Source organism: Macaca mulatta, chromosome 15 (assembly GCF_049350105.2).
Source record: "Macaca mulatta isolate MMU2019108-1 chromosome 15, T2T-MMU8v2.0, whole genome shotgun sequence".
Taxonomy (NCBI): Eukaryota; Metazoa; Chordata; class Mammalia; order Primates; family Cercopithecidae; genus Macaca; species Macaca mulatta.
Genome location: NC_133420.1, coordinates 57,806,674 through 57,939,601, shown reverse-complemented (window position 1 = coordinate 57,939,601; position 132,928 = coordinate 57,806,674). Strand labels below are relative to the sequence as shown.

The 132,928-nt window shown below is 39.6% G+C and overlaps 2 protein-coding genes across 2 annotated transcripts; both read left to right on the top strand.

Annotated features, from left to right (window-relative positions):
* The first annotated feature begins 17,885 nt into the window (after positions 1-17,885).
* On the top strand, positions 17,886-118,037 carry TMEFF1 (transmembrane protein with EGF like and two follistatin like domains 1). Its single transcript, XM_001111631.5, has 10 exons — positions 17,886-18,503; positions 43,111-43,220; positions 53,280-53,409; positions 57,308-57,334; positions 60,576-60,672; positions 86,533-86,681; positions 88,887-88,952; positions 100,493-100,616; positions 112,864-113,022; positions 116,916-118,037. The coding sequence occupies exons 1-10, from the start codon at positions 18,311-18,313 to the stop codon at positions 116,998-117,000; spliced, it is 1,140 nt and encodes a 379-aa protein (XP_001111631.4). The 5' UTR covers positions 17,886-18,310; the 3' UTR covers positions 117,001-118,037.
* A 102-nt stretch (positions 118,038-118,139) lies between these two features.
* CAVIN4 (caveolae associated protein 4) lies at positions 118,140-128,713 on the top strand. Its single transcript, XM_001111821.5, has 2 exons — positions 118,140-118,948; positions 126,099-128,713. Exons 1-2 carry the CDS (start codon positions 118,547-118,549, stop codon positions 126,783-126,785), a joined length of 1,089 nt encoding a protein of 362 aa, XP_001111821.1. The 5' UTR covers positions 118,140-118,546; the 3' UTR covers positions 126,786-128,713.
* The last annotated feature ends 4,215 nt before the right edge of the window (positions 128,714-132,928 follow it).

Below are 132,928 nucleotides of genomic sequence, written 5' to 3'. Positions count from 1 at the left end.
GAGAGGGGCTGTTAATCCACATCATGTCCCTTTTATAAAAATTCATGCATGGAATCCTACATTGTTATGCATCAAAATCTCCCGAAATGTCTTAGGATTTTTGCAGTGAGAATATTAAATGCATTGTTTTGTTTTGAAGAGACTAGACGTGCAGAGGAAGAGAGGTGGCATGGTGGGAGGGTACATTTGAGTTGTCAACAGCCTCTGCGGTGTCAGATCAATTACATCAGCACTTGGACTGGACCACAGGAAAGGAATGATTCTGCCTCCTGGGAATGTCAGAAGGACCTGATGATTATAGTTGGCAAAGCAATGAGGAGTGGCTTTGAATGTCATTGCTAAGAATTACCCTTTGAGTAGCATTTCTGGATGTCTGAGCTTTTCAAATGACACTTCTTTTCTGCTGTGGCTTTCCTTTCTGTTGGACTGGTTCCCAGAGGGTCGTCTTGTTTGTCCTTGCCCTTGCTTTTGTATCAGTTCATGTTTTCTCTTCTGTCATCTTCCTTCCCAGCCCTGTTTCTCTGCCTCCTCCTTCTGCACTCACAACAGCCTCCCCTCTCCCCTATTTAGAGGTGGAAGCATGTAAGAATGCGTGTGAGTGGGATGCTTGCCAAAGGACAGCATATTCAACATCTGGTATCAACAAGGTAACATTTAGCCTTAGACTAGCCAAACTACTGATGACCTGCTTCAATGCTGCATCTGCTGCTTTTTGTGTTGATGGTACTCAGAAATCATGAGAAAGGTCTTCAGTGATCCATGACTGCAACAAATCATTTTCCTAATTGTGCCGTATATCATGCCCCTCAACACAACTTACTAATCTCTGCCTCAGTTCCTCCATCTGTGAAAGTGGTGTAATACTTATCTACCTCCCTTGAATGTTGTGAAGATTAGTATATGTTGGTAAAGCACTTTTAAAATAAAGAATGATATAAAGCATTTTAATATCATTGTTGTCTTTGGGATGTGGGTGCCCTCCTGTAGAGAGGCTGCCCTGTCGGGGAAGTATCCCAGGTGTACCATGGTTTAGGAACACCCAGTGTATAAAACTTCCAGTGCAACAAAAACAAGAGTGTGATTGTTTCCTTTCTTTCTTTTTTAACCTCATCTCAGGCTCTACTTTCAGATTACTTTCTTTATGAAAAATTTCAACATGGCATTTCTTTAAATAGGCTTTTGGTGCATTTAGCATGAGATTCAATTTATAGAAGTGATTTATGCAAGATTTAAAAGAACACATCTATTGAACCTCTATTACCCAATGTAACTGTTGGGTTTGCAAGCTGATCATTAATCTAACAGTGAAGTTTATCATCATTAGGTGGAAAACTTTGGTTTCTGCATTATCCAGATGTCCAGATTGTATATGAAAGTTCTCTCACTGTAGGTACTGATTGGAACGGACAGAATGGTGATCTTGTTACTTCCGAATGAGAGGATCTGCAGTTCCTCTTCTAAAATGCCCTTACAGCACAGCCAGTTTTGGGGGAAAGGACTAACCACATATGCTCACTAAAGGGCTGACAGTCAGTCCATGAGACAGGAAAATGGAATATAGGTTCTCTTTCTTGACTCCTGGTGACTGCTAAGAGATTTAAGTCAGCTCTGGTCTGTTTTCTTTTCTATGGGTTTGTTGGGAGGAAAATTCAAAATCCTGTTATTTAAGAGATTGGTTTTTTTATGGCTGGGCGTGGTGGCTCCCAGCACTTTGGGAGGCTGAGGCTGGTGGATCATGAGGTCAGGAATTCGAGACCAGCCTGGCCAACATGGTGAAACCCCCATCTCTACTAAAAACACAAACAGCACTTTGAGAGGCCGAGGCGGGTGGATCACGAGGTCAGGAGTTTGAGACCAGCCTGGCCAACATGGTGAAACTCTATCTCTACTAAAAATACAAAAACTAGCCAGGTATGATGGCGTGTGCCTGTAATCCCAGGTACTCGGGAGCCTGAGGCAGGAGAATCGCTTGAACCTGGGAGGCAGAGGTTGCAGTGAGCAGAGATTGTGCCATTGTACTCCAGCCTGGGTAACAAGAGCGAGACACTGTCTCCAAAAAAAAAAAAAAAAAAAATTGATTTTTTTAAATCAAAAGACTACCTGCTATGGGGGAAATACTCTAAGTAGCAGTGGAAGGTAAGGCTCTAGTTCTTTTCCTGTCCCATCATCTGGTTCAGCTTCCAGCATAACCAAAAAGGAAATTCAGAGGCTGGTGCTGTGCATATAGATTTAGATTCTTATCTATGAGTCTCCAAAGAGTTTCTTGAAATGGGCTGGTTGTTCTTCAACATTCTGTGGGACTGGAGGCAGTTGCTCCAGTCACTCAGGCATTGAGAAATCTGGGGTATGACTGGGGCAAATGTCTCATGTGGTCACCTTTATTTCCAGGCTGAAGGGGCAGGAGCTATCCAGGGGAAGCTCTTCTCAGGGCAGAAGTAGAAAAGGGCAAGCCCAACTGTAGAAGAACATTTTATGATTCAGTGTTATATCTGCTAACATCTCCTTGGCCAAAGCATGAAGCTCTAAGGAGGAGGGAAGTAGACTCTTCCTAAGAAGGTGAGGAGAGGAGGAACAGTAATCTAACCTACCACAGAATCACAAGTGGGAAGGGAACTAGGGGGATACCAAGGAGTTGAGATTATATTATAAATCAAGGAATGGGGAACCCAGGGAACAAATGCGTCCTCATTCCTCTGATTTTCTACTGAGACACTTCTTCATTACTTCTTTCCTTCCTCTAAATTTGATTTTCATTTAGTGGGGGAGACTTTAAAATGGTGATAATAATAGAATACCCTTCATAGGGTTGTTGGGTTAAATGAGTGACATATGTATTTAGAATACTGCCTGGTATATGATAAACATTATACGTTTTAGCCATTTTTTTTTTTAAGGTCATATGGCTTCTACATGGGGATGGAGAGATTTGAACCCAAGTGGTCTGGCTCCAGAGTTCATGCTTTTAAGAATGACAATACAGACCAGGCACGGTGGCTCACGCCTGTAATCCCAGCACTTTGGGAGGCCAAGGCAGGTTGATCACCAGAGGTCAGGAGCTTGAGACCAGCCTGGCCAACATGGCGAAAACCCATCTCTACTAAAAATACAAAAATTAGCCAGGCGTGGTGGCGCACGCCTGTAATCCCAGCTACTCAGGAGGCTGTGGTAGGAGAATGTCTTGAACCTGGGAGGCAGAGGTTTCAGTAAGCCTAGATCGTGTCACCTGACTCCAGCTTGTGTTACAGAGTGAGACTCCATCTCAAAAAAAGAAAAAAAGAAAAAGAAAAAACAAGAATAACAATACATCTGGGTGTGGTGGCTCATGCCTGTCTGGAATCCCAGCACTTTGGGAGGCGAAGGTGGGAGGATCACTTGAGCCCAGTAGTTCGAAGACAGTCTGGGTAACATAGTGAGACTCTGCTTAAAAAAAAAATTAAAAATATTAATAAAAAAGAATTATAATATACAGCCTTTGTATTCAGCATCTGACTTCAAATCTTAGCTTTGCAAAGATGTGACCTCCTGAGTATTAGACCATCATCAGCAAAATACCTACTTCTCAGGATTGCTGTGATCTCATGAGAGTACAAATATGGAAGAGCCTTGAAAATTGTAAAATCGAATCCCCCAAAGTTCCACAAAAACAACCCCCCCAAAACCTCTAACCCTCTATTCTGATCTTTTGTGTTTGCAAGAGTCTAAGACTATCTCTTCTCCCATCACAAAACCTCATCTTCAATTGCCTTCCAGCCTCCTCACTCTGATACTCCTTTAACACAATCATCAGTCTCTCAGTTTCAGAGCCAGGCTCTGTGCAATTTCTTCTGTTGATCCCTCTACCTGGAATACTCCCAGCTTCTCTGCAATCCCTTCCCATCACCTATGCTGCTGAAATGTTACCCAGTCTTCAAGGTCAAGTGAACAACAGGACACACTCCTAGAATCTGGGCTCTGGTTCTAGTTTTGTGGGCAAGTTACTAGGTCTCTCTGGATACTAATTTCTTTGTGAGAGAAGGGTGTTGGAGATGAGGATCTCTAAATTCATGTTCTAATTAGTCTAATTCTGAAATTAAACTAACTTTTTCAATTTACAGCATGTAACCCAAGTTATCAATTTTACCTTCTCCTTAAAAGATAATGTGTACATAAATGGAATTCAAATGCTACATGCAAGTGGATCAGCCCCTAAGGTTGAAAGCACCATTCATGAATGTTATTGATTATTGTATTACACTTAAACTGTTTATAAATGCAATCTAAATACAGGCAATACAAGAATTTCTATATAATGGGAACAAAAAGGTTGTTGCTGCTCCAAATGTAATTTTCCCGACAAAATGTAATTGACTGCTGTTTATTTCAAACTGCCCAATTCTACAGATTATAGGCCACTTCTATTTTATAAATTTCCCCATTCTAAGGCAATCATGTGCCCAGAATATGTAGATTTTTGTATATCCTTTAAAAATTCTAGTCAATTGATTATGGTAGATGATTTCCATTGTAAAACCAGGGCTATGTGAAAATCTACTTCAAAGGGAAGGAAGTCAGCATTTATTGAACACCTTCTGTGGGCTTTAGGCATATTTATGTATTATTTCATTTAATTCTTAAAATAGTCCGCAGATGTAAGTAATAATATTCATATTTTATAGAGGAAGTGAAGCCTGGAGAGATTAAAGTGACTTGTTCAAAATTATATACCAACAGATCTAGAGATGGATAGTGGTGATTTGTACAATAATGTGAATGTACTTAATGCCACTGAACTGACACTTAAAAGTGGTTAAAATGGTAAATTTTGTGTTATGTTTCACCACAAGAAAGAAAAGGAACTCACATAGCTAGTAAATAGCTTAACTAGATTTAGATTCCAAGTCAGTAGGCTTTGATTGGTCTGTTTATGACGTTGGAGAAATTCAGCACACTGATTGGGTGGTTATGTTCATCAAAGATCTGCCAGGAGACTGAGGAGCCTGAAGCAAAAAAAGCAGAGAGAAGTGCTAAGTGAGGTTGTAAGTGTCAGCAACAGCTAAGATGGCAACCCCAATTCTGTCTGATAGTAAGCTGAGAACCAGTGACCAAGGCAAAAAAAAAGATCATCAATCAGGTTTGCCGTTTAGATTAGCGTTTCTGCAATGTTAGTATGCATAGGAATCACCTGGCTGTCTCATTACAATGCAGATTTTGATTTAGAAAATCTGTGATGGGGTGAATTTTGCATTCCTAACAAGCTCCCAGGTGATGGTGATATTGCTTGTCCATGGACTAACTGATGTATAGCAAGGATTTAGATCACTCTAAACTCCTCCAAGGCAGTTGTCTAAGTGTGGCTTAGACACTTAGACACCAGAGAATCTGGGGTGCTTTCACAAAGCAAATTCTGGACCCCGTCCTGGACCTAATGAATCAGGATCTCTGAGGTGGGATTGGAATGTATACTTGTAACAAGCTGCCCATTTGCTTGTTATGTGTATGATGTTTGAGAACCACTGCTAATAGGACATCAACATGTCATGATAATTATAAACCCTTTCACTTGCATATCCATTTCCAGTTTATAAATCCTTCTCACATCCTGTTTTTCCTGTACCTGTACAGCAGGCTGATGAAACTTATACCATTAGCCCTGCTCTGCAAATAAGGAGAATGACATCTCTAGTCTTAAGTGCTAGACTCAAAGGGTTTCTGACTCCCAGGAAAGCATTCTTATTATTTTGTGGCTTGCTCTCCCACTTTACCATATCTTTACTTATACCCCTACACAAATTAGAAGTTCTTTTATGTCTAAAAAGCTTTGCAGAGCAATTTTCTTGCTATGATGCTTTTAAAGATTTCAATCTAATTTAGCACATTAAGCAGCACAGTTTATGCTTATAAGCATAAAGTTATCCAAGGTCATGGCAAAAAATGTTTGGTGAAGTAATTAAGAAATAGTTTGCACTGAGGGTTTTTTTTAATCTTTTTTTAATCCTTTACCTACATTTATCAATTGTTAACGGTTCATTTTCCTCTCTTTTAACCATTTGAAAGGAAGTTACAGACATCATGACACTTCACCCCTTAATACTTCAGCATGTATCTACCAAAAATAAGAAAATTCTCTTAGATTACTATAATCCCATCATCACACCTAAGAAAATTAACATTAATTCAGTATCATCTAATAGATAGTCTACACTCAAATTTCTGCAGTTATCTTAATATCTTTTATTGCTGTTTATTTTTTCAGATCCAGTTAAGGTTTATTGCATTTGGTTGTTTTGTCTCTTTAGTCTTAATAATCTAGAACGAAACTCTCTCCTTATTTATTTATTATTTTTTTTGTGACATTAAATTTATTTTCAAGTCCAGGCCTTGTAAAGTACCCTCACATTCTGAATTTATTTGGTTACTTCCTCATGATTAGATGCAGGTTCAACTTTGTCAGCAAGGGTATCATGTAGATAAATGTCACGAACCTCTCATTGCATCATTTTAGGAGGCACATAGTGGCAAACTGTCCCTAAATTTGATCACCTGGTGGAGGCGGTAGCAGTCATTATAAAGTTACTTTCACTCCATTATAAAGTTACTTTCACTCCATTATAAAGTTACTTTCACTCCATTATAAAGTTACTTTCACTCATAGCTAATAAGTTATCTGTGGGGTGATGCTTTAAGACCATGAATATTGTCTCCTTGTAACCTTTCACCCAACGGTTTTGGCATACATTGATGATCCTTATCTGATTCCATTATCTTGTTGAAGATTGCAAAACGGTGATTAAATCAGTCTTGACCATTTGTCAGCATTCATATGGAAAGAAGGCATGCTGGGTTTAAGAAAATCTGAATTTAGGTTACCTCAAGTCATGCTGGCTACTCAGAAAGCAAAGGCTCCACTTCACCACATGTTTCTTAAGAGATCATCTCCCTTAGAACTCCTTGGCTGGGGTGGGGAGGACAGGGGATAGTTTTTTCCCTGTGCCAAGGAACATCTACCTGAGAGAAAAGACTCCTAACTTCCTCCTCCTAAGCATCACGGCTTTAGGTTGCCTCTCTGGTGTCTGCCTCTGGTGCTATCCATCTCTCCTAAGCTCTGCTGGGAGAACACAGAAGCTGTGATCCAGGAATTTCCTTAATATCTCAAAATCCTAACTATAAACCACCTGCAACAGCCCCCATTCTTTCTACCTTCCTTCTTGTTACAGAGAAGAAAGTGTCTTCTTTTAATAGCCATTTCTTCTATCGGTACTCTGAATGCCACTCCTTCCTGTTTTCTCAAGAATCTCATGCAGGGCAGGCGTGGCGGCTCACGCCTGTAATCCCAGCACTTTGGGAGGCTAAGGCTGGTGGATCATGAGGTCAGGAATTCGAGACCAGCCTGGCCAACATGGTGAAACCCCATCTCTACTAAAAACACAAACATAAGCTGGGCGTGGTGGCGGGCGCCCGTAATCCCAGCTACTCTGGAGGCTGAGGCAGAAGAATCATTTGAACCTGGGAAGCAGAGGTTGCAGTGAGCCGAGATTGCGCCATTGCACTCCAGCCTGGGTGACAGGGTGAGACTCTGTCTCAAAAAAAAAAAAAAAAAAAAAACAACAACAACAAAAAAAACAACTTATGCAACTGATTATCATTTTTCCCGTGTTATTATGCTCAAGTCTCCCCTTGCCCCCTTATTGGATTTTTATCATCATCATTTAAATGTGTTATAGTCTTGTCTTAAAAAGTACTTTCTTTACCCACAGTCACCTTTAGCTTTGTTTCTCTTCTTCCCTTAACAGCTGAGCTGTCTAAACGTTCTATCTCTACTTCCCACTTCTTTCTTTCTTTTTTTTTTTTTTTTGAGATGGAGTTTCCCTCTTGTTGCCCAGCCTGGAGTGCAGTGCTGTGATGCCAGTTCACAGAAACCTCCAGCTCCTGGGTTCAAGCGATTCTCCTGCCTCAGCCTCCTGAACAGCTGGGATTACAGGTGCCCGCCACCATGCGCAGCTAATTTTTGTATTTTTAGTAGAGATGAGGTTTCACCATGTTGGCCAGGCTGGTCTCGAACTCCTGACCTCAAGTGATTCACCTGCCTTGACTTCCAAAAGTGCTGGGATTATAGGTGTGAGCCACTGTGCCCGGCCTCTATTTCCTACTTATTAGTCAGTTTCAATAAGCTCTTTTCTGGATTCTGCTCCTACCACTTTACCAAATGGCTTTACTAAGATCACTGATGACTTATAAATGACTGTATCCATTGGACTCATTTTGCTTTACCTATCAGCAGCATTCGACCAGTTGACCATGTCCTGCTTTTTGAAACATTTTGTTCCTTGGTCACTATGACACTGTTCTTTCCTAGTTTCCTTCTGAATTTTTTGAGAATTCTGTCACAGTTAGTTACCTCTTATCAGTGTTCCTCAGCTTCAGCCTAGTCCTCTTCTTTCATTTTACAAAATCTCATTAAATCATCACACTCACTTTCATGACTTCAATTAATTTACCCTCTGATGCCTTCCACCTTTATATGCCAAGTATAAATCTCTCCTCTAAGCACCAGGCTTATAAATTCAACTGCTACTGGACACCTCCATCCAGAAGCCTCACTGGCCCTTCAAATTCAGTGTGCCTAGAACTAACTAAACTCATCATTTTCTCTCCAAACCTGCTTTTTGTCCAGAGTTTCTATTTTAGTAAATGCCACTGAATCTGGAGTTAACCCTTGCTTGACATTTTTTCTTCCTCACCTCCCACATCTAGTCAGTTACCAAGTTCTGCTGATTTTACCTCCTAAATTCCATTAATTTACTTGTCCCCATCTTCCCTAGTCCGAGCCACCATCCTCACTCACCTGGACCACAGTGATAGCCCCCTCATGATTTCCCTGCATATATTTTGTCTTTCCAATCCATTCTGCACACTGCAGCCCAAATGATTTGTAACAGCTTTGATAAGATGTAATTAACGTAACTTACAGTTCACCCATTTAACCAAGTGACCTTTTAAAAACACAAATCTGAGCAGGTTATTCCCTGCTTATAATTTTGAAATCAAGTCTGAATCCTTATTCTAGCTTATTTTATTAAATTAATTAATTTATTTTTTTGAGACAGTCTTGCTCTGTTGCCCAGGCTGAAGTGCAGTGGCACAATCTTGGCTCACTGCAACCTCCACCTCCCGGGTTCAAGTGATTCTCTTGCCTCAGCCTCCCGAGTAGCTGGGATTACCGGCCCATGCCACCACGCCCGGCTAATTTTTTTGGTATTTTTAGTAGAGACGGGGTTTCACCGTGTTAGCCAGGATGGTCTCGATCTCCTGTGATCTGCCCACCTCGGCCTCCCAAAGTGCTGGGATCACAGGCATGAGCCACTGCACCTGGCCCCTTATTCTAGCTTAAAAGGTCGACATGATCTGTCCCTTGCTTTCTAAAGTTCCCCAACTTCATTCTCTGTCATTCACTCTCCAGACTTCATCCACGGTTGCGTTTTCTCTATTTCTTGAACTTGCCATATTCTTTATTCCATTTTTACATGTTGATCTTTCTTCATAGAATACTGTTCCCTCTCTACCACTTTCTAACTCATCAGTCTTCCCGCCTCAGCTTAAATATCACTTCTTCTGGGAAGCTTTCCTTGATACCCCCAGTGCCTGCTATGGTAGGAGTCTGATACATTCTGATCATCTGCTAAAGCCTTTACATTTACAATTTGACTTTTTTGTTAGACTATAGGACAGGGATGGTGTTTATCTTGTTCACCTTTGTGTCCTCACTGCCTAACATGGTTGCTTAGCAGATAATGGGCAATCTCTAAATACTGCTGGATGAATGCTGGGTGAATGGGGCTATTGTTACCAAGATCCATGCCCTGCCCTGACCCCTGCTCTCATCGTTGTTGAAGTCACCACTACCAAAGCTGCCTTATGTACTATTACTATTGTTCTATGCTGAGAGAAATAGCTTCAGAATGCAGTCTTGCTGTTTTACTTTTATATCTCCCTCAATTAGGAAACTAGACTAAGTGCTGAATCCAACAGTATTGACCCTTATGCTGAACCCCCAGGCCATTAGACTTTAGGGAATAATTTTTAACTGGGAGGAAGGGAGAATAATTAAAAGTCTGTTGATTCAAGTTCACATGTATATATACAGATGAGTTGATAAATACAGTAATGAATGTGTGGATACACACATGTAAATGTGCATGTGCAAACACAGGGTCCAGCTGTCATACTCCAATATGCATGCATATACACTCTCACAGAGGCAACCTGATATATACTCACTCCTTACATATGTACACAGAGTAAAATGACATATGCTTGGCACTTATGCATATGTACAGAGGCAAGCTGATACACTCATTACATATGTACACACAGGCAAATGGCATATGGTCAATACATATGTATACATACAGAGGCAAGCTGACATACTTAAACGCACACAGTGGTAAAATGTAATTATTTAGTTCCATTTGACTTACTGTAATTCCTCCAGGTACCTAGCTCCTTGCTTTATCTCTCTTTCATGATTCTTGGCTCAGTGGATGCCATTCTCAAGTTTCCAGGCTCTTGGCTGAAACATCTTGTCCTTCCCTTTGACCCACCTGGCTTTTTGTCAAAACTTTTCCTCCCAGCAGCTTGGCTGCCTCTGCCAGTTACCAGGCTGCGTCCTGCAGGCCTCTCTAGTACCCAGCCAGCTCAGATGAGCTCTTTTCACTGTTGACTTTAACCTTTTGGGTTTTGATTCAAAGTACAGGCTTTTGAGCTAGACAGACCTGGCCCCAGCCTTGTTGCCCATTAACTATGTACCTTGGGCAAATTACCTAACCTCTCCAAACCTCAGCTTTCTCATCTATATGATTAAGATAATACTAGTACCTTCTCAGGCCAGGCATAGTGGCTTACACCTGTAATCCTAGCACTCTGCGAGGATGAGATGGGAGGCTCACTTGAGGCCAAGCGTTCAAAACCAGCCTGGGCAACATAGTGAGACCCTCATCTCTTAAAAAAAAATTTAAAAATTATCCAGGCATGGTGGTGCACACCTATAGTCATAGCTATTCAAGAGGCTGAGGCTGGAGGATTGCTTGAGTCCAGGGTTCAAGGTTACAGTGAGCTATGATCACATCACTGCACTCCAGTCCAAGTTACAGAGTGTGACCCTCTCTCTAAAAAAAAAAAAAAAAAAAAAAAGACCAAAACCAAAACCAAAAAAAGACTAGGTTTTTGGTTGTGTTACATTAGATAATACATGTGGAGCTCTTAGTCTGGTATATAAGTACAGTTAATGACAACTGCCACTAACAATAACTAACATTTCTCATGTGGTTACTATGCGACTCCTACTTCTAGCTAATGATTTATTGAGTACTTATGATGTAATAAGCATGGTTCTAAGCACTTCACATCTATGAACCCATTTTATTCTTATAACAACCTTTATGAATCAGATAAAAATTTTATTTCCATGTTACAGATTATCAAACTGAGGCACCAAGAAGTTAAGTAATTTGACCAAGGTCATATTGCTAGCAAACAGCAGAGCTAAGATGCAAACCCAGATGGTTTGGTTCCGGAGCCTACACTCTTAATTACTATGCTATACCTCCTACTTCCATTTACATGTGATTGTCTTTCTCAGAGAAGCTATTTCATTGATACACTCCTTTATGAACTAAAACCCTTGGAGAAATTTTTGGATTGCGGCTGAAAATTTCCATTTGCTGAAAGATCAAGAAAAATCTTACTTCTGTATTCAGAGCAATGCTGAACAATTGAATGACAAGAAGACCTGCAGGAAAAACCCAGAGATGCCTCCTCAGTTTCTCTACCCACTCACAGGGACTGTTTGGGTGAGAAGTGACAATTATAGTAATGAAGCCTGTTCTCCTTCAGGCAGAGTTAGGATATCTTTCTGCATTCCCATAGCACTTTTTGTTCTGTAACCCTTGCCTTCTTGGCTTCTACCTTGTCTATGTAATTGAGGACCATTCAGGGGAAGTGGATAAGAATAACAGAAATTCCAACGGAAGTCCCCACCAATGGCATCACAAGAATCTCTGAATATAATCACAAGAAACCCAACAAAATCTCTTGACACTCTTGCAAGATGGTCAGGATGGCTTGTGAAGACTCTTAGGTGCCTGCAGTCTTGATAATGCCAATTTTTTTGCTTCATCATGTGTCAGATGATGATGCTTCTTTATCTTCTCCTGCTAGTGATGTGGTGGGGTTTTATAGTCAGAATGAACCAGGTAACTCCAACTTCTTCACCTTGTGGCCTTGGGTTCTTGACCTCATGAGCCCTTTGTTTTTTCATCTATAAAATGGAAATAATACTTACCACAAAGGTGGGTGGGAAGATTAATGACAACAAATGCGAAGTGCCTGGGACATAGGCATACCTGTGCCATAGCCGGTTCTCGGTGTATGATTATCATGGCTCAACCCAACAATTATTCTTTCCCACTGACATTATTATCAGGTCTCCCCTATTAGACCATAAGCTCTGTGAGAATCAGAGACTGTTTTGTTCACTGCTGTTTCTCTGTACCTAGGACAGTGCCTAGATCATAGTTGGTGTTCAGTAAATATTTGTTGAATCAATAAATGAAGTCCTGATAAATGAAGTCCTAAACTAGTTGACCTTGCCTTTTTTTTTTTTTTTTTTTTTTTTTTTGAGACGAAGTCTTGCTCTGTTGCCCAGACTGGAGTGCGGTGGCGCGGTCTTGGCTCACTGCAACCTTCACCTCCCGGGTTCAACTGATTCTTCTGCCTCAGCCTCCCAAGTGGCTGGGATTACAGGCGCCTGCCACCATGACCAGCTAATTTTTTGTAGTTTTAGTAGAGATGGGGTTTCACCATGTTGGCCAAGCTGGTCTTGAACTCCTGACCTCAGGTGATCTGCCCACCTCGGCCTCCCAAAGTGCTGGGATTATAGGTGTGAGCCACTGTGCCCGGCCAACCTTGCTTTTTTAGATTCTTACTAAACTGGCTGGCATTCAGATGCTCTTACTCGCAGGGAAGTGTTCCCTCTGCCTGGAGCACTCCCTCTTCACCTGGTTAACTTCTGCTCCTCCTTCTGATCTTAGCACAAGCATCACTCCTTTAGGGAAACCTCTCTAACCTCCTCTTTCATAGCATTTGTTAACAATGTGGCAATTTTACTTTTATTTGTATAACTGTTTGATTAATATTTGACTGTAAACTTCCTAAGGACAGGGACCAGGTCTGTTGTACTTACCATTGTATATTCCCAGGCACTAGGAGTAGACCTTCAGTACAAATTTGCTGAATGAATAAATAACATATCCATTTTACGAAGACCCCCCTATCTAGAAATTGGGGTCCAGTTTCACAAATTGGATCAGAAGTCAATCCCAGGCTTTGTCAGTGCTGCACCATAAATCATTGCTTTCCCCTGTTTCTATGTCAAGCACTGTGACTCTCTCCTACTGGGGCCAATTTGTCAGTCCCAAAGTGTCTCATTACTGTTTATCAGGACTTTGTTATGCAGCTGGACCCTCCAGCAGGAGGTCTAGGAAAGCCAGGATATTGGCAGGGCTGGGAGTATGGGATGGGATTTGCCATTTACATCTACCCCACCCTCACTCCATTTATATTTGGTATTTATCACAGTGAGTTGTAGTTGTTAATTTTCAAGTGTCTCCTTCTCTCCCACACAGTGAGGGCAGGATCTCTCGCCCCCAGAGGCTACTCTGGTGTGCAGCGAATGCTCATAAGGGTTTCTTGAAGGAATGCAATGTTTTCCATGAGTGAAGCTTAATTGAGAACAGAAATCAACTCATAAGAGAGGGCACTACCTCTGACAATTTTTCTTTTTAACCCTGAGCCAATAAATCCCTTTTTGTTTACCTTAACTTGGATTGGGGTTTTCTGTTACTTGGAAGTGAAAACATTCTGGTAGAGCATAACTAATTATGTTCCATATAGGATCTCTGATAGATTTTTGTTTAAAAATATTCACGTCCTATTATTCCCTCTCACTTACCTCCATAAGGAGAATAAACTTCCCTATCCTTTGTCTTTGAGCTCAGCTATGGGACTGATCTTAGCCAATGAGATTTTAGCAGACATATACAAGCAGCGTGTATATGCCCCCTTGTACCGCTGCCATCTCCGTGACAAGAGTTCCTCCTGGATCCCATCCTCAGAATGAATACTAGAATAGTGAACCAGAACTCAACCAGCACACAGGAGCCAAACCCAGCTGAATCTGTATCTTAAAGCAAAGCCATCCACCCAAGCCTAGCCTAGATCAACCAGCCAACCCCTAGCCAACCTCTAGATCTATGAGAAATGAATGCTCCTTGTGGCATGCTGCTGAGATTTTATGGAGGTTTGTTAGGGAGCAATAGCTGACTGATCAAGTTTAGTTCAGGGTTTTCCAAACTTGACAGTGCATCTGAATTACTTAGACAACTTTAAAATAAATAAGAGATACCTGGGCATCACCTAGACTGTCTGGAGTACTGTTCAGAAATCTACATTCTTTTAAAATTCACTGGGTGGTTTTTATGTAGTGAGTCCCACAGCCTTTTGCTATCTGATATTTTGGGGTCACCGGTATTAAAGCGTGTCATGGGTGTTATATTAATTCACCTCTAACAACCTCTTCCCTCTCTGAGATTATATGATCAAAGTCAGACAAATTCTGTTTCTGAAGCAGAGTTGTTTTCAAGAAATCTGTGTTGAATTTGTGTTAGCTGATTTGGGGAAAGATGCAGATGTAAATTAATTTGTGACCTATGGCCCCAGGATTTTTTTTTGCTTGCTCTGTTGCCCAGTGCCCAGGCGGAAGTACAATGGCATGATCATAGCTCACTTGTAACCTTGAACTCCTGGGCTCAAGTGATCCTCTCACCTCAGCCTCTTGAATAGCTAAGACTACAGGTACACGCCACCACGCTGGCTAATTAAATTTTTTTTTTTTTTGTAAAGACAAGGTCTCACTATGTTGTTCAGGCTGGTCTCGAACTCCTGGCTTCAAGCAATCCTCCTGCCTTAGCCTCAGGAAGTGCTGAGATTACAATTGTGAGCCACCCACCCCCACCAATTTTTTGCTTTTTATTTAATGGTTGACCTATCTTAGTATTTCTGCCTGGGCTATGGTAAGGAGTGAAATGAAAATTCAAGGCAGAATACTGGGGCTTGGAGAGCCAAGACACAGGTCAGGAAGGAAGCATGGAAGAGGTCAAGCTTAGCAGAGAAGTTGCTGAAGGTCTGAGAAGAAGACTTAGCTGTGGCTTAGCAGTTAGGAACCTGAGATCCCACAGGATTCAGGAAAGCCAGAAGTTCAATTTTAGTTGTAACATTTGGCATGCCACTAACAGTTTAGAGGTGTGAGGTTAGTCTTAATAAAATGTTAAAAAATGTGAATTTATTTGTATAAAAAGTATGATGAAAGTACAATTTAAAATAATGTAGTTTTTTTTTTTTTTTGAGACAGAGTCTTGCTCTGTTTCCCAGGATGCAGTGAAGTGGCGCAATCTCATCTCAATGCAAACTCTGCCTCCCGGTTCAAACAATTCCCATGCCTCAACCTTAGTAGCTGGGATTACAGGCATGCACCACCACGCTTGGCTCATTTTTTTTGTATTTTTTAGTAGAGACAGGGTTTCGCCATGTTGGCGAGGCTGGTCTCAAACTGCTGGCCTCAAGTGATCCATCTGCCTCAGTCTTCTAAAGTGCTGGGATTACAGGTGTGAGCCACTGCACTGGCCAAAAGGAAGCAGCTTTTTAAAATAACAAGCCTAGGCAACATACTGAGACCCTGTTTCTAAGAAAAAAAATTAGCTGCGTATGCTGGTACATACCCATAGTCCCAGCTACCCAGGAGGCTGAGGTGGGAGGATTGCTTGAGCCTGGGAGGTTGAGGCTTCAGTGAGCCGTGATCATGCCATTGCATCACAGCCTGGGTGACAAAGTGAGACCCTGTTAAAAACAAAAAACAAAAAGATACAAAATTTTCATTGAAAAAAATTCAGATCACACAGAAAAATATAAAGAACAGGTAATTATAGGTAATTATTACTCATAAGCTGGTCTTTCAGACATAACCACTGTTAATATATTGCTGTATAGTGTTCTTCACTTTTTTCTCCTATGGATGTGTACACATACATATTCTAGAAAAACAGGGTTTTCTTATTACTTATTAGTATCCTGCTTTTACCACGTCAGTAAACACTAACCTAATTATCATCATTGTTAAAGCTGCATAATACTTCATTGTACTAAGAGGTACCATACTTTAGTCCCCACTGATGGACATTTAAGTTATAAAGGCTGTGATGAACATCCTATGTCTACATTTTTGTGTGCTTGTCCAGTTATCCTTTAGATAAATTCCAATACACGGAATTGCTAGATTAAAGAGTAAACACATTTTAAAGGTTTTTTGATACATAGTCAAATTGCCCTCCTAAAATGTATAAATTAGTAGTGCTCAGTCTGCCAATTCTTTTAACTCTTGTTAATCATCCAAAGTGTGTGTGTGTGTGTGTGTGTGTTTGAGATGGAGTTTCACTCTTGTTGCCCAAGCTGGAGTGCAATAGTGCGATCTCTGCTCACTGCAACCTCCACCTCCCGGGTTCAAGTGATTCTCCTGCCTCAGCCTCCTGAGTAGCTGGGATTACAGGCATTACAGGCGCGTGCCACCATGCCCCGCTAATTTTTTCTATTTTTAGTAGAAACGGAGTTTCACCATGTTAGCCAGGCTGGTTTCGAACTCCTGACCTCAGGTGATCTGCCCACCTCAGCCTCTAAAAGTGCTGGGATTACAAGTATGAGCCACTGTGCCTGGCCAGAGTTTTGCGGTTTTAATCTTTTATTACTAGTGGGTAATAAAAATAATCTTTTATTACTAGTGTAATTTTTGTGAATGAGTCAAGCTTCCTATTTTTCTATTATGTCAACTTTTTCTTCTTGACTTATACCTTTATATTAAGTGTATGGTCTCATATTTGCACTAAAGACATTTTTCCTAATGTGGCTTTGTTTTTGGTGGCTTTTCACACATTTCTTAATTTTATAAATCAAATTGATCAGTTTCTCAATGAGACTGAAAATTCCTTCTGGGGTGGGAGGCAATATAATAGAATGAAAAAGGCAGAGGACTTTCACAGAATTCAGTCCATGATGTTAGTACCTATGTCTGGGTATCACCTAGCAGGATGTGGTAGGAAGAGCACTGGACTGGGAGTCAGATCACTACGTCTCTCTGGGTCCCTACTTCCTCATCTGTAGAATGGAGCTAAGAATGAAAACTCCCTCTGAGGCCTGTAAAAAAATAATTGAAGAGAATGCACATAAAGAGCTTTCACCAGGCCTTGTATATTAGAAAATCCTCTCTAAATCTCAGCTATTGTTAGGGGGAGAGGGCAATACAAACTTTGGAAAACTATTTTCAACTCAGTTGTATGTGAGTCTATGGGAATGAGGTGGGAATGAGGAACCTAGAAATGTAACCATTCATCCAACATCTTTTGAGAACTACATGGCTAGAGTCAAAACTTGGGTTCCCATCCTGGTCCTGCCCATTTCTTGGTATGCGACCTTGGACATGTCACCTTTACCTCTTCCGTGACTCAGTTTCTTCACCTAAAAACTATTATAGATATATGACAGACCACCTGCCCTCATTCCCAGCCTTGCTGCTGGGCGAACGAAACGCTTCAAAAACGCTCACAAAGGGCAGCAAACAAGTCTATTACGGTGCTGCCTACCGCCGAGGGGTGGCCGCAACCCCGTCCCCCGCGCCCCTGCCCTGCCGCAGGAACAATAGCTCCCCTGGAGGCGGCGCCGGCCGCGGCCGGGGGCGGAGCCCTCGGCGCGGGAGCTGGGGGTGTGCGCGGGGCGGGGTCGCAGCCACCCCTCCCGCCGGCGGCTCCGTCACGCGCCCCTCACCGGGCGGGCCGGGGTCTTTGTGACGCGGTGGCAACGGCCACGGACACAAAGGGAAGGCGAGGAGGCAAGCGAGGGGCTGGGCCTGCCTCCGGCCCGCGACCCCCGCCCGCCGCGCTAGCGCCTGCTCGCTCCCCTCGCCGCGGTCTCCCTCACGCCGGCTCGCACCCTCGCGCGCACCCTCGCGCGCCCGCGACCCTCGCACGCGCCGGGACCCACCGACTCCGTCCCGAGCGCCGCGGGCCCGGGCCTGGCGGGTGCTGCGGGTGGGGCGGGGATGCTGAGGGGCTGCTCCACGGCTCAGCGGCGCGGCTGCTAGGAGGCGCCGAGGCAGCAGCGGGGCTCTGGGCGCGCGGCTGGATGCCCCCGGCCTGCGGCTCCCTGCGCTTCCCGCCGTCCAGGGGCGCCAGCCATGGGCGCCGCGGCCGCTGAGGCGCCGCTCCGGCTGCCTGCCGCGCCTCCCCTCGCCTTCTGCTGCTACACGTCGGTGCTTCTGCTCTTCGCCTTCTCTCTGCCCGGGAGCCGCGCGTCCAACCAGCCCCCGGGTGGTGGCGGCGGCGGCGGGGACTGTCCCGGCGGCAAAGGCAAGAGCATCAACTGCTCAGGTAGGACCGGTCGGAGCCGGCCCTAGGTCTCCCCACCCCTCCGTTGCCGCCTCCCTCCTGATCCCCGCGGTCGGCCGGGCTGGGAAAGACCTCGTCGTGGGGGTCCCAGGGAGCTGGGCCCGAGGGTGAGCGAGGGCGGAGGGCAGGGCGCGAGCGTGCGGTGTGGCTTGGGGACCGGCGCTGGGGATGGGAGTGGCCGTGGGTGCGTCCGAGTGTGTCGAGTGGCTGGGCGAGGGCGGCCCGGCGTGTGAGGAGGCGGTGGGGCCCGGGCCGGCGAGGCTGAGCGGCCAGCAGGGGCTCCTGGTGTGGTCGTGGGTGTGCTCGCGGGAGCGCGTGTTTGTGTTGTGAAGGCTCAGGGGAGGGAGGGCGGCCCCAGGCAGGGATCTGTGTGTGTGCGGAGTGCGGTGGGTGGGAGACGGCGAGGGGCTGGGCGGGGTGAGGGCAGGGAAGTGACCATGTGCTGATGTGCTGGGAAGGTTCTTCCTTAAGGTACTGGGGTCTCGGGGGTGGGGGTCGTGTGGATAAAGGGAACCGGTTGCCTTGAGGACGCGGGTTGGCGATGCAGAGTGACCGTCTGTGTGTGTGTGTGTGTGTGTGTATGCGCGCGCGCGCGGGTGTGTGTTCTTTGGGTTCTGAGATGGGATCTGGGGGCTTCGAGTGACCTCGGCTCTGTGGATAAGAGCAGGGAAAGTCCCAGGGCCCGGGAAGTGACCCTGTGTTTTTGTGTGTTGTGTGTGTGTGAAACCTGGGGCTCAGTCACCCTGGGGTATGCATTGAAGAGGAGGGATGGGTGTCCTGTAGCGAACCCCATTTGTGTTTTTTCAAAGGGGAGGGGGCTTGGGAGTCATCACCCTACAAATCCTGTGTAGGGTTTGGGTGTAGAAAGAGGAAATTAGGTCTCAGGGAATGCCCTTGTGTAGCAAGGTGTAAACCTGGGTTATTAAAGTGGTGTGGAAAGAGAGAATTGGGTCCCAGGGAAGATGCCGTGCCTGTGTGTGTGTGTTTTGCGGGAGAGCCTGGATATTGGCAGCAGCGGGAGCAAGGGAGTGACCTCTCCCCTCTCTCCAAGGCCGATTGCCCCCACACAGCTGTTGGAAACAAAGAGCTTGCTGGGGCTTTAATGGATAACACTGGGGAGAGGGTCCCAGCAGTAAAGTTCCCTCTTCATTTCTAAAGGGGTCCCAGAGGCGCTCAAGGGTTATGGCCCTGGGGCAAAGACAGGCATTCAGGTCTCATTTTTTGATTGGGGGGGATCTTCTTGGAGCTGGCCTAGCTGGTGATCATAAGCCACATCCTTGCTAACTTGCCCTTTTATCAATTCTGGTGCCTTCTCTTGTCTTCTTTAAACCAAGGCGGAGTAGGGGGAGGAAGGAGGAACATAAGGCCACTGGGAATCTGCCGGGCAACCTTTGTACCTTTGGGCTCTTGAAGGGGCATTATTTCTGGAAGAGTGAGGAAGGAGCAAGAGGAGCTCAGCGCAGATGCTTATGCTACCCTAAATGAAGCGAGCCTTTGGCCTGCTGTTTAGGTTTGAAGGCCTTACATCTTTTAATAATTTTCATATGGTAATGTTTTATGAGGGGAAGGGCAGTTTTGAGCACAGTAAACAATAGCATGTCCATTAAAAACATTTCCATCCGGGAAAAAACTTTTCCTTTATTTTTCTGATGTTGAACGGGATATGGGGTAATGCTTCATTACATAATCACACTTTAAGAATAAAAACCAGTTGTATATTAGAGTGCCTTTTTATGTAACAAATATTAATTATCAATCTTGTAAGTGATCACACCATGTTAATATTTTTCCAGTAATGTGTCCCGGGTATTTGTTTTTGATAAGCTAATTTGTTCTTAGGAAAATATAATGTATGTTGATGGGATGTTTTTGTGTATGCTTTCTAACTTGCATAGTTCAAGTTTTAAGAAAGGAAATAAAAGAAATAGAGGGTTGGATACCCTTGAGGATGTGGGTTGGCGATGCAGAGCGACTCTGTGTGTGTGTGTGTGTGTGTGTGTGTGTGTTTTCTTTGGGTTCTGAGATGGAATGTAGGGGCTTGGAGTGACCTGGAGTATGGGCAGGGAAAGTCCCGGGGCCCGAGAAGTGAACCTGTGTTTTTGTGTGGTGTGTGTGAAGCCTGGGGCTCAGTCAGTCACCCTGGGGTACTCTGCATTGAAGAGGAGGGGTGGGTGCCACGTGGTGTGGGAAAAAGGGGACTGATCTAGGGGTCATGGCCCTTGTTAAGCAGCTGTGTAATTTGGGGCAAGTTACTTAATTTCTCTTAGTTTCCTTTCTTTTTAAAAAAGAGACTTGGATTTAGTAATATCTGAGTGTTCTTTTAAGCATATTTATCACTGATATAAATGTCAATAAATTAAGCTGATCAAATAAAATGTTTCCTAGCAGTAAGATTTACTTGAATAAATGGGTCTAAAGCTAGAGTTTTAACTAAATGATACTTGTAGATTCTTGTAACTTTTTAGGATGAAGATTTGGGAACAATTCATATGGAAAAAATTTTTTTTTAGTTGCTAAATTTGAGAACCATAGTAATACAGTCTGGACACACACATCCATTAATGCAGCTCGAAATTGTGCATAGTTTTTTTTAGTAGCTTTTATTATCTAGGTATCCCCACACAAACTGAAGTTTGCTTAGTCAGGTTTTTTTTTTTTTTTTGAGACAAGAGTCTCACTCTGTCACCCAGGTTAGAGTGCAGTGGCGTGATCCTGGCCGACTGCAACCTCTGGCTCCTGGGTTCAAGTGATTCTCCTGCCTCAGCCTCCTGAGTAGCTGGGACTACAGGCGCACGCTCCACCACCACGTCCGGCTAATTTTTTTTGTATTTTTGGTAGGGGTGGGGTTTCACCATGTTGACCAGGCTGATCTTGAACTCCTGACCTCGAGTGATCCACCCACCTCAGCCTCCCAAAGTGTTGGGATTACAGGTGTGAGCCAATGCGCCTGGCCTATTTCAGTTTTAAAACTAAATGCAGCCCTCGATTCCCTGTAGATATTCATTTTTGGTTTTGGACCATCATTTCAGCCTACTGTAACCTTTCTGGAGCTGATTCGGTCAAGTTGTGTGTGTTGGGTCACTGACAGGTTTTTTTCACTTGCAAACGTGAAGAGCAGTTCTATGGCTTCATTAAACTAACAGAAGTTGTCTAGATTGTGAAAAAGGGTGGAACCCTGCGACATACTACTGGAGACTTTCTACCAACTTGGTTGATGTTGTTACATTAGTCAACCACATGTTCAACTAGCTATGCATCCTGTTAGTTGAATTTAACAGATTTTCGAGCTTCTGCTGTTCAACATTTTCCCATTTTGTTCACTAGCCTATTATTTAAAAGATTCTTTCAGATTGTCTTGTTAGATTGTTATGTATATGTATCATCCTGTCATCCTCCCTTTTTCCATTTTAGTAATCCTGTTAAATAAAAAGCACATGTTGTATAGCCTGCCTTAATAAAGAGCTGATGGTGTCTTTCTTATTTTACTGTATTCGAAAACTTATTTATCCATTTTGGAATTTTTCAGCAGTTACATGGCAGGTTTACCCATAGATGTTTTTCTGGATCTGCATTCTGCCTTTTTTTTTTTTTTTTTTTTTTTTTTTTGAGACAGAGTCTTGCTCTGTTGCCCAGGCTGGAGTGCAGTGTTATGATCTTGGCTCACTGTAACCTCTGCCTCCCAGGTTCAAGCAATTCTCCTGCCTCAGCCTCCTGAGTAGCTGGGACTACAGGTGCACGCCACCACGCCCAGCTAATTGTTTGTATTTTAGTAGAGACAGGGTTTCACTATGTTGCCCATTCTGGTCTTGAACTCCTGAGCTCAGGCAATCCGCCTACCTCGGCCTTCCAAACTGCTAGGATTACATGGATGAGCCACTGCGCCCGGCCTGCATTTCCCCTTTTTTTCAAATTTGAGGATGTGTTTATTTTTATTTATTTTATTTCTGGTCTTCTGGCACCTTGTCAAGGTAGCTTAGATAATTAGTGATAGTTTTAAAGGCAGATGTAAAAGTTTTTTCAGTATCATGGAGTGTGAGTGGTTTGGATCAGAGAGCATATTCTTTTGAAGTAGCTCTGTATTCTGTTACTGTCCCCTATCCGTGCCACTTACCTTAGAAGTTGATTTCCTTTTATCAGATTTCTGACCTCCCTAGCTTGAAGATCATGTTCCTTGATGAAGATGAAGCATAGGGAATTGGCCCTGTCGTCTCTTGATATTGCATCTTCCCTAAGCAGTGGGCCTTTGGTTTATCTCTTCTTGTTCTCAAGACTTTTTTGTTTGTTTGTTTGAGACAGGGTCTTATTCCTGTTGCCCAGGCTGGCGTGTAGTGGCGCAATCTTAGCTTACTGCAGGCCGCAACTTTTTGGGCTCAGGTGATTCTCAGCCTCCTGAGTAGTTGGGACTACAGGTGCATGCCAGCACACTTGGCTAATTTTTTGTATTTTTAGTAGAGACAGGGCTTCGCCATGATGCTCAGGCTGGAACAAGAGTTTTTTTGTTGTCATCTTGCCCCAGTTCTCCACTCATTCTGGACTTTAGACTTACTGTGATTAAAAGAAAAACTTTCATATTATATCTTTTTTATTTATGCTTTTTTAAAAAGCTAACTTACCAGAAAGTTCCTAGTTATCCAAAGAGAAAAAAAGCTTGGAAATACATGATATATGTGAAGAAAGATAAACTTGAATTCAGGAGACCAGGTAACCTTAGACTGACTTTTTTGTTTTCCATTTGTAACATGAAGATGATGATAGTCCTTTTTGGCTCTAGGGTATTTGAGAAGAACAAATGAGGCTAACCATGTGGGGCATTTCTAGTTTAGGGAATATGGTTAAAGAGGTAGAAGAACATATTGAGAGATCAGTTAGTGGCATTTGGTGATAGATATAAGGTGGAGAATTTGAAATGGGTTTTAACTAGAAGTGGGTCCTCTGGATTGTTATATGGTGGTAGGAATGGTATTAATGGGTGATATAAATGGCAGATTATGAGACATGCCTTATTTATGTCAATTCAGGATTCTTGGGAATAAAAAGTGAGTTTTTCTGATTAATGGGGAATCTCAGGCAGGGCTTTTTTCTTCTAGATCCCTGGTGTGTAAAATGTGGATGGATAATAATTAATTTAGCAAACCTTGATTGAATACTGCATAGTGTAATCTAATATACTGGCTGTTAAGGGTAATATATGAGAAGGATTCCCTGCTTTCAAGGGCCTTATAATCTTACAGAGGTGGTTAGCCTTTTACAGATATATACAGCGGAAGTTTCTTTTTACCACATCTGGGCTTGCTTCCCCCCCACATTCCCCATCAATAAGCATTTATTGAGCACGAACAAGATAGGATTTTCAAAAGGTGTACAGTTAAGTGGATTTGTATGGATTCACAAAATTTTACAACTGTCACCACTCTGTAATTCCAGAAAGTTTTCGTCATCCCAAAAAGCAACCCCATACCTATTAACAGTCATTCCACATTCCTCATGTCCCCTGTCCCTGGTTACTATTAATCTACTTTCTGTCTCTATGGATTTGCCTATTCTAGATATGCATGCAAATGGAGTCATATGAGGTGTGTTCTTTTGTGTCTGGCTTCTTTCCCTTAGCATAATGTTTTCAGTGTTCATCTATGTTGTAGTGTGTATCAGAACTTCATTCCTTTTTATGGCCAAATGATAGTCATTGTATGGATAAACCACATTTTGCATATCCATTTCTCTACTGATGGGTATTTGAGTTGTTTTTACTTTTTGGTTGCTATGGATAATGCTGCTGTTGCATTCATGGATAAGTTTTTGTGTGGACACATGTTTTCAGTTCTGTTGTGTATGTATCTAGGAGTGGAATTGCTTGGTCATATGGTAACTCTGTGTTTCACGTTTTGAGGAATTAGCAAATGGTTTTCCAAAGTGGCTGCACCATTTTATATTTCTACCAGCAATGTTTGAAGATTCTAATTTCTCCAACATCTTCTCCAACACTTGCTATTGTCTGTCTGATTTTGGCTATCCTAGTGGGTGTGAAGTTCTGTATCAATGTCCTTTTTATTTATATTTTCCTAATGACTATTGATATTAAGCATATTTTAATGAATATATTGGCTATCTGTATATCTTCTTTGGAGAAATATCTATTCAGATCCTTTGCTGGGCTTGATTTTGGCATCTTGGAGTAATCATTCCCTTAGTAAATCATACTAATCAATTCCCACAGCAGGCACACAGATGCTCAAATGCTAAGTTAGCTCTCGTCGTTTGTGTATCATTTGATTTTTCTGCTTACTAAGCAAGAGTCAGTTGTATTTGTTTTCAAACTTATTGATACGAGTGGTAATTATGAGTATAATTTAATAAATATTACTCAAATCAATGAAATAAAGATTACAAAAAGCTGTTTTTACGGAATGCTTTGAAAAGACTTGATAAAGACAAGAAGCTGAAAGAATTGCCCTGAATGAATTAAATTATGGTCAAGACAACTGAAACAGAATGGAGAAACCCTGTAACTTTTGGAAGGATTTCGCAGAAAACATTGCAAGTATTTTTAAGCCCCTGTTCTACTTAAAGGAAAGGAAAACGGACATTGTAGTTCTAATGGATTATGGGTGTGATTTATCCAAGGAAGTGGGGAACTGCCATTGACAGACTTATACTCAAAAAAAAGGTCTTGGTGGTACATTGGGAAATGAATGTATAATTATGTATTTAAGACTAAAATGGCTAAAATAGGTATTATTTTAAATGGTTTCTGCCTTAACTGACTTTTTTGATTAATAGATCAATGATCACTCTTGTATATGTTTGAAAAGAGGATTTCCACTGTACAAGGTGCCCTAAGGAAGATACAGATACGGTGTCATGGGAATGAATAATTTCTGATTTGTAGTAATCAAAACTGGTTTCCTGGAGTAAGTGGCACTTGAGCTGGGCTGTATGGGGAGAGAACATCACCTGGAAACATCAGACACACTTTTGCCTGAGGCCTTTGCTGTTGATGTTCCTTTGGCTTGGAATCTTCTTGTCCCAGTTCCTACAGGTGTTTGCTCTAATGTCACCTTCAGTGGTGCCTTAAATTACAGCCTTCTCCACCCTCCATCCACAATGTCTTTCTCACACCGTAACCTTCCTTCATGCTTTTCCTTGCTCCAGAACACCTTTTCCTGTGTGACATACTGTATATTTTACTTGTTTTCTGTCTGTATGTAGCTCTGTGAAGGCAGAGATTTTTGTCTGTTTTATTTACCGCTGTAGTGACAGTGCCCAGATTGGTGTCTGGTACAAAGTTAGATGCCCATTACATATTTATTAGTGGAATAGATTAATGGCTGAATGAACATAGAAGCTGAACATAGATGAATGAACATAGAATACCTCTTAAAAAGGGTATTCTAGGCTGAAGGAATAGCTTTAGGAAAGGCACAAAGGTGGAAAAGTGAAGGGAGTCTTTTCGAAATACTAAGTTGCGGGGATTAAGGCAGGAGATTATGCCACCACATTAAGGTCTTCAAGGCCCATCTGCAGGTTTGGCATTTGGTTCAAAGACATCAAGAAGCTTTTAAAGGGTTTGAGTGACATTGTGGTTTTAGAAAGCAAAGTCTGAAATTGGTGAAGATGGAATGGAGAAGGGAGGAGACTGGGGGTACGATGAAAGATAACAGTAGAAATTGGAAGAATTGAGAGGACTTGTTTAACCTGCACAGGTTTTTTGTTTGTTTTAATTGTTGTTGTTTTTTGAGAGGGAGTCTAGCTCTGTTGCCAGGCTGGAGTGCGTTGGTGTGATCTCCACTCACTGCAACCTCCACCTCCCAGGTTCAAGCGATTCTCCTGCCTCAGCCTCCTGAGTCGTTGGGACCACAGGTGCGTGCCACCACACCCAGCTAATTTTTGTATTTTTAGTAGAGACAGGGTTTCACCATGTTGGCCAGGATGGTTTAGATTTCTTGACCTCGTGATCTGCCTGCCTCGGCCTCCCAAAGTGCTGGAATTATAGGCATGAGCCACTGCACCCAGCCTAGTCTGCACAGTTTCTTTAAAAAGTTACATTGGTTCTTAGCCATTAAAAATCTGGAGGTTTCACTTGACAGTCTATTTTTCTGCCTACTCTTCTTCTTCCTTCTTCCTTCTTCCTCTTCCTCTTCTTCTTCTTCTTCGACAGAATCTTGCTCTGTTGCCCAGGCTGGAGTGCAATGGCTCGATCTTGGCTCACTGCAACCTCCACCTCCCATGTTCAAGCGATTCTCCTGCCTCAACCTGCAGAGTAGCTGGGATTACAGGTGCACACCACCACACCTGGCTAATTTTTGAATTTTTAGTAGAGACGGGTTTTCGCCATGTTGGCCAGGCTGGTCTTGAACTCCTGACCTCAAGTGATTTGCCCGCCTTGGCCTCCCAAAGTGCTGAGATTACAGGCATGAGCCATCACTTCTGGCCTGCATTCTCTTCTAAACTTGGAGGCACTGTCAACATTGGGCTTTTATTTCCACATTGCGAAGTCAGTCAGTGCTGTCTAGTGAGGCATGAGCTCTTTACTTTGCCCAGTTCTCAACCAGCCAGCCTCTTTTATTGATCTTTTTCTGCCTAACCTTCTGGATCTCCTCCTATAGATGGTGGAGTGAATTGTGATGCTCTTTGAGATGGAGAGCCTGTCTGGAGGAGAGTCAAAATTGGTATATATTCCCTCATTCCTATTATTCATAATTACACGGTTGGATGGGAGACTGTATTTCTCCAGTGCCTAGTTCTTCTGGTCTGAACTCCTCTCCTGCCTGTACTCCTTGTAACTTCCACTGTATTGTTCTTCTTTTTAACTCTTTCCTTGAATCCATTTCCTCCTTCTTTGTATTTGAAACCTACCCTGCTATCTCTGATTATACCATTGTCCTTGAAACACTATCTGATGTTTTTATGTCTATTTTTTCTTTTATTAATTTTATCCCTTAAACTTTCCCTTTTCTCTCTTTCTAAATTCTTTAGGTGGATATAGATCATGATGTTTCTTTAACTCCATTGACATTTATGATAAAATTTCTCTCATCATTGTGAAACACATGAGTTTATATATGTTACAGATGTATTGTTTCATGATTTTGCATTATGGGCCAAGAATGTGTTATATGGAATCTCTGGGTTTTCATATTAAAACTAGGTGTGGCCAGGCGTGGCGGCTCATGCCTGTAATCCCAGCACTTTGGGAGGCCGAGGTGGGTGGATCACCTGAGGTCAGGAGTTGGAGACCGGCCTGGCCAACATGACAAAAACCAGTCTCGACTAAAAATACAAAAATTAGCCGGACATGGTGGCACATGTCTGTAATCCCAGCTACTCAGGATGCTGAGGCAGGAGAATCACAGGAACCTGGGAAGTGGAGGTTGTAGTCAGCCAAGATCACACCATTCCATTCCAGCCTGGGCAACAAGAGAGAAACAACGTCTCAGAAAACAAACAAACAAACAAGGTGTATCTTTGTATCCTAGTATGAAAACAAATTTTGTGAAAGACTCATATCCAGAAGAGTTATTTCCTTGACTTCTCAGTCTCCATGTTATATTAACTATTAGTTTTACTTAAGTTTATTTTTATATAATTTCAAACTTAGAAAAATGTAATAGTATACCCAGATTCCCCAATTCAGATTTTACCACATTTGCCTTAAATCTCTCTTTCTGTATCTATTTTTTCTCTATCATCTGTCTATCTGCCTTTTTTTTTTTTCCCCCTGAACTTGGCTCTGTCAAGTTGGCCCCTACCAAGGGGAGAGGGTTAATTTATGTTTTATATTAGTTCCATACTTTACATTTTTTGTTTTGTCATCTCCTCTTAATTAAATAGTAAAACTTCCGCTTATAATGATAGGTTTATTTTTCACAGTTTTTCAGTTTTTCTTATATTTTTGTTATTCTATGTAAGGCATATACATTGAACATTATCTTGTATCATAATTTGTTGTACTTTTTACCTTTGTATAGAGTAGATTTCAAGTATCTCCTAAAGTTATCATAGGACCCGACCTTTTCTGGATTTGTGTTTATATTTTAGTTTTTAAGTGTTGGGATTTGTCTCCCAATAGAGTTATAGATCATTCTGCTTTCAGTTTCTTTCAACTCATTTACATTAAATTAAGTAATTGATATCTGTGCCCCTCCATCATCATCTTTTTTCTAAAGTGCACAATCCAGTGTTTTTGACTATAGTCACAAGGTTGTGGAACATTTTCATCTCCCTCAAAAGGAACTTTACTTTTTTTTTTTTTTTTTGAGACGGAGTCTCTCTCTGTTGCCCAGGCTGGAATGCAATGGTGTGATCTTGGCTCACTGCAACCTCTGCCTCCCGGGTTCAAGCGATTCTCCCTGCCTCAGCCTCTCGAGTAGCTGGGATTACAAGCACCTGCCACCATGCCCAGCTAATTTTTTAATTTTTAGTAGAGACGGGGTTTTGCTATGTTGCCCAGCTGGTCTTGAACTTCTGACCTCAGGTGATCTGCCTGCTTCAGCCTCCCAAAGTGTTGGGATTACAGGCGTGAACCACCGAGCCTGGCCAAGGAACTTGACATTCTTTAGCAGTCACTCCCCAATCCCCACCTCTCCTCATCCGGCCCTAGGCAACCACTGACCTACTATGTTTTTTTTTTTTTTTTTTGAAACAGAGTCTCTATTGTCCAGGCTGGAGTACAGTGATGCAATCTTGGCTCACTGCAACCTCCGCCTCCCCAGTTCAAGAGATTCTTGTGCCTCAGCATGAGATTCAGATGCCTGTCACCGTGCCTGGCTAATTTTGTATTTTTAATAGAGACAAGATTTCACCATGTTGGCCAGGCCAAGTTCGTCTCAAACTCCTGACCTCAGGTGATCTGCCTGTCTCGGCCTCCCCAAATGTTGGGATTACAGGCGTAAGCCACCAACCCTGGCCAGGATTTACTATCTTTTGCTGTAGATTTGTCTATTCTGGATATTTCATATAAATGGAATCATACAATATGACCTTTTATAATTGGCTTCTTTCACTTAGCATGATGTTTTTAAGGTTGATCCATGTTGTAGGATGTATCAGAATTTCATTCCTTTTTGTGACTGAATGATATTTCAATATATATTTGAATATATAATTCATAATAATACCACATTTTGTTTATCCATTTAACATCCATTCATCTCTTGATAGACATTTTTGTTGTTTTTACTTTTTGACTATTATGAATAATGCCACCATGGATATTCATGTACAAGCTTTTGTGTAAACACGTGGTTTCATATCTCTTGGGTGTATATATTCCACCTAGGAGTGGAATTGCTAGGTCAAGTGGTAACTCTATGTTTAACATTTTGAAGATTTGCCAAACTGCTGTAAATGGTTGCAGCATTTTACATTTTCATCAGCTGTGTGTGAACATTCCATTTTCCACATCCTCACCAACCTTTGTTGTCTTTTTTGTTATAACTAACCATCTTCATTTAAGTTCCTATTTGTTATCCTTCATTTTCCCTATATATGTGGTTTCTTTAATGGAATGTAAATTCTCAGTTTCTTTTAAGCTGGATTGGGAGATAACTTCAACCCATTTATCCCCCTTCATTTTTTACATTGTTAGAAAGCTTGTTTTAACTTAACTATTTTCTTTATTCATATTATTATGTTATTGGCTTCTTAGGAGCTTGGCATACTTCTCATGTACTTGGAAATTCTATGCTTAAATCTTAAAATTCTCTCCTTATATGCTTTTAGTTTATTAGGTGACTTAATTTATTATAAATCTTTTGCTACTATTCAAATTCATTTATTTTTAAAAAGTATCATTTATTTTCCATGGCTCAGTAGCTTTGTCATTTTTTTCAGAAGTCATTTAAGGTTCTAAAAGTTCTTAACATATTCTTGTACCTTTAAAGACTTTGGCAGGTTATTATATTTTCAACCACAGCTCAATTTCTCTCATTTTTGTGCAGATACTGAGTCTGTCTTTTCCAGGGATTAAAAAAGGGAAAAGCCCACACCTTTTTTTCTTTGTTATAAAAGCAGTATATAGTCTGTGTAGAAAATTTGAGAAATATGGAAAAATATGAGGAGGAAATCTGTGATCATTGCCATTCTCTTCTTTAATCTCAGTGTTTATGCTAAATTATTTCATTTTTCATCAGAAAGATTTTGCACTTTTTTTTTTGTTTTGTTTTTGAGACAGAGTTTCACTCTTTTTTCCCAGGCTGGAGTACAATGACGTGATCTCGGCTGACTGCAGCCTCTGCATCCTGGGTTCAAATGATTCTCCTGCCTCAGCCTCCTGAGTAGCTGGGATTACAGGCACATGCCACCATGCCCAGCTAATTTTGTATTTTCAGTAGAGATGGGGTTTCACTATGTTGGCCAGGCTGGTCTTGAACCCCTGACCTCAGGTGATCAGCCTGCCTCAGCCTCCCAAAGTGCTGGGATTACAGGCGTGAGCTTTAAAAAATATTCATGTAGTTTTGCTTTGCATTTTCTGTTGATACTGGAGCCACTGTTGTTCAGAGGTCAGATCTCCTTTTGGGATATTTTATTTTTATTTTTTGAGACAGGGTGTCTCTCTGTTGTCAAGGCTGACGTGCAGTGGCATGATGGCTCACTGCAGTCTTGACCTCCCAGGCTCAATTGATCCTCCTACCTCAGCCTCCTGAGTAGCTGAGACCACAGTCATGTACCACCACGTCCAGCTAATTTTTTAAAGTTATCTTTTGTAGTTACGGAGTCTCCCTGTGTTGCCTAGGCTGTTCTTGAACTCCTGGGCTCACGTGATACTCCTGCCTCAGCCTCTCAAAGTATAGGCATGAGCCACTGTGCCTGGCTAGGGATTTTTAAGTTCAGTTTATTTTTGCCTTGTCAGCTTTCATTTAATATTGTTTTGCACGTGAAACTAAACTGCTGATACTGCTGTGTCAATTCTGTTGTTTATAGCCCAGTTGATGATTCTTTATTGTTCACAAGTCAGCTCAATCTTTTAGTGTCCTATATTTGTTTTCTATAGCTTTTTTCCTTCTCTTTATTTTATTATTTTTTTAAATTTAATTTTTATTTATTAGTATTTTTTGAGACAGGGTCTCACTCTGTCGCCCAGGTTGGAGTACAGTGGCACCTCTGCCTCCCGGGTTCAGGCAATTCTTGTGCTTCAGCCACCTGAGTAGCTGGAATTACAGGTGCCTGTCACCACATCTGGCTAATTTTCTTTTGTATTTTTAGTAGAGACAGGGTTTCACTATGTTTGCTAGGCTGGTCTCGAATCCCTGGCCTCAGGTGATCCGCCTGCCTTGGTTTCCCACAGTGCTGGGATTACAGGCTTGAGCCACTGTGCCCAGCCTCCTTCTCTCTCTAAAGTGGTTTGAGGTGTTTTCTAGGTGGTACACTTGTGTTTACCATTGTTTACTTCAAGCTTATACCATAAGAACATCCAAATTCCCATTTATTTAGACCTAGTTTTTTTAAAAAAAATTATTCAGTGTTTTACAACAAAATTTGTCAGGGTTTCTGGTTATGGTAGTGTCTTTTTAAGTTTGTTTTTGGTGGTTTCAGCCAAAGAGTAACAGTCAGTCTTCTTCATAGTTTGCAGTGTTCTTTTGTAAGGATCTCTTATAACCATTGGAATCCTATAAGGGACTATTATACTCTTTTTTTTTTTTTTAAATTCTGAGAAACTGGGATTCTCAGATTTAGCACTTGGCCAAGATCATATAGTTACTTTTACTTAATCAAATAAGTGGAACCCGAAGTGTGGAACTCTTTCTAATGCACCAGAATTTTGTGAAGTCTTTAAAAAATTCTCTTTTTAAAATCATTAATACCAGGTTTTTCAGTGCCAGTATGCAAGTTGTTGTATAGATTTTTGTCTTTGTGGGTGATTTTGCTGGGTTCTGGCTACCTCCTATTGTACTTAGTGTTGGAGACACTAAGGGATAGTGGTTAGAAATAGAACCAGAGGACAGGGTTCTTGTGTTTGGATTATTGATTTAAAAAATAGTTTAATGAAGGAAATGTATTGAATATACCTGCAAAATCTTATATATGTAAGCAGGTATATGTTTCAAAATAATGGGAGTAAAACTGTGTGTATGGTTTTACAATGTGTGTGTGTGTTTTTCCACAATAGGTCTTGTTGTCTTTTCATATCACTACGTGTGTTTCTACCAATGTCTGTATAGTATTATGTCAATAATTTAATTCCCAAAAGATGGGCACTGAGGTTGTTTTCCACTTTGGTTTTACAGAAAATGCTGACTTTAACAATCTTGGACATGGGTTTTTATATGTTTTTCTTTTATATCTGTTATAATTTCCTGGAAATGTTGGATAAAAGGATAAAGACAATTAAAATGGCAATACATATGGACACATGAGAGATCGTGCCACTGTGTACTTCCACAGTTTGTTTGAGTGCTCATTTTTCTATGCCTTCTCCAGAACTGGTGCTAATAAAAAACAATAGTGGCTTACGCTTAATAGAGTACTTATGATGTGTATTATTATTTTGCTCTGAGTGCTTTCTATACCTTTAATCCTCCATCAGAATTTTGAGATAGGTACTGTTATTGTCCCCATTTTGTAGATGAAGAAATGGAGGCACAAGTGGTAAATTACTAAGCTCACACAACTGTGATAAGTGGTAGAGCCGGGATGCTGAACAAGGTGGTCTGATGCCAGGGTGTGCCTCTTAAAAAGCATATTATAATGCCTGTTTATAATTTTTTTATTTTGATTTTTCCAAAATTTAGCATGATTTATATGATTTAAAAATTTTTATTTTTTATTGAGATAATTTTCATAATGTAAAATTCAGCATGTTAAAGTATATAATTCAGTGGTTTTCGTACATTTACTGTATTGTACAATGATCATCACTATCTACCATCTGATTATAGAATATTTCTATCACCCCAGAAAGTTTCTACCTTTTAACAGTCAGTCCCATTACTCCCCGCCCCCATCCCCTGGTAACCACATAGAGACTTTCTCTGTGGATTTATTTATTTTGGATGTTTCATATAAATAAAATAATACAACGTGTAGCCTTTTGCGCCTGACCTCTTTCTTTTAACATAATATTTTCTTTTCCTTTTTCTTTTTTTTGGAGACAAGATCTCTGTTCCCAGGCTGGAGTGTGGTGGTGCAATCACAGCTCACTGCAGCCTTGACCTCCGGCTCAAGTGATTCTCCTATCTCAGTCTGCCAGTAGCTGAGACTACAGGCATGCGCCACCATGCCCGGGGAATTTTTGCATGGGGCTTTCACCATGTTGCCCAGACTGATCTCGAACTCCTGGGCTGAAGCAATCTTCCTGCCTTGGCCTCCCAAAGTGTTGGGATTACAGGCACGAGGCACTGCACCCTGCCTGCATAATTTTCAAGGTTCTTATATACTGTAGCATGTAATTGCTTTATCTGATTTTAAAAATCATACAAATTTGTTGTAAAACTCAATTCAGAAAAATACAGAATAATGAAGAAGGTTTAAATTCTACCAAGAGATAACTGTGGTTCCTATTTTGGTGAGTGTACCTTCCAGATTTTTAAAATAGGCATTAAAAAAGTTTGTGTTACATACATTTTAAAAAGTCTGCCTTTAAATGTGTCATGTCAGGAAATATAGAGATTTTTCATCATTAATTTTAATAACTGCACCATAACAGATTCAGGTTATGGTTTGCCAAGCTAGTGTCAGAACCCCAGAGATCAGAAACATCCATGAGGGAGAGAATGTCACAACCATGACATCTTTGGCTAGGACTGGCGAGGCCTGGAAAGACCCTGGGGGCCTTAAACACTCAACTTTGGACCCAGGCCTTTTCTTCCATCTGATCTTGCAGTAGTTGTTCTCCCTGTCACCTTGCCTGGAGAGTCCTGATACAGGCATTTAGAATTGAAGTAGGCAGCGGGGGAAGATTGCAGGAGTGGGGGTGGAGGATTGACAGGAGCAAAGTGTGGTTTAACAGGGTAGTTGGCAGTAGTATGCAAAATGGAATGAAAAATATCAGAGTCAGATGATTGTGTGGCATATGTGAAATTTCTTTCATTAAGTATAGCTTAGAGAAGTTTTAGCTATCTCTGCAGTTGATGTTTTTTAATATTAATGTAAACTGCTTTTGGTTTTGTATCATATAATATTAGGTAAAGTTTATTTTTCCTCCTCATATCTTTATACTAGAAGATAACTAATGTGATTAGTAAACAAGTTGAAGAGGATTTAATTTCTAATTCTTCTGATTTTCTTGGACTTGAAGTCAACAATTGCTAAATCTATTGCTTGATTTTATACCCTGAAATGTATTCTCAGTGATTTGTGTCATTAGAGGTGCCCCTTAGATTGGTTGGGAGTTGAAGTCATATCTGGGAAAAGAAAAAAAGTGAATCTTTGTTGTATAACTACTTGTTCTAGGCATGATTGCCTTTGCATACATTATCTAATCATTACAATATCAAGGGAAAGTATTATTCTAAAAGGAGGACTACCACGTGAACTTGGCCCTTCCTGATCTTGAAACTTATGCTTTGCGTGTGGTGTAGCAAACTGTCTCTGGGGTTGTCTTTGAAATCACATTGAGGTTTTCTTTTTTTTTTTCCCCGTTAAATAATAACCAATATAGAAAATTGAAAAGGGGAGCAATCACTCATTGTTCAACTGCTGTAACAGGTTACTGTTACCGGTTTTGTTTATTCCTGGCTGGATTATCTTATATGTATGGGTGTGTGTGTGTGTGTGTGTGTGTGTGTGTGTGTGTGTGTGTTTGAAATGAGTTTCACTATATTGTCCTGGCTGATCTTCAACTCCTGGTCTTTCTGCTTCAGCCTCCAAAGTAGCTGGGACTAAAAGCCTGCATCACAGTTCCTGGCAGGTTTTTCATATAAAATCATAGTCTATGTGTATAGTTTTGTGGTCTGCATTTTCACTTTAACATTCATAAGCTTATTTCCGTATTATATAATATACATCTTTAAATAGCTTTATAATATTCCATAGTTGTACCATACTATTTCCTGGTGTGCAGTATTTTAAATATTTTAATATTTTAAATGTTTCTGCTGTTTTCAGTAGAGAGATCATGGAATTGTTTTGTAGGCAGGTGGGTACAGGTTCAAGAACAAACTGGGCTTGTTCTGGGAGTGAAACCATCCAGCAGGGTCCTGTCAGATTGGATTGGTTTGCTTTTCTGAAAAAGGGCAGATTTCTCCAAATACTACTGACATCTAGACAGTCAGTATAAACTCATGAAAATTTTTTTTAAAGGACAAAGTGAAAAGTTTGAACATGTTCTGTGGGGAGTCAATACAGAATCCACTAGAGATAACTAAAGTTTTCTACATGTTAATAAGGCCTTAGGGAACATTAATTTATAGGACTTTCCCCAGCAATGCTCTGAAGACTGGAAATAGCACTAGCAAAAACAGATGACATGGCTTTGATATGGTTGGGAAAACTAGGTTTGAAGACTCGAAATGGTGGGTGTGATTGTGAATACTGCCAGAGAATGAACAAAATGAGATGACACTTGGGATGGTTGAAGGCAGAACATTTACTATACAGTAGGGATCCTTTTGTCTTGGTCCCACAATAATTTGGTAGTTATTTGGTTAATTGGGGAAGTTATTTAAAGTAGGGAGTCACAAAAATGATTCATAAATGCATGTAACGTTTTATTTTAACATATACATATTTATTAAATATTTTGAAAGAGGGCCCATACTTTTTCTTTGAGAATGGTTTCCTCTTTGCTCTGTATCCCAGGCTGGAGTGCAGTGGCACAGTCTCACTCACTGCTACCTCTGCCTCCCAGGCCCCAGTTCAAGCAATTCTGCCTCAGCCTCCCGAGTAGCTGGGATTACAGGCACGTGCCACCGTGCCCAGCTAATTTTTGTATTTTTAGTAGAGACGGGGTTTCATCATGTTGGCCAGGCTGGTCTTGAACTCCTGACCTCGCGATCTACCCACCTCGGCCTCCCAAAGTGCTGGGATTACAGGCGTGAGCCACCGCGCCCGGCCTCCTCTTTCTTGAACAAACCACTTGTATAATGCATTGATTACAAATTGCAGTTTTAATCCCTTTAAAAAGGAAGCTAAAGACCTGTGGATGCAGAATTCTAAGTGCAACTGTAGGTTTTTTAAAAAAGTAGCTCACCTTATTCAAGTCTTTCAATTTAGTTTTCATAGAAGTAATTTATTTTCACTCATATGAAATGTTGAAATCACATAATTGTAGTAACAACTACATAGGCTGGGTAACTGACTCTTGAAGCACAAGAACAGCTACCCTGGTTGGAGCTAAAGTGCTCATGGATGTTCTAGAGAGGGTCTAGTAGCCTTGAGAATTCATTGTGCCATAGGCATTGTTCTGTAGGTTTTATAGAGAATGCTACACTTCGGTTAATCTGGAGAGTTGATTAAGTTGGAGATACGTTCTAAGAGTGTTATTGACACAGATTGGGCAATAGGAGAAGGAAAAAGGAGTGGGTAAATTAAAAGAGGTCAGAAAATTGAGGGGATAATGAAGACTCTTTGGTTACAAGGGGAGGCCAGAAGTATCAACTGTTCTAGAAAGGTCTTGAAAAGGATTGGAGGACTTAAGAAAAAAGCCATTGGAACTGAGGTTGCTTTGGTCTTGAAGAAGAAGAGTTGCTATAGGAAGAAGGAGGAAGTGAGGCCTGCTGGAGGTTAAGGTGCTATTAAAGGAGGGGGATTTAACATAAACTTGGAATCAATATATTTAAGTCCCTCTATTGAAATGGAGAATAGCTGTGGCAGTGTGTTGAGATCTTTTGAGACTGCCGATTATTTGACTAGTTTTCCTTATAGTGATTGTGTCAGAGAATTAGATGAAAAGTCTTTGCTTTCCCTTTACTGTAGTTTTCAACTGGGGATAATTTTGCCCCTCCCCCTCGACCCCCCACCCCCCCGTCCCAGGACGTGGTGAGACAATTTTGGTTGTCAGAGCTGGTGTGGTCCTACTGGCATCTAGTGGGCAGAGGTCAGGGCTGTTGCTAAACAACCTCCAGTGTACAGGATATTCCCTACAACAAAGAATTATCTGGTTCCAAATGTCACTGGTGCCTAGATTGAGAAACCCTGATTTCTATTGTAACATCTAATGAAGTTTATTTCCTTTTGGCTCTCCATGAGTGTTAGCTAACTCATAAGATCCCCAGAACTACCTTCTTTTTAGTGGAAGGGTGGTAGAAAAGTCGTATCATTCTGGAAGGCTGCTGGATCTCATTTTGAGTCAGAGCCTGAACCTAGTTGTTAATGCCAGAAATTGGGAATTTGGGCAGCTCAGGTTCATAGAAAGCAGAGTTTCTGCCACTAGTGTGTATTGTTTCTGAGCTTTGAAATGTTAATGAAATTCTCGAGACAAGTTGTACATTTTGATAATTGTGGGACAGATTTAAAACAAGAGCAAAATATTTTGTTTTGAGCAACTCTTATGAGTGTTTCTTTGTGTAAAACATTTCTCTTTGGAGAATTGATTTTTGAGGGCCTTAGTAATGGCTCATCCATTTTACTGAATTTTCATTTTGGTTTCAGGAAGGCAGGTGCATAATCATCATAATCATTGACAGGTAGTAGAGTGTCCTCTTGATGCCTGGTACTGTACAGAATACTTGAAAAGAAGGAACATTCAGAAGATGATCCCAAAATAGATTCCTTCTGTATTGGGTTTAAGCTAAGGCAGTGATTCTGTTCTCAAATTTGTTAGGAATCAGCTGGGTGTGGTGGCTCAGGCCTGTAATCCTAGCACTTTGGGAGGCTGAGGTGGGCAGATGGCTTGAGCCCAAGAATTCAAGATCAGTCTGGGCAACATGGTGGACCCCGTCTCTACAAAAAATACAAAAATTAGCTGGGCATGGCAGTGTACGCCTGTGGCCCCCAGCTACTCAGAAGGCTGAGGCCCAGCTACTTGGGAGACTGAGGTGGGAGAATCACTTGAGGCCAGGAGGCAGAGGTTGCAGTGAGCCATGTTCATACCACTGCACTCCAGCCTGGGAAGCAGAGTGAGACCTTGTCTTTAAAAAAAAAAAAATTGTGAGGAGTCAGAACACCAGCAAGTCGTGGGTCTCTTGATAAATTAATCTTATCATATGGTCTCTGATGTAGCACAAAAGTTTTTAAGACCATTGCTTAGAAATATTTATCTTATTAAATTTACACACAGTCATTCTATTGGGAATTATGTTTAACTGCATGTATCAGTGGTGTGACCAGTGGTGGCTTGTATGATAAGGGCTTTTTAAAAAATGTATTCATTTATATACATTATTTTCTGTAATGGTAAGTCTGGAAAGAGGAGATCCACAGGAAGTATGGTGATTTCATGATTCTTCCATCTTACTGTCTTGCTCCTGGTCTTTGTGCTGTGTCATCTTTTGGCTGCTGCAACTTTAGGCAACAGGTTTGCTCTCCAGTCAAGGGAAAAAAAAGAGGAAGAATGAAGGAGAAAGGGACAGTACCTACATATGAACACAGATTGAGGGAGGCCGAGAAATATATGTTATTTAGTTGGGTACCTTGTTTCCCTGAACAAAATTGGAGTTCTCTTACTAAGTAAGAAGGAGAGAATAGATCAAAGGTAGGCGTTAGCAGTGACTGCCACAACTACAAAACAATTTAAAATGTCCATTCATGAGCTTGTGACGTTCATGACCTGACCTATGTTCTCATGAAACGTTGTTGGAATATTTGTATTAGTATTCCTTACCTATTTGTTGAACATACTTTTACTGCTAGCCAGCAAAATATCTGAAATCATCTGATGTTAGTTGATAGCCAGCAACAAATCTGAAATAATCTGATATTGAAGATTTAAGAAACATAAAGGAAAAAACCCCTTAAAAATGAGAACAGTTTTTTTTGTTGATTTTTTTCCTTTGCAAATGAGAAAATTTCATATTTGATTTTAATGAAGGTACACTAGTCCAGGACACCAGTGTTCCTTTGAGGAACATGGTTTTGGAACCACTGATACTAATATTGTTTGTGTGTACTATGAAATTACTTTCTCTCTACTTTCACTTACATTGTTTTCCTACATAAAAACATTCTCTTTTCTTTTCTGTCTTTTAGTATTACTCATATGTTTTGGGCAATTAGAACATTCTTTATTTAAAATATCTTCTCCAAATTCTTTATTAGGATCCTATATTAGCTTTATTATGATAAAAAAGCCTTATTATTTTTTCAAGGTCAATACAAGTCTTGTTTTTTCTGACACTACACCCTATGCTTCAAATCCAGTTTTGTCCCCTACCTCTTGAACTCCTACAGCAGTGATAGACTGTATGACACATTTATCCCCTTAATTATAGACTGTATTGAATTCATCACTAATTCTTGCATATATTAGCAAGATCATTCCCTGTTACATTTTTTTCCTGTGTGTCCAAAATTCTTAGCATAGTATTAAGTACCTAGTAGATGCTTAGTAATTGCTTTCTGATGATAAACTAATCACATTTACGCATTAACACACATGAAACTAGCATGGATTTGATAGCAAGATAGGCATAAAATAAAATATGACTAATAACCAGAGTAATCAGAATTTCATGACTTTTACCCTTACCTATTAATAATATAGGACCTCTAGCTCCCTCATAAATGCCTCCCTCCAAGATTTATTCCAGGAGTCACCAAATTGTGTTTGATGTGTGCTCACTAATGCATTCTGGCCACTGCTACATGACACCTGTCTTTTTCTTCCTGTGCTGTTTGCTACCTCTGCAGTTGCACATTGGTACCTCCTGTCAGATATCAGAGGTCTACCTCTTTGCCTGACACTACCATCTCCTTGGTCTTGTGCGGTCCTGCTAGATGCATTGCTGATATTCGGGGGCTGTTGATGTGTCCCAGCTCCTTTCTCGCCATGTATTATGTCTTGTCATGTGAGCATCAAAGCAGAGCTTGTCACTTCATTTTTAGTGAAAATCATTCTTTAGTTTCTTTGTTGTAGCTCCTCTGTCTCTGTTATGAGTTCTTGGGGCTAGCTGGAGGAGCAAACCAAGTCTTGAGAAGGGACTATGCTTGGGGTCACTTCTCTTGTTCAAGGCTGTGTTTATGGGACCAAGCTCTTTTTTTTAAGACAGAGTCTTACTCTTTCTATCAGGCTGGAGTGCAGTGGCACACTCTCTCCTCAGTGCAGCCTCTGCCTGCTGGGTTCAAGCGATCCTCCCACCCCACCCTCCCAAGTAGCTGGGACTACAGGCATGTACCACCATGCCCAGCTAAGTTTTTTATTTTTAGTAGAGATGGGGTTTCACCATGTTAACCAAGCTGGTCTCGAACTCCTGACTTCAGGTGATCTACCTGGCTCAGCCTCCCAAAGGCGTGAGCCACCGCACCCAGCCCATGGGACCAAGCTTTTCTGCCTCACATTAGCAGGGATGATTATTCCCCTAAAGTATTCTGTAGTCCCTCATACAAACATTCCTTGGGGTTACCACACATGACTCTTGGTGGCAGGGATGGTTTAGGTTCTAGCTTGCAATCCACTGTACCTGTAAAGTACAACAGATAAAACATTACAATTCAGGAGTCTCAAAGTGGCAAATCATAACTCAGAGCATTATCTTGCCTCACAGACAAAATAAAAACTTGACTTATTCTTGTTTTTTTTTATGTCTGATTGTAATAGAACCCAGTGTGAACTTTAAGCCTACAAAGAAAGGAGAAAAGACAAATGCACTGTATTTCATTAGTCAAATTGTGCAGTTCTTGTTTCTCTAGCCCCTAAAGTTGGTTAAGTTCTTAGTTGAGCAGATATTGTACATTTTTACCCTCTTTTCCAGGGCAGTTCTTTATTAATATTTTGTTATCTTCCTTTGGTCTGAAGATGTGTATTTGATAGTAAATGGAACCAGACCTTGTTCAAGTTCCTAGCAGAAGTGTGGGTAGATAGGGTGAAAAATCCTTTACGTAGGATTGAGCCTCAAGAGCTAAAGCAAATGGTCAAGGGAGAAAGGGAAGAGACAGCAAAAATGGGGAGGTAAGGAGAACCAAGGACATAAAGCTTCCTACAGCCAGGGTGATGAGGAATGAAAGATGGCCTTCTCTACCTGGAATAGTTTGTGGAACAGTAAGAATAACAAAATGCTTGTGTTAGCTTTCTCTTTAAGTTTCCACTCATGTCTTTTTTTTTGTAAATGCTTGAACTTTAATCCAATTCTGTACACCTGAGATCATTTAAGGAAAATAAGCTTTTGTAACCCACCTGAGATCATTTAAGGAAGATAATTATGATTTTTTTTTTGTAACCCACCTACACGTGATCCTACCCTTGTAAAGTGCTTAGTTGACAGTGACTACTCAAGTAAGTACTGTTGACTATCAACTCCTTAGGGATTCAGGTACTTGATTGCCAACTCCTCGGAGGATCAGCTGGGAGTGGGAGACCCAAGACACCACTGCAGAGCAGTGAGAACAAATGGGGTAGGGAGAGGTAATGAAATGTCGCTAGGACAGTTGTCACCGGACGTAGAATTCCCTTGACTTAGTTTACTGAGTCTGCTTTGAAATCTAGAAATAGAAAACAACCAGGAATGGGGATAACTGGAGAAGTGCTCCCTTAGATCTCTTTGCCAGGACCTCATCACGATCTAGAGATACAGGAGTCCTTGCTGTTTTCCCAGAGTCTCAGCTTTTGAGCAGGAGAATCAGGAGTTAACCTAGGACTCTCTCTGCTCCCAGACTCATGTATTCACCACTACACTGGGATTTTTTCTTTTTTTTTTTTTAAAAACAGTCATTTGTTTATTGTTTACCTAAGTGCATTTGTTTTTGTAAGCTCTCATTTCCCATAGAAAGGATATGAAAATTGCATTGTAGTGATTTTCATCCACTTTCACTGATTGGCAGCTCCAAGCACAACCTTGAAGCTTAATTTGATGCTTAATGTCGGAGCAGGAGCAAAATGACCACAGAATGCTGATATTGTTGATTGGCTCTGCTTGCTTTGATAGAGTCAACTTAAATCAGTCCATTAAAAGTTTTAAGTCTAGTAAGATTTTGAATCTCTTTAATTCTGTATACATAAATGCTCCATATTTATTGTCTGAAATTCAAATTCACTGTTCTTTTGTAGTTAAAATAGTTTGTCTAGAATTAATAATGATCACCCAAAATTTATTCTGAATACCAAAAGAATTAAGATAATTTTTTATCTCATTTAATTAATATTACTGTTAATTTTCGTTAGCCTTAAAAGTAATTTACTAGAAAAATAACCTAAAATGTTAAATAAGAAATAGTAAGATTGTTATCTTAAGGTCTTAGAAGGCCAAAGAGAAGAATTCTACAGATTTACCTTTGGAAATTATGTTAAGTCCTGAAATTTCGAGTTCTATTTTGAGTTACTTTTAGGCTCATGATTATGCAGGATTCTGTTTGGGGAATACTGAGCATTTTGTGTCTTACAGAATTTCTTTTTGTTTATTTATGTCTTATTACACTTCTGAATGGGGGGGCTCAATACATTTTAAGGACTTTCTCATACACACACACATATGTGTAATAGAAATCCAAATAAATATGTCAACACACACACATATGTGTAATAGAAATCCAAATATATATGTCAAACAGTTTTTTTCTTTTGCAGAATTAAATGTGAGGGAGTCTGATGTAAGAGTTTGTGATGAGTCATCATGTAAATATGGAGGAGTCTGTAAAGAAGATGGAGATGGTTTGAAATGTGCATGCCAATTTCAGGTGAGGAAACCCAACTTATTTTGAAAAGTTTTATATTCATATTTTATAATTCTAAATTCTTCAAATTAAAAAATCTAAAACATCTTGAACCCCATAAAGAAATTGGGTTCACAGTCCCTCAGTTCTTTTTTGTCAGATGATGCCCTGTTATTTGTGTCTTCCATGCTGCTTGCATGGAATTGAGAGAACGGATTGACAATAATAGATGTGACAATTCTTTGAAAAAATATCAAATTTCTATTTAAATGTAAGGTATAATTGTCACTGAAAGGAAAGAAGGTACAGGTTGAACTAGAGTCTCTTATTTTAAATGTTGGCATCTTTTTCCTTTTCTTCTCCTTCTAGTCTGTCTCTTTCCCTTCCATTCTTATTTGTTGCTGTATCATCTCTTCAGGCCACAGAACTTGACTCACTTGGAGACTCGGGGTAAGTCAAGGTTAGAGCTGGAATAGCAAGTGGAACCTCAAACTAAGAGTGTAAATATTTTTGCTTTTCAGATGCTCTTTCAGTTGTGATTCTGTTGTCTAAAAAAGTAAAACAAAGGAAATATGTTATGTTTAATTCTTTCTTTTTATTTTCTTTGGTTAAATGGTAATCAGACTTCAGAATGTTTCTTACAAGATGGTCTCTGATGGTTGATTTAATATGAGACGAAAAAGGAACTAGAATTTTTTTTCTACTCACAATTTTCTTCTAAACATGCCCACCATTTGGATTTTGAGGGGAAGAAAGGGTACAGAAATCCAGAATGAAAGCATAGGAGAGTTAGTATTTCTGGTAACCCTGTGACCTCAGGCAAATTTCTGTATGATCTCAGGTAATTTTCTTGGCATCAGTATTCTATCGGAAAAGTGAAGGCACGTTTCCTGCCCTTACTTATGATTCTGTAATGAGAATCAAAATTGGAAAGAAAGCTTGCATATGAAACATCTTTGAAAACTGTAAACCATCAGGTGGTTTATTTTAATTAAAAGAAGTGGAGAGTTTAGGTAAAGGAGGAAGGGTAGGTAGGTATACTATTGTCCAGCCAGTTTCTTCATAGTCCAAAGGGGCTTTACATTCAATTACATAGAATGATAGGAGGGTTTCTCTTGGGCATTTTCACATCAGCCACCTTCTGCCAAGCTTTCTTAGGTAGCTTTTGGCTGGCTTCAGGTCCCTGCTGCCTGTTGGCTGGGGACATCATTTCTTTGCCAAGAGCACCTTTCTATAGAACTCTGCATAACATGGAAGGTGACTTTAGCCAGAACGAAATGAGAAGTCGGTGATAATTCGAACTGTTTTCCCCCTGAACCTAATGCGTCATTTTTCTCTGACTGCTTTTAAGATTTTCTCTTTACTGTGTTTGACTATTAAGTACTATGGTGTGGTTTTCCTTGAACTTATCATGCTTGGGGTTGGCAGAGCTTCTGAAATCTATTTGTTACCCAGTTTGAGAATTATTTCTTGAAATATTTTTTTCTGCTTATTATTTCTTGTAATCTGGGACTTCCATGATGTATGTTAGACCTTTTGATAATGTCTCAAGGTCCTTGATACTCCGTTCATTTTTTTCCCAATTGTTTTTCCTGTTCTCTACATTAGATAATTTTTATTGATCTGTCTTCAGGTTAACTAATCCTTTCTTCTGTCATCTCCATTCTTCCTATCCAGTGAGTTTTTAATTGTAGATTTTTTATGTTTAGAATTTAGAGTTTCTATTTACCTGCTGGGATTTCCTCTTTTCATTCACTGTAAGCATATTTTCCTTGAGCGTACATGTTATTGCCGCTTTAAAATATGTTTGCTCATGTCCACATCTAGGACATCCTCAGGTATTGCCTCTGTTGATTGTTTTCTCATGTGAGAATGGACCATATTTTCCTGTTTCTTCACGTTAGAGTAACTTTGGATTTATCCTATACATTGTGAATCATATGTTTTAGAGTGTGTGGGTTTTGTTATGTTCTTTGAAGATTATCGTTATTTTTGAAACAGTTGGCTGAACTCAAACTGCAAATTCTGCCTTACTTGTGGTGGGCAGCAACACAAGTATCAATTCAGTTCTTTTAGCCTCGCAGGGGCTACTTGGAGTCTATCCCATGTGTGGTTTAGGGGTCAGCCAGAAGTGTGCTCTGTGTTTATATGTGGAACCTGGGACTCCCCTCAAACTCTCTCCTTTCCGAGATTTCCCTCTCACTTTTTAGTGGCTGTGGTTGTCCTCAACTCTGTTCTCTGGTTTGTTAAAAGAAAGATGGTGGGTTTTGTTGGAGATTTAGCCACCCTGTGTGGGGAAGACTGGGGCTGTTCGCCTCTTCAGCTGCTGTATTTCCTTAGGTTAAATTCCTTGAGGTGGAATTGTTGGGCCAATAGATGCTCATGTGCAGATTAACATTTTCACCAGTAGCCTCATATCAGATGTCCTATTTCCCCTCAACCTTTTGGTTGTGGATTTTGTTGGTCCTTTTAAATTTAATAAATCTGAAAGGCAAAAACAATTTTTATTTGCATTTGATTACTAGAGAAATTAAAAATGTGCCATATATTTGTTGACCTTTTTTTGTGAATTAATATTTCATATTCTTTGTCTAGTTTTTGGAGTATTTTCTTTTTCCCTCATCTTGATTTGTAAAGACATATCTGTGTATGCATATATATATACACACACACAAACACACACTATATAATACAATATTGGAATATATATATTGCTTATTACCTGAGCATTTGATATTCGTTAACGCATAAACTCTCAAGAGAACCTGCTGCTTTGATTTATTTATTTATTTATTTTTATTTATTTATTTTTTGAGATGGAGTCTCACTCTTGCCAGGCTGGAGTACAGTGGCATGATCTTGGCTCACTGCAACCTCCGCCTCCCGGGTTCAAGTGATTCTCCTGCCTCAGCCTCCCTAGTAGCTGGGACTACAGGTGCGTGCCACCACACCCAGCCAATTTTTGTGTTTTTAGTAGAGACAGGGTTTCACCGTGTTGGCCAGGATGGTCTCGATTTCTTGACCTCGTGATCTGCCTGCCTCGGCCTCCCAAAGTGCTGGGATTATAGGTGTGAGCCACCATGCCTGACTGCTTTGATTTATTTTTAAAAAAGAGTAATGTATGCCCATAGTAAACAACTTGAGCAATATAAGAAGATATATAACAAAAAAAGCTTCCACTCCAGAGTATCAACTTCTCAGAGGCAACATCTGTTACTTCTTGCATTTCCTTCTAGAAACATTTTATGTGTATATAAACTTGTTTAATTCCCCTTATAAGTATTAAATCATTTAATGGTATTTATCTTAGAGATTGTTCCTTTCCAGTAAGAATAGATTCCAAAAAACTCTGTATTTTAAAGAAGTTATCCTAATTTCATTTTTTGTTTTTCTTTTTAACAGTATGTATTCTTAATTGACGTGTATCTTAGTTTCATTTTCATTTTGTTTATATTTTAGACACAAAGAAATTTTAGATTTTCACATCATATTTATCTATCTTTTTTTTGTTTGTTTGTTTGAGATGGGGTCTCACTCTGTTGCCTAGGCTGGAGTGCAGTGGTACAATCAGAGCTCACTGTAGCCTTGACCTCCTGTGCTCAAGTGATCTTCCCACCCCAGCCTCCTGAGTAGCTGGGACAACAGGTGTCCATCACCACACCTGGCTGAGTTTTAAATTTTTTTTTGCCCAGACTGGTCTTGAACTCCTGGGCTCAAGCAATCTTCCCACCTCGGCCTCCCAAAATGCTGGGATTATGGGTGTGAGCTACTATGCCCAGCCCTGCTTTTCTTCAATTTTTGAGAAAAGTATTTCCCTGAAACTCTAAGATTATAAAGAAACAGCCTTTTTGACCTTTTAAAAAATATACTTGAACAGCTAGAAAATCCTTCCATGATCTGTCTGAATTCCTTACATTTTTACCTTGTGGCAAAGCAGGAAGGAAAATATATTAGGAGTTGACACCATTAGACATTTATCCAGTGCTTACTTTGTGCTGGGTATGAGACTAGATGCTGAGGATGTAAAGATGTTTAAAGATTGGTTCTTTGCCTTGTAGGAGCAAACTGCCTCAGGGCTTACAGTATAGTTTGATCTTGCTACCGAGTGAACCTTCCTTTGACCATTCTGCCTTCCTTTATAAGATTATAAATCTATTCAAGGTAGACTTAGGTTATTGCCAGCTTAAAAATAATGACCCGACATGCCCATTAAACCCTTCTCTGCTGGATGCTTTAGCAATATCTTTCAATTCATTTTAAAAACTTGCTTATGATTCAGCATGCTTTTAGTGCTAAATAGAAGCTTTCTGGGACATTATTTAAATACATTTTAACAGATGACAGGATTTTAAATAAAAATTCAAATTGTTTTTTTTTCAGTCTGCTAATAAGAGCTATTATCTTGCCACATATATAAACAAAGCCACTTTTGTTAATTTGGTATACAGAAAAATGATTAATACTGCATCTTTCCCTGAAAACTTTGTATAGAGTAGAGTCTATGACTTTTTTTCCTGTTTTCTTTCTTTGTCTTTGTTCTGGCGTTCTCTGAACTATGTATCTTTCTTCCTGTATTTATCAATGTCTGCTCTTGCTAGGTGCCATGCCCTCTTATTAGACCTTTTATTAGTCACAGTTCTCCGGAGAAACAAACACACACACTCACACGAACACACACACATGAATGTGAGAGAGAGTGAGCAATAAGGAATTAGGTTATTTGATTATGGAGGCTGAGAAGTCCTACAGTCTGTCATCTGTATACTAGGAAAGCCAGTGGTATAAGTCCCTTTCTGAGACTGAAGGCCTGGGTACCAGGAGAAGATCAATGTCCCAGCTTAAACAGTCAAGCAGAAGGAGAGAAGAATTCTATTCAGTTCCTTAATGGATTGAATAGTGCCCACTCACACTGGGGAGGGCAGTCTGCTTTACTTGATCCACTGATGCAAATATTAATCTCATCTAGAAATTCTTTCACAGATACACCCAGAAATGATGTTTAATCTGGGCACCCTGGGGCCCAGTCAAGTTAACACATAAAATTAACCATCACAACCTTGTTATTATTTTCTACTTGCTGTATTCAGCATAGTTCCTGGCACACAGTAGGTACACAATAAATGCTTGAATGGATGCAGTTCTGGAGTTGTACACTGTTCCATCTTTCTAAACTACTTAAAATAGCTGGCAACATCATCACATTCTTCTAGCTAAAGAAAAGGTATAAGGGAGAGTTCTTCCTCCCAGCAAGGGTGGCAATATAGAGGAAGCAGACTTTAGGTTAGAGTTAGAATCCAACATCAGTGCATAGGTCGGAATTTGCATGTTGTTAAAATTGTCTAAATCCCATAATTTGTCCATTGGCATAATTAGAGGCTTCCAGGAGAGACTCATGGAAACTGAGAATGACCAACAGCAGGTCTGCTTCTCCCATCTTACACTCACTCCTAGGTATGTGCTCGTGAGGGTGAATTTCAGAGACATTAAGTCCTCTGCTCAGTATCACCAAGTGACAGATGGCAATTCCCCACTGACTAACTTGAGTGTGTAGTGGTTAAAATACATCATTTGGGAGGAATTGGTGGCTCTTCCACTTATTAGTGACTGTTGGCAAATACTTATGACTGAGAAATGATACAAGCAACAGCAAAAATAGCTAATGTTTATTGAGAATGTACCATGGTCAGATAGAAATGCCAAAGACAGATTATCTTATTTTATCTTCATAACAACTTTGTTAGGTAGGTACACCATTGTACACTGTTGAACATGGTGATGGTGCTAGCCCATAGTCACATGGTTGGTGGGCCCAGGATTTGAATTCAGACGTTTTTGGCTTCATAGCCTTGGCTCTAAACATTAAACTGTGTGCTTCATGGTTATGATAGTTAAGTTAAAGGACACTTAAAGTTGTGGACTAATGCTTACTGGATAAAAACTGTTGAATAAATGTTGAGATTGTCAGCCCTATCAGAGTTAATGCTTCATTTTAATATTCAATTTCTTTACCATCCTTAGAAGAAATTCATGGATAAATTAACCTACATAAACACATGATTAAAGAAATGAATTGAATGCACGATTGCAATGTAAAGAAGAAACAAAAGTAATTTATAATAAAATAAATATTTCAGAATGTAAATGCTTAGGTGTGATTACCATAGAAGAAAATACAGCCATCAGATGTTTATGTTTACTTATAATAAATGTTTGGATTAAAAAAATTAAAAGCAGGTCAGGCATGGTGGCTCATGCCTATAATCCCAGCACTTTGGGAGGCTGAGGTGGGTGGATCACAAGGTCAGGAGTTCAAGACCATCCTGGCCAACACGGTGAAACCCCATCTCTACTAAAAATACTAAAATTAGCTGGGCGTGGTGGTGTGTGCCTGTAATCCCAGCTACTCAGGAGGCTGAGGCAGGAGAATTGCTTGAACCTGGGAGGCAGAGATTGCAGTGAGCCTAGATTGCGCCACTGGACTCCAACCTGGCGACAGAGCTAGACTCCGTCTCAAAAAAAAAAAAAAGAAAAATTAAAAGTAATTTCATACCAGGAGTACATGAAACAAAAATGTAGATGTATAGTAGATGCTAGAATAAAAACCAATATTAGGGTAAGGTATAACAGATCAGACTGATTTGTAGTATTATGGAAAGTCTTGTCAAAATTCCTACATGAATAGCCAGAAGTTATGTGGTACTTGTCTTTGTTGTCTGGAACTATCCTTTCCTTTGCAGTACTTCAGGCATCCTTGGAATCTGTCTGGTAAATGACAGTAAGGTCCCTCTGTCAATGTGACAATCAAGAATGCCTCCACAGGGACAGCCACCCCTAGGGGGCGATATTGGCACCTTTGTGAACACAACACTACCTTAGAAAGTAAGCGTTTGTTGAGGAATCAAAGTGGGATTGGAAAGTTCATAGATTTAGCATTTGATATCTTGGAGCTCATAGTAGTTTCCTTGGCTAATTGAGTATTGTATGATTACAAAGTAACATATTGACTCATGTAGACATCATACTAGTTATTGTGTAAATTTTAGGGAAAGAGAAGAAAGGAATGTGATCCATGAAAAACTGGAGGAATGTTTATAATAGGGAGGCTTCCTAAAATAAAAAGATAATTTTAATACAAGTTGATGTAAGATTCTGCTGATACTGGATGTATAGCAAAGTCGACTAGATTATAAAATATTTTACTAGAAGTTGTTTTTACCAGTGCGTATACATATACATACGGTAGCATGCCATATGTATGCTTCATAAAGTAAATCTGATCACTTTTTAAAAGTAGATAAATGATAAAATTAAGTCTTGCTCATTGAAGAAAAATAGACAAATATGGAAAATCTTAAATAGGGAACTAGGAAACCATGAAGATAGATAATATGAAAAATTTATTGACATTTTATTTCAGGATTTATTTTATGCATATTCTTTTTTTTCTAAATTGGCTATAAATATACTTTATTTTCTTGCTATATTTTATTTTATATTATCATATTATTTAAAACATTTACAGTTAGCTTTGTGGAATACATAATGCATTTAAAAATAGTACAGAATTCCCAGAAATTATATATGTGCTTTTTGCCTAACTTTGTTAGCTTTTTTTGTCACACAATATTTTTTTTTTTTTTTTTTTTTTTTTGAGACGGAGTCTCGCGCTGTCACCCAGGCTGGAGTGCGGTGGCCGGATCTCAGCTCACTGCAAGCTCCGCCTCCCGGGTTCACGCCATTCTCCTGCCTCCGCCTCCCGAGTAGCTGGGACTACAGGCGTCCGCCACATCGCCCGGCTAGTTTTTTGTATTTTTTTAGTAGAGACGGGGTTTCACCGTGTTAACCAGGATGGTCTCGATCTCCTGACCTCGTGATCCGCCCGTCTCGGCCTCCCAAAGTGCTGGGATTACAGGCTTGAGCCACCGCGCCCGGCCCAATATTTTTTTTTAAAGGTAATTCTTTTTTACAATTATTATTTTTAAACTTCAACTTTTATTTTAATTTCAGGGGGTACATGTGTAGGTTTGTTAGATGGGTTTATTGCATGATCCTGTCACCCAGGTAGTGAGCACAGTACGTAATAGGTAGTTTTTAGCGCTTGCCCTTCTGCCTCTCTCCCCATTCTAGTAGTGTCTATTGTTCCCATATTTATGTCCATGTGTATCCAATGTTTACCTAACACTAATGAGAACATGAGGTATTTGGTTTTCTGTTCCTCAGTTAGGATAGTGGGCTGCAGCTGTATCCATGTTGCTGCAGAGGACACGATTTCATTTTTTTTTATGGTTGTGTAGTATTCCTTGGTGTATATATACCACATGTTCTTTATCTAATTCACCATTGATGGGCACCTGGATGGATTCCATGTCTTTGCTATTGTGAATAGTGCTGCGAATAACATATGGGTGCATGTGTCTTTTTGGTAGAATGATTGATTTTCCTTTGGGTATATACCCGCTAATGAGATTGCTGGGTTGAATGGTAGTTCTGTTTTAAGTTCTTTGAGAAATCTTCAAACTGCTTTCCATAGTGGCTGAGCTAATTTACATTCCCATCTGTGTAGCATTCCCTTTTCTTTGCAGTCCCACCAGCATCTGTTATTTTGACTTTTTAATAATAGTCATTTTGACTTGTGAGATGATGTTTTCTTGTGGTTTTGATTTGCATTTCTCTGGTGATTAGTGATGTTGAGCATTTTTTCATGTCTATTGGTCACTTGTATGTCTTCTTTTGAGAAGTGTCTGTTCATGTCCTTTGCCCTATTTTTAATAGAATTATTTGCCTTTTGCTTGTTGGATTGTTTAAGTTCAAAAGGTAATTCTTAATGACTGTAATATTAATTTCTTGAACAGTTATACTTCAATTAAACATTGTCTTGTTAGACATTAAGATTTTTAGGTTATTGATATTATAAATTTCTGTTGGAAATGGCTGTAATAAATGTGTATAGGTTTCTGTCACATGGATTTCTAAATGTGTAATTCTGGATCAAAAACTGCATTCTTTTTTTAGGATTCTTGAAACATATTCTTTAATTATGTTACCCCAAAGTAGAACCAATTTAGATGACCAAAACTGGTATGGTGGTATGTCCACCTAATTGAATTTTTTAATAGCCAATTTTATAAGTTGGAAATAGCATCTCATCTTAGTGGACAACTCTGATTGCTAGTGAAGATCAATTTTTTATGCATTAACTGGCCATTTGTAATTTTTCTGTAAACATTTCATGTCTGTTTTTGGTCCCATTTTTATTAATTTGTTCTATTTTTTAAGTAATAATAACTTGTATCATATTGTTATAGCATTTTCCCCAGATCTTAAAACTTTAGTCATTTATGATATTTCTACCATATAGATGTTTTAAAGTTTTCCTACATGCAGGTCCAGTGTCATTTCTCAGATGTGTATTGTGTTTTTTCTTCTTCATCTTTCTTATTTCTACTCATCCTTCAAGGCTCAGTTCACATTCCACTTTCTCTGAGCATGCTTTTCTTGAATACTCCAGCTCACAATAATCGGTATTAGGCATTACATGCTTACTGATTTGGTTCATGATCTAGCTTTGTAGTATTGGTTTTTTTCCTACTTGTATGACTCTCTTACAAGATTGTAAGGTTTCTGTGAACAGAGATCATCCTATATTTCTTTGTGTCTTCTATACCATTTACCTTGGGACTTTGCCTACTAGATGTTTTGAATAATGAATTTTTTCTATTTTTATGATTAGGTTTGAATGAATAAATGAATTATGATAATAATAAAATGCTATTACATAACTAGCACTCTTTACATTGTCAATAATTTCCTCTTACCTCAGTGGTTTTTCGTAGCAAGCAAATGAAATAGAGATTTTCATTCTCATTTTTATGGATAGTTGGTAGTTATTTTCCTTATGAATGTGAAAAAAGGTATAAGAAGTAGCATAATTCTTTTCAAACCAAAAAAAAAAAAAAAAAAAAAACAACCAGACTATTCAGTAGTGAAGTATGTCATAATGCTATGGTATTGCATTCATGAATGTGAAATAAGCTATTAATATTCATGCCTAGTTCTGAGAATTTATTTTTGTTTCTTTTGCAGTGCCATACAAATTACATTCCTGTCTGTGGATCAAATGGGGACACTTATCAAAATGAATGCTTTCTCAGAAGGGCTGCTTGTAAGCACCAGAAAGAGATAACAGTAGTAGCAAGAGGACCATGCTACTCTGGTATGTATGATATTCTTCTGAATAAATTTTGGAAAATATGGTGGAATCATTTCTAAAAGGGAGTTTTGAGTCAGAGGTATATTTCCACAACTGCTGCATGGATTGGTGGTGGTGGTTGTGGGGAGTGGGGGAATCTGTTTTGCCCTCATTTAACGTTGTTGCTTTTGCTTTTTTTAACCTCAGGTGGTCTTGTATGGACTTATGTTACTCCTTACTACATTGTTAAGGCTTAACACCCTTTTTGTAGGGACTTTCTTTTCATGTCCTTTGCCTTATGATTTGAACGTTAGAGTGAGCTTTGAAGTGGGGAGTGATAGGGGATCTGTCTTGATGATTTTTTAAAAAGAGGTGAGGAATTTCTGTAGAAAGTCATTAGCAGTATCACAGATTGTTGCTTTCCAAGTTTTTTTCTCTGCCACCTCTTCATCCCATGCTGTTTGTATTTACTTCATCTTTTTTTTCCTTCCTGAATTAGTAGTGGTCAATTTGGTGAACTATTAATATTATTTTCTTACTTGTGTTTGTATTAATGTTTGGGGATAGAGATGCAGGTGAGGTAACTTGAATTATTATATTGAGGTTAGTGGTAAAGGTGAAGGCCATTCTTATGGGATTTCCACTTCCTTTCTTTCCCTATATATTACAGTGTTCAGAAATTGTCTCTTTTACTAAATGTGACAATTTTAGGGTCAATCAACTACAAAGTCAAAGGGGACAGTCTCCAAGGTTGTTCTCACTTCTGACACCAGCTGAGATCAAGAGGTTCCCCAGCTAACCACTAGGCTCAATAATTTGCTAGAAGGGCTGACAGACTCACTAACAGGTATTATATGCATGGTTATGAAGGGAGAGGATACGTGTTAAAATCAGCCAAAGAAAGAGATGCCTAGGACAGATTCTGGGAATGTTCCAAACATGGAGTTGCTGATTTTTCTCTCCCAGTGGAGGCATGGACAGTGTTAACTCCTCCTAGTTACAGTGTGTGGCAGTGCACATGGAGTATTGCCAGCTGGGAAAGCTTGCCTGAGCGTCAGTGTTCATAGTTTTTTCTTTATGAGACTGGGTCTCACTCTGTCCCTCAGACTGGTGTGCAGTGGCACGATCATGACTCACTGCAGCCTTGACCTCCCAGGCTCAAGGGATCCTCCTACCTCCATCTCCTGAGTAGCTGGGACTACAGTCACATGCCAACATGCCAGGCTCTTTTCTTTTCTTTTTTTTTGTAGGGACAGGGTTTTGCCATGTTGCCCAGGCTAGTCTTGAACTTGTGAGCTCAAGCAGTCTGCCTGCCTTGGCCTCCCAAAGTGCTGGGATTACAGGTGTGAGCCATTGTACCCTGCTATTCATAGTTTTTATTGGGGCTCATTGTGTAAGTATAATTGATGAGTTGGTTGTGTGGTTAGTTGAAGACTCTGGGTCCACTAATACTGTGTGACTCGTAGACTCCATGATTGGTCTACTCTTCATGATTGGTCTTTCTAGTGTAACCGACCCCCACCCTAAGACTTAAATGTGGCCCAACCCCCAACACTAAGTTCCAGTGTGGGCAGCACCCTCCCTTAACCAATATCCTCCTATCAGGTATGACGTAGGTTACCTTCCGGAAGCAGAGGGAAAAGCCCAGACCTCTCTTGTAGTAAGACCAAATTCTTTCTATACACGCTAAAATAATCATGTGCTTGGAGAAATTATTATGTTTTGAGGCTAGTAGATTATGATTTGGTGTGGTTCTTATATACTTCTTTAAGTACATTGTGTTTCACAGAATGATCTAGAAATTAAAGAGGAATATGGAGGTTCTTTCCAATCCCAAATTATGCTTCATTTATGAGGAACATGTGTTTAAGACACCAAGTGCTTTGATAAACAGTCAATGTTAAACATTAGGCGGCGGAGTGGTAGATTGGAAAGAGCACTGCACCAGGGTTACAAGACCTCACCTTAACCTAACTCCAACCCTTATTTATTGTGTAACCTTGGACAAATCACTTAACCTCTCTGAGCCCCAATTCCTTAACTTGTTAAGTGGATATTATCTCCTGTGGTTGTTAAATAAGAATTGAATGAGCAAAGTTATAAGCTGCTATATTGATTTTATTTTCTGAGTGGGCAGTGTTTTGTTATTTGGTCTTTTGTGGATCCTATTCCTTGAAGTAGAAATACTATTCTCTTTTCCTTACTTGAAAACTCATTTTCTTATGGTTAAGGTTGGTCTTAAGCCTTTTCTCCTCTGTGAAATCTTTCTTCTGTGACATCTCCTGGCAGAGTTTGTTTGTGTAAACAAACTTGGGTGTATCTCTATACGTATACCACATTGTATTTCATTCATCTGACATAAGTACCTCCAGCCAAATCAGTGCTTTCTCAGTGGGAAGGTACTGTCTTGCCTAGGGATGTATATCATAATCTCAGGGTGGGATGGAATCCTGTAGGTTGGGGAAACGCATACCATTTACAAAATATAACCTACGGGGAGACTTCTACCTTGTTATCATAATAGCCACAGTATTTGATTTATTTAAGGATTCTAAAAGACAAAGGAAGGTATGAGTTTTTATATTTATTAAAATTAGACATGGTTTGAATAAAAGATTGGGAGTAGTATTTCATATACTGGGAATATGTCTTATTTATCATTTTATTCCTCGCATTTACCATGGTGTCTGGCACATAATATGTACCCAATCATTGTATGTGGAATTGAAGTAATAAAGGGGTGTTTTCCTAAGAAGAGTTTGGTCATAAAAACAATTTTGAGTTTCCTTTCTCCTTCTCTTTTTTTCTGTTCCATCACTCTTTTACTTCCTCCTTATTTACTCAGAGAAAATGTCATTTTGTGGTTGATTAATCAAAATTGAACATAATTTAAGACTTTCCATAAAATCCCATGAAGATTTTACAACTGATACTGTATACAATATATATTTTTCTAATTCCTCCTGTTCTGCAGTATCTGGGAATTTGATTATTGTCTGAAGGAGCTTGAAGGGAAGGGAACAGTATTGTTGAGTGTTGTTTTCTGCTCTAGAGGACAATTTGGAGAGCTAGCATGGGTTCTTTAGGATCCAGGGTATCCTCTCCCCTGGAAAGTGCTAGATAAAGTGTCAAATTCCTCACTTGCTCTCTCTCTCTTTTTTACATGACTCTGTGCTCATGATTTTATATCATTACCCTGTTTTCAACATGTTCTGTGCTAATATGTTGGTTCCTTTAGGATTATAGAATAAATATTTTATATTAATTATACTTGAGACTGGCTTCTTTCTGGTAATTTTGATGAAGGCTCTTTTTAATTTTACTAGTGACAAGTCAGGTTAAGTTTCCTTCTGATTGGATTTCCTAGAGGAAGTTAATTTTATTAGTAATGTGAAAACCTCAAGCCTTTGGTTCTTTGCTTCCTAAACCTTGGGGCTTTTCTTACCTTTTGGCTTTTGGTCTTTATCCGCAGATTTCATTAAGAAGATTTTTTTTTTTTTGGAGTAAGACCCAAAGCTCTTTTCCTGCCTTTCTAATAAAAGCAGCTTATTCATTATTTCTCTCAAGCTTTAACAAAACTAAAATTTTCTCCTATGTTTTAAATGAGTGGATTAAAATTAATTATTTATATTTAGCCATTTACTTTTCAGTATTTAGTGTCTTTACTCTGTGCAAAGCATCTGGATATGTCCTTAATGGGATACAAAGATATATGAAATATAGATGATTATGTATCTAAGCAATTTATATTTTGAGAGCAGCATAAAATAGGTATGTAAGAACAAATTGTAAGATATCAAAAATTTGAGAAAGGGACTGAGAATGGATATCACAGTTTTATTTTTGATAGAAAATTTTATTATTTGATAAGATGAGATTTCCAGGAAAAATGTTCATATTCATTCTTTGTTTTTCTTCTCAGATAATGGATCTGGATCTGGAGAAGGAGGTAAGTTTCAAGTACCTCTTAAAGGATATTTGCTTTGCTTTGCTTGCTTGCTTTCTTTTCTTTCTTTCTTTCTTTCTTTCTTTCTTTCTTTCTTTCTTTCTTTCTTTCTTTCTTTCTCTTTTAAAAAAACAACTTTGAGATATAATTGACATACCATATAATTTGCCACTTGAAGTGTACAATTCAGTGACTTTTAGTAAATTCACGGTTATATATTCATTAGTATATTCAGAGTTATATATTCATCACCACAGTCACTCTTAGAACATTTTAATTACCTCAAAAAGAAACCATGCACTCCTAACCCAACTCCCCCTCTCAGCTCTAGGCATTCTTGTTTCTCGCATTTTTCCCTGGAACTTTGTTGTCAGACTAAGGGGAAGATGTTGTAGTTTCTGTTAAATTGAGGTTGCATCAAAGTGACTTCTTCTTGGATCATCCCCACAAGTGATTTTAGCTTGGACTAGAGTATTTGTAACTCTTTCCCATCCCTTGCTTTCAAGTTTTTGCTCATAAGGAATTTTAATGGTACAGGGTTAAAAACTCCAGAGGAAGTTGTACATAGAAAAAGGAAGACTTGCCCAACAACTCTCATGGAGTTTAGAGTTTAATTTAAACCTTTAACAATTTCCTATCTATGTTTTTGATTTTATTTTACAAATATATGAAGTATTTCTGTTGTTTAAAAGATTAATATTTGGTAATAGCATATAATGGAGTTTAAATGATCAGAATTGAGATTGACTAATCTGTATCATAGTCTAATGAGGCTATAGTTCTTAATGAGTATGTACTGTATACAAAATAATGTTTGAGGTATTATGGGGTACACCGAAGAACACCCACTTCAGTACAATTCACACTTAATGCAAATGGAAACTGCAGTTATGATCCTTTCAAAACTGCCTGAAAGCTCACTCCATACTTCTACATTTCATAGAATCTTAAAATTTCAGTGTTGGAAGGGACTTTGAAGGTCTCCTGGAGAATAGGAGAACTGTCCTGAGGAGAAATTCAAGGATGACAGTCTCAGCTAAAAAAAAAAAAAAAAAGTTAAAGCTGTCAAACAATAGAATTTGAAGTAGATGGACATGTTTAAGCCAAAGCTTTATAATCACATGTGAAGGATCAGGTAATAAATTCCAGATCTTAGAGCTGGAACAGATTTTAGGCGATCATATAGTCTAGCCCCTGTGGTCAGGTATTCAGTTAGGAAACTGTCATTGTCATTGTTCTTATATTAAAGAAGTGAGAGTTCATCTTAAGATATGCTTATATAATACAATATTGGGCTGGGCGCTGTGGCTCATGCCTATAATCCCAGCACTTTGGGAGGCCGAGGCAGGTGGATCACCTGAGGTCAGGAGTTTGAGACCAGCCTGGCCAATGTAGTGAAACCCCATCTCTACTAAAAATGCAAAAATTAGCCAGGCGTGGTGGTGGGCAACTGTAATCCCATCTACTCAGGAGGCTGAGGTAGGAGAATTGCTTGAACCCGGGAGACGGAGGTTGCAGTCAGCCGAGATTGCGCTACTGCACTTCAGCCTGGGCGACAGAGCGAGACTCCATCCTAAAAAAAAAAAAAAAAAAAAATTTAAAAAAAATTTTAAAAGCCAGGTGTGATGGCGTTGTAGTCTCAGCTACTTGGGAAGCTAAAGTGGGAGGATTGCTTGAGCCCAGGAGGTTGAGGCTGCAGTGAGTGGTGATCATGCCACTGCACCCTGTCTCAAACAAAACAAAACAAAACAAAAAATGCTGGATATCTTGCCCTGAGGATGTAGGTTGACCTTTTTTTTTTTTTTTTTTTTTTTTTTTTTTTTTTAGGGCGTATGAGTTAGAAGGGCTAAGTGGTTTGCTCCAGTTAATATACAGACCTTAGTGAGGTCATGGTAACTGTAGTATTTCTGAATATTATTATGTTTTGGGGCCTCAGGATTATTTAGGATGATAATCCCTGGTATCTGTTTGGGAGTATTCATGAGAGTTTAGGGGAATATTTCTACTTAAGGATAGGCAGACACCAAAAATTAGAAGTTTGGCAGCATTACCAAACAGGTATGGCAAATTTGTGTACCTTTTTAACACCCTCTTTATTATAAGACACCTCCTGAGGCCGGATGTGGTGGCTCATGCCTGTAATCCCAGCACTTTGGGAGGCTGAGGTGGGCAGATCACAAGGTTAGGAGTTCGAGACCAGCCTGGCCAACCCCATCTCTACTAAAAATACAAAAATTAGCCTGGCGTGGTGGTGTGCACCTGTAATCCCGGCTACTTGAGAGGCTGAGGCAGGAGAATCACTTGAACCCAGGAGGCGGAGGTTGTGGTGAGCTGAGATTGCACCACTGCATCCCAGCCTAGGTGACAAAGCAAGACTCCGTCTGAAAAAAAAAAAAAAAAAAAAAAAGACACTCCCTGAATAGTAATCTTTTTCAAACCAAATTCAAGAGAAATCCCTTGAATGAACTGAAATCCTTAAGTTGAATTCAGAACTGATCTCCCTGGCCAGTTTGAGATTAAGGATGTGATCCACTCTAGTTGAGACCCACAAAATGTAAGGCCCTTTCAGTGTGGGATGTGAGCTGAGTCTGGGGCTGGTGATATTTACTGTTTTTTTTTTTTTTGGCGTTGGGTCGTAGGAGACCTGCATACTTTTGTATCTGTGTATTTTTGGCTGTGCTAAGTGGCCAAGTAGAAAAAGAAAAGTCCTTTATAAAGAGACCCTTTTCCATTTTAAAATTTGGAAATAAGTATTTCTTTTAACTCTGAAGTTAGTTTTTATGTAGTTAGAAAGACAGGTATGAAACTGATGCGAGGAAAAGGTGAGAGTTACATTCTTTTGTGGTCAGGTGCTTATCTGCTGACCAACTTTGCACAGGCTGATTGCAACAGGAGGGTAATCACAGGACTAAATGTATTTCTCCTGTCTCTTTTCTTTCTCCCTTATTCAGTGTTATATGGTAATTAAAAAAAAAATTCATTATCAAACCTACTGTGTTGTTCTGCGTAGATAGTTTAAGGGATTATTTTGCCAGCACCAAAACTTCTTTTCCTCACAAAATATGTTGTACTCAGTACTGGCAACATTTTTGAACTTCAAGCATTGGTAGATTTTGGAGGTGACTATTTTCAAGAGCTCAGGTACATTTTCCTCAGAAACAGGATAATGACCACTGAAAACATGAAGCGTATCTGGAAAGGATCCCAACTTTTGGTTGAAAATTTGATTTTTCTTTTTAAACAGAAGAGGAAGGGTCAGGGGCAGAAGTTCACAGAAAACACTCCAAGTGTGGACCCTGCAAATATAAAGCTGAATGTGATGAAGATGCAGAAAATGTTGGGTGAGTTGGTTGAGGGGAAGGGATAAAGTTATTTAGAGATTAATCATCAGTATGATTATATTGTGGAAAGGTATCATTTACCTGGTTCTGTATCTTTTGTGTGTTTTCAAATTTTTTTGTTGTTGTTGTTGTTTAATGCTAGTCTATTGACTTTTAAGTTGATACAATACTATGGCTATTTAAGTCAGTTTAAGCGTTGTATTTTAGAATGAGAATCCATTTATAGTTTTTCTGGTTTTATCTATGCCTTTTTTCCTCCAGATAGTTTTGTATATTTTATACCAAGTGCTTTTGTCACTCATGTTCAGCCTTCATTAAGGTGGGTTTTGTAGCTGACAGCACTGTCTGTCCAATTTCCCATTCACTCCCTGTAAGAAATGGTGTTCTTTTGTAGAACAGTAAGGCTGCAGACATTTATCAATAGTCATGTTTGATTTTTCCTGTCATCAGTATTCTATTTATTTCCAATCTAATGCTTCTTTCATTTTCCTGCAGTGCTGGCTTTTTGTATATTTGATTCTAAAAGCTTTAATGTTGACTTTAGGACCTGGGAGCATAAATGGATCTTCTTCACTTCCTCAGTTTCCACTTAGTATCTATTTTAAAACACTTATTTATTTCTATAAGATATTTGTGCTTTCTTCCTTACTTGTACATATTTTTGGTGTGTATTCTCCAGTTCCGTGTTTATTCAGCCCTTAACTACATATTTGAGCCTTTCACTGAACAGTAATAATATGATCTAATTAGCATTAAATGTCCAAAGTTAGTTTTGCAAATTAAGAACACTCAATTTTCACTATTATGTACAAAATCAGCTATTTGGATGGCATTTGGTAAAACTGTGTTAATTTATTTGGTGCGTATTTCAAAGTGGGTGAGAACTGGCAAAAGACAAGTAAGTTCAGTAAAAAATAAACTCAACAAAACCTGAATTTACTGCTTCTGCACGTTGGTCACATAGATTGACCCGTGTCCATTCATTTCATTAGGAGTGGTTTGATTTGGAAGAACATGTTTTCCGAAGCAGATACTGGCCTATAGAACAGTAGAGAAATAAATGATGGGCAATATGGACTTACAGAGAGAACTGATAATAGATATTATGCTGTTTCTTCTTTTTATTTTGTACTAATGATATGGCATGATGAAACACCTTAATATATGTGTGTGTGTCTGCATTCTTCCTTAGTACTCTTCTGTAATAGTGTTCAGAGACAAAATAGCTGTCAGTGATTGACTGGCTTGGTCTTTTGGTCTGTTTTTATTCCTTTCATGGTGCCTCTATTCATCCCTATTTTATACATTTTTCTATTATCATTTTTCATGCCTAATTTTAAAAGATGGAAGTTTTTTGCTTAGAATTGAAACATATTCCATCTACTCTCAGAAGTGGCTCCAGATGTGACATCTACATGATAGGCTGGATGCAATGGCTCATGTCTGTAATCCCAGTGCTTTGGGAGGCTTAGGTGGGAGGATTGCTTGAGGTCAGGAGTTCTAGACATCTACATGATAAAATACATATCGTTATGTAAACACTTCCTCATAATGTAATATGTAGCCTATTCCCAATCAAAGTAATTCTGTCATGTGTACTAAATTAATTTTTTGTGTGTCTATTTATCTGACAGCTTGCTACCACTATTGTTGTAGATATCAGCTCTAAGCATAAGGAAGTGGACATAGACCATGGAAGGGCTTACCAATAGTAAGGAGCATTCAGGCTCTTACCAGCAGGCTAAGGAGCACATAGACAGTGACAAGCAGCCAACATCAGGCAAGGAAATTGATGCGACAAGAGGGAAATACGAAGGAAGCAGTTGGTATCTTTATTTAGAAAAAAGTGATTAAGCTAAAGCGTTTGATCCTTTTATGGAAGGAGACAAAAGGACATGTTGTTAATATCTAATCTTTTAGTCTGTAAAGCACTTGTTACTGATTGCAGTTGTTTTAACAGTGTAAATGTGTATCAGTGGTTATTTAATTTTTTTTTTTAACTTTGAAATGGGCCATGGTACCAAGAAAGTTATATAGCGGTTATGTAACTCCCTCAAGGTACCTTCCATGTGTTTTTCATGGTTGCTAGGCAGGTGAATAGTAATGTATCTAAGGGTAATTTTTACCCATCCAGCTGGGCCGTTTAGGTCTGGAAAATGGAAAGCTGCAGAAATATAACATTAGCCATTAAGTCTTGATTTTTATATAAAAACCTGTTATTTATTAAGATGTTACATAATTTTCTTATTAAAAGATAAACTTTTAGTTATTAAGAACAAAAGCTCAGTTATAATTCAAGTAGTTCTGTTATGACTTAATTATTATTATCCATTGGAATCAGAGTATTAAGGTAGGATCTTAATATTTATTTTCAGGCCAGGCATGGTGGCTCATGTCTGTAATCTCAGCACTTTGGGAGGCTGAGGAGGGCAGATCATGAGGTCAAGAGATCAAGACCATTCTGGCCAACATGATGAAAACTCGTCTCTACTAAAAATACAAAAATTAGCTGGGCGTGGTGCCATGCACCTGTAGTCCCAGCTGCTCGGGAGGCTAAGGCAGGAGAATTGCTTGAACCTGGTAGGAAGAGTTTTCAGTGAGCCAAGATCGCGCCACTGCACTCCAGCCTGGCAACAGAGCGAGTGTTTTATCAAAAAAATAAAAAGAAAAATAAAAAATAAAAAATTTATCTTCTAGTCTGATCCTCTCATTTTAAAGATGAAACCATTGAGGACTAAAGTCAGAGGGTTTGATGGGGGCATATTCTTCTAATTAACAGCACAGTGCTTTTCTTACCATCTACCTTTTTCTAATTTTCTTTTAAAGAAAAAATTCCTGGAAGGAATGTTATCTTTTTCCTACTTTGAGGACTGCTGCCCAGTGACTTTTTTTTTTTTTAAACAAAAACACTGCCCTTTTCATCAGCCTGGTCCCAGCTGTGATTTCTTTACTTCTGTATTGAGTCTTGGTCACTCTGAGTAGTAGCTGCTTTTAAATTCTGTTAGTTCTTAGCCGGCATCTAGAAATCAAATACCTATTTATTGAATTTCTTACGAGTGACTTTCAGTCTTTTTTGACTACACTTCATGTAAAAAATACATTTGCATTGTTATCCAGCACTCCTGTTTACGTACACATTGCACTAATAAATATTAAGTCAAACAAAATTCTGTGGAATAGTACTTACCTTTATTAAATGCAATGTACTCTAATATTTTCTATCTTACTTTTTTTATAAAATACTGGCAGTGAACCACTAAATTGACTTCATAATCCACTAGTGATTATGACCTGCAGTTTGAAAAGTATTGCTCTATAGTATAACTATAATAGATGTGTATTGCATGTATTTTTTTAGGTGTAAGTATTCATTTAAAATTTTATTGTAGGCCAGCTGTGGTGGCTCACACCTGTAATCTCAGAATCTTTAGAAGGCCAAGGCAGGAGGATTGCTTGAGCCTGGGATATCTAGGCTGCAGTGAGCCATGATTGTGCCACTGTGCTGTAGCCTGGGTGACAGAGCAAGCCCCTGTCTCCAAAAACAAATGAACAAACAACCCAGAAAGTCAAACATACTTTGTCTTTTCTCAATTTGAAATGTCTTCCCTGTCAGAAAAAATGTTATCAACCTATCTGATTTGCAAAGAGCAGCTAAAATCTTTCTCTTGCTTTTAAAAAGTCTTTCTCTTGCTAATAGTTGTTAAAAAAAAATCTGGTATTTTGGTGAGGGGATAAGTGATGCCGTGTAAGTTAATTTTCTGCTATTAAGAGAAGTGCTTTTTTTTTTTTTAATTTAGCCATTTAAATATAAATTGATTTAAATACATTACATACTTCTTTGCCTTCTTAAACAGAATATACAGAACATGTTTAACATATTCTTACAGTTACATATCATGTAGTATGTTACAGTTTTCAGAGCATTTTTTACATATATATATATATATATATATATACACACACATATATATATATATATATATTTTGAGATGGAGTCTCGCTCTGTCGCCCAGGCTGGAGTGCAGTGGCCGGATCTCAGCTCACTGCAAGCTCCGCCTCCCGGGTTTATGCCATTCTCCTGCCTCAGCCTCCTGAGTAGCTGGGACTACAGGCGCCCGCCACCTCGCCCGGCTAGTTTTTTTGTATTTTTTTTAGTAGAGATGGGGTTTCACCGTGTTAGCCAGGATGGTCTCGATCTCCTGACCTCGTGATCCGCCTGTCTCGGCCTCCCAAAGTGCTGGGATTACAGGCTTGAGCCACCGCACCCGGCCCTTTTTACATATACTTTTAAGCTATTCTCAGCAGTTCTGTTTGGTAGTAGGGCAAGGAAGTATTATCCTGATTGTTCTAGGTGAAGGTGAGTTCAGAAAGGCTGAATGGAGAATCAGAACATAGGTCTCATGACAAGGAGTCAATCTATTGTGTTGTGCACACACATGTAGAGGCCAATGATGTGTGGTTGTTTCACTGCTGCACTTAAGGCTTCATTTAGCTTTGTGTTTTGGGTTCTATATCTGTTTTTTAAAAACATGTTTTTTTCTGTCTTGTAAGGCTGTTAGCTGCTGCTTCTAGATGCTGTCAGTGTGCCTTGGCAATGATTGTTTGACTGTAGATGCCCTCAACTTTTAATTTGCTTCTCTGCTTCCTCTGTTAGGAAACAAACACTTGCAGAAACTGTATCTAAAGTAGGAATAACTTCTAAATGTAAAATAAGAGTATATAGGTTCTTCTGAGTGAAGTGCATGAACTTTATTTATTGCATCTGTTTTATTGTCTTGTCTGCTCAATGGCTATTTTAATTCATTTATAATTTAAATTATTTTTGCTTTTTTTTTTTTTTTTTTTTTTTGAGACAGAGTCTTGCTCTGTCGCCCAGGCTAGAGTCCAGTGGCCGGATCTCAGCTCACTGCAAGCTCCGCCTCCCGGGTTTACGCCATTCTCCTGCCTCAGCCTCCCGAGTAGCTGGGACTACAGGCACCCGCCACCTCGCCCGGCTAGTTTTTTTGTAGTTTTTAGTAGAGACGGGGTTTCACCGGGTTAGCCAGGATGGTCTCGATCTCCTGACCTTGTGATCCGCCCGTCTCGGCCTCCCAAAGTGCTGGGATTACAGGCTTGAGCCACCGCGCCCGGCCTATTTTTGCTTCTAAGAGGCTTCCCCCTCACCCTTCCTTCCTGAAACTCACTGCATTTCTTTGATGGCATTGTGGGCTTTGCTTGGGTTTGTGACAGTTATGTTTGTTAATGTTTACCTTTCAAATTTATACCTAGAGATGTAGGTGGTTGAGGCTCCAAGAAATATGACTCCCCACATAAGTGGGTTTCAGTATTTCACGGTGACCACTGTGAAACAGTGCATAGATGTCCTACTTGGTCTTAAAACTTGAAAACAGCACTTCCTTTACAGCAACTTGTATTTCTTAAACCACATATTCTTAGTACCTACCACACCCCCTCTCTTTCTAAACAGTATTTCTGATCTGTCCAAGGCTGAAGTTACTGCTGTAAGATAGCCATCAGCTGTTTCTCTGGATACTTTAGTACCTTTTATATACCCCACCTAAATCCCAACCAGGAATGGTGTGAGGAGTCTGTAGAATCATCAGCCCTAATGTCAATACAGGTGAGTTATAAAAATCCTCCAGTTATTTCTTTTGAACTTTGTCTGCAATACACTTTATGGAAATAGCCCCTGCTCTTCTGCGTCTTTTATGTAAGTCTCCTTTTTGGAGATGCTGTTTCCATTTATCCCCCTGAGTGATATAAATATCTCAGAGTTGCTCAGAGAATCATACAGGTGTAGAGTGTGGCAGACAACATGGATAACCAGTTTAATCCACCTGCTGGAGATCTTAGTCATTTGTGGTACCATTTTCTGTTTTGACGCAGATTCCTGTTCAGTACTACAATCTGACGAGTCTCCCTCAGAAGGTGCAATGACATCTTTTCTCTTGTGTAAACAGAACAATGCTACACATTTGTGTCCTGCAATATATCCTACTTTCTGGAAGCTTCATGTACTTTTTAAAACAAGAACTGAAGAAGTACCTTTTCCGTTCTTCTCTTATTTCCTCCTAGTCCTCTGACTAGGAGGTAGTAATTTTTGTCATTTAGCACTGCCTTATTTTGGATATTCTAAAACTATTTTTAGGTTTAATAAGTCGCTACTGTAGCCCCTTAGATTATAATGGAAAAATAATTTTATGTTGTTTTTAAAAACATAAACCTCATTAAGCATTATTTTATCCAAAGTATAATCTGGATGTTAGTAATGACAGGCTCCTTTATCCAGAAATACCTTTTATTTTTTTTTGAGACGGAGTCTCCCTTTGTCGCCCAGGCTAGAGTGCACTGGTGCGATCTCGGCTCACTGCAACTTCTGCTTCCCGGGTTCAAGCAGTTCTCTGCCTCAGCCTCCCAAATAGCTGGGATTACAAGTGCCCACCACCACGCCTGACTAATTCTTGTCTTTTTAGTAGAGATGGGGTTTCACCATCTTGGTCAGGCTGGTCTTGAACTCCTAATCTCGTGATCCACCCACCTCAGCCTCCCAAAGTGCTGGGATTACAGGCCTGAACCACTGCACCTGGCCTTCCAGAAATTTCTTTTTGAGACGTAGTCTTGCTCTGTGGCCCAGGCTGGAGTGCAGTGGCATGATCTCGACTCACTGCAAGCTCCGCCTCCGGGGTTCACACCATTCTCATGCCTCAGCCTCACTAGTAGCTGGGACCACAGGTGCCCGCCACCACGCCCGGCTAACTTTTTGTATTTTTTTTTTTTTTTTCGTAGAGACGGGGTTTCACCATGTTAGCCAGGATGGTCTCAATCTCCTGACCTCGTGATCCGCTCGCCTCAGCCTCCCAAAGTGCTGGGATTACAGGCGTGGGCCACCGCACCCAGCCCAGAAATATCTTCTTAAAGTCCTTTGACAGTTGCCAGTAAGAGAGTTTTGCCTTTAAAATGCAAAACTCCGTGTCCCCACAATCTCTTGCAGTTTTCTGAATGCACTGTTATTATTGAACACTTTCTTACCCACTTTGCCCCTGTTATTCCCCCTGCCTGGAGTGCCATTCCTGTTTATCAGCTTGTTTTAACTCCTATTCCTCCTTCTAGCCTTAGATGCCGTGTGATGTGTGACATAGGTCAGATTCACCACCTCTTCTTACCTTGCGTTCTCCCACAGTTCCTATGAGTTGTGTGACCATATTCTGTGTTCCTCCTTGGTCTTGAAAAAGCAACCTCTGCATAGACTAAGTAGATTGTGAGTTTCCTGAGGGCAGGGACTTTGTCTTGCTGATTTCTGTCTTGGGTAAACTGCCCATAAGGTTGGGTATCTTAGGATGGGTCCTTTTATAGGCCTTGGTTGAATTAGTGGCAATCAACACTAGGCCTTTATTATTCACTTAGAGCTGCTTACAGGGTGGTTGTAAGGATTTAAGATGTGTGAAAAAGACTAGCATTGAATTTCTTGCAGGCTTTATTAGGTGTTTGTTAAATCTCAGTAACTTGACATGAATTAGTTTAAGCCAATGTTTTCCTAACTGGTAAATAAACTTGCTATATTGAGAAGAATGGTACTTTCTATATAGGGTTAAGAAGAAAGGAAGTGAAAGGGTGGATGTTTTTCAGTAATAATAATGCCATTCAGATGTGCACAGTATTTGATAGATCTCAAAGGGCTTTTTACAAAATCTTATTTGATCCTGTCAGCAGTGTTTTGAGGTAGTTTCCCTATTGTAAAGACTTGGAGTTGTGATTTGCCAAAATTATAGTGCTAAATCATAGAAGCCATTGAATTTATGCATTCATTTATGTATGTATATGTGCATTCATGCCTTTGAAATTTAGTGCTGCCAATTCAAAAGCTTAAAAAGGCTCTAGAGTGAAAGGTCTCATTTCCACCCCTGTTCCCAGTCACTCAGTTGTCTTCACTAGAGACAGTCACTGTGATCTGTTTCTTGTTTAATCTCCTGGGGTATTTTATGTATGTGCAAGCAAGCAAATATGTACATATATATATATTTTTTTTTTTAAAAAAACTAATGGCATCACACTATACCTTATTCTGTACCTTATTTAAAATCTTTATTGTAAAATGTACACTGCTTACAGAAGTGTTTAAACATACATGTGCAATTTAAGGAATACTGATTAAAAACCACCTATGTACCTAACACCTAGGGTACAAAATAGAATACTGCTATTATTTCCAGTACATTGTGTGAACCTAGCCATGGAAGGAAAGGGTAATAGTGCCCCCTTAGAGAGGAAGGCTTACAGAAGACACTTTGAACAGCCTCTGTGGCAGGGTCTGGTTTTCAGCTCCTCGGAGAGTTTACAAAGTTCCCTTTTGGGGAAGTCAGTGGACAAAGCCATGAGTATTAGAGTCACAGGGTCATGGAGAATGTGGGCTCACTATAGTTGAGGCATCTGATAGGATTCTGATGTATGGATCACTGGTAGAAATGTGATCAGAATGGACTGCTGTGCTCTGTGTTGTTTACTTTTATAATCTTCCCATAGCTCACCTTCAGGTGTCAAGAGTATGTCAATTAACTGAGTGGGCTGAGTTGTTCTTGCAGCAGGACATGGAGTGGAGAGTAGGAATTTCATTATCGTTATTAACTTTTTTATTATACTTTAAGTTCTGGGGCACATGTGCACAATGTGCAGATTTGTTACATAGTGCATGTGCCATGATAGTTTGCTGCACCCATTGACTCGTCATTTACATTGGGTATTTCTCCTAATGCTATCTCTCCCCCAGCCCTCCACTCCTGACAGGCCCCAGTGTGTGATGAGGAACTTCATTATCTTATGGTCAAGACAAGCCAACTACACATAAGAATCTGGGCCAGGCTTACCTGAGCAGTCTGTCTTCTGACTGAAAGTTGGGTACGGTAGCACTAGGCATCTTGGTAATGATGGCCATCCACGCAGCTGTTTAAAGTATTTCATTGTGGACTGATTGCCCTCTACATCTTGTATTATAGCTGTCATCCCAGGATCTTCCTTCAGTATGGTATTTTTTCCGACAACAATCGATTTTCCAACTCTCTTACACTACCTAGATGTCCAACAATTCAATTAAATTCTGACAGTAACTACTTGGAGTTAGCGCAGACCCATGGTTAAGGACTCAGTCCCATAAGACTGCCCCCTCTTTATAACCAGCTACAAATGAGGTCCCCAGGCTACCCCCACTTCTGCCCAGATGACCATAAATTTTGGAGTTCCCATGCCCTACCTAATTTGCTAAAACAACTCACAGAACTCAGGAAAGCACTCTACTTATTATTTATTTGTAAAGGATACAAATGATCAGCCAAATGAAGAAGTACATAAAGCAAGGTCCAGAAGAGTTCTGAGTGCAGGAGCGTCTGTCCCCATGGAGTCAAGTGCACCACTGAGATGTGCTCACCAACCGGAAGCTCCCAAACCCCCCTTATTCTGAGTTTTTATACTGAAGTTTTACTATGTAATCGTGACTGGTTAACTCATTGGTCGTTGGTGACTGAACTTAACATCCAACCCCTCTCCCCTTCCCAGAGGTAGGAGAATTGGGGTGGGGCTGGGAGGCAGAAGTTCTAACCCTCTAATCACTGTGGTTGGTTTCTCTGGTGACATTAACTCCCTACCCCCTCACCCCATGAGTCATCTCAGTAGAATATAAGAACTTTCCTATCACTCAAGAAATATCAAGGGAACTCTATACCAGGAACTGGGAACAAAGACCAAGAATATTTTTTATTATACCACTAGGATCTTCCTAGAAATTCCTTTGTCTCTCCCTCCTATATAGGGTACTGTGTTTCTTTTTTTGCTTCTCACTTCTTGGTTTTACTTTCCCATTTTATTACTACTTACAGCAGCTTCTTATGAAAAGGTGTAAGATTTTAAAAACTTTTGAGACCTTGTTTGAAGTGTTTAAGTATTTTTATTCTACACCTAATATTTTATTTAGAACTTTGCAAGTGCATAATTCGAGGTGTGAGACAAATTTCCCTGAGAATTAAGAAAGTGTTGCTTTGTTGTCTTCTAGCTTCAAGTGTTGCTGTTGAAGTCTAAAGCCATTCTAATTCTTGATCCTTTGTATATGATTTTTTTCTCTCTTGAAGCATGTAGAGTCTTCTTTTGGTCTCCAGTGTAGTGATATCTCACAATGTTATGCCCTTTCCTAGATACTTATTGACTTCCATTTTGAAAACTTTTCTTTAATTAATTATTTGATGATTTCCTTTCCTCTTTTTTTAATTTTTTTATTTTTGGTACTCCTGTTACTTGGATATTGACATCCTGGACTAGTTCTCATTTTATCTTTTTTCCCGTTTTCTGTTTTAAATTTTTTTGCTGTACTTTTTGAGAAATTTCTTCAACTTTATGAGTTTTTCATTTTTGCTGTAATTTTTAATTTCCAGGAGCTCATTTTTGTTTTCAGAGTACTCATTTTTAGAGCATTTTACTTTTATTTTATGATTGCAGTCTGTTTTTGTACCTATACGTTATTAGTTGGTATTCTATCTATTGAAAGAGTGGGATTTTTTTTTCTATCAATCAGTCAGGACTCATGGATTTTTCTTTTATTCATTTGTAGTCAATGAGTTATAATTATTCTTTTGTTTAGTTTTCATGTTATGTGGTCTTTTAAAATGAGTTAGGGAGTGTTTTCTTCTAGTCTCTGGATGACTTTGTGTAAGAGTGAAATTACCTGCTTTTGGCCAGGCGTGGTGCACATGCCTGTCAATGCTTTGGGAGACCAAGGTGGGCAGATCACCTGAGATCAGGAGTTCAAGAACAGCCTGGGCAACATGGTGAAACCCTGTCTCTACTAAAAACACACACACACAAAAAGAAAAAAAATTAGCCAGACGTGGTGGCACATACCTGTAATTCCAGCTACTCTGAAGGCTGAGACACAAGAATCGCTCAAACCTGAGAAGCGGAGGTTGCAATGAGCCAAAATTGTGCCACTGCACTCCAGCCTGGGTGACAGAGTGAGACTCCGTCTTAAAAAAAGAAAAGAAAAAGAAAAAAAATTACCTACTTTGAAAGATTGGAATGGATGTGTTCATAAATTGTCTTTTAAAAAATGCCTAGATCCGATGCTGTCTTTAAGGGACTTTTTAAGAACAACTGATTTAGTTTCTTTAATGATTAGTGTACCCTTAAGGTTCTATTTCCTTTTTTGTTAGAACTTGATAGCATTTTTAAAAAGTTATTCATTTCACCTAGATTTTCAAACTTGCTGGCATAATGTTGTTTACAATAACCTTTTATTATCTTTTAAATCATAATCCCTTTTGAAGTTTTACTCTGTTTCATTCCTGATATTGCTTTTTCTCTTTTTCTCTCTCAGGAAAAAGCCTGCAGAAAAGCTTGTGTTATCAATTTGAAAATCTTTTCAAAGAACCAACTTTTGGTTTTACTAACCTCTGTTGTAACTTTTAAATTTCTGTTGTTATATATTTTCCTTCCTTTTGTTTTTATTGGTTTTTTTTTCTGTTGTTCATTTTCTAACTTTTTAAATGGATGCTTAGTTTTTTTTATCTTTTTATTTTATTTATTTATTTTTTGAGACGGGGTCTCTCTCAGTCACCAGGCTGGAGTGCAGTGACGTGATCTCAGCTCACTGCAACCTCCGCCTCCTGGGTTCAGGTGATTCTTCTGCCTCAGCCTCCTGAGTAGCTGGGATTACAGGCATGCACCACCATGCCCAGCTAATGTTTGTATTTTTAGTAGAGATGGGGTTTCACCATGTTGGCCAGGATGGTCTTGATCTCCTAACCTCATGATCCACCCACCTCGACCTCCCAAAGTGCTGGGATTACAGGTGTGAGTCACCATTCCCGGCCTTTATCTAGTCTTTTAAGATTTGAGAAAAACCTTTGAGGTGAGGGATGGCACCAGGAGGCTGTCTGGGGAAGAGTGTTTCAGGAAGAGGGAAAGTCTGAGGCAGGAGTGTCCCGGGTGTGTTAGAAAGAAAAGTGGTAGTGTTAGAAGTGGATGTGGTAGAGTTTCATGAAAAATTTTATGATAAACATGAAAAATACCTTTTCATGTGGTACTTTTCATGCTCAGATATTTATTTAGTATAACAGCTGTAATGAATAGAGAAAACACTGGTCTCAGCCCCTCACTAGTTTTTTGATCTGGGGCTTTTAGATTTCCTTCATATTCAGTTTCTCTATTGATAATTTATAATTGTCAGGGTTAGATGAGGCAAATGGGACTCTACCCACACAGTAGGTGCAGAGTAAATGTAGTTAAATGTTTTGAATTTAGCATATTTACTGAAGAGTGATTTCTATTCATTTGAGTGCACACTTCTGTGCTTTGGGCATCCTGACCTTTGCTACGCTTGCCAGTCTGCAAACAGCTGTAATCACTATAATCAGTCGTACCCGTGGCCTCTGGAGTCTAATATTTTCCTCCTTCGCTCATTGTTTCACTGAGCTAGACTTTACTTGAGATGGTAATTTAATCTTCTTTCTTTGTATTCCATTGAAAACAGTAGCGATTGTTTTCACAGTTGTTAGTCTTAGATGCAGTGATACCATCCCACTAAGGAGCACTGTCTTTTTCATACATTTGATCAAGGCATTTCCTGGTCGGGCTGCAAAACCCACTGTAAACAATGCCACTTGTTAAACAAGTGATTACTTGTTTCTTATTGGACTGGTATGGTATTTTGCTATGTTGCTGACATTCTCTTCCATTAACCACCATTTCTATTTTATTGCCATCCCAGTTTTGCCCACTTTTATCCTTTAGGTCGCGGTGGGCAAAATTTTTTTGTAAAGGGCTAGGTGGTAAATATATCAGGCTTAGCAGGCCACATGTGGTCTTCACCATACCTAACCTTTTAAAAATGTGAAAACCATTTTTAGCTTCTGGGTGTGCAAAAACAGGCATTGGTCTGGATTGACCCACTGCTGTAATTGCCAGGATTGATCCCTACTTTACACCATCCATATGTATATATAAAATATATGGTAAAATGACAGGAAATAGTGCCTTTATTCCAGGTTGAGCTGTACTTTTTCCCCACTTGTTGTTTCTTAATTCCTTTTATTTTTCATTACTTCTTCATTTTCTTCACCTTTGTGTTTTCCACCTGTGTTCTCCATGAATCAGGAAATCTGTTTTTCTTAGTGAAGACTTTGTCTTTATCCCTTTCCTTAACTACTTAATTCATATCATTTAAAAGTATTTCCCATTCCTTGGGGCATATTGAAAGGAAAGAAGCACTTCCCTTTTTTGGATCATCCCTTTTGTTACCTTTCTCTCATTTTCCTTTACTAATAGGAATTTACCAGAAAAATCTAACGGGCCTGAGTGTGGTGGCTCATGCCTGTACTCCCAGCACTTTGGGAGGCCGAGGTGGGGGAATCACTTGAGGACAGGAGTTCGAGACTAGCCTGGCCAACATGGCAAAACCCTGCCTCTACCAAAAATACAAAAATTAGCCAGGCATGATGGCATGCGCCTGTAATCTTAGCTACTTGGGAGGCTGAGGCAGGCTTGGACCTGGGAGGTGGAGGTTGCAGTGAGCTGAGATTGTGCCACTGCACTCCAGCCTGAACAACCGAGTGAGACCGTGTCTCAAAAAACAAAACTAAACTAAACTAACAAGAAAAAAGAAAATCTGTTAACTTTATCAGATTGCTCTTTGAAATTAATTTTCTCTGTTCCTTTGCCTAATTTGACCCCCTCTATTCTGCTACTCTTTTTCACGTTATTTCACTGCAGCTTACCTGTAGCCATGAGAATAATCATTCTCAAATATTGTTTTTATTATATTACTCCTTTAAAGACAAGTATATACTTAGATTCGATATTTAATATAGTAATTTGGAATTTAGAGAGTATTTGAAAAACCTTGTTTTACTTTGATATATTAAAAAACAGTATCTTCTGTGGAAATGAGCATGGGCTCTCTCAAATGTAGCAATGTGTATATAGATCAGGCTATATTTATTAGTGCTAGAAGTGTGTCATTTATTTCAAAAGTAAAACTAATGTTGTGTGTATATCATGACCCTATTGAGAGAATCTGAAATACTGTTCTTTAGTAGAAAAAAATTGATTGAATCTTTGAAAGCCCATTTCTAGGGATACTATCTTGGAAGTTTTGATGCAGACCTTGCATCATATTGTAAGGCTCAAAAACATTGTTAAATGAAAATGGTTATTGTATGATTTTTTTCCCCTTTATGCTGAGCCTTGAGGACGAGGAACTGCGAACAAAAAAAAAAAAAAAAATGAGGGGAAATGTGGCCTTTCCTTGGAAAGTTGAGCAAGGAGGTTCACAATTAATTCAACACCTCAAGTTTTGTTTAAGTAATGGGAAAAGCCGGGCGCGGTGGCTCAAGCCTGTAATCCCAGCACTTTGGGAGGCTGAGACGGGTGGATCACGAGGTCAGGAGATCGAGACCATCCTGGCTAACACGGTGAAACCCCGTCTCTAATAAAAAATACAAAAAACTAGCCGGGCGAGGTGGTGGGCACCTGTAGTCCCAGCTACTCGGGAGGCTGAGGCAGGAGAATGGCGTGAACCTGGGAGGCGGAGCTTGCAGTGAGCTGAGATCCGGCCACTGCACTCCAGCCTGGGCGACAGAGCGAGACTCCGTCTCAAAAAAAAAAAAAAAAAGGAATGGGAAAAGTCTTTGTACATTTGTTTAATATAAAAAGCATTGTCACTAACTTTGGTAATGGGCAAGCCATGATCTTTGAGCCTCTGACCTTTTAGGATTACATTTCTTTTGAGTCTTCTGTTTTATTAACTTTATTTCTGAGTGCATGCTGAGATTGTTAGTAAGAGCATGCTAAAGCTAACCTCTTTTTCTTTTTTGGTAGTGTGATAAGATTGCGGTACCAGGGCTGAGACTTAATTGTAATGTATATGAATCTAAGCAGGATAATCATCAATCTGGCTTGGTATACATGACATAGGAAGTCAGGTCAGACGATAGCTGCAATTCTAGGTGGTTAACAACTTTCTTAAAAGGTGTTCAGTAATGGATTATTTTTTCTAGAAATATTAAGGTAGGTTTCTTAGAATATGACACATGACTGTTTATCCTGTTCTAGTCAGTGCGTTTATTGATGACTTGTCAACATTATGAGTATGTCAGTCTAGAAGAGATGTTAGATGATAGAATTAGAGTCCAGAAGATTTCAGCATGCTGAGATAATCTAAAATTTGATAGAGATAAATGTGAAGTCCTAACCCTGGGTTCTAGACAATAGTGGTGACATGTTTTGCAGGCCATACCTACAGAGTTGAGTATATTTAAGAAGTTGAGTATGTGTCTAAAATTTGATGTGGTTATCAGAAAAGTTAATCCTATCCTGCCTGTGTTATGTAAGCATAGTGTCCAGAACAGTTAAGGTAATAGCTTCTCTGTACTGTAGTCCTTGTTTTGTTTTTGGCCTCATATTATGAGATACTGAATTTGGAGGGTGATCAGGATGATATAACAAATGAGGAATCATTGAATAAACTTCAGGTGAAAACTTGTATTCAATATAATGATAATCTTTGAATATTTAAATGATATTTTGGGCTTACTACATGTAGATTCAGAGGCCAGAGTTAGAGTCAATGGGTGGAAATTAATTAGGATGCATGTTTGGGGCTCAGCCCAGGTAATAACTACCCATGAGATGTACTGCCTTGGTGAGATAGTAAGCCGTCTGTCGCTACAAATACTCTGGCAGGGGCAATGTAACAATAAGGTCACAAATACTGCTGAGAGGAGCCCTGCACTGAGTGGAAGATCGGAATAGATAGCTTTCTAAAGTCCTTTTCAGCATGGCATTCTTTCAGTATTTGTTTAGATACAGAGATATTATGACTAAATGTTTGTGCACATGTTTTCACCCATGCATAGTAGCTTGTTATTCTCTGCAGTTGTCTGTGCCCCTTCCTTATCCAAAACTTTCACCTGAACTCACCTTCTGGGATTGGCTAACTTTATTTTCTTTGGTTCTTTCACCTCTTGTTTTCCAGAAATTAAAATTTTGGTACAATATATATTTTTTGACTTTAGTGAATATTCTTATGAATTTAAAAGTTTTTTCTGTTGCCTTAATTTTTAAATTATAAAATATATATTCAAAAGTATATGAAAACTAAAATGTACACATTTGATTTAATGTGCAAAATTGGAATGAGCTTTTGTGAATCTACCAAGGCAAGAAACATACTTTTTTTAAAATTTATTTATTTTTTGAGATGGAGTCTCACTCTGTTGCCAGGCTGGAGTGCAGTGGCGCAGTCTCCGCTCACTGCAACCTCTGCCTCCTGGGTTCAAGTGATTCTCCTGCCTCGGCCTCCCGAGTAGCTGGGACTACAGGTGCCTGCCACCACGCCCAGCTAATTTTGTTTTTGTATTTTTAGTAGAGATGGGGTTTCACCATGTTGGCCAGGATGGTCTCCATCTCTTGACCTCGTGATCCACCCACCTCGGCCTCCCAAAATGTTGGGATTACAGGCGTGAGCCACCGCTCCCGGCCAGAAACAGAATTTTAGCAGTACAGTCATCTGCCAATGTTTGGGAGGAACTGGTTCTGATACTCCCCTCAGATACCAAAATCTCAGAATGCTCAAAGTCCTGCAGTCGGCCCTGAGGTTCTGGAAGGCAGACTGTACTTCAGGGACCCCCATGTCCCTCTCTAATTGCATCTTTCTGTCACCCACATGGTATACTGCATTTTGCAGAAATTATTCCCTTCCTTTCTTTATAGCTTATCACATATGATAGGTCCCTTAATAATCTGTAATCTGGCTTTCGATTGCTTTTGTATTTTGTATAAATGGAATCATGCTATATGCATTCTTCTTGATTTTCTTGTGCACAGCATTATATTTTTGAGATTCATTTATGTTGATGCACATAGCTGTAGTTAATTTTTACTGCTTATTGAATTTGATTGTTTGCCTGTACCACATTCTTTTACAGTCCATTTTACTGTTGGACTTTTGGATTATTCCCGTCTTTTGTTCTCATGAATAATACTGCTGTGAACATTCTTACACATTTTCTGGTATACACGTGCAGGAGATTTTCTTATTTTTTCTTTTCTTTTCTTTTTTTTTTTTTTTTTTTTTGACAGAGTCTTGCTCTGTTGCCCAGGCTGGAGTGCAATGGCTCAATCTTGGCTCTTCGCAATCTCCGCCTCCCAGGTTTAGGTGATTTTCATGCCTCACAGCCTCCTGAGTAACTGGGATTACAGGTGGCCACCACCATGCCCCGCTAATTTTTGTATTTTTAGTAGAGATGAGGTTTTGCCGTGTTGGCCAGGCTGGTCATGAACTTCTGACCTCAAGTGATCTGCTTGCCTCATCCTCCCAAAGTGCTGGGATTACAGACGTGAACCATTGTGCCTGGCTTGTGTGTAGATTTTCAAGGGCCTTGCCTTGTAATGAAGTTATTGGGCATGTGCAAGTCTAGTTTTTCGTCAGAATGCCTGTTTTCCAAAGTTGCTTTCCCAGTAAGCTTTCCTACTGTGTCCAGAATTGGTGGGTTCTTGGTCTTGCTGACTTCAAGAATGAAGCCACAGACCCTCACGGTGTTACAGTTCTTAAAGATGGTGTGTCTGGAGTTTGTTCCTTTAGATGTTCAGATGTGTCTGGAGTTTCTTCCTTCTGGTGGGTTCATAGTCTCGCTGACTTGAGGAGTGAAGCTGCAGACCTTTGCGGTGAGTGTTACAGCTCTTAAAGGTGATGCGTCTGGAGTTGTTCGTTCCTTCTGGTGGGTTCGTGGTCTTGCTGGCTTCAGGAGTGAAGCTGCAGACCTTCGTGGTGAGTGTTACAGCTCATAAAGGCGGGGCAGACCCAAAGAGTGAGTAGCAGCAAGATTTATTGCGAAGAGCGAAAGAACAAAGCTTCCACAGTGTGGAAGGGGACCCAAGCGGGTTGCCGCTGCTGACTTGGGCAGCCTGCTTTTATTCCCTTACTGACCCCACCCACATCCTGCTGATTGGTCCATTTTACAGAGAGCTGTTTGGTCCATTTTACAGAGCGCTGATTGGTCCATTTTGACAGAGTGCTGATTGGTGCATTTACAAATCTTTAGTTAGACACAGAGTGCTGATTGGTGCGTTTGCAAACTTCTAGCTAGACACAGAGTGCTGATTGGTGTATTTAGAATCCTTTAGCTGGACAGAACCGTTCTCCAAGTCCCCTACCCAATTAACTAGACACAGAGCACTGACTGGTGCATTTACAGTCCTTTAGCTAGACACAAAAGTTCTCCAAGTCCCCACCAGATTAGCGAGATACAGAACGCTGATTGGTGTGTTTACAAACCTCAGCTAGACACAGAGTGCTGATTGGTGCTTTTACAATCCTTTAGCTAGACAGAAAAGTTCTCCAAGTCTCCACCTGACCCAGAAGCCCAGCCAGCTTCACCTCTCAATGGCACTTGCCCCTTTGCGGCACCGAGCCCGGGCACTCTGGCAGCCCAGAGAGAACTTTTCCCCCGGATTGAACCCCGCAGGTGCTGGTCGGCGCGCCAAGCGCGGGGCCTGCCGTGCAGGCTGGGGAGCCTGCGCCCACCTGGGTCTTGTGAGCGCCTGGCGCAGCCCTGGCTCCTCCCTGCGCCTCCTCCTTCACACCTCTCAGTGAGCAGAGGGAGCCGGCTCCCACCTCGGACAGCCCCAGAGAGGGGTCCCCACAGCGCAGCGGCGGGCTAAAGGGCTCCTCAAGCGCAGCCAGAGTGGACGCTGAGGCCCAGGAGGCCGAGGAGGCGCCGAGAGCAAGCGAGGGCTGCTAGCACATTGTCACCTCTTACTACCAGCAAAAGATGAGAATTCCCTTAGCTCCTCATTCTTTCCAGTACTTGGGTTTTGTCCTTGTTTTCGATTTTTGCCAATTTCATGAGTGTGGATGGTATCACATTGTGATTTTAATTTTAATTTTTCTGATTCTTAATGAGGTTGAATATCTTTCACATATGTTGTTCTTATATGTTTCCTCTTTTATTTCTATTTATTTCTTTGCTCCCCTTTCCCATTGATCACATATAATATTTAAAAAATTGATTTGTATTTATGTATTCTGGATAATACTTATTTGTTGATTATGTGGGCTATAATTATCTTTTTGTTTGTAGCTTGTCTTATTCTCCTTATGGGGCACTGTTTATTTCAAATTCCTCAGTCTTATGTTTGATCTCCTAAATCTTTATAGTTTTTGACTTTTACAGTTAGGTCTTCAATTCATCATGAATTAAGGAAATCATCAAACAGAAACGGAGAAAAATGATGGACCCCTCCCCATTTATTCATCTTCAAAAGTCTAATTCTGTTACATCTTTTCTTCCATCCTAACCTTTTTTGGGAATAATTTAAAGCAAATCCCAGCATCAAGTCACCTTACCTGTGAAGATTTCAGTTTTGCTGATGTTTTATCTGCTTGGTATATGAGTTGCTGAGACAGGTGTGTTAAAACCTATCATGGTGGATTCGGCAATTTCTTTTCTCCCCCTCCCTCCCTCCCTCCCTTTCTTCCTTCCTCTTTTCTCTCTCTTTCTTTCTCTCTCTCTCTCTCTCTTTCTCTCTTTCTTTCTCTTTCTTGAGATGGAATCTTGCACTGTTGCCCAGGCTGGAGTGCGGTGGTGCTATCTTGGATCACTGCAACCTCCTCCTCCCAAGTTTGAGCAATTCTCCTGCCTCAGCCTCCCAAGTAACTGGGATTACAGGTGCCCGCCACCACACCCAGCTAATTTTTTGTATTTTTAGTAGAGACGGGGTTTCACTGTGTTGGCTAGGCAGGTCTCAAACTCCTCACCTCATGATCTGCCCACCTCAGCCTCCCGAGGTGCTGGGATTACAGGTGTAAGCTACCATGCCTGGCTGGATTTGGCAATTTCTTATTGTGGTTATATCAGTTTTCACTTTTTAGATTTTGAGACTTAAAATGTTTAGAATTGTATTATCCTGCTGAATAAAATATTTTTATTATTATGAAGGGATTTTCTTTAATTCCTATAATCCTTTTTGACCTAAAGTCTTTTATATCTGATATTAAATATAACCATACGAGGTTTCTTCTATGCCAAGGGTGATGTATCTCTTTCACTCTCCTAGTATTTTCAACTTTTGTTATCATCATTTTAACATGTATCTTACAAGCAACATATAGCTGGCTTTTGTATTTTTACCAGCCAACTACCTTTGTTATTTAATTGGAAAATGTGGTCAACTTAAATATATTGTAAATACTGATGTATTTTAATTTTTTCTTATTTTATACTTTTGTCTTGCTTCTCCTTTTTCTTTTCCCTTTCTTGCCTTCTTTTGGATTTTTTTTCTCTAGTCGTTTTGAAGTTATGGATTTTCCTTCTTGTAATGGTACCTCAGCAATTTTAACATGCGTATTCAGCTTATCACAATCTAAATTTGCTTAATGTTACTGTTCTCCTTAAACACTTGAATTTCAGTTTCTCCAAACTTGTGTGCTATTGTTATCATCATGTATTTTAATTTCCAGCTTAAAAAAATTTAACCACACAGAGCACCGTTGTTCTTATATTACCCATGTGTTTAGACCTTTGTTCTTCATTTATATTTGCATCTCAGACTTTCCTTAAAGGATCATTTTTCTATTGTCTTTAGAATTTCCTTTACTGACAGTCAGCAGGTGACAAATTTTGTAAGTTTGTATTCCTTCCAAGTTCCTTTTATTTTATTATTTTTTATTCTCAAAAGATTTGTCTTAAATAGAATTCTATTCTACCTTAGCACATAGGAGGTACTATTTCACTTTTAGCTATAAACAATTTGGCTTCAGTATTGCTTTTGAAAAGTCAGTTTTTCCTCTTATTCTTACTCCACTGAAGGTAATCTTTCTCTTCTTTCTGGCTGCTTTTAAAATTTTCTTTTTCTCATTATAAAATTCCACTATGATATTTCAGTATGCGGATCCATTTTTAGTAATCCTGTTTGGGATTCATTGGGCTTCTTGGATATTTAGATGAGTATCTTTTTTAGTTTTAAAAAGTTTGAAGAGAAGTTGCTGAGAATATTTTCCTGCCTCATTTTCTTAACTCCTGGAATGGTAATCAGATTTTTGTTACATCTTCTGACTCTTCCATGTCTCTCTCTCTCTCTTTTTTTTTTTTTTTTTTTTGAGACGGCGTTTCACTATTGTTGCCCAGGCTGGAGTGCAGTGGCACGATCATGGCTCAGTGCAACCTCCGCCTCCTGGGTTCAAGGGATTCTCCTGCCTCAGCCTCCCAAGTAGCTGGGATTACAGGCATGCACCACCATGCCTGGCTAATTTTGTATTTTTAGTAGAGACGAGGTGTCTCCATGTTGGTCAGGCTGGTCACAAACTCCTGACATCAGGTAATTCGCCCACCTTGGCCTCCCAATGTGCTGGGATTACAGGGGTGAGCCACTGCACCCAGCCCATGGCTCTTTTTTAAATATGCACCATGTCTTTGACTCTCTGCTGTGGTCTGGTTAATTTCCTCTGACCTGTGTTCTAATTCACTTATTCTTTAGTTTCTCTAATCTACTGTTAAATCTGCCCATTGCATTTCTTGTATCTAGTAATATGTTGTTTATTTCTGGAAGTTCTGTTTGGTTCTTTCAAAAATGGACTTCTTTTCATGTTGTTTTATCTCTTTGTTGTGGGTATGTGACTGAATGTGTCTCTGTGGGCTGAGCTGCATATTTTTCTCAGAATTGTATCTGTGGAAAATCATTTAGGTCTAGGGTGAAATTGAGTTTCTCCAGAGAAGACTGCATTTGCTTCTGTCATTTGCCTACAGCAGGGGTGTCCAATCATTTGACTTCCCTGGGACACATTGGAAGAAGAATAATTGTCTTGGGCTGCACATTAAAATAAACTAACAATAGCTAATGAGTTACACACACACACACACAACACACACACACACACCTCATAATGTTTTAAGAAAGTTTATGAATTTGTGTTGGGCTGCATTCAAAGCCTTCCTGGGCTGTGGGTTGGACAAGCTTGGCCTAGAGCCTCTTTTAGTCCTTGACTCCTTAAAATTAATTCTGGGTTTGAGATTTTTCAAAACAACCAAGTAGTATTTTAAGTTGTAGTTATCTGTGTGAGGGCTGGCTTGTGGCTTTGAATTCTCAGGTGAGCTGGTTTTCTTTTCATTTTTCAAATTTATGGGTCAGTGCAACCTTTTTAATTTTTTAAATAGTCCCTTTGGAATATGACAGCTCATTTCCAGTTTACCTTCATGCTGAGGGAGATATATATATATACACACACACACACACACACACACACACATACACACACACACACACATATTTAAAGATATAACTTTTTTAGGGTCTCCAGACTCCCTACTTTAGGTGGGTCAGTGTTCTTTGTCTCCTGTTCCCAGAGGCCATCTTAGGTAGATCAGTGTTCTTTATCTTCTGTTCCCAGAGGCCTTTATTAGTCTGTTTTCACGCTGCTGATAAAGACAGTGGGCAATTTGCAAAAGAAAGGGTTTAATTGCACTTCACAGTTCCACGTGGCTGGGGAGGCCTCACAATCATGGCGGGAGACAAAGAGGACCAAGTCACATCTTACATGGATGGTGGCAGGCAAAGAGAGAGCTTGTGCAGAGGAACTCCTATTTTTTAAAGCATCAGATCTTGTGAGACTCATTCACTATCATGAGAATAGTGCAGGAAAGACCCATCCCCATAATTCAGTCACCTCCTACCTGGTTCCTCCCATGACATGTGGGAATTGTGGGAGTTACAGTTTAAGATGAGATTTGGGTGGAGACACAGCAAACCATATCATTCCCCTGCTTGCCCCTCCCAAATCTCATGTCCTCACATTTCAAAACCAATCATGCCTTCCCACCAGTCACCCAAAGTCTTATCTCATTTCAGCATTAACTCAAAAGTCCACAGTTTAGCATCTCATCTGAGACACGGCAAGTCCTTTCTGCCTATAAGCCTGTAAAAGCAAAAGCAAATTAGTTACTTCCTAGATACCAAGGGGGTACAGGCATTGGGTAAATACAGCCATTCCAAATGGGAGAATTTGGCCAAAACAAAGAGGCTATAGGCCCCATGCAGGGCAGTCAAATCTTAAAGCTCTAAAATGATCTCCTTTGACTCCATATCTTGTAACTGGGTTATGCTGATGCAAAAGGTGGGTTCCCATGGTCTTGGGCAGCTCCACCTCTGTGGCTCTGCAGGGTACAGGTGACTCTGCAGGGTACAGCCTCCGTCTTGGCTGCTTTCATGGGCTGGCCTTGAGTGTCTGTGGCTTTTCCAGATGCACAGTGCAAACTGTCAGTGGATCTGTCATTCTGGGATCTGGATGACGGTGGCCCTCTCCTCATAGCTTCACTAGGTGATGCCCCAATAGAGACTCTTTGTGGGGGCTCTGACCCCACATTTCCCTTCCACGCTGCCCTAGCAGAGGTTCTCCATAAGGCCCCACCCCTGCAGCAAATTTCTACCTGGGCATTCAGGCATTTCCATACATCCTCTGAAATCTAGGTGGAGGTTCCCAAACCCCAGTTCTTGACTTCTCTGTACCTGCAGGCTCAACACCATGTGGAAGCTGCCAAGGCTTGGGGCTTGCACCTTCTGAAGCCACAGCCCAAGCTCTACATTGGCCCCTTTCAGCCATAGCTAGAGCAGCTGAGATGCAGGGCACCAAGTCCCTAGGCTGCACAGAGCACGGGGACCCTGGGCCCTACCCAGGAAACCATTATTTCCTCCTATAATGGTAGGGGCTGCCATGAAGACCTCTGACATGCCATGGAGACATTTTCCCCATTGTTTTGGGGATTAACATTTGACTGCTTGTAACTTATGCAAATTTCTGCAGCTAGCTTGAATTTCTTCTCAAAAAAATGGGATTTTCTTTTCTATCACATAGGCTGCAAATTTTCTGAACTTTTAAGCTTTGCTTCCCTTATAAAACTGAATGCCTTTAATAGCACCCAAGTCACCTCTTGAATGCTTTGCTGCTTAGTTATTTCTTCCGCCAGATACCCTAAATCATCTCTCTCAATTTCAGAGTTTTACAGATCTCTAGGGCAGGGGCAAAATACCACCAATCTCTTTGCTGAAACATAACAAGAGTCACTTTGCTCCAGTTCCCAACAAGTTCCTCATTTCCATCTGTGATCACCTCAGCCTGGACTTTATTGTTTGTGCCACTGTCAGCATTTTCGTCAAAGCCATTCAACCAGTCTGTAGGAAGTTCCAAACTTTCCCACATTTTCCTGTCTTCTTCTGAGCCCTCCAAACTGTTCCAACTCCTGCCCATTATCCAGTTCCAAAGTCACTTCCACATTTTCAGTTATCTTTTTGGCAGCACCCCACTCTACTGTTACCAATTTATTATATTAATCTGTTTTCACGCTGCTGATAAAGATACACCTGAGACTGGGCAAAAGAAAGAGGTTTAACTGGACTTACAGTTCCACATGGCTGGGGAGGCCTCACAATCATGGCAGAAGGCAAGGAGGAGCAAGTCACATCTTACGTGGATGGCAGCAGGAAAAAAGAGTGCTTGTGCAGAGAAACTCCCATTTTTAAAACCATCAGATCTCATGACACTCATTCACTATCATGAGAACAGCACAGGAAAGACCTGCCCCCATAATTCAGTCACCCCCCACCAGGAGTTACTATTCAAGATGAAATTTGGGTAAGGACACAGCCAAACCACATCAGGCCTGCAAAGCCAAAAAATTGGTAAGTGAATTTACCCAGTTTGGCAAATGCCTTCAAAGTGAAAATCAGCTTTAGAGAGCTCAGTTGGCCCTTCTCTGTTCCTGTGTTCCTATAACTTCTGTCCTAAATATTTCTGACTTTCTTACCAACTTGTGAGTGTATTTAAGAGAATGTTTTTAAATGTTTGCCCAGTATTTTCTGTTGTTTTTATCAGGAAGGTTAGTAAAGGTTCCTAGTCCTCTGTGTTACTATAAACAGGAGAGTCTCTATATTTTTATTTTTGTTTCTCTATTCCCAACTAGATTGTATCATTCTTGAGGGGAGTGATCTTGCTTTGGACTTCTTTCGCCTTCTCCGTAGTACAACACTCAGTGTTCAGTGGACATTCAGTTACATAGGTAGACATGTAGCTAGAAAACACTTTTGAGGGTTTCTGTTTTACGTATTTCATATCTATTATATTTTTTAACCTTCCCAGTTATTTGGTAAGGTAGGTTATTTATTTATTTAAGACAGGGTCTCACTCTGTCCCCCAGGCTGGAGTACAGTGGTGCAATTATGGATCACTGCAGCGTCAACCTCCTGGGCTTAAGTGATGCTCCTGCCTCAGCCTCCCAAGTAGCGGAGACCACAGGTGCACACCACTGTGCCTGGCTAAGTTTTTTATATTTTGGTCTCAAACTCCTGGGCTCAAGTGATTCTCCTGCCTTGGCCTCCGGAAGTGTTGGGATTACAGGCATGAGCCATCATGCCTGGCCATTATTATTGCCTCCATTTTACTGATCAGTAAACTAAGACTTAGCGGAAGAATTTGGACACAAATCTGGTGATAAGTAGGGGTAGAATTTAGATTCGTGACTATTGACTCATAATTCTGTGTCCTTTCCACTATGCCATTTTGCTTTTTAGTTAATGTCATTGATGTCTCCTGATTACTTTAGCTAGATACGAAAATTCTAGACAAACCACTGGATTCATAATATCTTGATGAAATTATCTCTAAATCCTCACCTAAATTTTTTTTTAGATATTTGTTTAAGCTTTTATCAGTGACTTAAAACAATATGTTGACCTTCTGTTACAGAAAGCAGAAGAAAGAATTGGTCTTTTTTGCTGTTGCTGCATTGTGAAATATTTTTGTTGTAAAACATAGGTAATTTTTGTCTTTTCCAACAGGTGTGTATGTAATATAGATTGCAGTGGATACAGTTTTAATCCTGTGTGTGCTTCTGATGGGAGTTCCTATAACAATCCCTGTTTTGTTCGAGAAGCATCTTGTATAAAGCAAGAACAAATTGATATAAGGCATCTTGGCCATTGCACAGGTAAAATCCATTTTATTTATTCAGAGACCCATCTTTACTATTGTATACATATAATTGTACATTTGGTAGTGTTTCAAATTTGCAAAATGAGAAATCCTCGAAGCTTTATTTTATTACTTTGTGTTTCAGATTTTTTAATTACTAATTTAGTTTTTTTTCATTTATTTTCATCTTTTCAAGACATAAACCATGCTTCTTGGTTTTTATTTAGTTAGTTCTTGGTTGCTAACTGATCCTAACATGGAATTATAATTATTATTTATAGTTCTAATGTCATCTCAAATTTGGAATGATTATAGCTGTTTAAGAGTTAGATAACATATTTTAATTTCAGTAAAACTATGGTATTACCATATATTTGTTAAACCTCTTTTTATAGAGCATAATAATTTACTTTGTTTTCCCATTATCTGTATCATGTTTCCCTGTACATATTATGTGTGATTACAGATTTTGGTGTGAAGTTAGAGAATGTAAAGAAAATTTATTGCCTTTTGCTTAAGATTCTTTTTGCCCTTCTTGCTTTTTGTCGTAGCTTGGAAACCATGATACCATATAATAAGGAGTTTTTGTTTTCTACCCCTACTAGAAATATTCAGTCTCTAAAGCCAGAGGTTCCTAATTTTCTTTCCTCAGTAATATTCAGATGAGCTGGGAAGATGGATTATTTCCTTGGTCACATATGTGGGCCAGGCACACACTCATGGACTAGGATTGTACATCTTTCTTGCTTACTGGTTCCCTTCTTCCTCTCTTTTTAGACTTATTAAAGGGATATTATGTTTTTATCTGAGCTGAAGGGAAAAGATTGTAAGCCAAAATTAGGTACATTATATTGGTTACAAATTATTTGTGACACACTACACAATTGATTGCAGTACCTCTGGTCTAAACTACCAAAGAATACCCAAGAAGCTCATCAGACAATTTTTAGGTAGGAGTTGAGTGTGGGCATGATAGAGGACACCATTTGCTGACAGGGATCCCTTGTGGTTAGATGTCCCACTTAGCCTTGATCTTGAAGAAGTATGGTCCCCCCACCCCAATGGGGTGGCATTTAGAGCTTGGGTGGGAAGACTAGCTTAAGGAAGGACTATGTTCTCTGAGGAAAATATGCATGTTTGAATGATACTCTTTGGAATTTCAAGTTCAGAGCACTTGGTCAGTGTATTAGTTCATTCTCACATTGCTATAAAGAATTACCTGAGACTGGGTAATTTATAAAGAAAAGAGGTATAATTGGCTTGCAGTTCCACAGGCTGTACAGGAAGCATGGCTGAGGACCTCAGGAAACACAATCATGGTGGATGGCAAAGAGGAAGCAGGCACATCTTACATGGCAGGAAAAGGAGGAAGAGAGAGCAAAGGGAGAGGTGCCATGCACTTTTATAAACAGCCAGATCTTGTGAGAACTCACTCACTATTATGAGAACAGCAAGGGGGAAATCTGCCACCATGATCCAGTCACCTTCCACAAGGCCCCTCTTCCAACATTGGGGATTACAATTAGACATGAGATTTGGGCGGGGACACGGAACCAAACTATGTCAGTCAAGCTTGAGAGTTTAATTGAAATGCATCCTTTGGAGTGATTGGGCCTTAAGTTTTGTCTTAGTCCCCTCTGTAATCTTTCATCCACAAACTTAACTGTGTCTTTCCTTTGCCTCCCCCACTAGTATTGGGAAGCTTGTGCTTCTAAACACGTGGTTATGGCTCATTTATAGTCTTCCCAGTCCAGGTGCAGTTCTCAAATCAGGGGTCATTTTTTATAGTAAGCGTTTCATAACACAGCTGAGAGTCCCCATTTATCTTAATCTGATGTTTCCAGGGTAACAGTGGGTAGGAGAAGGTAAATCTTGAGGCAGTTGTCTTTTAGAGAAAGAAAGGGTTAACCTTTTCTTTTCAGAGTAGGTGTTGTTTTAGTTTGCATAGGAAAGAGTTTTTAAAGGAGGTGACATTGGAGCTGAAGTATAGATGAAACTGACTATTCATCATGCAAAGAGCACGCAAAGAGCACTTATACCTGGGATGCCTTGAGGCCTCAGACAGAAATGACATAATTGATTTAGAGAATAGTAGACAACGTGAGCAGGATAAGGGGACAGAGGTTAAGAAGAACTTGGAATGATTTGGAATTATTGGGAGTATCATGATATGACTTAACCATTGTATATATCTTAATTTGAGAACCGTTTTCTCTTACAGATACAGATGACAATAGTTTGTTGGGAAAGAAAGATGATGGACTACAATATCGACCAGATGTGAAAGGTACTGAATCATGCATCTCCAAATTTTGGCCAGCTATGGAAATATGGTCACTAGCTGTCCTTATTAGTTCTGTTTCCATTATTAACAACACCTCTAACTTTGTTCTCTATAGTAATATACATAACACAGTTAATTAGTATTAATAGTAACAGAAATAGCCAAAGTGCATCTCATTTTATAAGGTTCTCTCATATGTGCTTTCTTTGATTAAAGCTTGTATTGAGATAATTTTAGATGTACATGCACTTGTAAGAAGTTATACAGAAAGATCTCTCAATATGTTTTATAAAAATCCTCTTTACTCCTCTAGAGTTTCCTGTTAACATGTGCCTGATGCCCAGGTCTTTGAACCTTGTTCCTTTTGCCTGAAACTCTTTATTTCCTTTCCTGATTAATTCCTTTTTATCCTTTTAATCTTACCTTGGAAGTCATTTTATTTTGGGAAATACTCCTTGACTCTTAAGTCTATATTAGATACCTTTCCTGTATACTCCCTTATATAGCCCACTCTATTATAACTGCCTTTTTATTCATCTGTAACCCCCTCTAGGCTATGAGTTCTGTGAGGAGAGGAGAACCTGTCTGTCATGTTCACTCTGTATCCCTAACCCTAGCCGAATATCTGGCACATAAGTAGGTACTCTGTGCTTGTCTAAAGAGTGGATGTGGCTCAAAGAAGCAGTAGGTTTTATTTACACAAGGTCACATGTAGTAAAGGTCAGAACAGAGGCTGAATTCCAGGTCCCTTGACTTCAAAGCCATTGCTCTTCTTGCTTGTTTTCACACCCATTATTTTGTTTGATTCTTATAACTGCTCTGATAGGTAAGAACCAATGGGAAGATTGAGGATCAATGAGGTTGTATCTGGTTAACTGAAACAGGTCTATATCTTTGGCCTTCTAGGCCAGGACCTCTATATAATCACAGGGTCATCATCTATCCATTTGTTTGGTTATACCATTAAAAGATATGTGATCTACCTTTTATACCTAATTTCTAAACAATATGTAAAATGGGAGTGATAATAGTACCTGTTTCATAGAGTTTCATAAAAACTAAATGAGATAATACATGTTAAGTGCTTCAAACAGTGTCGGATATACTTGTAAGTGTTCAACAAATGGTAGCTGTTATCATTGAGTAATTTGTTACTTCTCTTACTTGAATCATATCAAACCCGAGTTAGATGAGCTCTGAAATATGTCTAATGAGGCTCAAGGATAAGACCAAAGATGGGGTGGGGGTTGGGACAAGGTGGAGCTTAGGAACAAAGTGAGAATGTCTTCATAATAATAAAAAGGTTGGTATGAGCTCCTGAAATATGTCTCCTATGTTGATACACAATACTGTATTTAAAATAGAAAATTTCCTGTGTTCTCGTAGGAGACAAAATAGGTCAGATTCAGTTTTATTCACTATATTGATAGTACTTGACTAGAATAGGAAGGCGATTTTTCAGTATTTGGAAGCTCATACTTAGGGCAGTTTGGGGAATTGTGTGTTCCAAAGCACTTGTGTGCCATTGATAATGGATAATTTAGAGCCTGGGCCACTTTTAAGACACTGAAAATCTTTTACACATAAGAATTGATCTCTAATTTAAATGAAATTATCATAGTTAGTAGATATAATTTATTACATACCAATTTATACTGGTCATTTTACTGTTTGTAGTTAGAAAGATATCTAAAATATATGCATCTTTAAAGATCTTGTGATATAGTAAGTGCAGATAACCAACTTCTAACAAAGTAGAAACTGATTATTGCTATACGTGCAGTACAGTTTAAAAGTGCAATGGGAATTTAGAAAAGTTGAGGTTAATTTTTGGTGGGGAACAGTGGGAATCTGTGAAATGTTGTGGAAGAAGTGGAACTTGAGTGAACCATGAAGGATGAACAGGAGTCAGAAGGATATCTAAGGATAGGAGAGCGTGAGCATAGATATGCACACAACGCTATGACAGGATGTGTTGGAGAAAGGTAAGGATTCCTTTGGGCTGGAGAATAGGAGGCTTAAGAGGTAGAAGTGGAAGGCAAGGCTAGAAAGATAGCTTGGGGCCAGATTGTGTAGTGTTGAATTCTGTGCTACTCTAGGGAATTTAGACTTTATTTGTGGGCAGTGGGGAATCATTAATATATTTGAAAAAAGCAAGGCTACAAAGTTAACCATTTGAAAGAATGATACCTGGCAGAAATATTGTGCATATTGTATACATTGGGATGGAGGCAGGGATATCAGTTAGGTAAAGTCAAAAGGAATAAACATCTTCTTAGATATGAGAGACAGAGAGTTAAAAATGACTTAAGACTTCAAGCTCAGATGGCTTAGATAATGAATTCTGTTCACAGAACTAAGGATATTAGGTAGGTGAAGGTGTTTGGAATAAAGTAAGGGAGGAGTTGATGATGGAGATGGTTGACTGTATTTTAGACTTTGAGGTGCTTGTGGAACTCATCCAGGTCACTTTGTTCAGTATAAATTTGTGAATCGTCTTTGGATATAGAGGTGATAACTGAAGCCACAAGAATGAATGAGAGAGAGTTGTGTTGTCTGTTATAGTAGCTACTGGCCACATGTAGCTATTTAAATTTAAATTTAAATGAAATTAGCTTGGACAGCATGGTGAGACCTTGTCTCTAAACAAAATTAACTGGTTGTGGTGGTATGCGATGTGGTCCCAGCTGCTCGGGAGGCTGACGTGGGAGGATGGCTAGAGCCCAGGAGGTCGAGGGTGCAGTGAACTGAGATCGCACCACTACTCTTAAGCATGGGCGACAAAGCAAGACCCTGTTTTGAAAAAAAAAAAAAATTAAAAGCATGCTAGCCCTATTTCAGATGTTCAGTAGCCAGATATGACCAGTGACTACCATATGGGACAGCACAGATATAGAACATTTTCAGAGTTGAAGAAAGTTCTGTTGGACGCACTATTATTTAGAAAGGAGAGAAGGTCCAACTTGGGATGAAGCAGAAAGAGGACTGAGAGGAAGAAAATCAAGAAGAGTACACAGAAGCTATGAGGGAAAAGATGACCAGTAGCTTAAAAAGCTACAGAAAGGTATGAGAAGACAAGGACTAAACTATGCTAGAATTTGAAGACAAGGGGATCATTGACAATCTTGGACCAAGTTTCTTCCATGAAGGATGAAAGATGAAACCCAAATCGTAAAAGTGTTCTCACAGGAAATAGAGGTTAAAAGGTAACTCTATTTTTATTGTGTTTGTTTATTTGTTTTTACCTTATTTGCTTTTATTTTATTTTTTGTTCTCACAGCATTTATAGGAGGCCCTTAGTAAATATCCACGTCTGCAACACACAGCCAAGATTGGGTAGGTAAGGCAGTGATCTGGGGATAGAGGCTACAAAATGAAAAGCGGGAACACTGCACCAGCAAGAAGCTGGAAAGATTGGAAGATAGTGCTCAGTAAGAAATGTCTTTTAAAACTTAACTCGTAGAGAAGAGTGCTGGTGAAATGGAGCATTTGAATGTCTAGAATAGCTGCTGAATTAGAGCTTTTCTTGGGCTGTTGGAAAACTTGTGGTAAATATTGAAATTGGAGTGTTAGAAGTTCTGTTGTAGATGTTGAAGTCATAAAGGATATAATTGAGCATGAGTTGTATGGGAGATGGGTATGTGACATTTAGAAAACATGTATCTATGATATATAAACAGAATAGTATAATAAACCTCATATACCCAGTACCCACCTTCAACAGTTACCATAAAGGATATGATTGAGCATGAGTTGTATGGGAGATGGGTTTGTGACGTTTAGAAAACATGTATTTATGATACATAAACAGAATAGTATAATAAACCTCATAAACCCAGTACCCACCTTCAACAGTTGTCAGCATTGTCATTCTTTGTATACCTCCACCCATGTGATTATCATTATTCTCGTTTTATAGTTTTTAAAGATGTAATTTATAGCACTGAAATGCGCAAATCTTGATCAATGGATATACTTCACATATACCATACCTTATAATCAATACCATTTCCACCTGCAGGAAGTTTCTTTGTGGTATATGACATTTTAATGTGACCATTTTGATTCAAAAATATGCTCATACAGCCTATAATCTAACCATACCACCCTTTTTATTATTATGAAGACATTCTCACTTTGTTCCTAAGCTCCACCTTATCCCAAACCTCACCCCATCTTTGGTCTTATCCTTGAGCCTCATTAGTCTCTCCTCCTGCTGCTGGCCAGGGATACCTGAGATAGCGAGATACTGATATCATTTCCATTACTGGTGACTGTTTAGATATTTCGGTCCAGCCCTTTTGATGTGCCCTTTTAAAAATGATTTTGACAGATATGCCTCATCAAAAGGAAAGACTGTGAGCCAAACGCTAAGATCAATGAAGGAAATCAGAGAATGTCATGGAGGTTGGTGGAGAGTCATGCAGAGGATGATTAGCAGGCTCCTAAGAGAGGAAGGTGCTGGGGAGCTGAGAGTGGAATGCTGGGCTGGAAGTGACAGTGGTGAGCACATCAGGGGAAGAGGGAAGGAAGGGAATCTAGGAAGTAATGTGGTCTTGGTACATCAGGAAGATGAAAGGACTATTTTCTAAGGGAGTAGTTGAGGTAGATGAACTTATTCATGTTAGAAGGGGTGTTTCTCTGAGCACAGTGGGCAGGCTAGGAAAGGAGGAATCAGGGCTGGTATGGAGGACGGTGGGGTTTAGAATTGGGAGAGTGGGAGGCATTGGAGTGTGGGCAGTAGTTTACATAGCGGAAGATAATTCCTTAATGGAGTCCGAGCAGACTGTGGTTAGGGAAGGATGTGTGGAGGGATATGTTAGTGATGAAGGCTGAGGGGTGCAGGGTAGTATAGCAGAAGCAAGACAGAATATTTTGAATTTTTTAACTGTAGAGATTTATAGAAATAATGAGCCCTAGGGTTACTGATGCAGTGTTGATATAGTTGTGACCTCGGCAGTTTACCTTCCAGGTATGTGTCTCCATTGCTAATAGCAACTCCTCATGCTTTATTTTGGTTGTACACTGTTGGACCAGGACAGATAGCCAGTGGAACAAGCCTTTGCAGATAAGCCATCTGGTACTGGGTTTTTTCATAACATCATCCCTTAGAACCACAACTATCCTTTGTATTTGAAAGCACTGCAGCTGGTGGTGGATTTGTTTCTGAATGCCTCTGTGGGTGAAAGGAGCCATTTGGTGACCAAGTATACTTTTTGTATTGTACATACACACACACACACACACACACACACACACACACACACTGTTCAGAGACTAGCAGTTGCAGTTGTTGTTCATCGTGCCTGTCACCACTTGACTAAGGGCTTGTTTAGGCAGGATCATTCTGTGCTCAGTTCTTACTGTGTGCAGGTGACATCTCTGCTGTTGTTTCTGAAACCATGTTATGTTACATCTTTTGAGCCTTTTTATTTCTCCTTTTTGAAGTTGGCTAATTTACTTGGCCTGGAGAGCAGGTGCTTGGCCATTCTGCTTTTTATCTGTTTCCTACACATCTCCTAGGATAGCTTGGAGAAATAATACTGTAATGGCTAAGAGCTTGCCCTCTGGAGTCAGACTTGGTCTGTGCCTACTAGCTGTGTGTCTTGATTTCTCTGAGCCTCATTGATCACATCTGTAATTAGGGACAGTAATACCTACTACCTAAGATCACTATGAATATTAAACACTGTGTTACTGAGTTCAATGTCAGTGTTATTATGGTTATTTTTAAAACTTTTGTTTCCTAGTTTCATGTTCAGTAACCTGGCTGTGCTCAACAGTCTCACCATTGGTGGGTTAGTTATCTGTCTTGCCATTTAATATTATTGTTCATAAGTGACATCAGTAGGATATTCTTTCATTTAATAGTTATTAATCAAGTGCCCTACTATGTGCCAGGTGCTTTCACATATTTGTGTTATTTAGTCCTCATAACAATCAAGTTTATCCTCATTTTGCAGATGAAGAAGCTGAAACTGCAGGAGTTTTGCCCATATAGAATGGCAGAACAGCGACTGGAATTCAGACTTGCTGGCCCTAAATGCTGCTACTTCCCTTTGTACCATGATTCCAGAATTCTTTTCTGCCTCCTTGCTTTCTTAATTACCTTTATATATTTAATCCCCTCTGAGCTATTACCTTGGTGAACCTTAATACTTCTTCTCGAGTCTGGATCTTTTTCCAAGCACTGGTTTCACATATTCAGTTGCCTTGTACTTACTTGTTTGTTTTGCCATTGCTTCAAACTTGTGGAACTACCATAGTGCCTGGAACATAATAGATGCTTAAAAAATACTTTTTGAATGACTGGAGATCTAAACTTGAACTCAGCTTACTACATTCTCTCTACAGAACCCCCATCGTTAGGCTCACATTTGGAGTCATTTTTACATAATTCTGTATTACAAGCATCTTCAATAAAGAGAACAATTTTGTTCTACTGAACACTTAAATGTACAGGAGTTAGTACTGGGTACCACTCTTCAAGATAGTTGTAAATTGTTGGAATAGGAATGGGACTGGGAAAATCTGAGCTTAAAAATAGAAGATTGGTTAATAGAGGGGAGAGGGTAAACAGATGTGAGGAAGTCTGCATCAAGTTGAAGCGAGATTTCATTCAACATAAAGAAAATCTGATGGTATTAGAATGAACCATATTACGAGTTTTGGAAGTGTTCAAGTAGACATAGGCTCTGAGGGTTATAAAACTAAAGATACTCCTTTATCAAACCAGATGGCCTCCAAGGACCCTTCCAGATCTGAGTTTCTGAGCTCATTCACTTTCCAAAACATCCTCAAACCATTTTTATTTTTTCTGTGTGTCTAGTGTCTACTCCTACTGCTGAGATTTAGCTTAGCTTTTTATTGCCACAAGTTTGGATTATGTACTAACTTTCTTTATTTTTTTGAGACACCGTCTGGCTCTCTCACCTAGGCTGGAGTGCAGTGGTGTGATCTCAGCTCACTGCAACCTCCACCTTCTGGGTTCAAGCGATTCTTGTGCCTTAGCCTCCCGAGTAACTCGAGTTACAGGTGTGTACCACCATTCCCAGTTAATGGATTATGTATTAACCTTTTAATTGGTCACCTGATAGATATATCAGGTGATATATATAAAATATATATGTATAATATATATAATATACATATATATGTATAGATGATATATATATGTATAATATATTATATATATATCATCTTCCTAGTTCCCTTGCCCCATTATCTTGTATGCTGGTATCCAATTAATTATTTTAATATCTTTATTGAGATACCATTTACATGCCATTAAGTTCACCTGTTTATAAAGTGTACAATTCAGTGGTTTTTAGTATATTTACAGAGTTGTAAAAGTGTTATCATAATCTAATTTTAGAACATTTCCTTCACCCCTAAAAGAACTTCCACACCCATTATTAGTCACTCCCCATTCACTTAACCACCAGCTCTAGGCAACTATCTCAACTAATTTTCATGTAAAACCCGGCTTTCCTTGTGCTGTCTTCAAAAGGCCTTTAGTGTCTTCCTTGTCCATATGATGAAGAAAACATGTCTTACCTAGAATTCAAATTTTTCCATAATCTAGTTTCAGCCTACTTTTCCAACTTTGACATATACCCTTCCCCAGTCTGAATGTATCATACTCTACCTAGGTTGCTACTCTTTGTTCTTAAGAATGCCATGTGCATTATAGCTTCCCTTTGGCTTCCACCGTTCCTCTGTCTAATCTATTTATGCTTTGAGTCTTAACTTGAGTCCTACCCTATCAATAAATCCTTTAGCCTCCAGTGAGTTCTCCTTTCAATTTGAACTTCCATAGCACCTAGTGTTATAAAACCATCTTTTGCCGTTTAATTGTAAACTGCCACATGGGACCCCTTCCCTTGTGTTATTCAGTTTTTCATGTGTATATGCTGATTTTCTGAATTGACTTTAAGCTTCTTGAGGGCAAGGACCATGCATGCCTTTTTTTTTTTTTTTTAATATCCTCTGTAGCTTAGCTGAGCATGTAGCTATGCCCAGAAATAGTATGTATGTTTAATGGGATGAATAAAGTTGGCATTGAGCGGAATATTAGACTCTGTGAATTTGGATGTTGGCAGAAGTTTCAAAGCCTTACTAGACATGTTCATGTTTTATATAGCTTCACTTTGCCTACAGCTTGATACCACATTCTTTCATTACTTCATTCAGTGTATGTTTATTGGTGCCATACTTTTCCTATTAATTTCTCAAAACTTTGTTTTTAATTTAGTTAACTTTCTCTGACTGCTTTCACCTAGCTGAGTTCTCTGATAGCTCTCAGCTCTGCGTTATTCTTGAAATTCCTTGCTGTTTAAAGAACTTCCTTATGGTACGTTAGTACATTACCACAGCCTCTACAGACCTGCACAGTCCTATTACTAGGACTTTATCCTTATAGGACTTTATTATCATAGGTTGGTGCATAACCTTATTCTCTATAGTCCCATTGTTATACCCTTTCATGGCCATGTTCTGAGAAATGCTATGGGAGATGACTGCTTTCCTCAGTTCACTTATGGTCTGATGGGGAATGTAGAGTGGCATTTTTAGTTTAAAACTGTAGCAAGAAAAGTATATTTGATTTCAGTTATTTGGTTTCTGATAAACTATTTCTCATCAAAGCTAAATTACTTTAGGAAAGTCTTCTGCTTGGATCACAAGTATTAATAAATAAAAGATATGATAATTAAGTTTTGACCTCTGTTAGGAAACACAGGATAGGACTACTACAGACAGTCTAGTTCATGAAGGGATTCAAGATAGAAACCTTTATTGGATAATAATTTTGTCAATGGAAAACAACAAAGATACAATTTATAACTGTTTTTTTCTCCCTTTACCAGGAGAAAATTAGAATTTATTCATTTAACAAACATTTGTTGAGCACGAAATAATACTTGGTAATACTTATTTGTTAAGTACTTATTGTTTGCCAGGCATTGTTCTAAGTTCTGTAAACACTTACATATTTAATACACTAAATATATTATCTCATTTAGGCCTCAAAACAACCCTACAAGAAGTAGACATCATTGTCATCTTCATTTCTCAGATTAAGAAACTGAGGGCCAGAAATAGTTAAGTAACTGCCTTTAGGTCACACAGCTAGAGAGTGTTGTAACCAGGATTCAAACCTAGGCAGTCTGACTCTAGAGCTGTGTTCTTAGCCATTATATGTACTACATTCTAAGTGTTAGGAGTTATACAGAAATGAATAACACAAGCAGCCAGATTATTAAGGAGCTCACAGTCTTATAGTAGAGGCTGACTTAAAAAACCCAAATAGCAATAAAACAGGCAGTACTGTGAGTGTTATAATAGAGGAGTAAGTGCTCAGGATCATAGCAACCCAGAAGAGGGCTTGATTTCTTTTGCCATGGCAGAATCATAGTCTAGGAGCTGGAGGAGACCTTATAAGCCCTTTGACGACAGGATATGTTTTCATTTTTGTATTCCCAGCACCTAGCAGAGTGCCCAGCGTATACAAGGTGATCAGTAGATGATAAATTAGTGATCTGTTTTGCACTTTCCATTATGATAGCTACTAGGCTCATGTTGCTACTGAGCACTTGAAATGTGGCTAGTCAGAATTTAGATCTTTTGTGGGTATAAAATATCAGAATTTGGAGACTTATTTTAAAAAGTAAGAATATTTCAATTTTTAATACTGGTAATATGTGAAAATGTTATTTATTGGCTATACTGGATTACATTATATGATTAAAATTAATTTACTTGTTTCTATTTACTTTTTAAAATCTGGGCTACTAGAAAATATAAAATTACATATGTGTCTTGTACTATACCTGTGTTGGGTAGTGCTGGTCTCATTCAGCTCCCTCAGAGAGAATAAGTGATTTGAACAAGGTCACAAAGCAGTAAAGACATTTTTTAGATTGAGAATTTGTATGTTAGATTCCCTGACTTTTAGATCTGTTCTCTTTCTAGGCATAAATTAAATTAGCACAATGTAAATATATATACTTTGAGGAAAAATAATATCATTTTGGTCTTGTTTCTCTCTGCTTTAGTTCCACTATCACTGACCTCAATAATCATTAAGGTTTTTTTCTGTCTATATGTAAATTTTTATCCTCAGAAAATCTGTATTTTTGGTTCTCAGGGTTTTTTTTACACTTGACACCTCTATTCTCACTTCTCCCTTGATCTTCCTCTTAATCTTCCCCATACACATACATACAACTCACTATTTCATTCCTTTTTAATTTGTTTCCATTAACATTAAAAAAATTTTATTAGCACCTTTTATTTGTATTTTGGGGAGATAGGCCCTGTGATGTTACATGATATACTGTTTAAATAGCTGGTTGTTTTGGTGGTATTTTACTTGCATTTGTTATCTCCTTTAATCCTCTCAAAACTGCATGAAGTATAGGTCCTATTATTCTGAGTTTACAGTTATGAAGTCTCAGGTTTAAGAGGGTAGTATGCTGAAGGTACGGCTATAGTGCACAGAATCTGTTAGCTAGAACTGTGTAAGATAGAAATGGCAGGAAGCCTGGGGATTTTCCTGCACATGGACAGGCCTGTAAATATTGGGGAATTCTGAGTCCTTCGAGCTTAGGATTAATGTATTGGTGCATATACCAAAAAAAGTATAAAAATTCATTCCCAAATTTATTTGTGTATGTGTGTGTGCATATGTGAGTATGTGATGTATATATGGAGAATGACTGAATGAGTGAATGAATCTGATTGATTTTGAAGACCAAGTTCCTATATTTTCATCTTTCCTGACCCGTTCCATCTCTCCTTCCTGACTCTCTTCCTTTTCTTCACTTCAGTTCAGTTCAAATCATTATACTTAAGTCTGAGCAGATGTTCATCAACATGTTGATAGTGTTTTATTTTTGGAGAGTGAGATTTCAGGTTATTTTGAATTTCTTTTTTAACCTCTATATTATTTGAATTTTAAAAATAATGACCATATAGTAAGAAAAACTATATGAAAAGAGCAGCAAAGCTATTTTCACTTGGAAAAAAATGAATATGCTTGATAATTTTCATTCCAAAAATAAACCTTTCACCCTAAAATTCCAGAATCCCATAACTTGCTCTCTGTCATTCAGTGTTCTTTGGCCTCAATTTCATAGCCCTCAAATAGATGATTAAGTTCATTCCCCAAAAGCCATTTCTGTGTACACCATCTCTCTGTCACAGAGGTGAACTTTCTTCTAGAGCTAGCATTTTTTTCTTTAGCAAAGGTGTTTAGTTTTCTTTGCCAGATTGTTTTTAAACAACAGTAACTCTTAGCGGTCACATTCTGCAAGTATTTTTAAATGCTTTGAATCTAAAGTTTACCGCTGTGTTTATGGCATAATAGGAATTAGAAAAGACCCTGGATCTGATCTAACCCCTTATCTGATAAATTTTCTTTTCAAATTGCCAGTAGGTGGTTGACAGCAAGTGGATTCATTTGCTGTTTCAGAACATTTGAAAAGTCCTTATTTTTCAGCTTGCGTTTCATTGTTGAATGATCTGGTTTATGTTCTTTTAAGATGCTAATGATCAAAGAGAAGATGTTTATATTGGAAACCACATGCCTTGCCCTGAAAACCTCAATGGTTACTGCATCCATGGAAAATGTGAATTCATCTATTCTACTCAGAAGGCTTCTTGTAGGTAAGTCAGTGCTTCCAGATCAGTGGTGAGCATTTTTTTTCATCAGTGGTTGTTGCTCTATAGAAGGGAATGAAATGTAGGCTAAATATTACCAAAAAGTAGTGTTTATTTGCAGTAGACAAGTAAAAAAATAAATCAGCAGCATCATTTGGAAAACTGGCAAGTAATATGCAGAAAACAAAAAACAATTTTTAAAGGGCTTTGAGATTATGGGCAAATTTAAAATATAATACTATGCATTTTTAATATAAAAAATAAATGTGCCATATTCCAACACTATTTTGGTTTTTAGGCAATCTGTCACAAGGTGGTTGAGGGACTAAAGACTGTATTAAGAACAGAGAACATGTAACTCAAATAAAATAGGTGCTAAAATAGATTTCTAAAAATAAGGGGATGGGGACGAAGAACCAGGTGTGAATTGAGAGATGAAAATGGAAAGGGCGTAAATCCTCAACTCCCTGATTCCAGAGAGGTTATGTAACTTGTTCAAGGTCAACAGCAAGTTAGAAATAGAGCTGGGAAAAAATTAAGTCTCAGACTTTCCAATACCCTACCTAATGATCTTGGTGTTTTTTGCTGCTCTTGCCTGTCTATGGATACATCTTTTTGCTGCTGCTGCCAGGAGCTCATCATCTACTTGATGTTGGTCTAGTTAGCCAGGTGATGTTTCTATAGACAAGGGGACATTGCTGTCATTTTGCTTACCCTTGCCTCCTAGAGTTTGACCAGATCCTTTTTTTCCTTTCTTAGTCAAAATATCAAAACATGGAGAAATAGTATACTTTTCCTTTGTTTGGGCCACCTAGAAGCCGGTGAATCTTTCCAAAAAATAAGAGGAAGCAATTGGAAATCCAGTATCTTGGGTCCTTCTACTTCTTTAGCTCCCTGCTCCTGATTTTTTTCCCCGGCCTTTCTCCTGCTTAAAAAACAAGAAACAAAACAAAACACTGTAAACTGTTAATGGTTGAATAGTTCTTTGTTAAGACATTTGCTTTTTCCTGATTGAAAGTTCTCCTTGTCTTTGAAGAACCCTAACCTCCTCTTTTTTTTTTTTTGTGAACATTAAAAAAATCCAGCTGTATGAATGATAACAGGCCAGGTTTTTTTTTTTTTTTTTTTTTTTTTTGAGACAGAGTCTTGCACTGTTGCCCAGACTGGAGTGCAGTGGTGCGATCTTGACTCACTGCAACCTCAGCCTCCCAGGTTCAAGCAATTCTCCTGCCTCAGCCTCCTGAGTAGCTGGAACTATAGGCATGTGCCACCATGCTTGGCTAATTTTTTGTTTTTTGTTTTTTTGAGATGGAGTCTTGCTCTGTCGCCAGGCTGGAGTGCAGTGGTGCAATCTCGGCTCACTGCAACCTCCGCCTCTTGGGTTCAAGTGATTCTCCTGCCTCAGCCTCCTGAGTAGCTGGGACTACAGGCATGTGCCACCATGCCCAGCTAATTTTGTATTTTTAGTAGAGATAGGGTTTCACTATGTTGGTCAGGATGGTCTCGATCTCTTGACCTCATGATCCGCCCGCCTTGGCCTCCCAAAGTGGGATTACAGGCGTGAGCCACCGTGCCCAGCCTAATTTTTAGTAGAGACAGGGTTTTGCTGTGTTGCCCAGGCTGGTCTTGAACTCTTGAGCTCATTCAGTCTGCCTGCCTCAGATTCCCAAAGTGCTGGGATTACAGACGTAAGCCACTGCTCCTGGCCCAAGCCAGTTTAAAAACGAAATCTTACAGTGGGCTCTTCATGTTTGTCCTACAGTGGCATGGATAGCTTGATAGAGGTTTGGATCTTGTCCTCTTAGGATGGTGCATCTTTCAAGATACTTAAATGAAGGATGAGAGAGAGGATCATGTTCTGGTAATGATGTGATACCAGGTCATTTTCTAGTATTTTACTAACTGAAAGTAAGAGGATTGAATGGTGTACAGGTTAAAGGCTTTGGAATTAGATACACTGACTTGGCCAATTATTGTCTGTGTGTTCTTTGGAAGTTTATACATAAAATATCTAAGCCTCATTTTCATCTTTCTTAAAGTAGAATAGTGATAGTACCTATCTCATGTTGTTAAAATTAAGCGAGATAATATATGTAAAGTGCTTAGCCTAATACCTGGTATGTAGTATGTACTTAGTGAATAGCAGTTGATATTATTAGACTGTAAGCCCATTAGGGGCTCTTTGTTTTGTTAACCAGTATTTTCCCTGTGCCTAGTGTAGGACCTAGCCCAGTAGGAACTCAGTAAATATTTTTGAATGACATGTGATGATGATAAATTTTTTTTTTTTTGAGACGGAGTCTCGCTCTGTCGCCCAGGCTGGAGTGCAGTGGCCGGATCTCAGCTCACTGTAGCTCCGCCTCCGGGGTTCACGCCATTCTCCTGCCTCAGCCTCCCGAGTAGCTGGGGCTACAGGGGCCTGCCGCCTCGCCCGGCTAGTTTTTTGTATTTTTTAGTAGAGACGGGGTTTCACCGGGTTAGCCAGGATGGTCTCGATCTCCTGACCTCGTGGTCCGCCCGTCTCGGCCTCCCAAAGTGCTGGGATTACAGGCTTGAGCCACCGCGCCCGGCGATGATAAATTTTTAAGAGGAGTATCGGCTGGGCGCGGTGGCTCACGCCTGTAACTTTGGGAGGCCGAGGCGGGCGGATCACAAGGTCAGAAGATCGAGACCATGGTGAAACCCCATCGCTACTAAAAATACAAAAAAATTAGCCGGGCGCAGTGGTGGGCGCCTGTAGTCCCAGCTACTCAGGAGGCTGAGGCAGGAGAATGGCGTGAAGCTTGCAGTGAGCTGAGATCGCACCACTGCACTCCAGCCTGGGGGACAGAGAGAGACACCGTCTCAAAAAAAAAAAAAAAATAAATAAATAAATAAATAAAGGAGTATCTTAAATGCCAAAGAATCTCTTTTCTGCACAATTGTAACTCCTTAAAAGCAGTTGATCTTTTCCTTTTGTCTGAGTCTGTGCAGTGTCTATAGGAATCAGGCCATGATATTTGTACTTCTGCTAGTAGGTAAGTGTGTGTGTATAGCAGTAAACAAGTAAGGATAAACAGCTTTTAGCTATAGTCCTATTATTAGGTTAAAATCTTCTAGCATTATGGTACCATTGATTTTTTGTTTTGTTTTGTTTTTGTTTTGAGATGGAGTCTTGCTCTGTTGCCCAGGCTGGAGTGCAGTGGTGTAATCTCGGCTCACTGCAACCTCTACCTCCCTCCCAGGTTCAAGCAGTTCTCCTGCCTCAGCCTCCCAAGTAGCTGGGATTATAGGCATGTGCCACCATGCCTGTCTAATTTTTCTATTTTTAGTAGAGACAGGGTTTTGCCATGTTGGCCAGGTCGAACTCCTGACCTTGGGTGATCCACCTGCCTTAGCCTCCCAAAGTGCTGAGATTACAGGCGTGAGCCACCGCGCCTGGCCTGATTTTTTTTTTTATTGATTGATTGATTGATGTATTAATGCCAAATTCTCCCTGATATTGGGGTGTCAAATTCAACTATGACAGAGATCCAGGGATCTTGCCTTTAAAAACCATACAACCTGGTGGAAGAGACTGACAAGTAATTATAATATGAAAAATGCTGTCATACACAGGTATACATGAGGCGATTTGGGACTTCAGAAAAGACATGTAAGCCTGAAGATGGGTGGGGGACATTGTTGGAGAAAGAGTCAGATCTTATAGGAACATTTGGCCTATCCCAGGAGCTTGGCTTTTATTTTAAAGGCAGTGAGACACCATTAGAGGATTTTAAGTAGCAATGCTGAGATCAAATCTGAAAGTCACTCTGGTGACATTGTGGAAAGTAGATTAGAAAATTTAGGAGACTTAGTAAGAAGTAAGGGCCTGAATTAAGTATGAAGGAGTTGTTGTGAGGCTGATAAAATAAATGGATTGCAGAGAAATCATTAGGTGGTTGAACTCATAGATGTTGGTGACCGACCTGTTAGGTTGGATATGAGCACGAGAACCTGGGGGTTGGTGGAGGTTAGTGGGATGAAGAGTCAGGAGAGTCTCCTGGGTTTCTGGCTAACACAAGATTGAGTGGGAAATGCATTGGGAAGAGGGAGAAGGTTTGAGGGGAAATGATATATTCAGTTTGACGTGCTTGGTCTAAGATAACTGTGGGATATCCGCTTACAGATGTCTGGTGGGCTGCTGGATATATTTTAGTTTTGGAACTGATGAGAGAGATGTGATTGAAGACATACATTTGAGAATCATTCCCTCTCTACCATTTCCATTTTACTTTCTACCTAGCAATTCTTCTATCCCACTAGCCCTCCCATTTATTGATCCTATCAACTTTTCAGTGTCCCTCACACCCTGGATATTCTCTTCCCCTCCCTCGTTAGTGTAAATTCCATGGCCAGTCATTGTAGTTCCCTTTGCATTTGAATCCCTCTTTCCTCTGTTGCTTCATCATACTCACTTGCCAAAACTGTAGTCCTGGTTCCTCCCAGCTCTCCACCTACTGCATACCTATACATGCAGCTGATCATGGCTATCGGTGAAAAGCACACCACCAGGTTAACTAGTCTCACTGACATATCTATAGGTCTCAAGGTGGGCCCTTTATGCTGTGCTGGCAGTCATTCTACACCTGCAGTTTATGCATTCTTCTCCTCTCCTATAGGATTTCTTTGTATCTTCTCCTCTCTCCTCAGATTAGCTGTACCTCCTCTCTCATCCTCATTCTTGGCTGTTGATCTTCTTTCCAAGTTTACTGAGAAAATGGAAGCAATATGAGAACTTGCACACACTTTCACTATCACATACCAGCAATCCTCTCCCTTTTTCTCTGTGTCATAGAACTTAATATCAGTATATCTCATATATATTGATAAACTTTTATTTTTTCCATCTTGGAAAAAAACTGCTCATTCTCATTCCCACCAGTTACTGCCCTGTTCGTTTCCTTTCCTTCATAGAACTCGAAAGAGTTGCCTAAAGTCTGTCTCCAGTTCCTCACTTCCCATTTCTCTTGAACTCACCCCAACAAGCTTTTGTCCCTAACACTCCACTGGGACTGTTCTCATTTCTAAATTCAGTGGTCAGTACTTAGTCTCAAATTACTTTTGAATGATCAGTAGCATTTGACACAGTTGATCACCCCCTCATGTGTGATATGCATTCTTCACTTGGTGTCAAGAATTATACTGTCTGTTGTTTTTTTCCTGATTTGCTGGACATTCCAGTTTTCTTGGCTGCTTCCCTCTTTGCTCTCTGACCTCTCAATGTAGTAGTGTACTTGGGTTTAATCCTAGTCCTCTTCCCTTAGAGATTCTGTCCAGTCTCAGGGCTTTCCATGACATATGCTAATAACTCCTAATTTACATAAATCCCAGACTTCTCTGCCGAATTTGAAACTCGTAGATCCATCTGCCTCCTTTACATTTCCACATGGATGTCTGACACCTCAATCTCAACAGGACTAAAGCCGATCTCCTGATCTGTTCTCCCTCCCTAAACCTGCTTTACCTGCCACCTTCTTCATCTCAGTTGATTCCAACTCCATCTTTTCAGTTGCTCAGACGAAACACCCTCTGATGTATCTCTGTCTTCTCTTTCTTATCCAATCAGCTGGGAATTCTGTTTCAGAATATCTCCAAAATTTGATTACTTCTCACCATTGCCAGTGCTATTCCTAGTGCAGGCCAATATTTCCCTGGAGTTTTTGCAATAGCCTCCGTGATTGTATTCTATAGTCCATAATCAAAACAGCAGACAGAGTGAGTGTCCCTGCCTTTTTTCTTTTTCCCTTTTTTGAGACAGGATCTCACTCTGTTGCCCAGGCTGGAGTGCAGTGGTGTGATCTCAGGTCACTGTAGCCTCTGCCTCCTGGGTTCAAGCGATTCTCATGCCTCAGCCTCCTGAGTAGCTGAGATTACAGGCGTGTGCCACCACACCCGGCTATTTTTTGTATTTTTAGTAGAGACAGGGTTTCACCACATTGGCCAGGCTGATTTTTGCATTTTTTAATAGAGACGGTTTCGTCATTTTGCCCGGGCTGGTCTCGAACTCCTGACCTCAGGTGATCCACCTGCCTTGGCCTCCCAAAGTGCAGAGTGAGCCTTTTAAAATAAAAGCCAGTTCATATCATTCCTCTGCTAAAACCCTTCCAGCGGTTCCTTCATCTCACTCAGTGCAGAAGGCCCTACTTAGTTTTGTTTCTTCACCTCTCTGTCTGGCTCTCCTCCCCCTCACCCCCTTTTCTCCAGCCACACTTGCTGTTCTTGTGCATGCCATGCATGCGTGGGTGCTCCCACCTTAGGGCACTTGCACTGGCTCTTCCTTTGCTTGGTATGCTGTCTTCCAGTTGTTTGCATGGCAGACTCCTCACCTCCTTCAAGTCTTTACTCATATGTCACTTTCTTTTTTTTTTTTTTTTTCTTTGAGATGGAGTCTTGCTCTATCGCCCAGGCTGGAGTGCAGTGGCAGGAATTTGGCTCACTGCAAGCTCTGCCTCCTGGGTTCACGCCGTTCTCCTGCCTCAGCCTCCCGAGTAGCTGGGACTACAGGTGCCCGCCAGCACGCCCGGCTAATTTTTTGTATTTTTAGTCGAGACAGGGTTTCACTGTGTTAGTCAGGATGGTCTCAATCTCCTGACCTCATGATCAGCCCGCCTCAGCCTCCCAAAGTGCTGGGATTACAGGCGTGAGCCACCATGCCTGGCATATGTCAATTTCTTAACCTACCCGGACTGCCTTATTTAAAACTGCAACCCTCCCTTCCTGCAGTTTTCCTGGCTCATACCTGGTGTTTGCAGTTTCCCTTAACACCCCACACCCCACATTCCTATAGTATCTATCACCTTCTAACATAACCATTTAATTCACTTCCTTTGTTTATTGACACTCTTCTTCTGGTAGCTGGTAAGCAGGCCAGGGATCTTTATCGATTCTGTTCACTGATGCATCCCAAATGCTCACCACGGTAGGTGGCACATAGCAGGTGCTCAATAATTGTTGTAAATGAATGTGTGAATGAATTCACACATGAGACAGTGGGAGTGAATAGGATTGCCTGTGGAAGGTGTTTGGGATGAAAGTAGAAAGTGGAGGACTGAATCCTTGGATCTGCCTTTAATCAGTAACAGAAGAAGTAATAACCTAGAAGTTAGTGCTCTAGGTATTAGGAGAGTGTATTAGTTTGTTTTTACACTGCTGATAAAGACATACCCAAGACTGGACAATTTACAAAAGAAGGGATTTAATTGGACTTACAGTTCCACGTGGCTGTGAAGGCCTCACAGTGATGGGGGAAGACAAGGAGGAGCAAGTCACATCTTACGTGGATGGCAGCAGGCAAACAGAGAGCCTGTGCAGGGCAACTCCTGTTTTTAAAACTGTCAGATCTCGTGAGACTCATTTACTATCACAAGAACAGTGCAGGAAAGACCTGCCGCCATAATTCAGTCACCTCCCACTGGGTTCCTCCCACGATAATGGAAGTTGTGGGAGTTACTATTCAAGATGGGATTTGGGTTGGGCACAGCCAAACCATATCAGATAGTATAACCAAAAGTCAGTTGGAGAAAATAATACCCAGGGAGAACTGCAGCGATGATATATGGCATATTCATTCTTTTTGCTACTCAGATTTTAATCTTTGGCTTAAGCCAAACCATTAGAGAGCTGCATATCTAGGACATTGTTACAGTTCCCTATGGAACTGCTTTTATTTTACTGAGCTTTGACTATTGTCCATTAGCTTATCATGAAGGACATTATTTTAAAAATCCCATGAGACTTCATTATATCATAGAATTTACTGCAGCTGTGTTGTTGAGGATACTGTTCTTTATGTTAGAAGGTGCCCTGTTTAAATGAGGACCAATGAGATTAAGTTCCCTTAAGTTTCATAACAGTAACAACCGTGCTTCTTTTGAACAACTTGTTTGATTACTGTGCTTCTTTTGAACAACTTATTTGTTTTTATTTTATGGAGATTGTATTTTGTGTCAACTGTCCTACTACTTTTCCCTCCCTCCCTCCCTGCCTTCCTTCCTTCCTTCTCCATTGGTGTTTAGTATATGCACAGAGTCGTGCAACCATCACCACAATCAATTTTAGTACATTTTCTTCTCCTCAAGAGGACACCTCATACCCTTTAGCTTTTACTCCCAAATCTTCTCATGCTCCCTAGCCCTAGGCATCCACTAATTTATTTTCTATCTCTATAGCCTTACCTATTCTGGATAGTTCATGTAAATTGAACCATATAGTATGGGGTCTCATGTGTCTAGCTGTTTTCACTTAGCGTAACATTTTCCAGGTTCATCCATGTCATAACATATATCAGTACTTCATTCCTTTTTGTGGCCGAATACTGTTCTATTGTATGGATAAAACCACATGTTTTTAATCTATTCATCATCAATCAGTGAAAATTTAGGTTATTTCCACTTTATGGTTATTATGAAAAATGCTGCTCTGAATGATCATTTGCAAGTTTTTGTGTGAACATGTTTTAATTTCACTTGGGTAAAGTTTAGTGGTAGAATTGCTGGGCCAAATGGTAACCCAGTGTTTAACATTTTGAGGAACTGCCAGACCGTTTTCCAAAGTGGCTGCACCATTTTACATGCCCTACAGTACCTTCGTCAACACTTGTAATTATCTGACTTTTTGATTTAGGCCATCTTAGTAACTATAAAAACTGGTATATATGGTGGCTTTGATTTTTATTTCCATGATGGCTAATGATGTTGAGCATCTTTTCATGAGCTTATTGGCTATTTGTATATCTTCTCTGGAGAAATGTCAGTATACATCCTTTGCTCTTTTATTTTTTGGCTATGATAGAGTTGTATTAGTTCTTTATATGTTCTAGATATAAGTTCCTTATCAGATATATGGAACTTACATTTTTTTTCCATTTTGTGGGTTTTTTACTTTCTTGATAATGTCCTTAAGTACAAAAGATTTTAATTTTGATTTAGTGCTATTTATCTTTTGTTGTTGTTGTTGTTGTTGCTTTTGCTTTTTGGTGTCATATCTAAGAAATTGTTGCCTAATCTAAGGTGATAAAGATTTACTCCTATGTTTTATTCTCTTTTTAAAATTAAATGTATTTAAAAATTGACAAAATTATGTATATATATAATGTACATCATGTTTGGAAATATATATACATTGTGAAATGTCTAATCAAGCTGATTAACATACACATTACCTCACATCGTTACCACTTTTGTGGTGAGAGCACTTAGAATCCTCAGCATTTTCCAAGAATACACTACATTGTTAACTATAGTCACCATGTTGTACACTACATCTCTTGAACTTATTCCTCCCATCTAACTGAAATTTAGTATCCCCTGACCAACATGTCCTCAACCACCTCCTACCACCCCAGTTCCTGGTAACCACTATTCTACTCTACTTCTATGAGATCAACTATTTTAGGTTCCACATATGAGTGAGATCACTCAGTATTTGTCTTCTGTGCTTGGCTTATTTCACTTAATATAATGCTCTGCAGGTCCATCCATGCAAATGATAGGATTTCCTTCTTTTTTATGGCTGAATAGTATTCCATTTTGTATATATACCTCATTATTTTATCCATTTATTTGTTAATGGATACCTAGATTGAATCCATATCTTAGCTATTGTGATAATGCTGCAATAAACATAGGAGTGCAGATATTTCTTCAACATACTGATTTTATTTCCTTTAGTTATATACCCAGTAATGAGATTGCTGGATCATATGGTAGTTTTATTTTTAATTTTTTGAGGAACTCCCATACGGTTTTCCATAATAACTGTATCTTATGTTTTTTCTTCAGAGTTTTGTAGTTTTAGCTCTTACATTTAGATCTGTGATCCATTTTGAGGCAATTTTTGTGTGTGACACGAGGAAGAGGTCTAGCTTCATCTTTTCGCTTGTGGCTATCCAGTTAGCACCATTTGTTGAAGAGACGATTCTTTCCCCATTGAGTTATCTTAGCACCCTTGCCAAAATCAGTTGACCATAGATGTGTGGGTTTATTTTTAGGCTCTCAATTCTCTTCCATGATCTATATACCTGCCCACTGTTTGTGTTTTGTTTGTTTGTTTGTTTGCTGGGAAGCATAGAGCCCAATGTGAAATGTACTGGGAAGTGTCTAGGAACCTCAGGGACTGGATTGGTAGACTTGTACTACCACTGGATTTCCCTGTTTCCCTCCTCTCACATTTCTTTTTTGTTGTTTTAATGTGTGCTTTGTGATAAGCTGCCTCAAATTCTTTTGTTAATGAGTTGTGGGACATTAATAAATACTATTTTTGTACTTCAAATGTTTTATTAATCAGTTCTAACTGAAGACTGGCTAATTTATACATTTCACTGCTGTCAGCTTAAAAATGTAAATTGTCTGTTAAGTGTCTTAAATATTTCTCCCTGTCAAATTATCATCAGCTGATGCAGTTCCCTTTTTATCTACTTTTAATTGGAATTCAGATAATTTCTTTTTTTTTTTTTTTTTTTTTTTTTTTTTTTTTTTGAGACGGAGTCTCGCTCTGTCGCCCAGGCTGGAGTGCAGTGGCCAGATCTCAGCTCACTGCAAGCTCCGCCTCCCGGGTTCACGCCATTCTCCTGCCTCAGCCTCCCGAGTAGCTGGGACCACAGGCGCCGCCACCTCGCCCGGCTAATTTTTTGTGTTTTTAGTAGAGACGGGGTTTCGCCGTGTTAGCCAGGATGGTCTCGATCTCCTGACCTTGTGATCCGCCCGTCTCGGCCTCCCAAAGTGCTGGGATTACAGGCTTGAGCCACCGCGCCCGGCCGGAATTCAGATAATTTCTAAGATTAGCACCTACAGCTTACCTCCTTGACTGCTTGACATTGTTTCTGTCATTAATAACTTATTTTCATCTTACCCCTGCATCTTACATGTTTATATTTTATACACTGAAAAGTGTCTTGCATATAATTTGATGCTATATTCAGAGAACTGTAAATGTTTATACCTATTTTTTCAATAGTCTAATTTTCAGGTACCTAGCCCTAAGGGATAACACTAACTATAGAAAGGTGCATATTCACCAAGATGTTTACCACATCTAATTTATAATTGTGAAAAATTGAAAATAACTGTCATGTCTTAGAATTGGGAATAGATAAGCTAGCTATGTTATAGTCACTGGATGGAGTATTTCTATTTTGAAATTTTATGTATCTATTTTGAAAAAAATGCTAAGAAAGTAGATTTTAGGTGTTCTCACCACAAACATGATAACTATACAAGGTAACGCATATATTAATTAGCTTGATTTAGCCATCCCACAATGTCTGTACGTTTCCAAATATCATGTTGTACATCAGCGGTCCCCACCCTTTTGTCACCAGGGACTAGTTTCATGGAAGACAGTTTTTCCATGGACTGGGGGTTAGGGGTGGGGGTGATGGTTTGGGGATAATTCAAGTGCATTACATTTATTGTGTACTTTGTTTCTATTATTATTACATGGTAATACATAATGAAATAATTATACAACTCACCATAATGTAGAATTGGTGGGAGCTCTGAGCTTGTTTTTCCTGCAATTAGACAGTCCCATCTGGGGGTGATGGGAGACAGTGACAGATCATCAGGCATTAGATTCTCATAAGGAGCAGTCAACCTTGTGTGCGCAGTTCACAATAGGGTTTGTGCTCCTATGAGAATCTTAATGCCAGTGATGATCTGAGAGGAGGCGGAACTTGGGTGGTAATGTGAGTGAAGGGGAGTGGCTGTAAATACAGAGAAGCTTTGCTTACTTGCCCACCACTTACCTCCTGTTGTGTGGCCTGGTTCCTAACAGGCCATTAACTGCTATTGGTCCAATAGCGGTCCATGGCCTGGGGGCTGAGGACCCCTGTTGTACATGATAAATATATGTAATTTTATTTGTCAACTTTTAAGCAAATTTAATCTAAAAAATGAAAAAATGGAGTAAATCTTTGTGGCCTTAGATTAGGCAATACTTTTTTAGATTTGACACCAAAAGCAAAAGCAAGAATAACAAAATGGATGTATATTAACAATATTCAGCAACTTTAAAGTTAATGTGATATAACTTAGATGAAAGTAGCACCATGTAGGCATATCAAAAAGACAGTAGGGAAATATACAAATGACATTTTTCCCCCAGATTGTAGGAAAGTGCTTGATTTCCTATTCCTGTTTACATTTTATTACTATTTTGTATTTTTTAATGTAAAAGCTTGGGAGTATCAAAATTTGTAATTTTCATAGGAATATATATATTTTTCCTTTTTCAGATGTGAATCTGGCTACACTGGACAGCACTGTGAAAAGACAGACTTTAGTATTCTCTATGTAGTGCCAAGTAGGCAAAAGCTCACTCATGTTCTTATTGCAGCAATTATTGGAGCTGTACAGATCGCCATCATAGTAGCAATTGTAATGTGCATAACAAGGTAGGTAATGATGTAAGAAATACCAACTTTAAATTAGAGGCAGGCAACTGTTTATTTATAGATGCTTTGAGGCCACCAATCTATTAGGAAAAATCCTATGATCAGTTCCCGGAGGTTTTCAGTGGTCTCTCTCTATCCTTCTTCTTTAGAATACGGGCAAGGACTAATTCCCAGTCTTACAAGTATATCTGGGTGACAAGCAGAGAGAGAGTGAGAATAGTCAATGAGATAAAGGAATTTAGGAATCTGAGATTGTATACAGTCTTTGAGCACTGCATTTTGGGAAAATAATATTAGTAGCAATTTTTTTTTCTTTTCTTTCTTTCTTTCTTTCTTTCTTTTTTTTTTTTTTAAGAGACAGGGCATCACTCTATCATCCAGGCTGGAGTGCAGTAGCAATTAGAGCTCACTGCGGCCTCGAATTCCTGGGCTCAAGTGATCCTCCAGAGTAGCTGAGACTGTAGGCGTCAACCACCATGACTGGCTTAGAATTTCTAGAATGGTCTGCACGTGCATAGAAGAGCCATGCAGAAGATTTTTAAGCCCTGCACAACTGCAGGGTGTTTTATGCCCTAAGAATGTACTTTACTCACAGTTAATATAGTAAGAAAGGAAGAAATCAGAGGCTGAAGATAATTTTATTGTGATATCACTGTGTTAACATTACTTCATTTTCTAGATTGCAGCAATAAGTAATAAGCTTTAAAATTCTCTATTATAAATAAAACCATTTGTCATAAATTAAATGACTTATTTGGATTGCAATGGCATAAAATGAGTCTTTTCTAAACTGAGTGGAAATACATAAGTCAGACTGAACTGGACCTGAGAAAAGTCAGAGTAAATCCAGCAAGTTCATGTTGTCTTTGTGCTTCCCAGTCTAATGTCTTTTCTTCTTGCTTACCTCTTTCTTTAAGATTCAGTTCAGAAGTCTCATAAGCATCATCTCTCCACATCCCTGCATTATTCTGGGCAGAAGGTTGAAGTATATCAAATACAGATATTGGCAGGCCATAATGGATTTATGGCCCTTCTATCCAAGGTCTGGATAGAAGCCAGACCTTCAGTAGTCTCAGCCATCTGGAGCTGAAATGATGAATCTAGAAATGATAAAAAAAAAAAAAAAAGTTCTCCAAGTAACAGATATTTTTCATAGCACCTAGGCACTAAAGTCAGTGCGCTTTATTTCACAGAACAGATGATCTGCCCTTAGGAAAGACTACTGAATATAAAATTGGACGGTAGATCAAAGTAGGGGCATAATCATGTAACAAATAATGATAACAGAAAGAGAAGATAGGGAAAAAACATTTAACAGCAGGACTGGCTATAGCCATTTAATATAGACTCAGAGGTTAAGTAATTTGCCTGTAGTCATCCAACTAGTAAGTGGAATTGTCTGGATTTGGATTCAGTTTGATTCCCATTCATTTTTCTTTCCACTGAAAGGTTCCATGTTGAGTCATCTTGGGAAACATCTTTGCCCAGTGTGACCGTGTCATGGGAGCAGGGTTCAAACTTGATTTTGTAGCAGTTTAGGGTTTTTGAGCAGGGAAAGGACTTGGTATAAACCATTTTTTCAGAGTATTAATGAGTCATCAGAAAAATTCATTGGAGTAGTGAACATGTGAGGTAGGGGGAAGACCATTTAAGACATTATTAGAGTTAAATAGGAGTGAGGTAACAAATGATTTGGAAGGCAGAAGAAAAATTAAGGTAAAGTAAGGGAAGATGTTTGAGGCCTGGAGATAGTGCCTTTATTTGAGACAGGGTCTCACTCTGTCATTCAGGCTGGAATGCAGTGGCATGGTCTTGGATCATTGCAACCTCAACCTTCTGGGCTTACCTCAACCTCCTGAGTGGCTGAGACTACAGGCATGCGTCACCATGCCTGGCTAATTTTTGTATTTTTTTAATAGAGACTGGGTTTGGCCATGTTGCTGAGGTTGGTCTTCCATTCCTAGGCTCAAGTGATCTGCCTGCCTTGGTCTCCCAAAGTGCTGGGATTGTGCCCAGCCAGATAGTGCTATTTTTAAGAGGATCAAAGGATGTTAGAGTCAATGGGAAGCAACTTTGAGTTCAACCCCTTCATTTAGAGAAGTCGGGAAACTGAAGCCCTGAGATAAGAAGTACCTCGGTCTAAGGTCCTAGAGCTAGGAAAGCCCCCTTACAACAGTCCTTTACCCAACTCTGTCCTTCAGTGCTATAATGCTCAACTACTCAATTAAAATTACCTGGCAGGCCGTTTTGAAGTAGGTACCCTTAGTTTATACTCCAGATCCCTCCTTGTTGCCCTCACAGCCACTTAGACATCACAGTGTATTTCTAACTGTGTCACAGTGTCTTCACTCCCCACTGTCTCTAACGATTGAGGAGTCATCTCATTGAATTTATCACAGATTTCTCCTGGAGGCCTGTCTTTTTATTATGGTATTTCCTCCCCTAGAATGTCTTAATGTCTTGCTATCTTGGATTTAGAATATTTAGAATATATATGTACTTATGGATTTATTTCCATTGAATTTTTAAGTATCTCTCCCACACAGTCCATTATGGGACAGCTGTTGACATATACCATGGCGGCTGTCACATGGGAGGAATCTTCTTTAAAAGGATGTTCCCACTGACTTGTTTACCAAGACTGCATGAGTCAGTTTTTCTTCTTTTCTTCTTAGAATCTCCTTTCATGTTTTCAGACTCATAGAATGACAGATTGGCAGGAACCTTGAACATCACCTTAGCTAAATGCCCTGATTTTATAGATTTAAAAACCATGGCACTAGGAAATTGGAACTTTTCCAAGGTCATGGTGAGTTAGTGACAGTAAAAGAGGGTTGCTTGATCTGTCAGCTAGTTTTCTCATTTATGAAATGGAGATGATTCTAACTCTATCTACCTCATACTTTTAAAATGAGGATTAGTGAGGTAAAACCATATACAAAATGGAAGTATTGTCAACACTTTTAAGTCAAGGCAAAGCTGTACTCTTTGCAATTGAACAAAATGAGGAGTATTCATTGTTATAAGACTTTCTTCCCATTAGTTTGTAAATTTCTTGCTGGCAGAAATTGTAGAACCTAGTCCAACTCCTAATTTATTTTTTACATTTAGGAGAATTGAGGTTGCACAGTTAGTTATTAGCAGAGCCCAGAATTCATCTCAGCCCCCTTATTCCACATTGCAAAGCACAGCACCTTGTGTTTGCAATCTAGTGTGCAGGCACAAGAGCAGTTCCAACACAGTGAGATTTGTACTGCTGTTGAGAAACATGGTAAAATGAGAGCAGAGTTAAAGAATGTCCCTCATCTTCAGTGTGGCAGTTGCTTATGGGCTTCTGTGGTTTGGCCCAGGAGGGTGTGGACAGCTTCTTTTGAGTCATTGTCTAAAATCAGTAGACATTCCTGTGTATTCACAGCTGAGGTTAATAAGCACACTTCTTCCTGATTTCTCCCTTCATCTAACCTGTTCTTATCATTTTTGAGCTGTCTTGTCATAATGCTCAGGGAAGGTACATAGGCCAGAGTCCTTTCTACTGTAGGGGTTTCATATTATCAGTCACTGTGACTAGGGAGTTTCTAGGCTGGAGGAAGGGTAGGATATCTGTCAGGGATGCATACATAGTAGCATAGACACTGGGAATGAATTTTGCTTGTGCCAGTACCTATATTACATATCTAATCCTCTCAACTCCCAGCTTTGTAGGGGAGGTAGCGGTCCGAATTGTGTTCATCTTCATCTTGTCTTGCAACAGATACCATCTCATTTCCCTTTCATGTAATTGCTTGCAATGTGGCTTTATGTGCAAAATGTGTATTACTTTGGAAACATTTGAAATATCCTAAAAAAAATCATCAAAACAATATTTTTCTCTCTTTCTTTTTTTAATGCAACAGAAAATGCCCCAAAAACAATAGAGGACGTCGACAGAAGCAAAACCTAGGTCATTTTACTTCAGATACATCATCCAGAATGGTTTAAACTGATGACTTTTATATGTACACTGACCATGTGATGTACATTTATTATGTCTTTTTTTAAAGAATGGAAATATTTATTTCAGAGGCCTTATTTTTGGACATTTTTAGTGTAGTACTGTTGGCTCGTATTTAGAATATTCAGCTACGACAGTTTTGGACTGTTTAGTAGTCTTTGTTTTATGTTTTTAAATACAGAAATTGCTTTCACAAATTTGTACCACATGGTAATTATGAGACTTGTTCTTTACCCATGGAATGTAATATTTTTGCAAAGATGGACTACTTCACAAATGGTTATAAAGTCATATCCACTTCTTCCACAATGACCACAGCAAATGACCAAGCATGAACTAAAGGTAAAGATGTTTACAGATTACTTTTCTTACAAAAAAAAAAAAAAATCTAGAAGACACTGTGTTTAAATAGATATTTAAATGTTTTTGAGATTTAGTAACTGATTTTTTAGACACTGCCTATCGCATGAACTGTAAAGCTGTGTGTGTTAGGTGTAAAATATTTATAAGATATATGGACTGGGGAATTTGATTATTCCTCCCTTTGAAAAAATAATTCTAATAATTTGAACAAGTATGTTAGTAATGATGGAAGAGATCATTGAAAAGTAGATTTAGATATTGTGAGAATAGGCTGTTTAACAGATTGGAATAAAGCCTACTCTACCAGTTAAACTACTTTAATACACATTCATTTTTCAAGAAAATATTTGTTTTAACATAAATAAACAAATCGTATCAGTGTTTGTGAATAAAATACAAAAATGATTGTTAATGATTGGTGCTCTTAAAGTGAGCTTAAAATTTATCCAAGACCTCTATCCAAATTTGTCCTGTAGTAATAGATTAATATTCATAGATTGTTGGTGTTTAAAGATCTGAAGTGTGAGTAGAATGTATTCAGCTGTTTAACATGTAGTTTAGATACTCAAAAGTATGCATGTAGAATTTAAAGAATATGTTTAAAATTATTAATTTTAATATTTTGTTTGGAAAAGCATGTTATAATATAATGTTTTCACTATATGGCCTCTGTTTTGGTGTGTTTATTTACTAAATTTTTTGATATTGGTGTTTCAGTATATTTAATATGTGAAATTAGTAGAAAAAGCAGATTTTGGTTCAGAATTCCCCTTTCCTGTTACAAATACTGATTGAAATTATCTAAAGGCAAAAGCTTTACCCAACATTTGGAGTTTGCTTTTTTGACCATTTGGCTTCTAGGTTTAATATTAGTTACATGGTGGCTTTAGTGAACTTTTTAAAAAAGCTTTCCTCTTCTACCCACACAGTCTTATTTGAGTCCCTTAGTCAGTCAGCAAGCATGTTTGGAACAGTCCCCGGTACTTTGCAAGGGTTCAGATTGCAGAACAGTCACATATGGGTATTTGTAGTTATAAATACTTGACCATTCTCCAGGGGTGGGGTTTCCAACTCTTTAAACAACCCTGTTGCCTGTTATCAAGCTGACTTTTTGCTCCAAGTGCCAGAATTGATTGTGGTTAGGACATCTTACGCTGAGAAATAAATAAAATGGAACATAATGGGTCTGCTTCAAATGCTGATAAAATCCACCAGAATCGCCTGTCAAGTGTTACAGAAGATGAAGACGCTGCTCTTACCATTGTGACTGTGCTGGACAAAGTAGCCTCCATCGTGGACAGTGTGCAGGCAAGCCAGAAGAGAATAGAGGAGAGACACAGGGAAATGGAAAATGCCATAAAATCCGTCCAGATTGACCTGTTGAAGCTTTCACAGTCACATAGCAATACAGGGCATATCATTAACAAGTTGTTTGAGAAAACCCGAAAAGTTAGTGCTCACATTAAAGATGTGAAAGCCCGGGTAGAGAAGCAACAAATTCATGTTAAAAAAGTTGAAGTCAAGCAAGAGGAAATAATGAAGAAAAACAAATTTCGCGTGGTAATATTCCAGGTAAGCTTGCACTTGTGTTCAGCTTGCTTGTTCTAATCTCTTGCATCTTTTAATTGCCAATAAGTCATATCAGAGGTTTCTAGTGTCACATCTTAACTATTGTATGTGTTAATACAATGGAGTTCTGTATTAGCAGCAATCTCAGGATAAAACCATTTCTGTGTTAACCAAAGTGCTATCTATCATTTTGGAATTTTGAGCTTCTCAACCATTTCATGTAATATGAACTGTGGCTCATAGCTTAGGCTATTTCTTGCCTTTGAAACTTAATATTGGTAAGTCCCTTTCAGCATATTAGCTTTATTAGCATGGTGCCCTCTCATATACTTTGAAAATGTTAGACCTAGAAGAAGACTCAGAAGCCTCCAATTTAAAACACCTCTTTATTCTCTAAAAGAAGAAACTGACAACCAGTAGCTCCACAATGTGGTTTTCTTCGCTTATGTGGAGAGCCTGGAAAGGCCTAAACAGTAGATATAAACTTTTCAGAATGTAATTTGTGTATTGGAATTTTTACGTATAGATCACAATGATAGCTATTTTCCAATGAACAATGAGGCAATTATTCTTATTTTTCTTATTGTTATAGTAATACAAATATATGAGTCACATAAATAATTTCCTATGTTTGATTACAAAGTCTTTTTACTTAAGTGATTTAATACAGTATTTTGTGTGTGGCATTGTGTTCCCATATTCTGTGCTTGGCACTCATATTTTTGGAAATAGGAACATATTCATGGCAAATGCGTAATATCTGTGGTATATTTTTAAAACTCTTACAGTTAAAAGGAAAAAAATTGAACATTCCTTCACAGTAGAAAAGTAGGAAACTGTCATTATCAGGCAGTTTACAAAACACAAGTAAGAATAAAATTCTACTTTCACTTATTTAACTGTTGGCAGTTATTAAAACCTATAACCAGAGGTTAATTTAAGAATTGGGAAAAAACACTTTCATATTCTGTTGGTAGAAATATTAATTGATAAAACATTTTCGAAAGGCAAATTTGGTAGTATGTATTCAGAAATTTAAAAATTCACAAACTTTTTGGCCCCAAAATTTCATGTCGAAGAATTTGTTCTATGCATAAAATCAGGAATGTGTGCAGGAATGTTCACTGTGCATATAAAGTGTTATTTTTTAAAATGACACCTGTATTTTAAAAATGAGTACTTATGTACATAGGAAAAAAACTAGAAGAATATAAACTAAATGAAATGGGAACGCAGTTGGATTATGTAGAAGATAATTTGTAAAACACTAGGGATGTGGCCTATAACTCCCCATGGCATTCTTTACATATTAGGCAATTCTCCATAGTCCTCTCTTGACTGATAAGGTTACACTGGGATGGTAGAGTGGTATTTTAGGTCTGTTTTTAAAAGCCTGTAGGTTATTTAGGAAAAATAATAGAGAGGAGAGTGAAGAGTTGCTTATTTCAAAGGTAGATAGGGCAGACTATGCCATTTTAAGTTCTTTATCATTTCCCTTTCCTTTCATGTCCCTGGAAGTCCTTCTATAGGCTTAAAAATTTGGGGGAAAATAAAAGCCTGGGCAATGTGGCAAAACCCTGTCTCTACAAAAATAGAAAAGTTAACCAGGTGTGTTGTCACGTGCCTGTGTTCCCTGCTATTCAGGAGGCTGAGGTGGGAGGGTCACCTGTGGGGAGGTTGAGGCTACAGTGAGTCATGATTGTGCCACTGCACTCCAGCCTGGGTGATAGTGAGAACCTGTCTTAAGAAAAAAAATTGAAAAATTAAAAAAAAAATCAGTCACCTGATTTTCAGAGGCCAGTTCCAGTGTAGTGGGAAATGCAGTATCCATTCTTCGATTTGCCTTCTGAAGACGCTCGGAATTGTGGGTATATCTTACCCTCGACTGGCATGGGCGCATGGCCAGGAAACATATTTGGCATTCATGTCTGCTGAGAACCTTTGTGCAAAGCAGTGGACTAAGTGCCAATTAAGATTTACAAAAGCAAGAGCAAAGAAGTTGCTGAAAAGTTTCCATTGACTCTGTTCATTGACATAACTCTTCTTTAAACTTTAAGATGTTTCTATATTCACCTGTGTAGTCCCTGTAACTAACTGCTGATTGTTCTTTTCTTTGATCCTTTGCAGTTATTTAAAGCAACTGAGGGGTCCTAGTTTAGGGCACATCTCTTTTCTTGTAAGAAATAATGCCATGAAGATTCTGTATAATTAAGTTGTTCAGAGTAAGCAACAGTTCGTCAAAAAGTAATTGCTATCATTTATAATGGGAGAGCTTGTAGAGAAAAGAATAACGCACGTAGAACTCTGATTCAAAGATGCATTGGATGTTAGAACACTGTATACATGGTCACATGGTTATTCTTGGCAGTTAAAATTAGTTATAATTAATCATCATAGTTAAGGTATATAAATGGTTATATTGAGATTGCCCCTTCTACTAAAATTAACTTGAAACTAAGCAATTCAGCCATAGTAAACATTACCTATTTCTTATACATTTATTATTTCTCTTCGAGCATACTATATCTTCACTAATAAGCCTCAGACTTTTGTATATTCAAAATTTCCCTAGCTATATTACTTTGAGAGCTTGTTTGGAGGTTGTAGCAGGGGAGCACAGCTACTCGTATACTCTTGACCAAAGACCAGTCTGCCTCTATCGTGGATGGTCATCCTCTTTGACCGAGCGTGCGGTTTCGAGAGGGATGCATATGGAGCAGTGAGGGCAGAAGGGGACACCCACTTAGCCAGCCAGATCAGCTGAATCAACCCTGGCAATCAGTGGGGTGACAGATGTTGCAGCCACTCGCCCTCACATCCTGTAGCTATATTACTTTGATGTTCAATCCAGCCCACAGTACTCTGATGCACAGTATTCATTCTGTTACAAAAATGGTCTTTTTACCTGGAGTTTTATATGAAAAGATAGTTATATTTGGAAGTCAACTATAATTCAACATCTACAATCTTCAATTATAACAGTCTATTCACCATTAGCTCGTGATAGCTCTGTCTCATTGGAGTTGCAACTAATAGATCTACATAACAAGTACTTTTTTGTGACTCTACCCCTGTTTTGTTTTACTTTAAAGACTGATTTTATATTATTTGTTGTGTACTTAAAGGAGGGTATGTGATTCCTGGGCTAAGCTATATCTGATTTCTTCACAGCAAGATTGTGTTTTTTTCCCCTACCTAACAGTAATTAACTTTTGGCTCTTTCCCTTTCTAATTATACCTTCTTAGGCCGTGCCAACCCACATTGTGTTGCTGAAGCTACTCCCTGCAGCAGGTGTCAGGAAAGGAGAGGAATAATTTCACTGCTTCTAACTGATTCATCAGAGAGTTATGAGACGCCCACCCCTGCCTTTTTTTTAGCTCCTAGACACTCTAATCCTATAGCCAAAGAATTTAATTTTAAATAAGTATCAAAAGAAATAAGATTCCAGGGATATCTTCTTGACTATCAGGCTGATAGGTTTTAGAATATGCATAAATGTGTTTTGTATATATTTATATATTTTTCGATTGAATAGATTTAATCTGGATCTCATGTGGGGCACAGTTTCTTTTAGAAATTTTAACTTGCGGTTCAGTTAAAAATCTCATAATTTTTCAACTTTTGTCTGTTTCGTTTGAGAAATGCTCCCTATTCAGTTGGGTTCCTCTAGCTGCTGTGGTTGGGCTGGCTCTCAAGGTTTCCAGTGTGTGTCATGTCCCAAATCCAATTCTTATTCTTTTGACACATTTGGCACGATTGGACCTCCTCTCTCTCTCTCTCTTTAAAGAGACAGGGTCTTCGTCTGTTGCCCAGGGTGGAGTTCTATGGTGCAATCATAGCTTACTGCAGCCTCCAACACCTGGGGGCAAACGATCTTCCCTCTTCAGCCTTCCAAGTAGCAGGGACTACAGGTGCACATCACCTTGCCTGGTTACACTTTAAAATTTTCGTAGAGATGAGGTCTCACTTTTTTGCCTGGACTGGTCTTGGCCTCAAGTGATCCTCCCACCTCAGCCTCCCAAAATGTTGGGATTATAGGTATGAGACACCTTAACCAGCCCCTCCCTTTCTCCTTGAAACTTCTTTCCTCTGGACTTCTGGGGTTACTACAGTCTTTGGGAGTTCCCCCTGCCTCACTAGCTGTTTGTCCTTTTTTTTTTTCTTTTCTCATTTCTTCCCTCTACCAGTCCAAAATCCATGCTCTGTAACACCCATGTTCAAAAATTCTCAAAAATATTTTTAATAACATATTTGACAGCAAGACCTAACTTGACCTGAAGTTATTCAGTAGAAAAACCTGACCTAAAGTAGCAGGAGGCTATTTCTAGCTTTTATCCCAACTTAGTGTGAATATTCATATTTTTTTTGCCACAGAAATGTTTCTTCCAAGATCTTGCTGGGAATGTTATGTAATAAATCATATTATTTCCAAAGTCTGAAATTTTCTGAATTCTGAAACACACCTTGGTGCCAAAGAGTTTTGAGTAAAACAGAGCATAGATCCATTCACTTAGTTTCTTGGTGATCTCTTTCATCTGGTCTCATGACTTTAATTTCATCTTTACATCAGTGACTCCTAAATTTGGATGTCTAGCCCAGCCCGCTCTTCTGAATTCCAGACTCATCTACTCAGCTGCCTGCTCAGTGCCTCTGCTTGCATGGCTAGTGGGTGTCTCCAAGACAGCGTGTTCAGATCCCATCCTTCCCCTCCAGTCTCTTCCTCCTCTGTCTCCCCCATCTCAATTAATGGCAGATCTATCTTTCATCTGCTCAGGCCATGTACTTGAGGATCGTTCTTGACACTCTGGCACTCCACATCCAGATCTAGCAGCAAATCTTGTTGGCTCCTGCCTTCAAAGCAGCTCCAAATCAGACTGCTTCTCACCCCCCACCCTGTCAGCAACCTTACCCAGTGCTGCTTACCTCAGGGCCCTCCACCTGTTCACCCTGCTTCTTTTCTTGCCCCTACACTCTGTTTTCAACAGAGTGATCCTTTTATAATGTGGGGCAAATCCTGGCACTACTCTCCTGCAAATCATTCATTCATTCATTCATTCATTCATTTTTTTAGACGGAGTCTTGCTTTGTCACCCAGGCTGGAGGGCAGTGGCACAATCTCAGCTCACTGCAACCTCCGTCTCCCGGGTTCAAGTGATTCTCCTGAGTAGATGGGATTACAGGCATGTGCCACCACTCCCGGCTAATTTTTATATTTTTAGTGGAGACTATTTCGCCATGTTGGACAGACTTCTCTTGATCTCCTGACCTCAGGTGATCCCCCTGCCTCGGCCTTCCAGAGTGCTGGGATTACAGGCATGAGCCACTGCACCCGGCTTCCTGCCAGGCTTTTAGAAGACTTCCTGTTATGCTTAGACTTCACCATTGGATACAGAGCATTGCGTGACCTGGACCACCTGCTATCTCTCTTACCCTTTTGCCTCCCCTTCTTGCCCTTTCATCACTCTGCTGTCACCACACAGTCCTCCCCACTGTTTCTCTGTTCTTCCTAGATCTATATGCAGCCTTCAGGACTAGGCTCAGGTGTCACTGTATGAATGAGGCCTTTCTGACCACTGTAGTTCAAACAGCACCTCCTTGTCACTGCATATTCCCCTTCCCTGCTTTAGTTCTCACCTTAGTGTGTATCTTGCCATCTAACGTGCTATATAGATTTTACTTGTTTGTCCCTCTCCGAGAATATAAGCTTTTTCACTCTTTTGTCTTCAAAGAAGCTTCACAGTTTCTAGAACCAGAAAATTTACTGGTTTGTGGTGGTGCTTAATAACTTTGTTGAAGGAAGGTGTACACCTGTTTGATCCAATAATCATTCATTGAGTATGCCTACTATGTTCAAGACAGTCTGATAGATGCTGGGCATAAAACATAAATAAGACACATGATGTCTGCTTTCAAGGAATCTGGAGAAGACCTCCGGGAGACACATATTTTTGAGTAAAGCTTCAATTCAAACTGTGATAAATGTTATAAACAGAGGATGTATGTGTAAATTTGAGGTAGAGTTAGCCACTTGGGGAAGTTGGGGACACTTGGATTATTGAAGAAAGATTTCATTTACAAAGCCAAAAAGAGGTGAAAGGGGACCTAAGATGTCAGAAACTTCTGGGTATGGTAGTATGTGCCTGTAGTTCCAGCTACTTGGGAGACTGAAGCAGGAGGATTCCTTGAGTCTAGGAGTTCGAGTCCAGCCTGAGTAATGTAGTAAGACCCCGTCTTTATGAAAAAAAGAAGATACCAGAAATCACATATACATAGGCGTAGAGGGATGAAAATATCTTGTGCTTGAGGAATTGAGAGTGATTGTATGTTTCTGGGCTGGAAGAGTGGGAAAGTAGGTTTAGCTAAAGCTGAGGAGCCTTCTCATCATACTGGACAATTTGAACTCTTCGTTGAGTATTGATGAGCTCTCCAAAGTTTAAAGCAGAGAAAAGATGTGATCAAAGCTATGCTTTAGTAATATTTCTCAGAAAATACTTAGGTGATGTTCTGGAGGTAGAAGGATCAGTGAGGAGGCATTGCACAAGTTCAGGACTGAGATGACAAGGGCCAGAATCAAGACATTGGTAGAGAGAATGAGGAAGGAGGTGGGAACGGACAAGTTGTTAGGCAGTATTACCAACAAAGCTTGGTGACTGGTTGGAAATGGAATGAGAAGGAGAGGAAATATTTGGGATGGTGATTCAGGAGTTTCTATCTTATGTGGGACCTGGATGGGTGTTAGTGCTGAGAGGTAAGGGAAAGAAGTAGAAATGGAGAGGATGGTGGATGGGCCTTGAATTTTGGACTTGGTAAGTTCAAGGTGACTGTGTTACGTCAAACTGTGGAGCAGTCTGCCCATCATTCACACATGTGTCTTCATCTTAGGAGAGAAGGAAAGTGAAGATAAAATACATGTGAGTTTACTTACAATTGGATCTGAAAAATGGAGTGGTTAAGGTTGCCCAGGGTGAGCCTGGGAGATGAAGAAGAGGAAAGGGCCAAGGTAAGAGAAACCCTAAGAAATGCTAACATTTAAGGAGCAGGCAGAGGATAAACAGCCCATGGAAAAGATTTACAAGGCATGGCCAGAAGGTAAAAGAGCTGATCTGTAGTGCAAAGGAAGCACTAATATGCTTTGTTTTTTCTCTCCTTCAGGAGAAGTTTCGGTGTCCAACATCCCTGTCTGTTGTTAAAGACAGAAACCTAACTGAGAATCAAGAAGAGGAGGAGGATGATGTCTTTGATCCCCCAATAGATCTCTCTTCGGATGAAGAATATTATGTTGAAGAAAGCAGATCTGCCAGGCTTAGGAAGTCAGGCAAGGAACGCATTGATAATATCAAGAAGGCATTTTCCAAAGAAAACATGCAGAAGACACGGCAAAATTTGGACAAGAAAGTGAACAGAATTAGAACTAGAATAGTGACCCCAGAGAGGAGAGAGAGGCTAAGACAGTCAGGAGAGAGGCTGAGACAGTCAGGGGAGAGGCTGAGACAGTCAGGGGAGAGGTTTAAGAAATCTATTTCTAATGCAGCTCCCTCAAAGGAGGCTTTTAAGATGCGTAGCCTCAGGAAAGGCAAGGACCGAACAGTGGCCGAAGGTGAGGAATGTGCCAGGGAGATGGGCGTGGACATCATTGCCAGGAGCGAGTCTCTGGGCCCCATCAGTGAGCTCTACTCTGATGAGCTCAGTGAACCAGAACATGAGGCAGCCAGGCGGGTGTATCCTGCCCACGAAGAAAGGGAAATCCCCACCCCTGAGCCTGTAAAAGTTACTTTTAAATCTCAGGTGAAAGTAGAGGATGATGAATCTCTTTTGTTAGATTTAAAGCACTCATCGTAAAGAGGAATTAAGTATATCCTAAATATGAAACTCCTAATCATGCAGTTTTAGTTTGAATAGTGTAGTCATCTACATTTCTGTGCCATGTAGGAAAACATAAATTTATGTTTTTTTCTTATATTTAAAATCTTGAAGATAATATAAATATTATTTTCACTCTTTTTCATGGCAGCTGTGGATTTTTTAGTTCCTTTCTCTTGTCCACCAGAAAAATAGTTTCCTAGGTTGGGCCAGTTACATGTTTGGTAAGGGCAACTTTGCAGCCATCATTTGCAAGAGAACTCTAAATATTGGATACTGTGGCCAGCCTCAAAGGGGAATAACTCAAATGTGGGTTATATCATCCAAATGTTCAGATCAACAGATTTGTTAGTAAATTAGCAGTCACACCCCTTTTTTGATGCTTTCACATTAAAAAATTGAAGTTTTAGACTGGAGCATTTGGTTCTAGTATCATAGCTTTACTTATAAGAAAGCCCTGGGCAAGTCATCTGCTTGTTCTCATCAGTGAAAAAGGAGAAGGTTGGCCTCTGCTGCCCACCTCAGAGGACTGTTGTGATGATCAAAGGAAATGGCACACATTCTGGGGGAACAAGAAGCACACCCAGAGAAAACAAGCCTCACCAGTTCTTCAAAAACAGAATTGAAAGAGTTACACCTTCTGAAAAAGCCCTAACCACCAATCAATAAGGTCCTAGGTTGGACAGAAACTAAAACTGGTCTTCAGAAGCCTTTTCACAGAATCAGGAGTGAAAAATAAATAAATGTTTGGGTGACCAGTTTTTCATCAGACTAACTAAACCTTGGGTTTTAGTTGGGTCTCAAAATGTTCCCTGGCCAAAAACCTTTCTAATTTCGTTTTGATTAAGATCTTTAGTGGACTATAGCACTAATTTGTTTGAGCAGTATGAGGCATAAAATTGTGACTATGCTTCTAAAGTTGGCCCTGATGCATTGGGTTTGGAATGACCGCAAATATTCCTGTTAGTTCCTGAACGTACCCTTCAGGGTCCAGCTGTCCAAAACAGTGTTGATGGGAGTTCATCATAGCTGCTTTGGGAGGAAGCCAGATTCCCCTTATCTGTTAGCTTTAGATGGTGGAATCTAGGAAGCAGAACAATGTCTATTGTTGCTAAAGAAAGAAAGAAATGGGCTGGGCGTGGTGGCTCATGGGAATAATCCCAGCACTTTGGGAGGCTGAGGTGGGTGAATCACCTGAGGTCAGGAGTTCAAGACCAGCCTAACCAACATGGCAAAACCCGACTCTACTAAAAATACAAAAATTAGCCAGGCGTGGTGGCATGTGCCTGTCCCAGCTACTCAAGGAGGCTGAGACAGGAACATTGCATGAACCCAGGAGGCGGAGGTTGCAGTGAGCCAAGATTGTGCCACTGCACTCAAGCCTGGGCGACAGAGTAATACTCTTGTCTCAAAAAAAAAAAAAAAGAAAGAAAGAAATGATAATACTGGTTCTGTACTTGTAGGATGTTTAATGTGGCATGGTGTTGTAATAGAGAAGAAATGATGAAATTGTTGAATTTGAAGAGTTGGGACAACGATCAGCTCTCCCACTTTTTTTGTCACTTTCAGATCATTTTTTGGATAATCATGTGGTAGTTGAAATAATAAGTTATACATATGTACACACAGGCATACATAAATCGCCTTGAAAATATTTGACTCAGTTACTCAGATGTTTGGGTTTGGGAATCTGATTCAGCATCATTTCCTCTTCACCCTGCATGAATACATAAAATCATAAATCGTTCATCTTGTTACCTTTTTATATTGAAAACTAAAGTGTATACAACATTGGATAACACTTTCAAGTGAATAATTTTAAAATGTTTTTATGACATTTTGGAAAAATCTTGGATGCCTAATCACATATTTTCTTAAGAGCCATAATAAATTTGAATTTAAGAAAATGTTATTACAACATTTGATGTTAGTGTCCTATAAATATTTTTACTAATAATGCAAACAGTGAATGTAAAGAAGTTACAAGCTTTTTCTTTTTTCTAGTCCTATGTAGAATAAATATCAGTTGGCCTGAAATATTTTTCTGCAAACATTACTGTCAGGGAATTTTTATAAAGTCAGTTTGCTTACTGATTCATTATATAACCAGACTTGACATTTTATGGAACATTTCACATCTAGCTGTATTTGAATTTTGATGAGAAGGGAGTTATAACCTGGTCAGCTCCTCATCGTGGTAGACTTTGTGCAACCCCAAAACACTGAACAGTTTCATGTCCTGGAATTTTATTGTAACTTGTACTGCTTTCTTGGTACTTGCTTCTGTCTCTCTACATTTCTTCCCATATTTGGGACATTCCCAAATTCTACATTTATAATTTATTATCCCTTTAACTTAATTTTCTTGATATAAAAATAATGGGCTGCAAACTCACACGTCCCATTTGATATAAGGAATATTCTTGTCAGTGTTCCTATTTTAAAAGTTTCAGATAACGGGGACAGATTATTTTACTTATTCATCTGTATTTTAGAAATTGTACATACCAGATTTTAAATGGTGTATTCAAATAAAGCCATTAGCAAGATTCCTTGCTCTGAGACAGAACAGTGCAGCATCTATAGACACCAGGGGGCATAGAGCTACACAGGCTTTTCTGCAGAATAGACAGGATAGAGTAGGGGGGTGCAAGTCTGTCTCCGGCACGTGATGATCCAGGTCTTTCCTGTGAGTGGGTGATAGCCTGATTCTAGCTTACAGGTTAGAGAAGCAGGGCAAACAACAAAGTACATGAGAATTCAAGGCCGGGTGTGGTAGTTTATGCCTGTAATCCCAGCACTTTGGGAGGCCAAGTTGGGCGGATCACTTGAGTTCAAGATCATCCTGGCCAACAGGGTGAAACCACGTCTCTACTAAAAATACAAAAATTAGCTAGGCATGGCGGCGTGCGTCTGTAATCCCAGCTACTCGGGAGGCTGAGGCAGGAGACTTACTTGAACCCGAGAGGTGGAGGTTGCAGTGAGCTGAGATCACACCACTGCACTCCAGCCTGGGCAACAGAGTGAGACTCCTCAAGAAAAGAAAAAAAGAAAAAGAAAAGTATATTCAGCTTGCTGAAAGTGTACTGGTGGGGTGTGTGTGTGTGTGAATTCCCTGAAGCCTCCATAAGTTAAAAATACAAATCAAGATAAAAATACAAAACATTTTGATTTCATTCTTTACCTTCCGTGCACATTAAAGGGTTTGGTTTAGACCAAGACCTGCAGTTCATTGTGATTCTAGCAGCTAAAAAGCATGGGTCATGTTATGTAAAATATTCCACAGAACCGTTGTTAACTGCAGTTCCATTCATGAAATCATTGGGCTCATTTTTATTCTGAGACATGTTTACTATAGCTTCTCTTATTGAACCCTGCTAAGAAAATTACAGATCATGATTCCTAAATCGGCAGAGTGACCATTATGGTTTCACCCTCAATTCTGTTTGAATTTGGGGCATGCTAGTCCCTGGTCTGTAGTGAATAAAAAATGAAAAAACTTCATGCTAAATTTTGTGTGGTGTTCTTATGGCCACCTCTGAGTTACGTTGTCTCAGGATTTATAGTTGCCCTTCCCAGGTCAGAATCTGTCATTATATTTCATAAGCAGTGGCTAGGAGATCTAGGATAACCACAACTTCACTGTGCATCTCTTAGGACATCCAAGGATCCCTGAGAGGGTAGACTGGAGTGGCAGAATATCCTCAAATTCAAATTTACTTTGGGCATCTTCCTAAAATCAACCACTTTTGTCAAAAGGCCCTCCCCCAATGCTCTGCCACTTGATGCCTTTGCCCATGCTGTATGTCTTGGAGCACCACTTTCCCTTTCATTCTGAGAGATGCCCTTCAAGTTCACTGAGAATGTCTATTTCCTAATTTTAGCTTTCCCTGGTCCCTTCATCCCCTAGGAAGGGCATTACTACTACATATTTTACACACACACACACACAGATTCTGTGTGAGGCACTGAGGATTCAAAGATGAATAGAAGTTCCTTCTTCCCCACCCTTTCCTATCTCATATCTCAGGCTCACAGTTCTGGGAGACAAGCAAAAATTCAGCAGTGTGACTAGTGCTATGTGTCAGATGATGGAACTGTGGAGATGGAAGCTGTTTTATAGAGTATTTTGATTATGCATCTGCCCTAGCACTTGCACTGTATCGTAGTTTATTTGTGTAACTGTTTTCTAGACTAGACTGTGCTTCTTAAGGTCAGGGACTGCATTTTACTCATCTTTGGGTCACCAGCGCTTGCAGAGCCTCCCATGTGCTAGCCGTCTGTCTCATGAATCCAGAGATGAAAGACGTGGTCCCTATGCTTAAGGAACTTTTCCGTTGGTGGAGGAGATAGACACATCATGCTCAGATTGCAGAAAGGATGATAGGGGAACATAGAGGAAAAATATCTCATAATCTGGGGAAGTGCTGTCAGGGAAAACTAGAGAAAGTGTTGCTTGGCATTTGAAGGCCATTTGAGGCAAGAATAGAATTCAAGGCAAGATGCAGCTAGAGAGATTGTATGAGGGTGTTGTGAGATTTATGTCAAAGGCCATAGAGAGCCATTGAGAGATTTTAAAGGATGTCCTGTTAACAGACCAGAGGCAGACGGACCAGTTGGTAGGGGCCTTGAATTTTTCCAGGTAAGAGGAGCACCTAACGTAAAGCAGTAACTGAGCTATGGAGGGGTCAGCTTGGCTGTGGGTTGTGATGGGAACAAATGACTGCCATGTTTCTGAGTTGGGCAAGTCACAAGGGGTGCCACTCACTGGGACAGGAAATATAAAACTGTTCTAATACAGCCCTCTCCTGATGCTTCTGTCTCTCCTCTGACAGCCTTCATTACTCGTCCCTCAGTGTGGCTGAGGAACAAAAGGGAACTATGCCCATACTCCAGAGGTTCCCCTTCTAGAGTTCTGCCCAATCCAGCTGTTGTGGCTCCCACCTATGCGTGAAGAAGCCTCCTTTGAAGGAACCCTTTTCTGGCTCTAGCAGGTGCCTTGCCATCTCCACCAAGATGTGAAAGTCCTTGGGAAGCAGAACTGCCTTGCAGATCTAAGCCATTGTGAAAGCTGCTTTCTCATCTGTGTCTTTGCTCAAGGCCGAATTTCTGTTTCTGTTTGTGTGGTCCAAAGAGAGGCTACTTCTGATTCTTAGAATGGATTATAATTTTTTAATCTCATTTTTTGGTTGGGCACCTGAGGATTCCAGACAAAGCTGTGCTTTATTCCATCTGACATCACAATAACAGTTGCTGTGACCAGCTGCATAGGCCAGGGCCAATTGCCCAGGTTCACATAGCTTCTCCAGTCAGCTGCCATGGTGGCAGCAAGAGCCTCGATCTCATTGTGGGTACTTGTTTTCAAATTTAATCCCACCATGTCTGTCATATTAGATATGAGTCATGGCACCAAAAATGTATCAGAGGTTCAAGGTGGTTTTGATGCAACCCATTCTTCTTCCCCTCCAAGTTTCTGGTTTATGGAGAGTTCATATAAGGATTGTCAGCAAAATGGAGAACACCTTTATTACAGGCTGGGCATGTGTTCAATAAATCCCCCCAAAGTAGGGCCTTTAGTAAATTCAGCTGGTGAATGTGGCTTAGGCCCTCCCTGGGACCTGCATGCTCTGATGTGGTGGTAGGTGAGCAAGGTTTGCAGAGCAGGAGCGGAGTCCATTTTCTCAGCTAGCAGTGAAGTCTGCAGGCCTGCTCACATCTTCAGCCAGGGAGAGCATTGGGGATGGAGTGCCTTCCCTTTGTGGTCACCTCCAACTCAAGTGAGCAGGTAGCAAGGAGAGGGGAGGCTGAGAGACCAGGGCCTCTGGGACAGAACATAGGGTCCAGTTTGAAGCCACAGCCTCATTTGCACTTTTCAGGCCTACTATGCAGAGTTAAACAGAGCCCTCTGAACCTAGCTGCTCCATGTTGAGCATCCCTAATCCAAAAATCCAAAACCTGAAATGCTCCTAAATCCAAAACTTCTTGAGTGAGGACAAGATATTTTAAGGAAATGCTCAACCTGTGTAATGCAAATATTCTAAAATTAAAAAAAAAAAAATACCTGAAACACTTCTCCCAAATACTAGTTCCCAAGCATTCAGTTACAGGATACTCAGCCTGTA

Bases quoted from the DNA above. Each gene is read 5' to 3' on its own strand.
- TMEFF1 (XM_001111631.5), top strand. From the start codon at position 18,311: ATGGGCGCCGCGGCCGCTGAGGCGCCGCTCCGGCTGCCTGCCGCGCCT. The intron at 18,504-43,110 runs GTAGGACCGGTC...TTTCTTTTGCAG, and splicing joins CAAGAGCATCAACTGCTCAG to AATTAAATGTGAGGGAGTCT. The intron at 57,335-60,575 runs GTAAGTTTCAAG...CTTTTTAAACAG, and splicing joins ATCTGGATCTGGAGAAGGAG to AAGAGGAAGGGTCAGGGGCA.
- CAVIN4 (XM_001111821.5), top strand. From the start codon at position 118,547: ATGGAACATAATGGGTCTGCTTCAAATGCTGATAAAATCCACCAGAAT. The intron at 118,949-126,098 runs GTAAGCTTGCAC...TCTCTCCTTCAG, and splicing joins TTCGCGTGGTAATATTCCAG to GAGAAGTTTCGGTGTCCAAC.